Consider the following 137,585-nt stretch of genomic DNA (forward strand, 5'->3'; position numbering starts at 1 on the left):
GCAGACATAATTGGAAGCGGAACCGGAGTCCTTGAAACAGGTCCCAGAACATTCGGGACCCCACTGTGTCAGTCGTAAGGAAGTCCAATCAAACTGGGGGTTATGGCGCTGCAGCCAAGGTATGCCCAGTACCACAGGGTGAATGGCTTTGTTGATGACATAGAAAGTAATTTGTTCAGAATGGTCTGGTGCAATAAAACAATTCAGGGGTTCCGTCTGATGCGTGATTCTGCCGGGTAACGGTTCCCCGTGGATGGAAGAAATGATTAGAGGTTGCAGGCAAAGTCGAACTGGAACGTGGAGCTTATCCACCAGTGCTTGTAAAATGAAATTTCCTCCGGCTCCTGAGTCTACTAGTGCCAGCGTGGAGAATTCATGTTCGTTCATATGGAGAGTGATTGGTAAAGTGAGTGGGGGTTGTGGAGAAAACTGACCCAGGGAAACACCCCCCAAAGTCCCTAGGCTTTGAAGTTTCCCGGACGAATAGGGCAGTTAGCTAAACGATGTCCAGAGCCTCCACAGTACAAGCAAAGCCCCGATCTGCGCCGTCTCAAGCGTTCCTCTGTAGACAGCGGGCCTCTTCCGAGCTGCATGGGTTCGTCCCTGGAACCCTCACTGGGATGGGCTCCTTGAGGCGGAGGATTGGGGGTTGGAGAGATCTGAGAAAAAGTAGACCGTCTCCTCCAGTTGCCGCCCTCTCGTGCTCGTTCTTGTAATCTGCGATCGATCCTGGTGGCCAGTTCGATGGTGCCATTTAAGGAGGACGGGAGTTCTCGGGCAGCCAGTTCGTCCTTGATCTTGGCAGTAAGTCCTTCAAGATATATGGTCCGAAGAACTCTCTCTTCCCAGTGGAGTTCATTGGCTAGAGTGCGAAAATCAATGTTGTAATCCGTGAGGGGACGTCCGCCTTGACGGAGGTGTAGTAAATCCGTGGCGGCAGCGGCTTGTTTTCCGGGTTCTTCGAAAGTAGTGCGGAATAGTTCAATAAATTGGAGGTAGTTCTGTAATACCGGGTCAGAACGTTGCCATAACGGAGAGGCCCATGTGAGGGCTTTGCCTTCCAACAGGGATAGAATGTAGGTAATTTTAGTGGCGTCATCTGGAAAGAAGGGTGATTGTAGCCGGAAATGCATAGTACATTGGTCCAAAAATCCCAGGCAGAGACGGGGATCTCCGGCGTATCGTGGTGGTGCTGGAAGTGGAAGGACTGGACGAAGGCTGCTGGACGTTGAAAGTGGAGCAGGAGCAACTGGTGGAGCCATGGTTGATGCACTGGGCTGGCTGGCTACCACCGCATCTAGTCGAGCATTGAGCCGCTCCATGGAGGCGGCCATGGCTTCGAGCATACCCTGTTGCTCCATGATCTTCTGAGCCAGGCCGGGAATGGCCCGCAGAGCAGAGGCCTCCGCCGGGTCCATGGCCTTGTCTTACTGTTGTAAACCGAGTGGTGGACCCTTGGTTCGACGATGATCGAGTAGACCACCGTCGTTAGGTGAGGCTGATTCTCGGGGTTGCAGATGGAAAGAGTAAAATCTGGACGCAGGCGCCTCCTGCAGGTCATGTAATCCAGATGCTGGCGCCTCCAGCAGGTCGAGGAGCAAACCCCGCGGATCTCGCGAAGAAGTCCAATCCAGAAGTCGTGAACCAGGGTGATCCGCAGCCAGTCCAGGGGTCAAAAGCCAGAGAGGTCCGCAGCCAATCCAGGGGTCAGAAGCCAGAGCAGACCGCAGCCAGTCCAGGGGTCAGAAGCCAGAGAAGTCCGCAGCCAGTCCAGGGGTCAAAAGCCAGAGAGGTCCGCAGCCAGTCCAGGGGTCAGCAGCCAGAGAAGTCCGCAGCCAGTCCAGGGCTCAGAAGCCAGAGAAGTCCGCAGCCACGCCAGGAATCAAGGAACCAGAAGGAACGTCAGCCGGACCAGGAAACAGCTCAGGAGGACAAACAGGAACCAGGAACAAAACAAACGCAGGAGCCAAGAAGACAAGGCAAGGACTGGAGGTCCAGACCTTGCTTAAATAGTCCCCAGCCAATAGGGAACCGCAGGAAGGAACCAGCTCATATCCGGTGAGTGTACCTTTAAATCGGGGACCAGAGCCACCCGCGCGGCCCTAGCTGAAGTCAGGGGGCGGAGCTAAGCCGCGCGGGGAGAGAGACCGCAGCCATCTTGGATTTGCAGCGAATGCTGCCGCTGAGAAGTCCCGCGGATATGCCTAGTGCCGGCGGTCCGACCGGCCCCTAGGGACGGGGGTAAGTGCCGTTCGCGGCTTGCCACGGCTGGGTTTTATAACATTCTCATTGTGGAGCACGGCTGGAGCCTGCCCCCGGGCCTGCTCCCCTCTTGGTCTATCTGTTCCAAAAGGGCTGGGACCTTCCAGAGGGACGAGGTGTCTGGAACTGTGAGTTCCTGTAGGGTCTAAAGCGCTGTGATCCTCTGCCCTTGGTTCTTCTGGGGAGGGATGCTGAGATCTTTTACTCCTATCTTCCGGTAGCCGAGGCACTGGGAATTTGCCCCATTTGCTGGCTAACTTCTCCAATTCGCTTCTGAACAAGAGAGATCCTTTAAAAAGCATTCTTGTGAGATTCGCTTTAGATGTCGCGACCGCAGACCGATTCTGTAGCCATAGTTGTCTTCTGGCAACCACTACCAAGGCAACACCCCTGGCTGAGGTGTGCACCAGGTCTGAGCTTGCGTCCGTGAGGAAGGCTGCTGCAACTTCCATCGTCTCACCAGTATACATTCCAGAGTTATTTGCCTCTCTCGAGAGGAGCAAGCAGAAACATGCCACCAATGCTCAGCAGGAGGCAATCTGCAGTGTCATTGCTGTTTTGTCGAAGGCCTGCTTAAAGATGGATTCCAATCGTCTGTCCTGAATGTCCTTCAATGCAGCCCCTCCCTCAATGGGAATCGTTCGCTTTGAGACGGCACAGACCATAACATCCACTTTCAGGAAACGCAGGCGTTCCTTGGTCACTGGTTCTAGAGGGTATAGGGCTTCCAAGGCCCGACCCCCTTTGAAGCTGGCCTCCTGGGCATCCCATTCCAGGTCAATCAGTTCCTGGATGGCTTCCATCATTGGAAAGTAGCATGAGGCCTTACGAAGGGACAACATGATGGGGTTCTTCTTTGGTTCTGCCATAGGGTCCGTGCCTGGAATACCCAGCGTCTTCAGAGTCTGGGAAACAAGGGCTGGCAATTCATCCTTGTGGAAGAAGTGAAGCATGGTTTGGTATGGTTCTATTCCTGGAGGGATTTCTCCTTCTTCCAGGGAGTCACTCTCATCATCTGAGGTGTCTGGGTCCCTGTTAGGGAAGTTCTTGGTTAGGCGAGGCATGTCTCGAGGCATCCGAGAAGGGCCGGGAGGATCTTGTGCTTCCAGCAGGGGTTGAGCCTGGAGCACAACTGGGACTGATTGCGCTTGAATGAAGGCTTGCAGCCCTTGGAAAAATTCCAACCAGCAGAAGGTCCCTGGGTCCATGTTAATCCTAGGGGGAGTCGGTGTAGGGGCCCCAGAGGTGCCCTCCTGTTGGGAAGCCATCTCGGAGATGCATAGGTCCGGGGAGCTATCATCAGTAATTCCGGAACCATCTCCCGACAGTAAGGGACCAGGCTTTGGTTCCCCCTGGGCTTCTTCGCAATGTTGACAGAGGCAGGAGTCCACTTCAGGCTGCGCGGCTCTTATGTGGCAGACTGTGCAAAAAGAGTTCCTTCTGGCCTTTTTGGGCACCAGTGCCATTGTCTCTATGTGTTTGCGCGCGTGCAGTTGTAAAAGCGGCTGTGCATGTAGTTATGCGCACGAGGTGTGCTCAGTTGTTCACACAGGGTGTGCTCAGTTGTGCGCGCCAGTATGCACGCCACTGTGTACGCAGCTATGTGCGCATATGTATTGGATGCGCACAAGTTAGGCGCATCGGCTGCCCAGCCTGCCCCGCACGTACCGCCAACGAGAAGGGAAGATGGCGCCGACGACCCCAGTGCGTAAGATAGCACACCCCGAAGGTCTCCACATGTGTGGACCCTTGCACCGGATCAGGACCTAGCCTAACCAAGGCTGCTCAACCCGATCGGTGCTCCCTTCTAACCTCGCCAGGATGGATTCGATATGGCAAGCCGAGCTCTGGAGACCGGAGACCTGAATTTAAAGATTTTTTTTCTTACCTGGTCTCGGCGCTTACCGATCGTGTGCCGGACGGTCTCCAGCTGCGGGGGGAGAGGGAATTACCTTCACCGCTGTGATTGTATCTGCACCCGCTGCCTTTCAGCCACACTAGGGGGCTATGTCCATGCCGGGATCCGGCTACTGGACCAGGGCACACCTCTGAGGGATATCTGAGGTCAACCTCATGAATTTTCGACTGGGGGAGGGACCCTTAGGTATCACCGCAGGAGAGCGGGGCTCGATCTTCCTTAAGGTAAATTTTGTTTCTTCTTTGCTGTAATTCTTAGCACTATTCTAGTGTGTGGGATAGTGCCCACATCTACTAGGAGACGGAGAGATACTGAAGATCTGAGGTTACTGCAGGGGTATATCTAGGGTGAAGTCAGCTTTGAAATCTGACTTCGTCTCCCATCTGTTAGCAGAAGAGCACAATACCCATTGGTCCTGAGTCCATCTGGCTACACGCTAGGAAAGCAGCTCTTGAACCAGTGCAAGTAATGAGACAACTACACTGCCAGCCAGTGTCAGACACATACACTTGCGCAGTCACACAAACAGATTTATTGATTGCAGAAATTTTATTGGCATATATTCACTAACACACACAAAGATGCACATTTTCTCTTTCTCAGAAACTTTGTCAGAAGCACTGAAAATAAGTGTGTGTGTGTGTGTATATCAGAGAGAGAGAGAGACACACACACACACACACTCTCTCAGACACAAAGTGAATGCATAGGTATGTGCTGCTCTCTGTGTAACACAGACACACACACTCTAACACGCTACTGTTGTGCTGCTGCTTATGTACTCACACAGTGAATGCCCCCACCCCAGCACAGCTGCATCATGTGTAAAGTTCTTGCTTAATACCAGCCCTTCCTCATTCTGCAGTAGCCGCCTCCCTTTCCAATTCCACTCTGAGACTTGCTGGTTCCACAGCAAACTGCTCCTCCCAGAGCTCAATCCAGTCACCTCAGACAGAAGCCTTCCCAACACTTCCTCCTGGCTCACGCCCTCCCTTCTGGTGCCTGTAGCTTGCTTTCACTCTCCCACCACTCCAGTGCATTCCCATTGACTACACGCTACACAATCTGCTGCTTTTATGGTTCCCCAGGATCGGATCGGCTTACTTACTCCAGGGGATCCAATATTTTCCTTGGGCCTGTAAAAAGAAAAAAATAAGCCCTGGCCAAGGTTAGGAAGAGCCACTAACCAAAAGCAACACAGCTCCAGATGGGAATCCTGTTTTCTCTTGTGGAGCCAGTGAAGCCAGGGCTGGTACAAGTGCCTGGGAACTTTAGATTCCAGTAACCCTGAGATTGTCGTGTATTAGAAAGCAGTGGGAGATATGCACAAGCTCTCTCCTCTCTCTAACACACATGTTCATTTTCACACATCCTTATATTCTCTCTCACATACAGGCTCACTAAATCAGATGCTCTCTTTCGTACATGCTCACTGGTTCACACGCGCTCTCTCAGACATGCTCATTGTGCCACATACTCTCTCACGCTCCTGCTCACACACATGCTCAGTGGCTCACTTGTGCTCTCTCATATTTATTTATTTATTTAGAATTTTTTTTATATACCGACATTCTTGAAAAAAATATCATGCTTACTAGCTTACACACATGTTCATTGACTCATCCTTGCTCAAACACATGCTCATTCTCTCTCTTTTACGCTCACACATAGGCCCACCAGCTTAAATAGTCCTCTTGCTAACACACATGCTCATTGGCTCACTCGTTCTCTCTTGCTGACAAACTTGCTCACTGGTTCACATGCTCTTGCTCACATACATGCTCTGGAACCACAATAAGCTCGACTGTATTATGCAGTGCAACAGTGGAAAAATAGAAACATCTTCATTCCTCACAAATCATCAAGCAATAAAATCAAGAGATATAAAACATAATTTATATTATTAAAACCATACTAATTAAAAGAATAAATGTCAAAACAGACCGCAAACATATAATAATTTTAAAAAAGTCACATACATTTGTTCTAATATTTTCCAAATACCACCAAAAAATTTCAAAACAGCAGACACATGAAATAACACCCCAAAATTTAAAATAATAGGATTAAAAAATCTCCACCTCTCCATACCATAAAATAAATAGATACCAGGGATCTTTTGATTTTCACTCACCCAGAGATTTCTGTGGGGTGTGGCACACAATCTTTATCCTCTGTCTCTCCCCTTCACACACATAGGCATTCTCTCTCTCATACACATGCAGTCTCTCTCGTTCTTATACACTCATGCATGTGCTCACTCTCATATACACATGCAGATGCTCACTCTCTCATACACACATGCAGGCACTCTCTCATACACGTGCAGTCTCTCTCGCTCTTATACACTCATGCAGGTGCTCACTCTCATATACTCATGCAGATGCTCACTCTCTCATACACACATGTAGGCACTCTCTCATATACATGCAGGCTCTCTCTCTCTCTCTCTCTCTCATATACATGCACCATACACACATTCAGGCTCATACATGCAGGCCCTCTCTATTTCATAACACTCATGCAAGCTCTCTCTCTGTCTCTCATGTACACATGCAGGTTCTCCCTCTCTCTCATGCACACTCAGGCACTCTCCTTCATGCATGCACATATGCAGGAGCTCTCATACACATACACACCTTAGGCCTCCTCCTTTCTGCTGGGCCTTGGCCACACCCATGCTGTTCTTATTTACTGCCAGAGGGGAGGTGGGAGGAGGTCAATGCTTCTGGTAGCCCTGCAACTGCCAGAAGCGGCTTTCTTCCAGCTGTAGGCCTTTCTTCGAGCCACAGCAGGTTGAGCTCCGTCGCAGCCCTGCCAAGACCTTCATCGAGCCACAGCAGGTTGCACTCTGTCGTGGTCCCACTGAGATCTTTATCGAGCCGTGTTGGGTTGCATTACTTCATGGCCCATTGAGACCTTCATCTGGCTGTGGTGGGTTATGCTCTGTCACGGCCCTGCCGAGCCCTTCATCGAGCCAAGGCAGGTTGCGCTCCATCACGGTCCCACTGAGACTGTCATCAAGCTGTGGCGGGTTGTGCTCTGTTGCAGCCCCACTGAGACCTTCATAGAGCCGTGGTGGGTTGCGCTCCATCACAGCCCCGCCGAGACCTTCATTGAGCTGCAGTGGGTTGTGCTCCATTGTGTTGCCACCAAGACCTTCATCGAGCCACGGTGGGTTACGCTCCATCATAGCCCCACCGAGACCTTCATTGAGCTGCAGTGTGTTGCATTCTTTTGCAGCTCCCACTGAGTCTTTCTTCTGCAGCAGCCCCTCTCAGCAAGAGCCAAGATAAAGACCACATGACCAGTGCGACTGGCCCACCAGGGGATGCCCGATCCCCAATAGGCCAATTCACACCTGCTACTGTCCCTCCTTAGCGTGGGTGGAAGGAATCACAGGCGGAAAGAAAATCATCCTGGGTAGGATGAGGATCCAAAACATAAATTTTATCTCAATACAAACAGCTCTTCAAGCAAACTAATCCTCCTCTTCCTCTTCCTCTCCCTCAAAACCCTCCCTTCCATAAGTAGGGAATACTGGCCAGGAATAAGTCTAAAAGCATTAGTAGTAGAAATTGAGATCATACTCAACATAGTCTGGCCTACACATGAATTTCATTCCTTTCATAGCATGTGCAAAACTAACCCATTTGAAGACTCTACCCCAAGGCAGCACTGCTGGGCTGCTGGACCAGTCTGGCAGGTTAGGTTGATATTTTGTACAATCTAGATAGCGCAGCTGTTTTAAACAGCTGCATTCTAAACCCAGGAAGAACAAAAGCCTTTCATAGGATACAACGCAAGAGATCTGAAGGAAGGAAAGAGATTGACCAACACAAACACGACCTGCTCTGTGAATGCTGCTGAAAATGAGGAAGACACCAGGATGCTATACATACATACCTACAGTGACTTAGCAAGAATTGTATTTCTGGGTTTGCCGTGTTCCCACCATGTTACGGAAGATTGCCAGATCTCAGCGTCCTTCGGGCTGGGTGCTGGTGTTCAGCGAGCCCTGCAGAATCACATTCTCCTCTGTTAAAGATTAACGATTACCTGCTTTTTACTGAGGTTTAGCACCTGTAAACTTGTGTCCCTATACAAAGGCACTTTATTAATATTTTGGTAAGGATTTTGCTTCCCCTAGAGCTGAAAGCAGTGAAGCAGGCATTCATCACGTTTACCTATGATGATTACGAGGTCTATAAATACAATGAATGGAAGCCGAATTCTTTAGCTTATTTACATAGGGAAAGACGTGCCGTTTTATGAATAGTACATGTCTTCAGTTAAGTCGAGCAAAAAAAGATTCTTTCTTATTTCCAAATGGTGGAGTAACTGTAACTTACAGAAACATAAGCATGTTTCTAATTTTTGGATACATGTAGCTTATTTTTGCAGCGCTTAGAAGTGTGATGGAACTGTCCACATGAAAGACCATTTCAGTTCCTCTAGAGCAGGGATGGGCAAACTTCGGCCCGCGGGCCAGATCGGGCCCATCATTCACTTTTATCAGGCCTGGCAAACATTTTAAAATTAATATTAGGTGCAGCACGCAACGTTTTCCGAGACTCGACATCATCAGCAAAGGCTTCTGCAGTCCCCTTTGAATGACATGCTGGACCACGCAGTGCTGGGTCCTGGCCTTTGCTGATGATGTCAGCACCCGAAGGAGTGGGAGGTGGTAACAACGCGGATGACCACTTTTCTCTCCACGAGGGTGGGCAGGCAGGTGAGCATCTGCGCCGCGTGCAATTCTGAATAAATAAGTGATTGGCTTGCTGTAAGTCATTCTCTCTCTCTCTCTCTCTCCGACCTGACATATCACAGAAAACACATCTCCACTCAGACACACGATCTCGCCCGTTACTGCGCACGCCTCTCCAGCCTCCTTACATTTCAAAATGACTGCCTTTGGTTTGGACAATGGTGCCCTGCCCACATCCAGCGCCTTAGGCTGCCGCCTAGTATACCTAATGGTCCCACCCGCCCTGGGTGGGAATGAGAAACTGGGTGTGTAGAGGTGAGAGGGTGAGTGAGAGAGAAGGGGATTGAGTGGAAGGGTGAGTGACAGAAGGGAGTGAATGGGAGTAAGAGTGAGTGACTGAGAGAGAAGGGGAGGAATGGGAGAGGAGGGAAATGAAGGGGTGAGTGGGAATGAGGAGTGAGTGACTGAGAGGGAAGGTAATAAAGCAAGGGAAAAGAGTGATTGGAAGTGGTGAATGACAGGGAAGTTAAGGAGATTGAGTGGGAGGGTGAGTGACAGAGGGAAGGAGGGTGAATGACTGAAGGTAAGTGAGAGAAAAGGGAAAATGGAGGGAGGAAGTAGAGGAGGGGAGTGAGATGAAGAGAGGATAGAAAGGTGCATGAGTGTGTGTGTGTGTGTGTTTGTGTGTGTGTGTGTGTGTGTGTATGAGTGAGAAAGGACGAAGTCTGTATGTACCTTCCTCTCATTCCCCTACTAATCCAAGCCTACAATCTCAGGGTGAATGGTAATGAAAAGTTTTCAGGTGGGAACTTTTTCTATCCTTAGTTTTAATTGTTGGATGTTTGAGATATGTCTGCTGTTTTGAAATGTTTGATTGATTTGGGGGAAATGTTTAAAGTTTAAAGGGTTTTTTAAATATCTTTATTTTTCTTAATTATTAGGTGTTCTATTTGTCATCTGTTTTGAAATCTGCTTTGTATTAGTATGGTTTCCTTACTGTTTTGATTGATTTGTATTTCTTGACTTTGATTTATGAGGATGTTGATATTTCTGTTTTTGCATTATGAGTCTGGTTTTTAGTGGTTTCCAGTTTATTTTTTTGTCTGAACCTTACTAGTTATACTTTATGGCCTGCATTTGTGACTGAGTTGAGAGAGTCTGCTAGCTGGAAAAACACCTTGTACCTGTTGAGTTGAAGGTTTTTCTGATTTTGGTAGAGGCTGGAGATCCATGATTGAAGGGACTCCTTGGGCGCTAAAAATAATGGCACTTAAGCCTGCTGAATAGTGAAATGTCTGCAGCAAGTGGTGGGAATTTGATTGTTGTGACGAGGACCTGCCATGCCACGCCACGCCCTGCCTCGCATCACCCCTCAGCCCTCATTGAGCTTGCAATGTGGACCCAGGTCAAAAAGGTTTGCCCAGCCTTGCTCTAAAGCAGTGGCACTTAATGGATACTCACAAATAGTATCACAAGACATCCAGAACTCAACTGCTTGTTCCTCACTGAATCAAGCTGCTCCCATATAGACAAGCTCATCTGCCTTTTCTTAATCTTTTCATTTTAAGCCTTATTTTATTGACTCCAAACAATTAAAATATGACCGATCACATTTGGAATCAAGAAACAGACTCACCATGTGGAGACATAGTAGGGATTCCTTTTCTTAGCACAGTGCAACCCTGAGCCGACACTGTCAGCACTTAGTGTTGCCACCTGACCCCAGGTCAATCCTTACCACCTGCCCCATGGCATCTATGGATTTTGTAGTTCCAATTTCTTTAGGGAACGCATGACCCCCAAGGCCATAGGATGCCATGCAACAAATCCAGAACTGGATGAGGGGTGACCTAGGTCAAGTGACAATCCTATCAGCACTACACAGTTATGGAGGTTTTTAGGCATCAGAGTTCCTACTGATGCACCCTGCTGAGCAGCCCTGAGTTTGCTAGAATAATTAATTATCAAGATGTCTATGGGCCCTTCCAGGATTGTTTTTACATTACCCCACCATCTGGATTTTACTAGTCACGGTGCTTTCTGTTGTTCCTGTTGCTAGCTAGCTGCATTTCTCAGCAGAAGATAATGATTTACTGGTCAAAGACATGGAGACGGACTGCGGATCAGTAGGGAAAGCAAAAAAAATGCAAGGACTTTAATAAAGTATTGCTTAATTTTCATTGAAAGCTATCCCTCCTGTGTGATATTAAAATATGTGATTATGCTGAAGAAACATGTTGAAGAGCAGTTACAGTGCTCCAGCTTTCTCTGATTCACACTTAATGATGCTTATTACAAAGTTAGAAATGCATGGATATTCTTTACTGTTGATGGGGGCTCAAAATTGAAAATATTGCCCCAAGGAAGGGAGGAAGTGGCCAACAGTATTACCGATCCTCCCTCAGAGACAATATTTTTCTAGCATATGAAAGTGGTTGTCTATGTTTGGTTTATGATGTCATTGGGAAAACAAATAATGTAGATATATCATCATACTGACTATTGCCTGCTGTGTGAATTATTGTACATTTTTCATATAACAGTTCTTGTTAGGTTTCATCACATGACTTGGTCTTGGTCTGGGTCTGCTCCAAGGGGAAGTTCACTTGCAGCTCAAGAACAACTTGCTAAGGATAGCTAGAAAATCAAATTATATGTAACCCCTGTTTTACGAGCATTCACAGAAATGGGCTAAGGGTCACCTTGAGATGCTGCTGAAGTTGAGGAAAACCCAGTTGCAGTTCTGGATCATGATTCTTCCATCGGGGGGCAGCTTATGCCGTAAGACCCAAGGGGATCACGTCAGTCTCTCAAAGTATTACAATGTCCACACCCGGGTGTGGTCCCAAAGCAAATATACTTTGCCTAAGTCACAAAATCAACATTCCAGCAGTATCAAAATAGGCAAAAGACACATTTCGGAAATCACAGTCTCTAGCACAAAAATACAATTTCTCTTGCTTTATAAGTCAATTGCTAGAAAACGTGGTCATTCGTTAGTTATCAAAAAGGAAATTTCTCCCTTCAAAGCCCTCAGAAACTGAAAAAACATCCTCTCCCACTTGGAAAGTTGACAATATCTTGTTGGTGTCCTCAGCTTCGCAGACAAGCAGCCCTGCCCCTGAGAACTGGGGACAAAACTTCCAGAGAACTGTAAACTATGGGAGCACTCCTGGAATCCTTCCAATCGTTTCCAATGGAAAAGAGAGTCCCAGCTCTTCACGCTCTCTCCCTTGCTCCCTTCATCATCAAACCTCTCCTTTATAGATGCTGACCACTGACTTACCTTGTTGGGGACGGACTGGTAATTAATTATTACTCAAACTAGAACCTCCCGAAGCTGGAGATTCCACATTTTATAGAGGAGAGAGCCCTCCTCAGCCTTACAGATATTTTACTATCTACATATAGGAAAAATATGAATTTCAGACTTTTAACTCTGGTGTTTGGTTTCCTTGAAATTATTGGGGTTACAGTTAGAAATTCATTGTTGTCAGTTTTTTTATTTAAACATTATGGTTCCTATATTATCCCACCACTTGGATACACAGAAATATATGTAGGGAACCCTTGGCTTTCCTAACTAAGAGGGATGCATTAACTTGCTAGGGAGGTTCTGTGCCTATAGAAGTGAGAGAGGTTTGGGTTTTGCTCCCCTATGGGGGAACATGCAAATGGTATGTGCTGGTTGCTTATCATCCTAAAACACCTGCTATCTTCATGGATTTTAGCTTGGAATTTGTTGAAGTAGGGGCTCTCTGTCTCCTGTCTTCTAATTTTTCCTTTTCAGTTTTGGGAGAGAAATAAAGACATTCCCATTTAGGGGTCGGCCTCCCGTTGACTCATCTACTTGCCTTTGAAGATTGTCTGGACTCTCATTTAAGCCAGTTTTCGAGATTTCCCTGTGAGAGCCCATTCCCGCTGTTGCAGTGGATCGGGGCATCCCTGTATTCAAGGCTGGATGTGGGGATAAGGAAGACCTGCTCATGCTACGTCTCCTAACGAGCACACAGAGTGACAGTGATCTGCTGCAGAGGAAGAAGAGTTTTGCAGTATTTGCTCTGAGCTGCTTCTTATGTTGGAGGCATGGACATTTTATTCCACTCTTCCTGCTTCTTGCTTAATTTTTCCCTTTTGGATTCAATTCATATTTTTTTCCATGTGGAGCTGATAACCCAGGGTACCTGGGAGTCAGGATACCAAACCTTTGGAAGAGGGGTGTCTTTCATCCAGAAACATACAAAGGAGTTACAATTTCCATCTAAAGCAAGGCATCCCAGTAAAGTGCCCTGATAGAAGAAACAAAAAAAGATACAACATAATGGGGTAGATTTTCAAATAGCGCAAATTGGCCTACTTTTGCTGGCGCATCAGGCGCAAGCAAAAGTACGCTGGATTTTAGCAGATACGCGCGGAGCCGCGCATATCTGCTAAAAACCTGGATCAGCGCGCGCAAGGCTATTGATTTTGTATAGCCGGTGCGCGCCGAGCCGCGCAGCCTACCCCCGTTCCCTCCGAGGCCGCTCCGAAATCGGAGGGGCCTCGGAGGGAACTTCCTTTTGCCCTCCCTTCACCTTCCCCTCCCTTCCCCTACCTAACCCACCCACCCGGCCCTGTCTAAGCCCCCCCTTACCTTTGTCGGGGGATTTACGCCTCCCAGAGGGAGGCGTAAATCCCCGCGCGCCAGCGGGCCTCTTGCGCACCGGGACGCGACCTGGGGGCGGGTACGGAGGGCGCGGCCACGCCCCCGGACCGCCCCGGGCCATAGCCATGCCCCCGTACCCGCCCCCAAAACGCTGCCGACACGGCCCGATGACCGGGACCGCCCCCGACACGCCCCCGACACGCCCCCCTCGGAGAACCCCGGGACTTACGCGAGTCCCGGGGCTCTGCGCGCGCCGGTAGGCCTATGTAAAATAGGCTCACCGGCGAGCAGGGCTCTGAAAATCCGCCCCAATGGTAACAGGAACTTTGTTGCTATTGAGGAAGTTTTACTTAAGGGTGTGCGAAGAGAATTCAGGAAAATACAAGGGAGCATGAAGGAGCTGCATGAAGAGTTAGTATTACATCTAGGACTAAGTTCTGATCAAATATTGGGACTGTGTAATTATTCTAACCACCTTCAGGGAAGAGCCAAAAGGAAATAAACTGGGAGGTAAAAGATGATTAAATTACCTTTAATCTGTGCAAGCGAGAAAAGTAAGGAATTGGATGCAAGGAGTCATTCTGGGTAAATATGGGGCTTGCACTGGAAGCAGAACTTTATTAGAAGAAGTGAAATCACAAGTTTTAATGTATCTTCTGTCTTATTCGTTATTGCTGCTAATCAATCAAATGAGAGGAATGTAAATATTATTCAGTCACCTAATCAAAGTATCAGTAAAGAAGCTGGAAACCACCATTCCTCCGCTGTTTGTTTATTGGATGTAAGACAGTGTAAAGTGTCAGTACCAGGAAGTGAAGGATGGAAACAGGGTTTACTTGCAAAGCAGCAGGATATAAGAGCTATTGTTCTTGGGCTCAGATTATAGCTATCTGGTAGGGAGAAGGAGTTGTACAGAGATTGAGACGAGTTGGGCAGCAATGGTTCGTCTCTATTTTTCTTTCTGTGTGCCTCCAAGTAAAGGATCTGTCCTGCCCAGAGGTTACATATAGAAGTAAAGGTTAGGGCTGTGCAAGCCCAAGAATTTCATTTTGGTTTGGTTTTTTGTTTTTTTGGGTTTTTTTTTGGGGGGGGGGAGGGTTGATTTGGGTAATTTCCTGCACTGAAAAAAAAAATCATTAAAACTAACAAAAAACCCAAAAGAGAAAAACAAATTGAAATGCCCGCCCCCTCCCCCGAGGCCTTCCAGCCCCTCCCACAGACTCAGAGCTCAGGACATGTGGACGAACAAAATAATGGTGCCGGCTGCACCGCGGCGGATTCCCGATGAAGACCGGCCCGGGGATTCGCCACCCAGGAGATACCACATGGTCTGCCGAGCGCGGCTCTGTCACGGCCGAGCTCGGCAGACCACATGACTTGCGCAACCGGCCCACCGGGGGATGCCCGATCCCCCTGATAGGCCAATCTGCCCCTGCAGCGGCATCTGAGACAGGTGTTGACTTGATGTCACTTCAGTGCTGTCTTCCGGGCAGCTGGCACATTTTTTAAAGGATTCCTGTATGGGCAGGAACTATGGGTATTGCTCCTGCCATCTTCTGAGTCACCCCCCTCAATGGAAGGCACGAATGGGGGCAGGGGAGGTCTCCGGTCCCAGTCGCTTGTCAGGATGAATTTAGAAGGGACTGGGGAGACCCTGGATGGGCACAACTAGGTCCAGCCGGGTACACCCGGGCACCAAAGCTGTTTTTGCCGACAGCCCTGAGTTTTTGTTGAAGGATGGCAGAATGGGTGGAAGGACCTTGAAGGAGGCTATTTTTTTTTCTTTTTTTTTACATAAAACAAAAATACCTGAAACTTTTCAGGTCTTTTCATGAGAGGCCATTTTCGGTTTCTTCCATTCAGAAAAGCCGGAAATGGCCTCAATCATCACAATTTTAGCATTTGTTTCAAATGAATGCACATCCTTAACAAAGGTTAACAAATAAAAACAACAAAAAAATATATATATAAGGTGATACCTGTTTACTGGACTAATTTAATACATTTCTTGATGAGGTCTTCCTCGATAGTAGATCTCAAAAGCTATTCAAGAAATTTATTATATTAGTGCAATAGAAAGTATCACCTGCTATTTATATTTTTTGTTGTCTTTATTTGTTAACTTTTATGTCTGTTCATTCAAGTGGACTAACATAGTAGCCAAACATAAAAAAAGGTCAGCAAACAAGTCCTTTTTATTGGATTAACATAATGTATTTTTGATCTGCCAGGTGAAGGCAACAGCGCTCTCAAAAGCGAGTCAAAAGTGTATTAAGTTACTCCGACAGAATAATATCACTTTGACCTTTAGTTTTACAGTCTTTCATTTAAAAACTGAACATAACCAGCAGGTTAAATAATATAAACTCTAGCTGATAAAGTAGTATGCCTTTTATAACATCTGCATGTCTCTTAAACTAAAACAAGATTTCAATGGCGGAACACTAATGATATCTGAGGCTATAACCCAGGTGTGTGAAACTGCAGTCCTAAGAGGCCCATTAAAGCAGCCTGGATTTTAGGATATCCCCAATCGGTCTCAGATTTAGGCAACATAACAAACTGCCTTGGGAGGCCAAATTTTGAGGGTATCAAATACCCGGGTCAAAGAGGAGCCTGCTCCTCGGCCGAGCGCACCTTTATCCCCCGTTTGGCCGCGCGTTTTCGACGAGCTATTTTTACCCTTTATACAGTAAGGGGTAATAGCGCATGGAAAACACACGTCCAACCCCCCCCGAAACTAATAGCGCCTGCAACATGCAAATGCATATTGATGAGCCTATTAGTCCCTCGCAATACAAAGGCAGGAGTTAATTTCAGCCGGCACCAGGAAAGTGTACAGAGAAGCAGAAAAAACTGCTTTTCTCTACACCCTCCGACTTAATATCATAGCGATATTAAGTCAGAGGCCCCAAAGTTAAAAAAAAAATTAAAAAATCTGCCCGCAGCCTGCGGGTTGGAAAACAGATGCTCAGTTTTGCCGGCGTCTGTGTTCCGAACCCGTGGCTGTCAGCGGATTCGACAACCGATGCCGATAAAATTAAGCATCAGCTGTCAAACCCGCTGATAGCCACTTCTTCTGTCAATAAGGAGGCGCTAGGGATGCGCTAGTGTCCCTAGAGCCTCATTATTAGCGCGGGCCCTCATTTGCATACTGAATCGCGCACCCAGGAGAGTGGCCTGGGCGCGCGTTGGGAGAGCAGGCACTCACCTTGCAGCGCCGGCTCTCCCGCGCAGTTTACTGAATCGGCGTGAATATGGTAAGGTGCTGGCGCCACTTGAAAGGGGATCCGCAGTGACGCACTACTCCCTGCCCCCACCCGCAGCTCTCTGGTCCTGCCTACGAGCACCAAAATCTGAAACCCAGCCCCGCCCCTAAATCAATTTGCATGAGATCTATGTGCCTATAATTGACCCAGCTCATGCAAATACATGTCATGCATACTCATTGCTGACGTTCTGAATGGCCCTCAAGGATTGCAGGGGGTTTTTTTGTCATTTCGGTTCTAAGCAGGGCAGTAAGGGGCAGACTTTCGCCCCGACATGGCACCAGAATTTTCCCCACTGAAAATAATGGTTGTTTGCGTTCACCACTCCCAAGCGGAACTTGAATCAAATTTCGATATATTTGACCCTAAATGAATTACCAAACTTTCTTTAAAACCCAGGAGGGGGAGGGCAGGATGGAGGCAGGGAAATGATGTTGGGACACCTGACTCTTCTTCAGGAACAAACAAATCATCACTAAGTGGACACCTCCCGTTTGCGCCATTCTGTATGGATGCCAGCCTGCCAGCTCTATGTGGAGCCGGAGGTCACCCATTCCAAGAACTCCCCACTCAGAATGGGTCTGACCTGTTTATTGCTGGAAAGGGCATTTTGTCATGCACCCTCAAGTTTATCGGATTAGGTTTACTTGTGTCCTCTGGTAAGGTCCCAGTTGTCATCCTGGACTCTGTTTAGTTGGACTCCCTGGCGGTTCTGTTTGGTCCACACAGTACTATTGTTGCGTTAGCGCCAGTGTGATAGTTTACTTCTTTCCATGGATCTATTTTCATGTGTATGGGCAGGAACTAGGCAGCAATACGGCACCGTACCGTTTCGCCGTCTGCGCCATCTTTGCAGAGTCGGCCCCCGGTGACGCCCCGACTCCTCCTCTTCCGGGGCCGACTCCGCCCCGATGAAGCTAGCGCACGCGTGCGCTAAGCTTTCTAGCTATCGCTGGTCGCGCAAGCGTGCAATAGCTTTAGAAAATAACCCCCTAACAGAAGCAGCGGGAACTGAACCCTGGTTTGTAGTCTGCTGCTCTAATCACCATGATGGTGCTTTACCCCTGCCCATTATATTTCTGTATAAATACATTTACTATAAGAAGACTCTGCAGACGCCTAGGATTCAGATCTATAGCTGCTTGCTTTTTTTGTATGCTTCAACCAAGAATCAAGTCCTAGACCTTCAGGCCTAAAGATATTAACATCTATCAAACACCAATGGATTTTATTTTAACCTCCAACCCAGGGAAGTTGACCTTGGGATTTAAGTTGCTCACTAATCATTTTAAACAGTGGAACCAAGAAACTGACTTCTGGTTTGCTTTTCAAATAAGAAATAAAGCAAGCTGCTGAAATTTTAATTAGATATTGTATATGTTTATTTAAGTTACTTTATATTTGTTTGCCTTGAACTATGCTTTGGGTGTTTCCTTATTGGAAAGTGTATTCTAAGTAGGGATGGGCATTTGTTTAAAATGGAAATGGGAAATGACATTTCCCGTGTTTTGCTTTTAAAACTGAAAGAAAGTAAAATGAACTAGCCACACCGGAGCCCAGGGCAGAGACCGAGGGGTAGGGCCCGGCTGGCGCCAGGCACCCTGAAGCTGCACCTCAGCGACTTAGCTTTGCCAGGGTGAGGAAGAGGGGTCGCGGTGCTCCAATGCCAGGCGATTGCCCTATTTGCTCCCCCCCCCCCCAAAAAAAAAAACAAAAAAAAACTGTCCCTGCGTTCATCCTGTCCGATGCATTCCAGAATATAACATAGATAAGCTTTCCAAAATGAGTCACCCTACTTTTCAAACTGAGATCTAGGAAACAGCAAGATTTCACAGTAAAGGGTTCGTTATGCGGAAAGCAATTGCATTGTGGAATATCCTGCTGCTGCTGCTTGAGATACCTGGCTGATCAGTTAAAATGAAGTCGCATGCCTTCCTGGAGGCTAATGACATTACTGTGCTCTGAGATTTATTGCATGCCAATTGATAGATGCTGATCTATGAATTGGCTCCGCGGGCTCATTCACAGGGAGAACACAATTGACTGAAAGAGGGAGCCAGGGCAGGTGCAGGAGAGACTTTCTTTGCTTTTCTCTGGATCACCACAAATAATTCCCAGTCATGGATAAATTGACAAAGATTCCCTATAGGGGACCTTTACTTTCCTTCTGCCAAACTGTGGCACAATGCAGCAGAAAAAGGCTGTCTGTAGCTACACGATGTCAGGTTCCAGATTAGGAGCTGCCGCCCAGGGAAGAGATCTAGGCATCATAGTGGATAATACTTTGAAATCGTCGGCTCAGTGTGCTGCAGCAGTCAAAAAAGCAAACAGAATGTTAGGAATTATTAGGAAGGGAATGGTGAATAAAATGGAAAATGTCATAATGCCTCTGTATCGCTCCATGGTGAGACCGCACTTTGAATACTGTGTACAATTCTGGTCGCCGCATCTCAAAAAAGATATAATTGCGATGGTGAAGGTACAGAGAAGGTCAACCAAAATGATAAAGGGGATGGAACAGCTCCCCTATGAGGAAAGGCTGAAGAGGTTAGGGCTGTTCAGCTTGGAGAAGAGACGGCTGAGGGGGGGATATGATAGATAGGGATGTGAATCGTTTTTGAACGATTAAAATTATCGTCAGATAATTTTAAAATCGTCCAAAATCGTTAGAGTGCAGATACAATACAAATGCCCCCGATTTATCATCAGGGGCATTTGTATTGTATCGTTAAATAGGGCGCGAGAAAACCGGCACACCAAAAAAACCCTAAAACCCACCCCGAACCTTTAAAAGAAATCCCCCACCCTCCCGAACCCCCCCAAAATGTTTTAAATTACCTGGGGTCCAGTGGGGGGGTCCTGATGCGATCTCCCTCTCTCTCTTTCTCTCTCTGGCCACGGCTGCATTGAGAAATGTCGCCGGTGGCCCTTTGCCCTTATCATGTGACAGGGCAAAGGTAGCGCCGGCGCCATTTTGTTTCCTGGCTCCCGACGTCACGCCTGCTGGAGATCACCCCCGGACCCCCGCTGGACCCCCAGGGACTTTTGGCCAGCTTGGGGGGGGCCTCCTGACCCCCACAAGACTTGCCAAAAGTCCAGCGGGGGTCCGGGAGCAACCTCCTGCACGTGGGCCATATTGCCAATCTTCAAAATGGCGCCAGCGCTACCTTTGCCCTCACTATGTCATACGGGCGATCTCCAGCAGGCGTCGGGAGCCAGGAAACAAAATGGTGCCGGCGCTACCTTTGCCCTGTCACATGATAAGGGCAAAGGGCCACCGGCGCCATTTCTCAATGCAGCCGTGGCCAGAGAGAGAGAGGGAGATCGCATCGGGAACCCCCAATGGACCCCAGGTAATTTAAAACATTTTGGGGGGGTTCGGGAGGGTGGGGGATTTCTTTTAAAGGTTCGGGGTGGGTTCTAGGGTTTTTTGGTGTGCCGGTTTTCCCGCCCTCCCCTGATTTATGATTTTTAACGATTTTTTTAAAACAAAAAAACCCGACGATAAGATTTCCCTCCCCCCCCAGCCAAAATCGATCGTTAAGACGATCGATCACACGATTCACACCTCTAATGATAGAGGTGTTTAAAATAATGAGAGGTCTAGAACAGGTAAATGTGAATCAGTTATTTATTCTTTTGGATAGTAGAAGGACTAGGGGACACTCCATGAAGTTAGCAAGTGCACATTTAAAACTAATCGGAGAAAGTTCTTTTTCACTCAACGCACAATTAAACTCTGAAATTTGTTGCCAGAGGATCTGGTTAGGGCAGTTAGTGTAACTGGGTTTAAAAAAGGTTTGGATAAGTTCCTGGAAAAGAAGTCCATTAACTGCTATTAATCAAGCTGACTTAGAAAATAGCCACTGCTATTACTTTCATCAGTAGCATGGGATAGACTTAGTTTTTGGGTACTTGCCAGGTTCTTATGGCCTGGATTGGCCACTGTTGGAAACAGGATGCTGGGCTTGATGGACCCTTGGTCTGACCCAGTATGGCAACCTCTTATGTTCTTATTGTCAATAGATGATCACAGTATTATGTAATTTATTTAACCATAGTGTTGTTATTGGTAATTAATGGTCTCTAATTACAATTATATGTTTATCATTTTAGCTATTGTTCCACACTTTTAGATAAATTTTCAAAGGGATTATGCATAGAAAATTAGCATACAGATGCAGAAGTAGCCTGTATTTGTATTTATGCTATTTTATAAACATCAAACGTACGTGCATATTTTCAGTTTCATGAGCATAGCACAAACAAGGGGCAATCTGGGCATATTGTATTGCAGGTCAAGAGCTCTGTGTGGAAGCAGCTACTTTGTAAGAGATTTGAATGAATGCATTAGGCAATTTATTCCAGCAATTTTACACCCGCTAATAGAGTTGGACACATTAAATTGGAGTTAACTGTTGTCTGCTATTTTTGGTGAACTGGGGGCAGTTCAGGCTGAATACTAAAGGGTCTAAGTGAATCGGAGATGGACTGGATGAACCGGTGGAGGTATCAGCAAACTGTTGATTTCGTGTATGAACACACATTTTAAAATATACCGACTTCCCTGTATAAATCAGGGTTTTACCATTACATACTGTTTTTTTTTTGCATGTAAAATATACATGCATATGTTTGTAAAACAGAGAGAGTAAGCGATTTCATTGTATTTCAAATATTCGCGCATACTGAGACATATGCGTGTACTTTCAAAGCTGAGCTACGCTATGTTTTATAAACTGTGCAGCCCCTCAGTTTATAAAATACTTGGGTAAATCTCTGGGCATCCACTTACACGGGCAAATCCAGTAACGTGAATAGACTTGAAAGTTACCCCCTTTTAGCTTATGACAAGAAAGCATGTAATATATAAATTGGGAAAGTGATAAACCTATATGATACTCCAAGCTTCATGCAGAATAACATTATTGTTGGATGATTTCAATATTGGCCTATTTAAAGAATATCACAAGCCTCAGAGAATCCAGTTCTGTCTAGCACCAACCTGGATATAAAACTTCTGCACTTCAGTACACCAGAGAGACCAGCAACTGCATTTAATTACTTCTTGGTAAAAGCCCAAGACCCATTAGTAGCAGAAATCAAAAGTTAAAAAAATATATTGGGAGTAATCAGTGCGAAGGGCAGAAGTGGTTTCTTCTGAATATGTCATGCGAAATCACCGCGGCTTCGCAAACAGAAAATAAAGTGATGGGGAACTCGTTTTTCTGGAAAGCTCGTTCTTAATAATAGAACCAGGGATAGCAAACACAAAACTGCTTCCCCTCAGCTGTGGGAGTTATGCAGAGGACTCCACCCAGCAGCAGGTACAGGGCAGAGACTCCCTCCCTCTCGCCAGTGGAGTCCGGAGCTGGCAAAAGAGGCGACTGTGCCAGAAGCCACCTGCGCTGCAAAAGGGATTGATCGTCGCCCAGGGAAAGCAAACCCAAGCCCGTGCCCCCAGGTAAGGCAAAGCTGAGCTCGGACCTCGCCCTCCCTTCTCCAAAGCTGCAGGCTCGCTCGGGACTTCCTGCAGAGGCGTCCAGCTGGAAGGCGAAAGCAAGGCAATCTGGTTTCCACTGGGAAATCCGACATGAAGGCGATTGCTCGCTCTTTTTCGCTAGTCGGTGGCATTCCGACTTTTGAAATTGGAGAAAAAAAAAATGAGAGATTGAGGAGAGATTTCCAAAGATATTAAAATGATGCAAAAGAACAGGATAATAATAGGTCCTGAGCATAAACTGCAGAGATTACTGGGGAAACGTCGATACCAATCTCTCAAGTGTTGTAAAAACTGACGAGGGGCCAAGAGCGTTGTAGGTTGCAGTGGAATCTGCACGAGAAAAGTGCCAGGCATTTCTGGGTTTCTCTTTTTCTCCACTTTGTAATTGACCTAAGGCGGTGTTTGCTTTTCCCTCAGCACTTTTATTTCACACACTACTGCTCTGTGGACATTTGGGTTCCCACCCTTCTCATGTGCTGGCCGAGCCAGGTTGCAGCCCAGAGCCGGGCCCTAGCCTGCTGAGCGCACGTAAGAGGAAGCGGCTCCGCGTGCCCTAAAGGAACCGCGGAACCTCCGCACGCACCTGCTGAGCGCCGGCAGCAGATACTGAGCGGATTGAAGAGGCTTCCTGGCAGCTACCAATTTGCTGATTGAGAGCCAGGCTGCCTGCGGTGAGAGGGGCTTTTTAAGTTCCGTCCTCTTCGGATGCGTTTGCGCTGCTTGGGTTCCGCATTTTTTGTGTTCCTGGAGCAGAAAGGTGGGGGTTACAGATTAGGAAAAGAGGTGGGAGACAGGTTGGACTGACAGGAGAAGAAGGACTTGAGAAAGAGCCTGAGCTCCGGTAGAAAGTTCGCTGTTCACACTTTCCCTCTTATTATCTTATACCTTGCCCTTGGATAGCATTTTAACATAATGATATAGCAATGACGGCAAAACCCACGCTGCCCAGCAAGTTTTTATGGCAGTAACTGCCACTCCATGCAGGTTACCCCATGCCTTCTGTGCCGCACTGTGCAGGTTACCCCATGCCTTCTGTGCCGCACTGTGCAGGTTATCCCCTATGCCTTCTGTTAAGGGTAGTAATTGCCGCTCTGTGCCGGTTACCCCCATGTCTTCTGTTAAGGATATTAACTGTCGCACTGTGCAGGTTACCCCCATGCCTTCTGTTAAGGGTATTAATTGCCGCTCTGTGCAGGTTACCCCCATGCCTTCTGTTAAGGATAGTAAGTGCCGCACCGTGCAGTTTACCCCCATGCATGCTGTTAAGGGTAGTAACTGCCACTGGGTGCAGGTTACCTCCACGTTCCCCTTTCTTAATTTGCAGCCTCTAGCCCTAGGGATCTGCAGTGTTTTATGCCTTTTTTTGTTCATGTACTGTTTTCGTTCTCACCTTCTTTTCCGGCAAGGCATTCCAGGCATCCACCATCCTGTTTGTGAAGAAATATTTCCTGATGTTGGTTGTGAGTCATCCCCTCTGGAGTTTCATTTTGTCACCCCTAGTTCTACAGTTTCCTTTCCAACAGAAAGGGTTTGAATTGCTGTATCATATCTCCCCTGCACTTCCTCTCTTCCAGGGTATACATATTCAGATCCTTTCTCCTCTCCTCATACGTCTTCTGATACAGACATCACACCATTTTGGCTCGCCTTTCTCCGGATCACTTCCATCCAGCCTCTATCCTTTTCTTTCAATAAGATCTCCAGAACTGAACCCAGAAGCCCAAACGAGGCCTCACCAAGGACTTGTTGGCTGGCAGGTAAAACAGACTAACATTTCCATAGCTGCTGAAAAGCTGATGCACACTCTGCTCCAGGGATGGCCAATTCCAGCCGATATGCCACAAACAAATCCGATTTTTCAGGCTGTCCACAGTTGGATATGCACGAGATACGCTGACATGCACTGCCTCCAGTGTGCATATCCATTATGGAGAGCCTGAAAACCAGACCTGGCCATTATTCCGATACATCCCATAAGCATCTGCTGCCTGCTACCATCAGAGACATGGCACTGGACTAGATGAGCCCTCAGTGTGATCCCCGTAAGGACAAACTTGTGTCTCTGCCACAAGACAGCGATGAGGTGTAGAACAGAAATCCATGGATTGATAGGAATTGGACAGGATCCGCAGTGTGAGCGCTTTTGCCATGGCCCCCTGGAACTGGACTGAGACCAACATCTCATTTCACAGAGGCCATTTGACTTAGACCCAGAAGGTTTTGTAAGGCTGTGAGCATTTGCCTGGGACAACCAGTCCCCAGCCAGTGAGCTGAGCTAAGACTTGACGAAATCACAATTTGCAGATAGCGTCAGCAGGGCTTCCGATTTTAGATTTTATCCAATAAACCCTGATAAAATACCCTTCCCCCATGCAAAAAATAAATAAATAATATACGTAGGTGTTTATTAGATAAACTCAGGAAAAACACCGCTTCCCCTAATGCCTGCTCACCCCTTCTTTGCCTTTCCTGGATCCTCTGCTTTCTTTTTTTTTGCCTGTTTCACGTTAACGACTCCTGAGCTGCACAAATGTTATGTACTTGATTCAGCCTGGAAGGGGTACTCAACAATTGCACCTGCGCTGCAAAAACACCGAGTTTTGATAGCCCCACCCTCACCCCGAATAGACCCCCATTTAGCCGGAAAACAAACCCCTAAATTTACAATTAATAAACACCTAGAATCTGAAGCTGAAAGCATCAGTAATTCTAGTCGTATGCTAATTTGTTTTACAGTACGGTGTATTCAACACCAGGTACAAATATTTACAGGGACATGGCAGGTGCTTATCGTAGACAGAGGAACTTCCTGTCCGTTTTTAAGGTTTAGTTTTTCTGCTGTGTATATTCCAGGAGATTATATAAACAAATAGGGAGGCATGCTCTTAATTTTAAACACTTGACTAGCACTATTATTTAACTGACACCTTTTCATTACCTCTTGCTGTGTACAAAAAAAGCAATAAAGTTTACCACAAATGCAGCAGTTGTATTACCTGGCTAAGTAATTGGGTGACCCTGTTTTGCTCAGTCTGTTTGAAACATGGAAATCCCTGTTCTAGATTCAGCCACGTACTGCGCATGTAGTAGGCAGCGGGATCTGGAGCTTCTTTTTAAACACTAGATGGGTATTACAGTGGGAAGGACAAGCCTGCCGTCACCCCCTTCATGGGAAGAGGCTGCTCCAAAAGTTCTGATTCACACGAGCAGGTGACCCTTCGTAAACACGCACGAGATTCATCCTAGGGCCGGCTCACTCCCCCTCCAACTACAAATCTCATTCATCTCTGTGCCTTCCACCCAGCCCCACCAATTGCCTGTAACGGCCTTCCTGAACACGTGCGCCAGGTTCCCTGTCTGGCCAGATTCAAATGAAAACTCACCTTTTTGGAACTGCTTTTAATACCTGAACCCCCAACTCATCCTGCTCATGTAATTGAGTCCTCTCTTAAAAATTGTCCCTCCTCAGTTTAATCTACAAACCTTCTAAACCATTGCCTTGCTGTCATACACAAGGCTTCCTATCTGTTGGTTGTTTTTTTTTTTCATTGCGTGTCCTGTCTGTCTTGATTCGATTACAAGCGCCAGGGGACTCGGGCCAGTGTCACCAGCATCCGGTATTGCATGACACAAATCTCGATAATAGTCCTACTGCCACACGAGAGACCGAGGTTCACTTTCCCTTCCCCCTGGGCTGAAAGAAGGGACGGTGGATACAGCAGAGGCTGCGGTCATGGCTCCCAGGATGGAGTTCAGCCATTACACAGCAGCAAGCCCTACAGATGGGATTCGGGCCACACGCGTACCGGGTTTCGAAGGGAGCTGCAGTCTGCAGCCCCTGGTCAAAAAACTATCTCTGAAATGGCTGGGGTAGAGAGAGGGGGGGGGGGGGATTAAAAACAATACGAAGGGAACCCCATGATAAAAAGAATAAAAGGATTGCATCATCACAGAGAATACTTCCTAAGTCTTATTTGTACTTTATCATCTGTTGTAAATACAAAGTAACAAATAATCGGAGAAAATTCTTTTTCACTCAATGCACAATAAAGCTCTGGAATTTGTTGCCAGAGGATGTGGTTAGTGCAGTTAGTGTAGATGGGTTCAAAAAAGGATTGGATAAGTTCTTGGAGGAGAAGTCCATTACCTGCTATTAATTAAGTTTACTTAGGGAATAGCCACTGCTATTAATTGCACTAGTTTTTGGGTAATTGCCAGGTTCTTGTGGCCTGGTTTGGCCTCTGTTGGAAACAGGATGCTGGGCTTGATGGACCCTTGGTCTGACCCAGCATGGCAATTTCTTATGTTCTTAACATATTTTTTTTAAATCAATCTTATTATTTTTGTAAACTCATAGAAAATGTTTATTGAAAGGATAACAAACACTGTTTAGTTTGTTTCTGAAAGAAGTTTGGCAGGTGATACTCTGCTTGTTAACAGATTTATTTAATTTAGATTAAACCATTCAAGGTGAGGAATAAATAAATCATACAAAATAAGCAATAAAATCAATACATCACATATAATCATCAGAAAATAATAACAATGTATTACAAAACCTAAAAGCCCCATCAAACTATCCAAGGTGAGGAATAAACAGATCATATAAAATAAGCAATAAAATCAATATATCATCATAAAATAATAACAATGTATTACAAAAGCTAAAATCTCCATCAAATGCCAGCCTGTCTCTTTCATCCATTCCACTTCATTACAATTTTACTTCCATCCTCACTCACAAGTGTGTAACTATGATTTTATTTATCCACCTTCTGAATTTAACATAGTTTCCCCCCTTGCCTAATTTCTCTTGGCAATTTGTTCCACAAAATGGGCCCCAAATAGCTGCAGGCTGCACACTGCATCAGAACCAACCCATAATCATTTAAAGAAGGAACCTCTGCAACTCCTGCTGGGAAGATTTCAGTTCCTGCGAAAGCCCTGTAGCAAGAAAGGAAAGCTGCTAGATATATTGCAGGAAGATTGTGATCCATCCATTAGGGCTTTTTGAATTGTATTCTTGCCTTAATCAGCAATCGGTGCAGTTCTTGCAAAATGAAAGTAATATGATCTCCTGGAGGAGATGTTGCTGACAAGGGGGGCAGCAGCAGACCTGAAAGAAAAACTTGGGATAGGAACAGAGAGAGAGAGGATCCTTAGGCGCAAGAGACTGGTAATGAAGCAGTGGGCAGCCTTTACAGCCCAAGGCGTCCGTGATCTGGCTGCACTGTGATTCCTGGAGGACATGGGGGAACCTGCCTGGAGCGGCAGCTGCAACTCTAAAAGGGACACAGTGGGACTAGAGGTTGGGTTCCATGTTGGAATTTGATCTACGTGACTTATTTATATATATATATATTTATTTATTTATTTAACAGTTTTTTTACAATCCACAATGTCCATCCAGTGTCCAGTGCGGGCTACAACAAAAGCAGTCATAAAATCACAATTCTACATAAAACTACAAAATCACAATAAAATACACAGTAACACAACTACATTACAGCTATAAATATGCTTCTATAAAATATAACACTTTTAATTGTCTGCTCAGCAGACCAGATGGGCCTCTTGGTCTTTATCTGCCGTTACATTACTGTGTAAATTTTCGCACACCAGATATCGGTCTTAGCTCTGTATTTTGCAGTGTAAGCGTAGCAGACCCCAAGCAATCCCTTGTACAGGAAATTCTTGACTCAAAAGGCCTTTTTTGTTTAAATATATGTTAACAATAAAACATTTTCGGCCAGATTTTAAAAGGGCCACGCACATAAAAAAAACGGGGGTTATGTGCGTGGTCAGGCCTTGCGCGTACCGCGCGCATTTTAGAACAGGCCCGGCCACGCGTTACGCACCGAAGTGCTGGACCCTGCAAAAAGGGCCGGCTGGGGCCATTAGCCACTGTCCTGGGGAAGCACACGCCCAGATTACATCTGCTCCCGGGGAGCAGTAAGTATTAAAATAAAAAAATTAGGGATAGGTAGGGTTAGGTTAGGGGTCTGGGAGGAGAGGGGAAGAGGTAGGAAGGGTAGGGTTAGTGATAGGAAAGTTCCTTCCCAGTCCATTCCAATTAAAGAGTGGACTGGGAGGGAACTGGGGGGGACCCGTTTGCGTCGCCATGCGTATTTTGCTAAAATTCCCCACCCTGCGTGCGCGAGTCACGGGCCACCCGCACATTTGCGCACAGATTTTAAAATCTGGTGTGCATGTGTGCGTGGCCGTCGAATTTTATGACATGCGCATGCCGGCGTGTGCATGTTATAAAATCGGTGCTTCCGTGTGCGCGTCGGGAACCGCATGTACTTGGGCACGCCATGCGGCTCTTAAAATCGATCCCCTTTGTGTAGAATCAGCTCTAGATTCATTGCTGTTTTTCAAGTCAGTTTGATTTGTGAGCTGTTGGTTTGCTTTGACTACAATCGCTGTTACTGATTGGACAAGACTATTTTGGAAGGAATGGAAACCATCATTGTGAGTTATTCCAGGGTACCTGGATTGCCTACCTGTAATTTACATAGTAACGAATACTGAAATAATATTTCATTGGCACTGAAATCCTACCGTATTAAAATATATATCTTGAAGTAATCCCACATTTGCACTGAGTAGCCGGTCTCTGGGACAGATTGCCAAATAGTGTAAGTTCTGTTAGCGGAAGTCAAGAAAGCCATTCCCGTTTTCACGGATTCAAAAAAAGCACCATGACAAATGTCAGATAAAATAGTAACTTTCTACTGGCTTATGGAAAGCAGTACCTTCTAAACTGATCCCTTCCCATTGCACATGGGGGTTTCAGTAAGCAGGCCTAGTCCAAGCTTATGTACCATCTGCCAGCGTGTGCCAGTGGTACAATCCTTTAGATTAATCTTGTGGTGCCTGACAACAGGTTTACCCAGCACTGATTTATCCTATGGAACTTTCAGAAATGCTTGAGGGTTTCCAAAGGGTTAAATTTTCTACCTGTTGGTTATCGGCTGCAACAGATTTGGAATATTTCTAACCCAAAAATATCGACATAACCTCCCTTTGCTATCCTTACCTCAGGATCATAGTGAACTTGGCTTCATCATTTTAGCTGATTCCACTAATTAATGACATACTTTGGCAATATCTAATGATTTCTGTATCATTTTCATTATATCTCCTTTGGTTTATCCAACAATGTAGCTTCTAGATGCTAATTTTGCTTTATTCCCCTTTGTAAAAAAAAAAAAAACGTTTCTCTTGTTTTGATCAGACTATAACAATATTTACTGAGTGGACCGAAGGTTAGGGGTCTGGGAGGAGAGGGGAAGGTTAAGGGTCTGGGAGGAGAGGACCGAAGGTTAGGGGTCTGGGAGGAGGTACAATGGGACATAGTTCTTCCAATGCTGAAAAAAATATTATCTATGGAATTAGCAACCATTCTGATTCTGATCCACACTTAATCTAAGAAAAAGGAATTTTGTGACTGCAGTTTTTTTTTTTAATCTTTGCTCTGAAAGCGTACTCGATCTCATGAGATTCTGCAAACGTTGATGATGGTTATGGGGCTGAAGTTGAAATTCGACATTTTTATATTCCAGAAAATGTCAGAACAGGGTCAAACTTAAATCCATGACAAATTGGATTGTCACTGAGTGCACTAAAGCTTCGTAAGCCAACTCAGTCAAAGCCGAGTCACAACTAATTCGGCATCCCTTCAAGGAAATCATAATGATATTAAACAGAGTCTATCTTCCAAGACTTTTCCCATTCTATACCTGTGGCAAGCAGGTACATTGTAGAAATGTCTGTGCTGGTTGGAGTTCAGCAAACTGCAGTATATTAGTTGTACTGTCCACGGCTTACAAAAGAAAGGATTATATGAAAAATCATTGTATCATGGCGTGCTGTCCCCAAATAGCAGCACAGCAATAACCTTTCTTCTGAAAGTTTCTGTAAAAATTAAAACATACATCAACCTTTACAAGAAAAGTCACAGCATGGCTTCTCTCAGTGCTCTACAATGCTAACAGCTGTAACAGCTGCAGTTTTCATCTCCTTAATCTATCCCATTTCAACTTCATCACTAATGATGTGCAATTATGTTGGGTTTTGTTTTGTTTTTTAATCTATAGCACAGTGACGATGGGCAACGGAATAAGTGTTCAAGAAGACACTGAAAACCAGGAAAATGAGTTTTCAGCCGATGATAACGATGCTAAGGTACCTTTTGAGACTGATTTTTTACACACTTCTGTAGTTATGAGGTTAAGAGGTACAGAATCAGAGAGCACTTGTCAGAAAGAACGTGCAAAAATGAAATAGTAGTAGCTCGCCTATTCAATAGATCCCTCCTGTCTTCAGCCTAATTCTTCACTTCTATTCCGAATAAGCGATGGCAGGTGAGTGGGCTGTTCAGTCTGCACAGCTGAGATCTGTCCACTTCAGTAGCTGCACTTATAAATTCTCATGACCCTGCCAATGTCTTTTACTTCCCAACTCTGCCCTCCACACTGATCCCAAGCATGCCCAAAATCTGCTACCATCCACGGGGAACCTGAGACCACACTTCTAGCAAGTACCAATTTATGAAACAATCTATGCTTGATTGGACATTTTACCCTCTTGAGTAGAAATATAGGATGATTCCCTGGCTTTCAGCATGCAAAGAAGAAACAGTACAGTAGAGAGAGAGCAATATGGCTGAAGGATTTAATCCAATGCTGCAGTACAAAATCAGACTTGACACAAAGCTGGCTCCAGAGAAGCATTAGATCCAATTATTTTCTAGCAGCACGATGCTGTAAAACTCATTTGATTTGGAACATAAAATCAAACAGCAAATTGTTATAGAGTGGGCATAAATTATTTACTCTCTTAAAGATTCCATATTTATAAGTTTATTATTGTTTCTAATAATAATAAAAATAATTAAATAGGTAAAATGATACATCTTTTCCATTTTCAGCACGCATCTGAACCTAAAAGTCTTCAGAATGGACCGGTGACCATCCAGAATGTCCAAACCATTTCGCTCCAAAGCAATGATGTGGGTATGTACATGAATCGAGCACTGGCTTTATTCTGTCATCTAAAATGGCAAAGAAACCCCCCCCCCCCCTCCAGAAAGCCAGCACTGGCGCAATGGAATTTTATTAGCTTCGGCTAGGACATGCCCAACTCCTGGCAGCTTTGATACTGGGGAATTTCAGAGCAATAAGACAAAGGAGATTTTGCTTACTGGCAAGACTAGCTACAGCAAAATGTACATACACCAAACCCAGTATGCCAGTGTGATAAGGCTGGATGCTTAATGGGGTGGATGGTTTGTGTCTTGTGTCTGAGCTGTGAAATGATTGCCCACTGGATCACAGGTTATTTTATTAGCAGGAATGAGCTGAGTGAATTTGTATTCTGGTCCTGAAATGTTGACTAGGAAAGTATGTTCAAGATGTTTTAAGTTTTCAATTTCATTTGACATTCTTATACCATTCTTTCCAATAACATTTCCCAGGGTACTTTTACATTTACAAGTAATATATGAAAAAATATTCATAACAGCCTGACACATACATCAATAATATCTGCAAACAATTACAATGCATCAATAATAAAAACACAGAACTGCAACATTTATTTATTTATTTACCAATTTTTTCCTATACTGATGTATAGACTTAACCTTCACATTATTAAAATCATACCAATGATAACTCCAATTATCTTATATGTCTCTCTATATTATAAAAATATGACTGGCTCTGCCTGAGCATTGTGTCACAGTCTGCGCATGTGTGGATGTAATAACCTCACCTGGAGCAATGGGAGGGGCTGCAGGCAGAGATGGAGTGGTGGCATAGGCAGTAAAGGGCCAGAGATTGTTACAGCGTCGGCAGTGGAAGGGCTGGTGGGGGTTCTCAGACCCTACCAGTGCAAGACAGACAGAAGAAGGGTGGAAGAGAGGGGAGGGGGAAAGGGAGACAAGTGGGAGATGGTGGGGAAGGAAAGAGTAGTGAGAGAGGAAGTGGAAATTGCAAGGGGGAGAGTGCGCACACTGACACTCTCTTCCCCCCTGACACTCCCCCCCCCCCCCACACACACACACTCACCATCCAAACTCATCCCACTCCCCTTCACATCCATCACACCTTACTCCACACCCACTCCACACCCACACACATACACCCTCACACTACAAATCTCTACCTTCCCTGACATACTCAGTTCCACTCACTCAACTCATTTTCCCATACCCTCTCTCTCGTTCATCCACACACACCCACTCCACACACACACACACACACATATACCACCATTCACACACATGCACCCTCACACTACAAATCTCTACCTTCCCTGACATACTCAGTTCCACTCACTCAACTCATTTTCCCATACCCTCTCTCTCGTTCATCCACACACACCCACTCCACACACACACACACACACATATACCACCATTCACACACATGCACCCTCACACTACAAATCTCTACCTTCCCTGACATACTCAGTTCTACTCACTCAACTCATTTTCCCATACCCTCTCTCTCGTTCATCCACACACACACACACGCATACATGTGCATGCACCACACACATTTATATCTGTATCTCTCTCTCTCTCTCTCTCGATAGATAGATAGATAGATATAGATAAATATATAATATACACATATGTTGGGGGGGGGGAGAGAAGAGAGTATTTCTCTTCACCCAACTCACCCTACACCACTCACTCCCTGCCTATCACACACACACACCCTACTCCACCCTAAAAGAAACATACACACCACCATCCCCACACATGCACATACAGGTGGGGGAGAAAGTGGAGAGTGGAAGGGGGGAGTGCACAACCCCCACCCACAGTTACTACCCTATACACATGCCCCCACCCTAGTCACTCCCTGACACACCTTCCTGATATCCTTCATTTCCTGGCACACTCCCCAGCCCGTCACTCGCTGACACCTCTCCATGTACCCCCACATACACTCATCCCAGTCTTTCCTCAAAACCCCATCCCATACACTCCCACCCTAGTCACTCCTTTATACCTCATTACACATATGTAACCCCTCTCTCTACCACTCCCTCACATACACTGGGGGTCAAAGTGGGGAGAGTGAGGGGGAGAGCAGTCATACACAACCAGCGTATTCCCCATTGATATACACCCCCCCCAAACTCACACCAGTCCCATAACACCCCCCACACACAATACTCACCTTCCTTCCCCCCCCCCCCACACACACAAGGGAGAGGAGGAGGATGTGAAGAATGCAAGGAGGAACGTGTACACCCCCCTGCAGACAGACAGACACACACCTCCCACATCCTCACGCTCACTTCCCCACAACTCACACATATACACGTGGGATGGGGAGAAAGCAGAAAGTACAATGGGGTAGAAGGGGAAACAGTGCACACACTCACCCACTACATTCTCTCACACGGGGAGGATGAGCAGAAAATGAAGGTGGGTTCCCTTTTCCCCCTCTACACCACCTCTCACCTAGCAGTAACACTTACCAAACCCCCACTCTCATCCACACCATTCCCACATGGGCAGGGAGGAAAGGGATAGGGGAGAATGTGGAGAGCACAAGGGAGAAAATGTACACCCCCCCCCCCCCCCGCCATAACACATACCACCTACACCACCACCACCATCATTATAACATAACCACCTCACCCCCCACTACCACTAGGTGCACCCCGTCCCCCACCACCACACACCCCTTACAAGCCTTCTTACTGTATCCACACACGCACATCTACCCCCATTTCTCTACCACAACAGAGCAAGTGCAAGGCGTCCATAATGCACACATCCAGGCCACGGAGACATAAAACACGCTCTTCAAAGCTGCCGTGCAGTTATCACTTTCTCTTTTTTGGGGGGGGGGGGAACTCTTAACATCCCTGCACACTCCGTCAAGGGAGAATGAAAGGAGGGACAGTGTCATGAATTCTCTAGTTCTCTGCCCATCCTTCCTTTCACTTGCCCCACCCAGCCATTCCTCTCCAGCTGGGCATAAACATTGAATTTAGAGTGGTGATGTTGGTGAGGGAAGCAGCCTCTAGTTTATCGAAAAGAAAATTACGTTTTGTCTGGGAAATGCGCACGCTAGTTTTTACATTTAGTGCCGGTTTCCATACGCCTGGGGTGACCAAACGGCTCCATGCCTGCTGCTATTACAGCTGCTTACCATTACTAAGTCACTGCTAGACGCAAGTAGCCTCATACTTGAGAGGCAATCCCTTCTCTGTGGAGCTTAAAATTGAGTCAAGAATCAGACAAGAAAATGAGGAGGTTCGGGGAAATGCATTTATTATAGAACATAAAAAGTTATAATCAAGCTTTAAAAATGGCCTCATAAAGAGCAAGAAACTCTGATTTCCCTATTGAGATTCCTAGGAATTGCGGGAGTGAGTTTCCCTGCATGCAGCTGGAGTGGGGGGAAGGAAGGGTAAAACCAGGACTGGCTTCCACTCCTCCCTGGACATGGAGTTATATGGATACTCTCCAGGTACCGTATCAGTAGCTTGAATAAAGGCTCTGTTCGTGTTCACTGCTCTGTAAGGCAACATTTAGTCACCCCTTGGCACTCTTGGAGCATGCCGCCTCTGGTACTGCAGTATTATATGAGGTCAATAGCAGAATGCCTTGAGAATAGGAAAGATTGCACGACAGCATAAGAGGTACAGTCAACAGGGACGTGGGGTTATATGGTCACTCTCCACGTAAAGGCTCTGAGCCTTATTCAACACAGGTGCTTTCCACAGGAACAGGGCAGGGAAAAGTCGTTTTAGAATTAAGCCCTTGAGTAGTTAATAGGCGTTGATCTTTGGTTGAGTGTGAAGACGGACAACATGAAGAAAGAGCTTCAGCGGGAAAGTCCAATAGAGAAAAAGGCTGCACTGTGCACACCCATAAAGCAAATTCTAGAGGAAAAACTTACCGACTGTGAAAAACCAGTCCGCTCTAGTTTTCATGTTTTTATAATCCTTTGTGGTCAGACTTGGGAAGGGAGGGGTGCTGGAGAGAAGAGGGGATCTTGCGGGTTTATCTGTCCAAGATGATGGAGTAGTAATGAGGAGGACAGAAAGCAAACAGAGAGAGACATCCTGCAAGCAGTCACGCTGTGTGGCTGGCAGCTGGGATAGATCCTTAGCAGCCTGGACGAAATAACTGTGCAGGCAGAGTGGGTCAGTCGGTCGTTTTCTGTCGTCATGCTTTGTGTTACTGTGCAGCATGACCTGTAACAGCATTTAAAAACAGAAGGCAAAAAGAAGTCAGTAAATGCCCCCCATAGGTTTATAATGCTAGAGCAATGAAATAAACTGCAGTAACATTTATTTATTTTATTTATTTAAGAACTTTTAATATACCGACATTCGTAGAACACATCACGCCGGTTTACAATTAACTCAAAGAAAGGAAAATTACATTTAACGGGGAGGTGGGGCGAGGGGAGCAGGCAAGAAAAGGGGAGAAGAGAAGGGCTGGGAACGAGAGGGACTAAGAGTAGAGAACTGAAACTAAGTAAAGAGGAGAAAGTGGAGAGGAACCAAAATAGCTATAGAAACTTACTATGTTTACATCATTGGGAGAGTACATAAAGTAACTGGGCTAGCTATATACATAAATATATTGTAAGGCGAGTTCTGCAAGGCAGTTCTGCAAGGCAGTTCTGCAAGGCAGGGTGGGCCTTGTTAGGATCTGGGTAGGCCTGTTTGAAAAGCCATGTCTTGATGCCTTTTTTAAAGTTGCGTAAGGATGGTTCTAGACGGAGATCAGTGGGAAGGGAGTTCTAGAGGGAGGGGCCAGCAATGGAGAAGGCTCTTTCTCTAGTGAGGGTAAGGTGTGCAGTTCTGAGGGATGGGGTGTGAAGGGTGCCTGCAAGGGAGGTTCTGGTGGGGGCGGTTAGAGGATCGGAAACGTGGCAGTTCTTCGAGCCAGGGAGGGTTGTCTTTGTAAAGCGTGTTGTGTAGGATGGTGAGAGTTTTGTATTGAACGCGGAAAGGGATGGGAAGCCAGTGCAGATCCTTTAGAATGGGGGTGATGTGGTCCCTTTTGCGGGTGTTGGTTATGATTCTCGCCATTGAGTTCTGCAGTATTTGCAAGGGTTTAATAGTTGATGACGGGAGGCCTAAAAGAAGGGAATTGCAGTAGTCCAGTTTAGATAGAATGGTCGTTTGCAGAACTAGGCGGAAGTCCTGGGTGTGGAGGAGGGGCTTACGTTTTTTAAGGACGTGGAGTTTGTAGAAGCCCCCCCTTTATTAGAGACTTAATGTGGGGTTTGAAGTTTAGGCATTGATCTAGTGAGACGCCTAGGTCTCTTACGGAGTGCAGTGGGGTGAGGGCTGCGGCAGAGTTATGAGGGGTGGATTTAGATGTGTGTTCCGGTTGCTTAGAGATGAAGAGGATTTCGGTTTTAGATGTGTTTAGTGCAAGGTGGAGGTTAGATAGTAGGGAATTGATAGAAACAAGGCAAGATTCCCAGAACTGCAGGGATTCCATGAGGATTTTTTGAATAGGGATAAGGATTTGCACATCATCAGCATACAGGAAAAACTGCAGGCCTAGGTCAGAGAGTAGGTGGGACCTTCTGAGGAGAAAACCACATTTCCTTAGAAAAGAAGTTTTCTCTTCGCAAGATGGATGAAGCCATGGGCCTCTGACAGGGGAGGATGCCCGCTGCGGCTGAAATAAACGCTGCTTTCAGGGTAACCTGTATCAGGGGGCAGCCGAGAGATATCAGGAATTCAGGGTCAGAAAGTTATTTCCTACTCTCTGTGCAGAGTCCCCAACTGTCATTAAGGTCTCACAACGTGGAGGGAAGGTCGGCAGTGAGTGAGAGTTAGGAGAGCAGAGAAAGACAAAAGACAAACGTCAGCTCTTGTGCAAGAGAGAGAGAGAGAGGAGGGTCATATCGCGCAGGCATTGGCTTCTTCATGAAATGAGGGTGGGATGAAGGCGTTTTAAGGAGCTCTTTCTGATAAAGCAAGAGGGCCCAGAGGCGGATACCACGAGACCAGTCATGCCCAGTATTCCGAAAGCGCTGGTTAGGGCTCTGCCAGCTCTCTTGCTCCGACCTGCTCATTCTGCTTGGACCTGTCAAACGCAAACTAGTCAATAAAAGTATTAAAAGTCAGTCCGATGAAAAGATATCCCATTATACATATATGTATGTATATATATATTGTTTTGTTTCTTTGTTTAACCTTTATTAGAGTGCATTCCAGCGGACTAAAATGGCAACTTTGCTGCGTTATTTTAGAGAAAGATAAGAAAGTAAAAATGAAAAAGAAATCGCAAGGCGCGAAGAGCTATTTCTCCAGTCACTCCAGAGCTGTGGGTTTGCAGAATGCCCACACCCTGACAAGTCTGCAAACCCACAGGTCTTTAATACCTGCAGACATTCCTGTGGCCTGCGGGTATCAGCAGTGTACCTGACTCACCAGGTGCAATTCCAGGCACACCTACAACCTGCCAAGCTGCAGGTGGATTGAGGATTTCTTGGTGAAGCATTTTGGGTCCTGGTTTATCATAGGATTTTCTCCTCTTTTGTGCTTGTGGAGGGCACGATAAACTTGCCATAAAAAAAAAAAAAATCACACCCATTATTGTTCTGCAGAAAACGTGCAGGGTGGCAAAACTGACAGAGTTACGTAAGGCCCACCACTCATGTTTAGGTTTTACAGCTTTCTGTATCTGAGAAAATGACTGCGCCGGAATGGAATGACATGCTGGAGGCAGGAGCACTACAGCAAAAATAATACATCTCAGAAAAACCGTTTCAGAGTTATTATTATTGCTGCCTGTTGATAATCTGGTACTTGCATGGAAACGAGCAACGCCAGCATTGCATTTTTTGCCTGCTGCATTCAGTATTCAACGTAAGACTGTAATTCAAGTGTCAGGTCAATAAAGGCATCCTGTGCCTTCTGGATTACTCCAGGGACACAGAACACCAAGTTAAACAAACACACACTGTGCCATGCTGCCACGTGCATATCTCCGCTTCCTCCTTTGTGGCGTGTCAGTTAGACACTTGTGCAGCCAAATCCACAGATTTGAAGGAATCCGAATTAAGTAAACGATCAGGTTCGTCCTAAGCCCAGGCAATGCATATCCGCCTGCTTCCCTCGCTTTGCAAGCCTGCCTGCATACTTGCTGAGTTCTGTCGTCAGAAACCCACTGGAGAAGAGAGGAGCTTAAAAGGAAGGCCCTAGCTGTGTGCACCCCCCCCCCCCCGACCCCCGCCAGCAATCCCTCTCTCTCTCCTATTGGTTCCCAGCAAGCACCAGTTCATTTTGCCCCATCTTCTCCCAGTCCTGTCACCAGATGTCTGTGTATTTTAGTCTCAGAATGGCTTTTGGCATGCCCAAGAGTGAGTCATGTGCAAATTCACATGACCCTCCAAGAGAGGCAGCACCTGATGTTTATTTTTCGGGCAGTGCTAAACTAGATAGAGAGAGAGGTGCAGGTTAGTTTGTCAGATACCAGGGCAGGGGACTCATCAAACATCCAAAGCAAAAATGCACCCACTGCATACTATGTAAGATTTTAGGGATCTGACAGGGACAAAAATAACATTGATTTTGCTTTGTGTTATTTCCCTTCAGAAATGACACAAAAAAACAATGAAATGTCATTTTGCTTCTGTCGTTCAGCGGGTGCTATGTCGTTTTAGAGCTTAAGAAAATTTAAACAAGCAAAATTTGACCTTACATTAAACTTTTATTATTTGTTTTATGCCGCGCAGAAGAGTACAAAAAGGGATGCAGCTCACAGGCTCAGCTGTACCTGAGGAATTAGGACAGATGTAGAAACACGTGTATTTATTTACACAATCCAGAAAACATCTGTTTTGGTTTCCTTCTGTCTTACAAAAAGAATTAGGGGAAACCAAATCACTTTTTCTCTTGACTTAACAAGTTCCCTGATAATCAAATGCAGTTTTTTTGTGGCAAACAGGAGTTTACTTTTGAGGAGATCGGTCATCACTCACTATTATATCCAGAGAGAAAACGCAAGCTCATTATCTGAGCATGGCATGTGTGACATGGCAGACGCATCATTAGGAGCCTGGGGGCTGAAAGTGTTCAAAAAGCTATTTTTAAATACAAAAATATGTTTGCAGAGTAAGTATATTTACTTTGTTAATCAACTTGAACAAATGTAATCTTTCTTCAGGGACCTCCCTGGGGAACACTTTTACTCCCAGATCTCCTTTTCCTTCTCCAAGGCAGTCCACTTGGCCAACAGGATGCCGGGGTTCCTTCTAGTGGAGAGGAGGATAAACCTCCAGGGCCCTAGGCTCATGGGGGCGGGGACATGCCCACCGTTTCTCACTTCCTTCCATCTCCCTTTTGGTCCCAGCACTTACAATCGGGATGTCCTTGCTTTCGGGCACGTCTGATTCTGAAATAAGACGCTGGGACCCTCTGGCAGGGTGTTTAACAAAACGTTACGGCAACCAAAATACTGAAAGTCCAATTCAGAACAAAACGTTTTCCAGATTTATCTTCTTACACAACCTAAACAATATAACCTGCCTTTTTCTCTGTTTAGTTTCTTGACTCAGTGTCCCTTTGGCTGGCAAGAACTAGGAAAAGACCCAACGCTCCTGGATGCCAGAGAGTGGGCACCTAGCTGGGCTAGGATCGCCTTATCTCTTCCTCTGATGTTAAATTGGCACTTCTGGTGGTAAAAAGTCCCCAAAAATGTTCAAAACCCCAAATTCTCTCCCCCCCCCCCCCTTCTTAGTGGGCAAGGAACTGATGACATAAATTCCTCCCAAAGTAAAGTGGAAGACAACTCTGCCAAAATCCTTCTCTCTGCTTTCTCCGTCAGGTCACCGCTGTCCCTTCTTAGCTGGGCGGAAGGAAGCCCAACACCTTCCTGACCTCCCAGGACAGTGGCAACAGACCGTCTCAGGCGAGAGCAGGATCCAAAAACTACGTCCAGGCAAAAAAAACAAACCCCATCAGCTGTTCTCAAAACCCGTTAGCCACTCCCAGAGACCGAGGGGCGCTTAAGCCAGGGCTACGTCTCTGTCCCCAGGCCTAGAATGGGGAATCGCCTCCAGCAATTCCCCTGCTTCCTCAAGACTCCAGCTCAAAGACCACACTACCACTCCCAGTGCACATCTGGCTTTTATAGTGCACTGCTGACCAATCCGGCCGGACGAGGTGCCTGCAGGGACCATCTGCCAATACTAATTCCCAGCCTAGGGCTTAAACCAGGGACAGAAGGTCCCTACTTAAATATAGCTTGCTGTCTTGTAAGATGGAAGGAAAGACTGTGGTACAAGGATTTCTTCAGGGAAAAACAATTATCTGTGTTCCTCGGTGCCTCAAGGTTACTCCGTGCTTTTTGCACAAAAAAAGAAGCAACAGCCTGAGGCCCCTGAGTAGACAGGGTATCAGAATTGGCGACAACCAATGCCTTTAGATGTGTTTAGGGCTGTCTGAAAGTCTTCAAAAAATAGGTTCATCAAACAATTTGGTGAATTTAGGAAAAACGTTTTAAGGTTTTGTCGAATCGGGTCATCGTACTCGTTTGAATCTTTTTGACGGATGCAGAGCAGACTGAGTGGGAACGGTGGATCCATTTTGGCTGTTTCAAAACTTCAAAATGAAATTTTTTTGGATATTTTTCAGATTTCCCCAAATCTGTAGCTATAAAGCAGATGGGTTTCCCTTCTCCCAGCACGCCTAGATTTTCACACATCTCTGTATGTGATGATAAATCTTAGAATTACTAGAGTTGTCTTTCTCAGTCATTTAACATTCAGCAAACAATACAGGAATAGCCTCTCTCTCTTTTGTATCTTGACAATACAAGTCCATGTGTCAATAAGTTTGTATAACCTGTGGGTGTTTCCTAGCTAGATATTTGAATGATTAAATGTATTTGGCTTGGCTTATCTATCTTGTAACTACTTTCGCACTGCATCTTTTCTAAATGAAATACAGCAGCAGCACACAATGAATAGGTAGGTATAATTTCTGCTGTAGCTGTATTTTGAAAGGGGGCTCTTTTAGATGACATTGCAAAATATTCATAGTAAACAAAAAGGTCCAATAGTAAAGGCATTCAGATACAGGGCATAGTTGGAAGGCATTATTAGTACAATTTCTCTTTGGATGCAGGGACACATTATTCCACATCCGCAATATTTTTCTGTGTGTGATAGGGCAATACAAGGTGCATAACAAGATAAGCCCTGTTAAAGTCTAGTCAAACATAATTGGCAGTGCCCTAGAGCAAACATACAAATATGAATTAGAGTAAACTTTTTGCAAATCTTCAGTGAGGAATTTGAATGACATGGGGCCTGAATCCCATGCCTGAGGTCATTAGGAACCTCCTACTAGGGATGTGCATTTGTTTGAAATGAATGGGTAAAATGCGGTGAATAAGACCATTTTAATTTCATTTGTAGACCCTGAAAATGAATTGAGGGTGCCTACAAATTTAATCAAAAAATGTTATTTCATTTGTTTCCAATTCAAGTCTATAGTACATTGAAACGTGCTGCAGTGAGACTGGTAGCTATAGCAACCAATCAATGCTTGTGTCATATAGCAGCTGGCCCAGAGCCAAGGCATGAAAAGTAGGTAAGTAGATCAAATGAAGCACTAATCAAGGTGAAGCATTTTTTTAATTAGCCTATAGCTGCCATCTGGATCAAGTGACACTGATGTCCTTCAAAGAAACTCCATTTTATTTGTTGGATTTCAGAAGCAAAACTGATCTTTTTAGAATTTCTCTTAAAGTCAAAGAAAAGCTTTAAAAGTAAGGAGGAGAATGTTGGCATTGGCAAAGGGCTTTTAAAAAAAATTTTCATTGTATTCACAATGTTCTCACTGTGAGAAAGAGAGACAGAGACACTTCTCTCTGCTCAGTGGGACAGGGTAGTAGACTGGAGATACAGAAGCAATGAAAACTTTTTTTTTTCCTCTATGACTGTGCAGACAGATTGCAGTAAAGAAAAGTGCAGCTCTGCCAGTCTTCTCAGTTTATTCTTTTTTCTGACAGTATTTTTGTGTGTTCAAAAGGAGTAGTCCTTAGTGCACACATACGCTGTGTTTGTGAGTATGAGAGCAAAATGTTTGTACATACTGTGAGGGATATCTCTAGAAAGACAGAAACTGAGTTTGTGCCACTAGCAAGCTGCTAACTCTGCTTGGCAAGTTGGCAATGCTTATTAAACACTGAAGTATACTCAGTCTGTCAACTTGATTGAGTTTGTTCATCAGACAGATATTCAACCAGTATTAGAGTGGTGCTGGTAAGTAATGTAGTATCAGTAAAGTATATGTGACATCAAAACTCTCATTAACCACTTCCAGTTCCATCATACCACTGTGAGGAAAGGGAAGAGGAGGGAATGGCGATGGGCAGAAAAATGTCAGTGGCAGAGGACTGAGAGTTCTTGTAGAGTCAGCCCAATCTGTGAGAAATACAAGCAGTAGCAGCAATGAGAAAAAAGGGAGTCCTACCCCTAAACTAAAAAGAGACTTTTCTAGCAGCTGAAAGCCAGAGATAGAAGCCAGCTCAATCCATAAGAAATTAAAATTGGAAAAGCATGTGCCACCACTGCCTGTTCTGCTTCCTCTTGCTTTGGAGTCAAGGCAAAGGGAGGGAGAGCCATCCTAGGCTGGCTTTAGCAGGGCAAGGGCAAGAACAGGCAGCAGAAGTGCAATAATGGATTTCTAAATTTCAAAAAAGACATAATGGAGGCAGTATTTTCAAAAACTGATTTTCAGAATCAGAAGAACTAGTATTTGAAGAGAATTTTGGAGCTTTATTTAATAGCATTTAATATATGTATGATGTTGAGTAGAAGAGGATGTCCCTATGCCTGACCCAGTCATATCATATTAATATTATTCATTATTTATTTGCAGGTATTTGTATATTATTTGATTATTTACAAAATGTATAACCCACTGATTCACAAACATCAGTGAGGAACAAGTAAACATACATAATGGAATCTCAATAAATTAGAGAAAAGACATATCTTGCTCATGTAGCGGCACTCATTCAAACCGATGCCCATGCAAGTCATCCCAAGAAACACTGAGCTCCTTGTGCTGAGCCACTAGGTAGCAAAGGCCAAGGAAAAGAGATGTGGGTTCAGTTATTTCCTGAACTTCAACAGTTCATTCTCCCTTTTTAAAGTCTTGGGAAGCTTGTTCCAAAGAACAGGTCCTGCCACCCCAAAAATGCTTTCCTGTAATTCTTTTAATCTTATTGACTTATGGGATGGTACCTCCAAGAGATGTTTCTCAGAGGAACATAAATTCTAAGGATAACTATAGCACAAAATTTTATTAAACAAGACATTAAAGAACCAAACCGTGAATAGCCTTAAAGACTAGAACTAAAGTTTTGAACCTAATGCGCCAGTATATTGGTAACCAATGAAGGCTGACCAATACAGGAGAAATATGGTCATGCCTAGAATACGCAGAAATTATTTTTTGTTATTAATAATAATGATATTTTGTGTCCATAGTGCTAACCTCCCATCCATATATGAGGATGCTAATACACTTATTATGCATACCACCACTTCTGATGTGAATATGCATGTAGTTGATTTCAGGTCCTTTACACTGGACAAAAGCTTCTGCAGTGTGAGGTACCAACATTATGGTATCAATATTACATTTGGATAATGAATTTCTAAGTAAGCAAGAGCCAGAACTAGAATCTGAGATTTGGCTCCTTAGGTGCTAGGTTCCTTCGTGGGCCATCCCTTATGTCGAGCTGGGTGAGCAAAGGGTTGGAAATCCCTGGCTGTCTTGGCCCAAAGCCATCAGAGGACTTGAAAGCCAAAAGTCCTGGCTTCCTCAGTTCCTCTGGATCCTCCTCACTGGTTCCTGATCCTCACCTGTTCCTGGCTGCAAGACTCGGAAGTATTCCCACTATTGTCTTTTTCTGTCTAAGTGTACTGCCTTCCCTTTTTTGTGGCATAGATCAATAGTCAGTGCAGGACGGAAAGTCATGCTGTGGCGTTGGAATCCCAGGAGCTCTTGAGTGGAGCAGTAGATGGAAGGCATAGCGGCTTCGCATGTCGCCGGAGTGGACAATGTACAAGCAGATTTTCTCAGCAGGCAACAGTTGGACTCCGGGGAATGGGAGTTGTGGGGAGATGGGAGAGGTAGATCATGCTGACAGTGTTGAAAGCAACCCCTACGAAGAGCAAGCAGAGTTGTTGGGAAGAGTAGGTCTTCTTGAAAATCAATTTGCCTTTACTGGGTTTCCCAGAATTTTCATGTGAGTGGCAGGATGACTGAATGCACCTTCGGGGCCTTGGTGCCATTTTGTCCTGCTGTACTCCTTATGCTACTTCTTGGGAGTCTTGCTGCCACTCTGCCTTGCGGCCATACCCCAGACTCTACACCTTGGGGTCTTGCTGCCACTCTTCCTTGATTTTATATCCCTTGTGCTCACTTTGGGGTCTTACTGCCAATCTGTTTTTTTTTTCTGCTATACCCTTAGTCCTACACCTTTGCGTACTTTCTGAAACTTGGCTTTGCTGCCACATGACTCTATACCTTGGGGATCTTACTGCTTCTTTGCATCACTGTTATATCCCTTATGTTACACCTTGGAGATCTTGCTGCCACTCTGCCTTGCTGGGGTCTTTCTGCCACAACCTAGATTCTACACCTTAGGGGTCTTTCTGCCACTCAGCATTACTACCATACCCAGACTTTACACCTTAATGGTCCTTAGGAAAGCCCTTTGAAAACTTGATTTATTCTCCCTCCCATGGGCCTGGAATCCCTGCCAGAGAACCTCCTCAGGTAGGGCTGTTCCCAATTGGTCCTTTTCACTGACATTTGTCAATGAAAGAACCAATCCCTTCAGGACAGCCTTCTTGGGATGTTTGCCACTGTGGGTGGATGCTTTGCATCTCTCATGATGCCTTGGGTGTGCATGCCACTCTTTGTGTTACTTTTTCTCTCTATTGATGCCTTGGAGATTTTCTTGTCATTTTTGCTGCTTCATTCCTCTCTTGGTGCCACCTTGACCCTTTTGTGCTGCCTTTGGGGGTGCATATCACTGTTGGTGCCATCTTTTGAAGCCTTGGTGTATCCGTGACCTGCCACTGCTTGTATCCTTTTCTCCCTTTATGGTGCCTTAGGTTATTCATGTCACGTTTGTTACTATTTTGCCACAGTCTGGGTGCCTTGGAGTTCTCTTCCTCCTTCTGATAATGTATACCCATGTTTCATTAAAATTGATTAGAAAACTCAAATTTTGGAGCTCAAAATAGACAGCATTGCTTACTTCCCCCATTTACTTGAATGGGAAACAAAAAATGAATGGAACGAATAAACAAAATTTGTTTTTTATTTCAAACAAACCAAATGAATGGAGGTGACTACGAACCAAAACAAAAGTTTTGCAACTGCACACAGAGTTGGGAGGAGGGAAGGCAAATTACAGTATGTGATAAGAGAGTTCATATCAGACAGTCTGCCTTTTACAGCATGCAGATGTCCTCCATGCAGGCAACCTATGATAGCAACTGAGGTTTGAGCTGGATCCATTGTGTTCACCAATCTCAAATGTACAAAAATTGTATGGTCTGAAAACAGTAACTTTTTCTTTCAGAATTTCTTAGAAAATTCAGTTCCATTTTAATTTTTTTAGATCTTTCCTTCAGTTGTGATATAGGAGTCATCATTGGTGGGGGGGGGGGGAGAAAGGGGAGGAAAGTAGAGATCTGTCACTCATTGGGGCTGATGCAATATCAGCGTGTAGAAAGTGGGTACTCAACACTTAACGCCCGCTTTCTTATCGTGCACCCAACCACCTCTCCCAGGGACCTGATGTCATATTTAAGAACATAAGAACATGCCATACTGGGTCAGACCAAGGGTCCATCAAGCCCAGCATCCTGTTTCCAACAGTGGCCAATCCAGGCCATAAGAACCTGGCAAGTACCCAAAAACTAAGTCTATTCCATGTTACCGTTGCTAGTAATAGTGGTGGTTACTATCTAAGTCAACTTAATTAATAGCAGCTAATGGACTTCTCCTCCAAGAACTTATCCAATCCTTTTTTAAACACAGCTATACTAACTGCACTAACCACATCCTCTGGCAACAAATTCCAGAGTTTAATTGTGCGTTGAGTAAAAAAGAACTTTCTCCGATTAGTTTTAAATGTGCCCCATGCTAACTTCATGGAGTGCCTCCTAGTCTTTCTACTATCCGAAAGAGTAAATAACCGATTCACATCTACCCGTTCTAGACCTCTCATGATTTTAAATACCTCTAAGTGAAGGAGTGAATAAATTAATATTAAGTGCATAAGGAGATTAGGTTGCACCCTCAGAACCCGCGTCCAACTGCGGGTTAAACAGTGCGCTTGGCTGAGCGCACTGCATTTCATCATTTAAATGAGCTGCTGCACTAAAAGGACACGCTAGGGAAAATTGTGTGCCCCTAGCGCGTCCTTGACATCGGGTGTCTAGAAGACATGGCTGGGCACCCCTGCCCTCCCCCCCCCCTCCCCCCAAGGTCTGGTCCGAAAGGCTAAGCGGTCCAGCTCAGATCCGGGGAGGTGCAGTATCTGAATGGAGGTCCTTAGGAAAGCCCTTTGAAAACTTGATTTATTCTCCCTCCCAGGGGCCTGGAATCCCTGCCAGAGAATCTCCTCTGGTAGGGCTGTTCCCAATTGGTGCTTTTCACTGACATTTGTCAATGAAAGAACCAATTCCTTCAGGACAGCCTTCTGAAAGGTGATTGGTCCTTTCCCTGACATGTAAGAGTGAACGGACCAATCGGCAATAAGTGAAGGAGTGAATAAATTAATATTAAGTGCATAAGGGGATTAGGTTGCGTCTACAGAACCCGCGTCCAACTGCGGGTTAAACAGTGCGCTCGGCTGAGCGCACGGCATTGCATCAGCCCCCATTGTCTTTGTGCTGGCCACTTTCAGCCTGATTCAAAATATTTTTACCATCAAGTGACAGCTGCCAATATAGACCAGAATGATCAAATTAGTAAATTAAATTAGTGATTCACAAATAGTTTTAAATAAGTAGGTAAATAAAATTGGCCAATTTTGTTTTTTTTCTCATGCATAAAATCCCTTCTACGTAAGCGACATAAGAGAGCTTCAGGGACATAAAGAACTAAGGGATTGGTTTCCATGACTGCAACATGGCGAAGCTTCACTGCCGGAAGGAACCTGCAGCAGGCAAACCTAGGGGCAGCAAGCAGTTTAAACCAAAAGCATTTTATTAAGACCCTGGGGGCCAGCTGTTCCTTCTCCTGCACTTTTAGCATCCCAGCTTATGTGGGATATTCCTGCAGGGATGTCTTTAAAATGTTTAGAAGCTCAACAGCAACCTTGTGGCACTGGCTGGCATGTAAAGCACCCGTTGCAGTAAAAACGCTGGCAAGTTCTGAGCGATATGTTGTGTGTTACATTTTACTGTATCGTCAATCTTTTTAACCCACACTTTAAAAAAAAAAAAAAAAAAAAGTGCGCTGCTCTCTGACCTTGAGAGAGAAATTTTCAGCGAGACCCGGGGTGCTTAGAACGACGGAGATCCTACAATCCCCTCTTTCAGAGTGAAACTCTCTCCTCACCGCAGCTTGCCCTTTAAAAAGCACGGGCCGCATTGCCACTGGGATTTTCTTCCTACCCCACAGATGCAAAATAGGCAGGATAAAGAATGTGCAGGAATTTGCAGATGAGATCCTTTGCATGTATCCGAGCCATTCTGCCACGGGGAAAGTGGATGCGCTGTTGGCAGTGCCATGGAAGCCGCACATAAATTTGTAATCACATTTTAAGAATGGTGGTTTCAGCCAGGGCTTTTCACCCAGGCAAAAACCTGTTCACCCAGGGGAACTGCCTTTCAAACTTGCCCTCTAAATTCCTTTAACCCACCACCCGGAGGGAAGGAATCCAGGAGGAACATAAACATACAGCAGGAATTAGAAAAGCAATTGAATTCCCTTTCGATAGCCGAAGTGCAAGGAATTTGAAACATTTCCAAAGTAAGAGAGAGACAAATAAACGCAGTGAAGAAAAATGCAGTGGCAGGGCAGAACACCTGAAGGAATGAAGCCAAGCAGGTTTAGCTAGAGACGTGCAATTCCTCATCTAAACAGACAGATTTTTTTAGTCATGCATGGATAGGATGTGGCCGGCCCTGTAACCACAAACCCAGGTTTGGCAGTTAAGAGTTTTCAACTCAGTGGGCCAGTGGTTCCCAACTGGGTCCTCAATCTTCATTTTTTTTTAGGATACCCACAAGGAATAAGAATGAGATATATTTGCAGACAATGGAGCTTTGGTCTGACCCAGTATGGCAAATCTTATGTTCTAATGAAGGCAGTGTGTGCAAACATCTCGTGCATATTTCCTTACAGGTATCCAGAAAACCAGACTCGCCAGGAAGATCCTTAGGTTTCCTCCCCTAGTAATAGCTGAGAGAATATATAGTAGTAACATTGCAAAAGTCGTTACCTTGGTACCTCATGCCTATTATGTCAGGCTTATTGACACCATAACCCCCTGTGTGTGTGTTTCTTTTTTTTGTTTTTTTAATGTAACTAAATAAAATGTACTGAAACCTGCACCTGAGGCGTTACATGGAAAGGGCATGCACTCTACCCTCGTTATGGTATCTTGCATCTGATTGGTTTGCTGCATTCCATCCTTCCTCCTGTCAGCTAAGGAATCGCCACTAATTAGACTACTGGTGTCCAGAAAATATTTTGAATTTCAAATGCCTTTTTGTGTGTAGGGGGCTGGGTAAAGGAGGGATTTCCATATGTATAACCAAGGAAATCTCTGTCATTAGGCCCTATAGGAAGCACATCTGCATTGCTTAACAATGGTATTTTTCATCTAACTTTTCACCATATACATTGTCTGTCTTCTTATAATTCTGCTAATTTAGAATTAGTTTATTAGGTATGATAATAGCGCAATCTTTATTTTGCCAATAGCTCATTTTATTTTTCTGCTATTTCCTTTCTCTTTTGCAGTTGACACAAGGGCAAGTATTAAACAGGATAATGTGGCCCCTTCTTTCCAGAAGACAATGGAGATCAGCTCCATTTCGGATGAGAATGGAAAGAACTCTGGGAGCGAAGCCAAGTCGTCCATGCCAGCTGCTAAATCACGATTCAGAATAGCGCTCTCTCGGCCCGTACCAAGCCGTACTGCAGAAGCGGCTGGAGATGCAGCTGCTGGCCCAGCGAAGCCTGATGCAAGCTCGGCAAGGCCGCCGGCGAACAATGCTCCAACTGAGAACCTGAAAGCTTGTGAAACAGCAGCACCGAAGGAGGGCTCGGATAAAAACCCAAACCAGGCCCCTAACTCCGCACCGCTCAATGCAGGTCAGGTAATCGTAGTAGAGTCACCTGCGCCAGAAGACCCCTCGTCGAAACCCAAGGAGATTAGGCTGTTTGGTAAACTGTTCCAACCAGAAAGGGCAAAAGAGAACACAAAAGTGCAGCTCAACCTTTCACAGGAAGTTAATGCCGGTCCGAAGCAGAATGCAAGCATTGCAGTGCAAGACGTTTCGGGACGCCAGCAGAACAGCGTCCCACAAGAACAGGCAAGTATTCAAAAAGAAATACTAGCTTTGTGCCTGACACTTTCTGTAATATTAATAGCAGAGGACAGCTTCATTTACTGTATTACATCAAACGGGCAATCAATATCTGACAAGGCTTGAAGACTTGACTCTTGCACAACAAATGAGACCTTGTGCTGTCAGGTCTCTGTCATGATTTAGTGGAACAGGCCCGTACTCTGAGTTATAACATCAGAAGGCAGGCCCTATCTTACTTCTGGAGAAGTTCACAGCTGTATTTGCATCAAGGGCTTCCCAAACCTGGCCTGGGGATCGCACAGCCAGTCAGGTTCTCCCTAATTAACATGCAGGAGATAAATTTGCATATGCAGTTTCCAGGGTATGCAAATTTATCTCATGCTTGCCCACTCTGGATATCCTGAACACCCGACTGGCTGTGCAGTCCCCAGGACAGATCTGGGAAGCCCTGGGCTAGGCAATCGGACTGTAGCCAAGCTTATATATAGCCGAAAAAAAAAAAGAGCAACCATATCGCAAGTGAGCAAAATTTGCTGAGAGATGGACGAAAAGGCTTTCCTGGTCAGGGGAGGAAATTTAAAAAATACATAGGTTTGCTAGGTTGCGCCTCTTGGCCTGACACACACAATGGCAGGTACAATAAAGACCGGTGCATTTTGCGGGTGCGCATTCTGCTAATTTTAAAACTAAAGCTATCGGGGTAGTTTCTTTTTGAAACTTTGTGTAAAGTATGCGAGCTAAAAGTTTATAACTAAATGGGCTATTTCAGAATTGCCCCCGGGGTGTCTAAATGCATTGAATTATTATCATGTTTTTCCTTTTAGTAAATTCTTAAAAGAATAAATGAAATGACAGTGCTCCCTAGAATCTGCGAAGGAAAGATATCCTTGCACTGCTTCATGCTAAATACATTAGATACCATAAATATGATTGCTAAAGTCAAAGTAACCGAATGTAATCGTTAACCAATGGTAACTAAGTCTATGAAGGGCCTAACTCTTTCAGAATGGGGTAAATTCCTCAGGACTTAAGTAGGATCTATGCGAATAAATTAAAACATGGGTTGATTGGCTGGTTTCATGCCGGCAGATTTTAGTCTCCTGAAAGTGGTGCTCATACTTTTAGCCACATTAAACAGAGATGTTCTGGATGAGTGGACGAGGGCATTTTATGGGGGAGAAGGGGTATGGTTGGAAACTATGTGCACATTTAAATTTAAAATACGTTTGTGCAGAGTCAGCTGCCGCAAGTACTGTCAGTCAACACCGTGAATTTGTAGGTGCCTACTTTGGGGCACATACTCTAAACTAAAACCAATGTTGGACGCAATGTACATGGGGAGCTTGTGTTTGAAAATCAGCCGGGTTTGTGCGGGCTGAAAAATATTGCACAAGCACTCTACTGAAAACTTACGTTTGTGTGTAAGATGTACAGTAACATACTGTATATACACATTTGACTCTTAAATTGTACTTACTTAAGAAAACAAACTCGGCCGCTGACTTTGCCTCCTAGAGCAGGCGGACGCTGCTCTATTTTGAATTTGCCTCTCTTGCCTTTGCCGCTGATCCCTGACGTCAGACGTTGGAGGGAGGAGCCATCGCAGACGCCTTTAACAGCAGCGTCTGAAGCGGTGAGGACTTGCCGCTGACTTTGCCTCCTAGAGCAGGCGGACGCTGCTCTATTTTGAATTTGCCTCTCTTGCTTTTGCCGCTGATCCCTGACGTCGGATGTTGGAGGGAGGAGCCATCGCAGACGCCTTTAACAGCGGCATCTGAAGCGGTGAGGACTTGCTGCTGACTTTGCCTCCTAGAGCAGGCGGACGCCGCTCTATTTTGAATTTGCCTCTCTTGCTTTTGCCGCTGATCCTGACGTCGGAGGGAGGAGCCATCGCAGATGCCTTTAACAACGGCGTCTCCACGGCGCATTGTCGCCGTCGGCACGTCGCCAAAGCCGCGCGCCTAAGGGGCGCGCGGCTTTGCCTGGCTTAGCATGGATTGCCGAGGATTGGCGAGGAGATTATAATTTCATTGTCAGCGGCCAACGGAGTCTGGAAAATTTGGTACGGATTGTGGTATCAAGAAGATCTTTCTTATCTTTACTGAGGTATGCTTTAATTTCATGAATATTGTGGTAAAAATATCTCTTGGTAATGCCACACACCAAGAGAAAAGCTAAAACTAGAGAGATTTCTTCCACTCCTACTGTTCCTGAAAACCAACCACGTATTCAAGATCTTTTTGGGAGAACCTTATCTTTGACACCAGGAAGTGAAGGCTCTGGGGTTATAAGCCAGGAGCAGGGTCTAAGCCCCTTGACTTATGATACATCGTTGAGCCCTGGTGCCCCAAAAACACCTGAGCCTCCATCAGGGAAAAGAGGAAGAGAAAATACCTCTGAGGATTTACAAACGAACTTGATTTTTCCACCATTGTGTGATCAGAGGGGGGCAGGAAATAGTAATTCCCCTCCCACTTTGATTATTCCTGGAACATCGGTTTTAGGAGACCAAGTTGGAAAAACAAGTTCTGAATATTTGCAACCTGAGATAGCTCCTATTGAGGAAGGGATGGAAGGTAGCCAAGGAAACGTGCTAGTTGATACACCTTTAATAACTCCCACTAAGTTTACCTTAGAAGAATTAGGGAGTATGATGATTACCATGCAGAAATCTATTAATAATCTGGCTGTGATGATTCAGGAGGCATTAAATAATAACAAAATATTGCAAACTAAAGCTGAGAAAATGGAAGGCTTATTTAATATTATGGGATCTAGAATGGATGAGAGAGAGAAAGTCCAGATTAATTTAATTAAATCTGAAAAAAGGCACTCAGATAAATTAGAACAATTAGACAATCAAGCTAGGAAAGTTAATCTTAGAGTGTTAAACTTTCCCAAGACCTATTTATTATCACCCAAGGAACTGTTTAAAAGTTACTTGTTAAATGTTTTAAAATATGATCACACAACGTTACCTGTAATATCTAGGATCTATTATATTTCTCAGCCTTATAGCATGGAAGGCACACAAGATAAAGAATTGGGGGATCAAAAAGAAGATTTAAATCTGTCAGTACTAATGGAAACATCCTCTGATATGGAGATAAAAGCTTGTGCCACTTTAATTGTGCAATTTGCATGTTTGTCTGAGAGAGATTCAGTCCTCATACTTTACTTTAAAAATCAGAACTCTAAATTCCATGGCCAGGTAATTAGGATTTTTCCTGACATCTCCCGAGATACGCAGCTAAGAAGGAAGGAATTCTTGGCTATGAGAGATAAGGTTATTCAAAGGGGGGCTAAATTTCACCTACGATTTCCATGTCGTTGTGTAATTGTATTTCAAAATACAAGGTATATGTTTAACCAACCGGATCAACTCCGTGCATACCTTGACACCTAATCTCTGATTCTCTGTAGTATAATTTTGGGGGTAATATTAAATTAAATAAGGTTCAACACAAATGATACTATTTAATTTCATGTATATTCTACTCTTTTTTTCATTTTCCAGTCTCGGTAATTTTGTTTAATTGCATTTCTGAGGTTTATTACAGAATGTATGTAAAAAATATTATTTATTTAGAATTTTTCTATACTGACATTCTTGAACAAAAATATCAAATCATATTGGTTTACAATTAAACAGAACAGTCGCGGCTATGGCGTTACATAGAATATATAAGATAAGACCCTTAAGGGATGCCTACAAGGGATCCTTACATGTTCCTCCAATCAAATTAGTGCACCACTCAAACATCAGAGACCGGTCATTCTCTACCGCAGGCCCTTCCATCTGGAACGCCATGCCTCCGGACCTCAGACTGGAGACCTGTCTACTAACTTTTAAAAAGAAACTAAAGACATGGCTGTTTAGCCAAGCCTTCCCCACTACAAACCCCATTGCCTGATCTAGTATTGTTCCATCACTCACTTATGTAAACAAATAATCCACATTTCATGCATAGTAACTATTAAGAGGTCGGCTCCTTGCCCCCCTCTTTTGTATATAGTATTTATTTATTTATTTCCGTTCACCCTCTCTTTATTTCCTACTCCCAGTTAAGGCATCCTTGTTAAAATGTAACTTTTATGCTCCTTGAATTAATTATCTCTTGTTGATTGGTTAATTGTATTTACTGCTTAGTTCGATGTAAACCGAGTTGATTTGATTTGTATCAAGAAAGTCGGTATATAAAAGCCTTTATTAATAATAATAATAATAATAATAATAATAATATCATATGTTTTCTTTGATTATATCATGGATACAAACTGTGTAATATCTTCTTCAAATTTTGAAAAGTTTAATAAAAAAAAAAAAAAAAAAAAAGAAAACAAACTCACTTACAACCAAAAGACAACTAGAACGATTCAGAGGCAGAGCAAAATAACCTTTGGTTCACGTACCCAGATTCAGGTCTGCTATTCATTTGCCTAGATGTAGGCTCCAATGTCAGAGCCTAATTGTGAAAATCAGTGCCAAGCACCTAACCTTGTTTGCCCACCTTAACTCTGCCCTTGTAGCCGTCCACTTTTTGGGATCCTAAATTTAGGAGATTACTGAAACTAAGGGCATAAATTTATGACTGCTACTCATTTGCCTAGATTTAGGGAGCTATGGGGCTGATGTACTCCCATTTTTCCCCCCATAGACACAAACAGGCCAATTCTGTAAAGAGTGAACGGCCACGTGTTTTCGACGCACATCTATTACCTCTTATACTGTAAGGAGTTTAGTACGTCGAAAACACACGACCAAACCCCCTGGAAACTAATAGCACTCATCACATGCAAATGCATGTCGATGAGCCTATTGGATAGTCACTCGGGATACCAAAAGTAAAATGTGCGGCCAATCTGCACTTTTTACGCTCAGAAATTAATGCCTGCCCAAGGGCAGGCGTTAATTCTGGTCGCTGCATCTCAAAAAAGATATAGTTGCGATGGAGAAGGTACAGAGAAGGGCAACCAAAATGATAAACAGGATGGAAAAGCTCCCCTATGAGGAAAGGCTGAAGAGGTTAGGGCTGTTCAGCTTGGAGAAGAGATGGCTGAGGGGGGATATGATAGAGGTCTTTAAGATCATGAGAAGTTTTGAACAAGAAGATGTGACTCTGTTATTTACACTTTCGAATAATAGAAGGACTAGGGGGCATTCCATGAAGTTAGCAAGTAGCACATTTAAGACTAATCGGAGAAAATTCTTTTTCACTCAACGCACAATAAAGCTCTGGAATTTGTTGCCAGAGGATGTGGTTAGTGCAGTTAGTGTAGCTGGGTTCAAAAAAGGTTTGGATAAGTTCTTGGAGGAGAAGTCCAATCCCTGCTATTAATCAAGTTTAGTTAGGGAATAGCCACTGCTATTAATTGCATCAGTAGCATGGGATCTTCTTAGTGTTTGGGTAATTGCCAGGTTCTTGTGGCCTGGTTTGGCCTCTGTTGGAAACAGGATGCTGGGCTTGATGGACCCTTGGTCTGACCCAGTATGGCAATTTCTTATGTTCTTATGTTCTTAAAAAACTTTTTTTTTTAAATATTCGGCTGGAAGCAAGGTCCTGATTTCTACCCCGTGTGAAAGGCAGGCCAGCCAGGGAGTGTGGGACCAGGATGGGACCTCTGCAGACTCAAAGCTAGCTTCTGTAGGAAGGAGATTAACTAAGGGGTAGATTTTAAAAGCCGCCGGCGCGAGCAAAGCCCCGGGACGCGCGTAAGTCCCAGGGCTTTGCTTGGGGGGGGGGGCGTGTTGGGGGTGGCGTGGCGTTCGGGGCATGTCCGGGGGCGTGGTGGCGAGCCGGGGCGGGGCCAGAGGTGTGACAGTGGTATGGGGGCGGGGCCGAGTGCGACGCCCGCAAGTTAGGGCTGGAGGGTGGGTTAGATAGGGGAAGGGAGGGAAAGGTGGGGGGGGGGGAAAGTTCCCTCCAAGGCCGCTCCAATTTCGGAGCGGCCTTGGAGGGAATGGAGGCAGGATGTGCGGCTCGGCACGTGCAGGCTGCCGATTTTTGCGCAGCCTTGTGCACACCGACCCCGGATTTTAAAAGATGAGCGCAGCTACGCACGTATCTTTTAAAATCCAGCGTACTTTTGTTTGCCCCGGTTGTGCGAACAAAAGTACGCGCACGCGTATGTTTTTAAAATCTGCCCCTAAGTGTGCTAGGCGACTATTTTGATTAGGAACTCGATGCCAGTGTTTGAGTTGAGCTGAGTAAACGTTCAGTGACAGTGACAGAGAATGGGAGGGGAGAGGGGACTAGAGACTGGGGGGTCTGGGTAGGAAGAAGGGGTTGGGAAATATGACTGCTAGGGACTGTGAGGGCTGATTGGGGAGAGGGAGCTGGGAAGCATGTGTACAAGAGTCAGTGTGTGTGTGTGAGTATGTTTGTGAGAGAGAGCCTGTGTGTGAGAGAGGATAAAGTTTGTGTGGTCCCCTTCCCCCAATCCATGACAATCTCAGGGTGACTCAGAATCAAACATTCCCAGGTATGGAAAGCAGGAGATTTTTAAATCCTAATTAGTGCCATTTTTGGATGCTCTTTGATGCATTTACTGTTATGAAATATTATATTGGTGTTTTTGGAAAATGTATAAACATTTTTATGAGGTTTGTTGGATGTTCCATTCTTCTGCTATTTGATATATATATTCTATTTATTAGTTTGTTTTACTATTATGATGTTTTACTTTTCTTGACTTTATTGTTGGTCATTCTATGTTCTATATTTGTGACCGGGGGGGGAGGGATTCTGCTAGTGTGTAGTTTCTGAGTAGGGGTCTACAGCAGTCTAGCTTGCTGTGTTGTCAGTAGGAGGTGGGTTGGTTTTCTAAGGCTTGTTGTAATATTTGCAGTGCAGCTGTTTCTGGGTAGGGTTGATACTGTTTCAGTCCTGGGAGTTAGTGTTGTTTTGATATAGCAGATTTGTTTCTTGGGTTAAATTGTATTCTTGGCAGGCTATTTTAGCTTTTATTGGACTGTGTAAGTATTACCCTAAAATATTCTGAGAGCTATTGAGACAATGTAGGACCCATCTTTAGATGTGAAAGTCTCTGATCTGACATTTGAAGAAGGGACATATGTAGTTTTTAAAGTTTTTGCACAATATTTTTAGATATATGCATTTTTATTTTACAGGTTGTTTTTTTTTTTTTTTTAGCAGCCTGGCATGTTCTGCTTTCCAAATAGGAGGTGTTTTGCTGTTTAGGGCCTGGTGTACTCTTTGTAGTATTGCCTTTTCATAGATAGGGTTGTTACTGTTTTTAATTGCTGGCAGTTAGTGCTGTTTTGGTATGGGATGTTTGTTGTATTATAATTATTTATTCATGGCTTTCTGAGGGCCAAGCCCATACCCAATACATGTAAAAATAGGCCTAATGCCATATGGGTTCCAAATTCTTCTGTGTCTTGAGGGGAGGGTGTGTGACTGCAGGAGATCTGGAGAAGGGGGGTGTGGGAGGCGAGAGGGAATTGAGCGAGCAAGACTGCTGATGACTTGGGGTGGAGGGGACAGCAATGGGATGGGATTGGAGAGTGGACTGAGGCTGAATCCCCTGCTAGAAATGACGCTGTGTCCCAAATGTAAGGGCAGTCAGGCACAGGAACAAGTTATCCTGGTAGACAGTAGAAACTCCATCATTAAAGGTTTTAAAAAGCAAGTTTGATACCCTTCTCTCTGGGCTGATCCAGGTACAGCAGTCCCCACCTGGAGGCAGGGAATGGACCAGATGCTCTCCTCAGGTTCTTTTCATTCACAGATTTCTTATAAATCCAATACCAGAGCTCTGTTACCATTATGTTCCCAGGTCTCCATAACTGAAAGACAAACATTGATTCTGAAAGCCATTTAAAAAAAAGAAAAAAAACCCCACGCCCAATTTCACATGGACCAGCACAAACCTTCAGTGTGCAGTTGATGGCTGTCTAATTCTTCACTATGAAACTGTGTCGTAACCCTCGCGTCTCCTCTCACAAAGAAGGAATTCTTGAATTAATAAAGCATTTACTATTGAAGCCGAGGAAAAGATAAATGATAGGCCTGAAACGTTTCACTGAAGAATGATTCCTATTAAACCCTTTGGCACGACTGCAAGGCATTCCTGCCCCCTGCTTCTCTAATGACTTGACCCACCATGAAGGATAAGCATTTTGCAAAGAGTGCTTAAAATATTTCCCCGAGAAAGCCAGGCCTTCCTCGCTCAGGCATTCAGAGAAAGTAACAGCTGAAAAATGCGCTTAGCTTGTGGCCTCGTCCCCAGTCAGGGCCCTCTTTCATTCACCGTCTGAAACCCATCTTAAGGCCGCTCTTGGGTGCGCATTCATAAAGCGATCGTCCTCGGTTCAAGGTGCAGTGCTCCACCTTAGGTTCATTCCCAGTTCATTGCATCTTTAGGGGCTGATTCAGGAAGCGACATACTTGCATAAAACCCTGCAAGCGATGCTTTGAGAATCAAATGGGGGGGGGGGGGATTGTGTGGGTATAAAAGTGCGCACGAAACATGATTCCAAGGGGTCCTTTTACCCGCACTCGTGGTAGGTGTTCCAGGAGAAAGGGGGACAGAGTTGGAGAGGGGCAAGCAAGATCATAAATGGAAATGCAGAAAGTTGCGCCTGCTTAGAGAAGGGAAGGAATTTTCTGAGCGTACAGTCGGCGCAGCAACCCTCACGTCTTCAAACCTGGCTTGCGCATGGCACAGAAGCCTACGTTAACAATCTGAGCTTTTGAAGTCTGCAGGTAAACAGTGCTCACAAACTTTCGCCCTATGCAAATGACCCTCCCTAATGTTTAACTCAAAACGTTTTAGTGTACCTCGTCCAATGATAAAAGAGACTCCGCCAAAATTAAAATCTTTGGGTTTGCAAAATGTGCATCAGATATTGAAACAACAATCCCAACGATCCTGTGCTCAAACCAATAACCAAACAACAACAGGATAAGAGACAACAATAATGAGAAAGTGCAAACTTATAATAAATTGAATGAATATCTCTTCTATAAAGATGTCAGCAAGCCGGGAAGCCAGTGTAAGACCACCTTTCAGTTGGTTGCCCAGTCTACTCAATCATCCACCCAGGAAAAACAGTGAAGAAAGAATAGAGGAAGATATTTTTTAGGTGTTTTTTCTTGAAATTAAAATGCTCTGTTCAGAGGCGAAAACAAAGTTGTAGTTTTCACATATCTGTCTCCCGTTATGTAACCAAACTGGTGCACAACAATGTTTCAAACAGAATAAGCCCCAACATCAGCTGATGTTTTGGTGAGCCCTAGGTCAGGGGGTAAACAACTTTTCCTAGGAGTCTTCTATCAGTCATGAGAAGCGCTTCTGATAGACCCTTCATGCTACAATACATGCCATTTGAATTGTCAATGGGTTTTATCCACAAAAGTCATTTTAAACGCGTAAATGGGCTTTTGAAAATTGCTATGATAGTACATTACATTTCTGAGTGCAATTCCTTTGAAAATGACCTCTCCTGATAGTAACTATGGGGGGGAATTTTCAAAGGGAGCCACCCGCTAATGTTGGCCGCTAGCTGGTTTGACCTCCTTCTTTTGACAATTCCCCCAAGTTCCCTCCCCCCAATTGAGCAGCTAAATTTAGCTGCTGAAAGTCATAAGGGGGATAAATTTTAGTCTGTCAAAAAAAATGGTTTTCTGGGCGCACTGACTAAGGTTAGGCAGCCAACCCCAGCTAAACAAATAGCAAGTCTAGCTGGATTCGGTGAACTTTCAGACACAGCCTGTGATCTTGAAAATCTACTCTTAAGTGACAGAGTTAGGAATGGATTCTCTCTACTGTGTGTTATGTTTTGGTATGGATGGGAACCCTGGGCCGGAGTGAGAGGTGTCACCACCCACAGGGAGGAGCCCTGTGGGCCTCACTGCCAGTAGGCGTGGTCTCAGTAGCTAGGACACAGCTGTAGTATAGACTTTATTATGGGAGAAAGAGAGAGCATAACCTGTGGAGCGGGGAATGCGATAAAAGTGCAGTTCTGGAGCAGAACCCGTGGAGCGGGTACTGCAATCAAAGTACAGTTCTTAGCTGAGGGGCAACCCAGGAAGGTACCTCAGAAGAGACAATCCGGTAGTGGTCCGCAGCACGGGATACGCCACAGTCTTCCCAATAGAATAGTGATTACCTCTGATGTACGGATCTGGTAGTGGCCCACAGCGAGGGGTATGCTGAGGATGACTGTACGAGGCAGATGGTGTAGAGGAGCTCTGAGGTCCTGGAGCCCAGAAGTACTTGAAGAAGAAAAGTAATCTTCCTGCAGCGCAGAGTAGATGTAGCGAATCCTGCTGTTGAGAATGTGGTAGTGGCCCAAGGCTTGGGGTACACCGCAGCGAGAATTCCAGCAAGGCTTGGCAGAGATGAAGCAAGAAGAACTCACAAGGCTTGGTTCCAGAAGGACAAGGCAGGAAGGCCCTCCGAGGAGCAGATAGCCTAGGAAGCGGAAGAGCCCCCAAGGAGTGGGTACTCAGAGCGTTCCCCACCGACATAGGAACAGGAAGTCCAAGGAGAAGCAGATTCAGCAACAAGGAGAACTCTTTGCTAACTCGTCTGAGTGTAGGGCCAGACAGCTTAAATACAGTGAGGATGTGACATCATATGGAGGGGATGCCCCCAAGGTTCCCGTTATGACGTGTATTAAAGATGGCCCATGCGCGCACATGCGCTAGGTGACTCCAGGAAGAAGATGGCGGTCGGCATTGCCCATGCCGACCCGGGGACGCCAGGGAGGTCAGTGTTTGCTGGCGGAAGCCGCCACTCTTCCGAGAATTGACGAAGTAGCAAGAAAAGAGGTGAGCATGAGAGGTTGCAGCCATCTGCGACCGACAGGCACAACACTGTGATTATTAAAGAAGTCAGGTAGAGAATAGGGGTGTGCACGTGAAAAAGATTCCTTTCATTTCATTCCTTTATTTTTATTTTTGTATTCATTTTTCATTTTGTTTGATGTTTCATTTATTAGAAATGAAATAAACATTTATTTAATAAATGTTTATTCTGCTGATCTACAAGCCTCAGCAGATTAAATCAATACACATACAATAAAAAAACAGTCAATACAAAACATCAATGAGCAAAATACAAAGTGCAAACAGACATGACAATAACGCAAGGCAGTCAACAACTAGAGTTAGCAAAATCATATGACATTGAGTTTGCTAACTAGGGATGTGAATCGTGTGCCCGATCGTTTTAACGATCAGGTTCAGCTGGGGGGAGAAAAAAATCTGATCGGCATGATTTTTTTGGTTAAAAAAATCGTTTTTCTGAATAGTGCGCACTAACGCGAGTTAGTGCGCACTATCAAAAATTGTTACGTAATGGTTTAAAAGTAACATTTGAAGAAATGTTCATTAGCTAGAGGTATGCACTAAGCCGCGCATGCTTGGTGCTGTCCCCCGTGGCCATTTTGCTACCAGATATAGCACGCACTAGCCAGAAAGAGAAAAAAAGTGCCAGCAGGCTGCAGCAGTAGCCATTAGCCAGTAGCCAGTCTAGCCTCAGCCTGCTCTTTAAATTTAACCACTGTAAATATAATAAATTAATAATAAAGTTTTTTGTTTAGTTTTTCTATAGTATGTTAATGTTTTGAAGCTCAGGTTGCAAGTTTCTTTATTAAATGTTTTGTTTCACTAAAGTAGCATATAGAGAAGTACTTAATTTCATTTTATGTAAAGTTTCTTTAGTTTAATAAACAAAGTACTTCATTTTATTTTATTCTACTCTATTGAAAAAAAAGTTTAGTTTAACACAGGAACTGCAAACTTGAGCACAGTGAATGGGGGGGGGGAGGGATGTGAAGGGGGAGACAGCCCCTGCATTCAGCAGCTCTGATTTTCTGAAGAGAACTGTCCTTCAGAGACCAGGGAGTGGGACTGCTTGGCCCTTCACCTCCTCCTTTCCCTTCCCTTTGTCAAGCTACCAACCATTTCCATTTCCCATCCCCCAAATATTAAACCATCACCTCAGTGGGAACCTTGGTAAATTCAATAAATAAGAGGGCAGCCAATAGGAATACATATTCATGCCTAACTGACCTTAACTGACCTGAAAAGTGTCAAATTGTATCATTTTCCGTTAGTGCGCACTAACAATGGGTTGTGCACACTAACTTCCTGTTAGTGTGCACTAACTCGATTAACAATTTTTTTACGATAAATCGGGGGAATTTCTCTTGTTTCGCACTCTTTAACGATTAATGACGATATTAAAAATATCGGATGATAATTTAAATCGTTAAAAAACAATTCACATCCCTATTGCTAACTGACTGTATGTTATAAGCAAGGGAGAACAGATGTGTGTTTAGCGGTTTTCTAAATCGTAGTAGTTCATTCTCCAACCTGATTTCATCAGGTAGTTTGTTCCTTAGGGAGAGGGCAGCTACAGTAAACATTCTGTCGCGTGATAAGGAAAGCCATAGTAACTTGGAAGAAGGAACCTCAGGGAAATTATGTGACACGGTGTGCAATGACAACCCAATTTTGAAAGGGCCACTTGCGTCAAAACGGGGGGTTATGTGCGTGGCTGGACCTTGCGTACGCTACGCGCTTTTTAGAATAGGTCCAGTCACGCGTGTAACCCCTGTTATGCGCAGAAGTGCCAGGCCCTGCAAAAGGGGTGAGTCGGGGGCATGGTCTGGGCAGGGAGGGGCAGGTTGGGACAGTGCCATTAGTCGCTGTCCCGAGGAAGTGCGCTCCGGCTAGCTGCCAGCACGCGAAACTTACTACTGCTCAAAGGAGCGGGTAAGTTAAAAAATAAAACAAAATAGGTTAGTTAGGGTAGTTTTAGGGGTCGGAGAGGAGAGGGGGAGGAAGGGTAGGGTTAGGGATAGGAAAGATCCAGGTCCAATTGTGTCACTGTGTGTATATTTCTAAAATCTCCCCCCCCCCCCGTGCACAGAGTAGCCCACCAGCCCACACATGCGCGTGCAGACGTCCGGCGCACATGTGCGTGCAGGACCAGTATTTTATAGCATGCACGCACCAACGTGCGCATGTTATAAAATAGCCAAGTCCATGTGTGCGCGCCAGGAACTGCACATGCGTATTTTTTTAAATCTACCTTTGAACAAGCAGATTGTTTAGTCTCTTCTGTTCAGAAATATCAATGTGGCATCTGGTTATGGAGAGCTTTGAAGACCAAGCACAGACCCTTAAACTGAACACGACTCGCAACAGGAAATCAATGTAATTTAGCTAATACAGGAGAGAGATGGGCATGCACCGAGATGTCAGTCATAAGGCGGGCTACTGAGGTTTGCACTAATTGCAAAGATTTGAGTGAGAATGAGGGTAAACCTAGTAGCAGAGAATTACAGTAATCTAATGACGACAGAATTAAAGCTTGAACAACAGTCCGAAAATCAACAGGAGAAAAGAATGGCTTCACAACAGAAGCATTCACATTATTAAGTAGGAGGATTTGATTAAAGAGTTAATATACTGGTGGAACGTGAGAGTGGAATCAACAATTATTCCTAAGTTCCGAGCATGAGTGGAAATAGGGATGGTCTGACCGTCAAAACTGAAAGATGAGGTAAAGTCACTATTTCAGTCCTAGCCATTAGGATGATCTCTGATTTATTAACATTCAAGAACATGCTGTTCACAGAGAGCCAGTTCTTCATCCTGGTGATGCAATTCGATAACTTGGCCAAGGCATCGCCAGGTGTAGATGTTATGGGGAGAAAAAGCTGTATGTCAACAGCATTCATGCTGAATGACCCTTCAAGCCGCCTACGTGCATCGCACTGAGGTGAGAGAGATATTTTGAACACACAAAACAGACAGGGAAGATCCCTGAGGCACACCTGTGGCTGGAACATGTGAATCCGAGACAGCATCACTGATCAGCACAAGGAAAGTGCGAACAGATAGCAAAAATAAAACTGAGAGAAAAAAACAAAAGATAAGGGCAGGACCTCCACTCTACCGTCACCCATCAGCACCACTGAAACTTAAAAATTGACTCCCCTAGGCCTCATCTTATCCTCCCATATTCTCCAGCCACCTATTGCCTCTTCTGTGGGATCTCCAAACTCAACATGGGGTAGAAGTGATCCCCCAGTCACTCCTACCCTGGTGGCTCCCATTTTCAAAATGCCCTGAGGCCAGCATCATGTTGTAGGGATGTGAATCGTTTTTTGACTATTTAAAATATCATCCGATATTTTTTAAATCGTCATTAAAAAGTGCAATACAATAGAAATTCCACCGATTTATCGTTTAAAAATTGTTAATTGGGTTAGTGCACACTAACGGGAGTTAGGACACAACCTAAAAACCCACCCCGACCCTTTAAAACCGCTCCCTTAGCCTCCACCACCCTCCCGACCCCCCCAAAAACGTTTTAAAATTACCTGGTGGTCCAGCGGGGGTCCCGGGAGCATTGTCTCACGCTCGGGCTGTCGGCCAATAAACAAAAAACCCACCCCGACCCTTTAAAACCGCTCCCTTAGCCTCCACCCCGACCCCCCCCCCAAAAAAAAAAACGTTTTAAAATTACCTGGTGGTCCAGTGGGCCCTGGGAGTGATCTCCCGCTCTCAGGCCATCGGCTGCCACTAATAAAAATGGCACCAATGGCCCTTTGCCCTTACCATGTGACAGGATAACCGTGCCATTAGCCGGCCCCTGTCACATGGTAGGAGCACTGGATGGCCGGTGCCATTTTTAAAGATGGCGCCGGCCGTCCACGGTTACCCTGTCACATGGTAAGGGCAAAGGGCCATCGGTGCCAGTTTTATTAGTGGCAGCCGACGGCCCGAGAATGGGAGATCGCTCCCGGGACCCCTTCTGGACCACCAGGTAATTTTAAAACAATTTTGGGGGGGTCGGGAAGGTGGTGGGGGCTAAGGGAGTGGTTTTAAAGGGTTGGGGTGGGTTTTTTGTTTATCGGATCGGGCGTAGCTGATAAAAAAAAACAAACGATCGGGCCGGACGAAAAAAAATGCACGATTTGTATCGGAACCGGAAACGAACTGATTCCGGTTCCGATTCACGTCTCTATCATGTTGTTGTACTGCCATCGTCATTATGTCCCTGTTATAAAATGTTCCAAACTCAAATATAAAGTGTCCGTGTGTTTTTTTACTCAATAATATATTCAATACTTAGGGAAAACAACTCTCCTATAATACTATATGCGACTTATAATGACAAAGTTTATCAGCGACAATGTTTAAAGGGAGAAGTGGAATGTTTCATAAATTTTTCAGGCATTACTGGATTGTAATGCCTTTAAGCTGGTTTAATCATAAACTTTCCACCTCCAACCTTTTTTAGTTTTTTTGGTGAATTTATAAAGTGCGCTGTGAAAATCTCTAGGAGATTGATTACTATGGTTGCATGTCTAAATCAAAGTGATAATACCGACTTGTGTGAAAAACCATTTCTAAAAGTACACCCAAAAGTCCACCCGACAAGGCCTTGTTTCTGACCGTGTCCCGGTCTTTCTTCAGGGGATGTTAATGGACTTAACAAATAGTCGGAATTACTTATCTGAAGACGGATTACTGAAGACTCTCGCTGGTGGTTAAACTGCTCCTTCGTTATCCGTGAAGTAACTTCCGCGAATCAACATCATTTCAGATATTATATGGGCTGATGAGCTCTTAGGTCTAAGAGCTTTAGACGGACACCAGCGAGATGCAACTCTAATCTCCACACGTTTAGTGATTCATCTAATTCTTCGCGAGCCGATAATCGCTTCGCTGTTCTTCCGTATGAAACGCTGTGTTTCGCTCTCGGTAACGCTCTGTGTAGCCAAGGATTTTTAAAGGGCTTCAGATCCACCCTCTATTCCTCTAACTAACCAATGAATATTGAGACGTAAGATGACGCTGTAATGTGCTTACGTTCAGATCAAAGTGCTCCAATCCAGTTCTTCGTTGAGTCCCTGTGGAGATTGTGTCTTTAAAGTGAATATCCAAAATGCTTCTCGGCGATTCAACATTGAGACTCGATCACCCCCTCTGGGTGACTCTTGGACTTGATCGATTATAGTCCATTGAAGATCTTTAAACATATGGTGTAACTGCAGACAATGAGTCACTATTGGAGCTTTAACATTTTCAGTTTTTATTCAGGACTTATGTTCGTTTAAACTGAGTCGTATGCATCTGGTTGTTCTACCTATATATACCAGGGAACACGGGCAGATAATGGCATATACAACATGGGACGATTCACAACTGGTTAGCCATCTTCTATACACTTTATATTGAGTAGTTGGTTGTACCCAATCTTGTCCCTCTATAGTGTTATTGCAATGGGTGCACTGGCCACATTTGTAGACTCCTTGATGTTAGAGTGAGCATGTACCAATTTGTCTCGTAAATTGCTCCCTCTAGAGGTCACAATTAATGGTGGATGTTGAAAAATTTCATGCAATTGTACCAAGTGCCAGTGTTTGCGTATTGCCTGTGAAATGGCTTGTGTAGCTGTAGTATGCTTTAAAACACATATTAAACCTGGCTGTTCTTTGTGAGGTTTATATGTTAATAAAGATTCTCTATCCGAGTATTTGGCACGTTTATAAGCCTTCACCTTGGTCTGTATTAGTTGCCTAAACACCATTGATCTGTCATTATAGAAATCGGTTACGTAATATCTCTATATAGATATGTGGTATGCATGCTCCTTGAGTACTGCATTCAGTTCTGGTCACCCGCCATCTCAAAAAAAGATGCACTGGAACTGGAAAAGATACAGAAAAGGGCAATAAAAATGATAAAGGGGATGGAACGGCCTCCTTGTAAAAAAAGGCTAAAGAGGTTAGGGCTATTCAGCTCAGCAAAGAGACGACTGAGAGGGGAGTGGAGTGGAACTGATAAATAGGGAATAGTTATTTACTCTTTTAGATGGTACAAGGACTGGGGACATGCCATGAAACTACTGGCAAGCAGATAGAAAATAAAGTGGAGAAAGTGGTTTTTTCACTCGACCCCCCAGGTAAGCTATGGTATTTGCTGCCAGAAGACACTTTCGTCTAGCATAGCTGAGTTTAAAAAGGTTTTGGTGAAATTCCTTAGGAAAAAAAAAGAAAAAAGTCCATAAAGAATCATTAGCCAGATAGACTTGGTGGAAAGTTACCGCTCATCCCTGGGAGTGGGCAACAAGAAATGGATCTACTCTTTGGGATCTGCCAGGTAATTCCTAGAGATGCTGGTTGGCCACGGTTGGAGACACGAGGTTGGGCTTGATGGACCCTTGGTCTGAGCCAGCAAGAATTTCCATGGAGAACCAATGAAGCCCACAGTCCGAGCCGCTTGCAGATGTGACCGCTCTCATGAGCCCCCTTGGACGTCCCCGACGTATGGATAGGACACTAAACAAAAAGGTTATTGTGGGGGTGGGAGTGTGATGCAAGGATACACACAGACTTAGGGATCTTATAAGCCTTCCTCCCTTCAGAAATGACCTAAAAAAGCAAACACCTTAGATCGCCTGATTGGATTTAGAAGATCGGCATGCCTATCACATGCCAAAGAATGTAGTATTATGAGTGTAGCTTGTAAACAATGTCCTATGACTCCACACAGAGAGAGAACAGGAGCTGCACATGTTTTCACTGTGAAAATTAGGCATTCTCTTTTGGTTGGTTAGTGTGAGTAAGCAAGGGGTTCAATGGTGAATTAACATTGAGTACTTGATTTAAGGGTGGGAGAAAAAAGGAGATAAAAATAGTATCATTTCCCATATCCTCTCCCCATGTAAGTTTCTCTGGCTATCGAGAGGAGTGTGCAGGGAAAGTTTTTCATTTCAGTAAATTTTTTCATTTCAGGTGTGTTTTCTACATATTTCCCTTTGTTTTAATGTTTATTTTGTTTACCGAAGCAAAATAAACATTATATATATATATATATATATATATATGTTTAAAAAAAGAAACTGCCCACCCTTCTCACCCCAGTGCCAAACATTAAAATGAATTACTCCAGACCTTCCCATGACCCCCCCCCCCCCTTCCCTGAGGTATCTTACCCCTTCTTGGGGTCCACATGAACTTGCCAAGTAGAAGGTTAGAAATGGACCGAAGTAATCTTCAATCACTCCTGCCCCACCCGATCCTGGTTCTAAAATTGCACTGGTGGGCACTGAGGCTGGCTCCATTCTGTTGAATGGCCATATGTTTGTTTGCCACACAACAAAATGACACTTGTCTCAGGGATGACCGCCACCATTTTGGAATTGGAAAACGGCAGGGCAGGAGCTATTGGGGATCACTCCTTTCTACTTGACAAGTTAGTTTGTACAGACCCAAGGAAGGGATGAGATACCTCTGGGGTGGGTGAGGGACTCATTGAGAACTTCCACTGGGGGGCTTCATTTTACTGTTTTGGCACCTGTCATTTTTTTGTTGTTGAATTTTTAAAACAAGATCAATAAAAAAAAAATGAATTTGGCTGGAGGGGGTTGTTTCATTTTTAAATGAAAAAAAAATGTAGATTGTTTATCGGGTTTTTCTTTTTGTTTAAAAATGAATGCAAATCCCTAGCTATCAAACCGCATCATTCATCAAAATGTGTTATTGTGTTAACGTTTGCGAAAAGTATAGTAGTGCATGGTGCGAATGCAAATTTTTGAGGGGGGTGAGATCAGAGAAGGAGTTTGGGTGGGATTTAATTAAATTTGCGGCAATATTGCACTGTGTATTAGCCTAATTTTAAGGAGTAAGAGAGAGAGAGAGACTACCTATAAGGTCCTCCAATTGTTAAGTATTTATATCTCTATAGGAGGGCCACCTAATAGATCGAGGTGAAGTGTTGGTGGTGGTTTAGGGTTTAAGGGCCAGTTTTGCATTACACTGAGCTGTTCGAACAGCATAGTACATCTTGGTGAAGATTTGATGTCATTTGGAGTGAGGAAAATCTCACAAAGATGAAATTTTGTACTATGTTATCTCACCCTAGCTTGATGGCACCCTGTTATAGAGTCCATCAAGCTAGGGTGAGAAAACATAGTAGAAATTTCATCTTTTTGAGATGTTCCTCACTCCAAATGACGTGAAATCTTCACCAAGATGTACGGTGCTGTTCGGACGTCTCACTCTACATGCAAAACTGGCCACTAAACCCTAAACCACCACCAACACTTCACCTCGATCTATTAGGGAGACCTCCTATAGAGATAAAAATAGATACACACAGTGAGGCGCTCTCTCTCCCCCCTTTTCATTACTAACACTTTTTGATGAATGATAGGGAAAGTGAATTAAATTTAAAAAAGTAACATAGTAATGTTATTTATTTGATAGATTTATATTCCGCTGATCTACAATTCTCAGCAGATTACAGTAGCACATACACAGTCAAAACACGACCAAGCAAACAATATTAGCACTATAAAATGAAAACAAGAGAAAAATTCATACAAGCACAACATTAGCTCCAAAAAACCAACAGAGAGTTCACAACAAGCAGGAGATGCTATCTAGTGTATGCCATACAGAACAAGTGTGTTTTCAGCAATTTCCTAAAACAAAGTCTGACTGTAACCTAATCTCGTCAGGCAAATTATTCTACAGACTAGGGGCTGCAACAGAAAGCTTTCTATTTTGGGACATAGCAAATTTAATGGACTTATGAGATGGTATGTCCAAGAGTGTGGTGCTTTGTGCAGTTTTGAAACAGCCTGTCTTCTGTCCAAGGTTTTCATTGCCTGCAGGTTTTGGAAGGAAAAAAAAATCACAGAAAATATTGTGACAGTAAACTTTTCAGCAAAAAGCATGGAGGGATTTTTTTTCCAGTGTTAAATTTAAGGCATGGATATAAACTAGGAATGTGTGGGGGAGGGGGGGGGGAATTGTTTTGTTTTGGTTCACTTTTTTTTAAATTTCAGATTTGTTTTCAGGATTTGTTTCATCGAATGAGTTTGTATGTGAAGTTTTGTAACTTGTTCATTTTATCTTGTTTTATGTTTTGGTTGTAATCCGCCTAGCATGACTTGTTTATTATAGGCGGAATATTAATATTTTAAATAAATAAATAAATAAATACAGGTTTATTTTGGCTCAGTTCATTTGCCAAACCAAAATAAACATTAAATAAAAACAAACTAAAATAAAATATCCTTCCATCTCACAGCTTCCCCTGGCTCCTCTTTACCCCATCAGAGGCCAAGATAGAAAGTGGCAAGAGTGAGCCTTAATCGTCCTGCCCACTGTTTCTGACTTTAAAACGGTGTCAGTCTCAGGGCCGGCTGGTGAAGCAATATGTCTGTAACACTTGTTTTACAACTGCATTGCTTCATGGCTGTAAAACAGCTTGGCACTGGCTGGCCCCGAAAACGTCACCAGTTTAAAATCTGAACCAATGGGGAAGGAATGACAGGTGCTTGCTCCTGCCCCTTCCTATCTTGGAAAGCCCCGATGGGGTAAGTAGGAGCTGGGGGAGGGGCCTGTGGGAAGGCCACAAGGGGGGGGGGGGTCGGATGTCGCAGTAAATAGTGTGTGCCATTTGCTAACATGCACCAGTTACCAAACCAAAAACAAATCCCAGTGTTCAGATTTGTTGGATTGAGTCCATTTTTCGTTCATTACATTTCAAAATGAACAGAAAATGAAATCATTCGTTACGTTTTACTCATTTGGGTAAAAATGACTGCGCATCCCTTTTGCCCGGGGCGTTTTTTTTTCCGATGGCACTTTGGGTCGGCGCCTTTTCTCCCATCACAGCAGTAGTTAGAAGTTGGCCATGGGTGACAGTGTAAGAATGGGCGGCAGTGTTCGGAGGCGGACGGCGTCGAGCCTCGGCATCAGCAGCAGCCGGGCCGGCTGAAGAGGATGAAGTTGGCAATGGGCCCATGCGATTGGCACGGGCGGAGGCGCTGGAGGGAAGGGGCGAGACGAAGGGCTGCGGCAGTTATCGGAGACGTGGAGCTCTTACTCTCCTGGCTTGCGGTCAGCACCCGAAGTTACCTGAGAAGTAGACCTCCCTCTTACTCTCCTGGCTTGCTGTATTTTTAAAACATTTTTCCATCTTGCAAAACCTTTAAAAGGTATTCCCCCTGCCAGCCTTTATCTAATCCAAGTACCAGCACGGTTTTCCTAGACAAAGAAAGCACTGTATTTGCCCAAGTTGTTTGATTATATGATTTTTTTCCTGTGGACATTTTTTTTTCCTTTCTGAATGCGACAGGAAATTAATGGGGAGAATTCTGAGTAGGCATGCCTTGGGTACTTTGTATCCACAGAACGTTCGATGGGATTTTCAAACAGACAGGATCTAGTTTTGTATCTGAAAATTCCACCTAAAGTTTTGTGGGTAGAGCACACATCAGTGTATCTATATACCAGCTATTTCTGCACAGCGAGCAATACAGAAAAATCTACCTGCGTATATTACACAATCAAATGTACTTACATGTTTTTTTATTCCCGACCTAAACATGTCCCCCAGGATAGCTAAAAAGCAAATTTTAAAAGCCCCACATGTGCCAAAATCAGGAGATCCACGCACAAGTTAGGCCGGCATGCGCCAAACGGATTTTATAAGCCACCCATGGACACGCATATCTCACGCACAAGTGAAAAGATTCAAAACGTGAGCATGGACATGTCAGAGCCTGGCCAAGAAATATGCACATAAATGCTAACTCATTCTAGCATGCTGGGGTCCCCTGCCAGATAAATGTTGTGCTCGGGGGTGGACCCTTGTCCTGGAGCAGTGGAGAACGGCTCCCGGGTAGGGACCAGGAAGCACCTGCCCCCAGGGTGCGGAGCACTGGAGGAGACAGAGGCTAGGATGAGCTTCACCACTGGACGCCCACGATCCCCCCCGGGTGGAGCCCGTAGGGACCCAGGCTGCTTGGACTTAGGTGGGCCTTGCATGGTCTACTGGAGAGATGATAGACAGGTGTGCCCACAGACAGAAGAGGAGCGCGATCAGGTTTGAGACTGGAGGTCAGATGGAGAAGGAGAACCAGAACAGTGTAGACGATGACAAGGCTAGGGACAGAGCCAGAATTAGGAGATGTAGTCAATCAGACAGAGGTCAGAATCCGGGAGTCAGTCCGAGGAGAGGTCATTTGTCGTTGAAGTTGACGCCTCTGCAATTGGCACATGAGCCGTCTTGAGCCAGTTTTCTCCCAAGGGTAAATTGATACCTTGTTCATTCTACTCACATAAGTTCTCTCCTACGGAACAACGTTATACCATTGGTGACCGAGAACTCCTCGCAATCAAGTTCCTGGTTGGAAGGAGTGCAACACAAGTTTACCATCTTCACTGATCATAAGAACCTTAAGGAAGCTCAACTCCTGAATCCCCGACAAGCCCAATGGGTGCTCTTCTTTGAACGGTTCAACTTCGTTTTATGTTTCCGCCCAGGTTCCAAGAACCTCCGTGCTGACGCACTGTCAAGGTCATTTGAACCTGAAGATGTTCTTGAAATCCCTAGTTACATCATAGATCCTGCCTGCATATCCCTTGCTGTGACCACTACAGTTCCTACTGGGAAAACTGTTGTTCCACGTAGATTATGTGAATGAGTTCTGAAATGGGCTCATGATTCCAAGTTGACAGGACACCCGGGTCGTGCCAAGACCCTAGAGATGTTACGAAGACACTATTGGTGGCCCAACATGGTGCAAGACTCCCAAAACTATGTGGACTCGTGACTCATCTGCGCCCAACAGAAACCACCTACCAGGAAGCCTTGGGGCTTACTCCAATCACTTCTAGCACCTACCGAGGCATGGTCCAGCATCTCAACAGTCTTTATTACAGACCTGCCTCCATCCCAGAACAATACTGTAATTTGGGTCATCATCGACTGTGTTTCGAAGATGGGTCACTTTATTCCCTTGCCGGGCCTTCCGTCAGCCCCAGAATTAGCCAAGTTGTTTTTGAAACATATTTTTCGTTTCCATGGACTCCCCAAGGAGATTATATCCAACCGGGGACCACAGTTTGCCACCAAGTATTGGCGTTCCCTATGTAAGAAGTTTAATATTGCCCTGAGTTTCACATCGGCCTATCATCGACAGGCCAATGGTCAAGCTGAAAGTATCACTTGGACCTTGAAGACATTCCTCTGCTCCTATGTAAATGATCAACAGGATAACTGGTCTGATCTTCTTCCCTGGGCTGAGCTGTCGCACAATACCCATGTTGCTGCGCTACCGATGTATCTCCATTCTCTGAGGTATTCAGACGACAGCCTCGGCTGCCTCTTCCAGTTCCTCTGATTGTTCCATCTCCAGTGGCACAATCCATGGCCCACACCATTCGTCAAGTGTGGAACCAAGTAAAAGAGTGCCTTTCTCAGGCTGCTGAACGCTCCAAGCGTATTTCGGATGCCCATAGACGTCCTGCTCCACTCTTCTGCCCTGGCCAGAAGGTGTGGCTAATCGCTCAACACATACGACTGAGACTTCCCTCTCACCGCTTGGCTCCTAAATACATTGGTCCATTTCCTGTAATCTGAATAGTAGGAGCTGTGTTGTATCAACTCCAGCTACCTCGTGCCATGGGTATCCATAACACGTTTCATGTGTCCCTATTGAAGCCGTTGGTGCCGTTGGTCTAGGATCCGGATGTTGAAGGCAAGGGCCAGAACAGAAAGCCTCCTTAATCGTCTGAAAGGCAGCTTGTGCTTTAGGAGTCCATACCCAAGTGTTAGCCCCTTTCCTGGTCATGGCAGTAAGCGGGGCAACTAAGGTAGAATAACTGGCAATGAAGCTCCGGTAATAATTGGTAAAGCCAAGGAAACATTATAGGGCCAGTAGGCCTACCTGCTGGGGCCAGTCGCGGATCCCTTGGACTTTCTATGGATCCATGGAGAAGCCTCGATCAAATATGATATACCCTAAGAAGGGTAAGAGATTACACTCAAAAAGGCATTTTTCCAACTTGACATACAGATGGTTCTATCTCAGATGTTGAAGGACGATCCAAACATGCTCTCGATGAGATTCAAGGTCTTTGGAAAAAGATTAGGATGTCGTCAAGATATACGACTATGAAGGAGTACAGGAGGTCTCAGAGAATTTCATTGATAAGGCGTTGAAAGACCACTGGGGCATTGCATAGCCCAAAGGGCATCACTGTATATTTGTAGTGACCATCCCTCATGTTGAATGTGGTTTTCTAGATATCTTCGGGTTGGATGCATACCAGATTGTACGCAACTCTCAGATCCAACTTGGTGAAGATCCGTGCCCCTTCAAGGCGATCAAACAGCTCACTGATAAGGGACAGGGGATATCGGTCTTTGCAGGTAATGGCGTTGTCCCTCTATAGTCAATGCAAGGGCGTAGACCACCGTCCTTTTTTTTAACGAAGAAGAACCCCGCTCCAGCAGGGGAATCAGAAGGACGAATAAACCCTTTTTCTAGGTTATCTTTAATATACTCAGACATAGCTTGGGTCTCAGGTTGAGTCAGTGGATAAGTTCTGCCTTTGGGAGGTGTTGTGCCTGGCAGAAGTTCTATAGGGCAATTGAACTTGCGTAATGGAGGCAAGGTATCCGTTTTCTGCTTTGAGAAGACATCTTTGAAGTCAGAGTACTGCGGAGGCAAACCAGGTAAAGAAACAGACTTCAGAACAGGAACTACTGGAGATAACAGAACGTAAACAGGTCTTCTGGCATTTAGAGCCCCACTGCACCAACTGCAGGGAATGCCAATCGAACTGGGGTTCGTGGGCCTGGAGCCAGGGCAGCCCCAGGATAACTGGATGTGTCGATCATGTTAATACATAGGACATCTCCTCTTTGTGGAGAGTGCCCACGGTAAGACGAACATCCACTGTCTGGTGGGTTATGAGCCCTGGAAGGTGTTCTCCTTGGATGGAGGCGATGCAGAGGCTCACCTCTAATGGCTGAAGAAGGATGTTCAAAAGCTTGACAATGTCATCCATAATGAAGCTGCCACTTGCTCCAGTATCGACAAGAGCAGTGGTGGCGAAGGTGTGGCCCTTGATGCCCAGAGAAACGGGAAGCAAGAGTTGAGGGCCAGTAACAGTAACGCCTAAGCTCGGGACCCCCGCTGGGCTCAGGCATTGCAGTTTCCTGGATGAACCGGGCAGAACTGCAGACGATGTCCAGAAGTGCCACAGTAAAGGCAAAGACCCTCCTTCCACCGATGAAGATGTTCTGTCGGAGACAATCGCCCACGGTTCACCTCCATAGGTTCCACCACGGAAGAGGGTGGTGCTGCTGGAGTCTCAACTGGATGACTAGGAAAACGCGTGGGACGTAGTGTAGGAGAGCGGGGAGGCTTTACTTCTAGGCGTCTTTGCCGGAGGCGATGATCAATCTTCCCGGCAAGGAAAATCAGGTCCTCTAGAGACGTGGGAGTCTCACAGATAGAGAGCTGATCTTTGAGAGCACAGGAGAGTCCATCTAGGAAGATGGCTTGCAGACAATTTTCTTGCCACCCAAGCTCAGTGGCCAGAGTCCTAAACTCCACCGTATACTCAGAGAGGGTCCATGATCCTTGGCAAAGGTGGAGTAGGTTATGGCTGGCTATAGCCTGGTGGCCTGGGTCTCCGAAGGTCTGCTTGAAGAGAATGTTAAATTCAGATAACTTGGAAAGTATGAGATCAGAGCGTTCCCATAAGGGAGAGGTCCATGCAAGAGCCTTCCCTTCCAGGCGAGATAGGATGAAGGTCACTTTGGTGATTTCCTTCAGGAACAATGAGGGTTGCAGTGCAAATTGCATGAAGCACTGATTGAGGAAGCCACGACAGGAGCGTGGATCCCCATTGTATCGAGGAGGTGCAGGAAGTGCCAATGATGCTTTGGGAAGCATGGAGGCCGATAGGCCCACAGGATTGACCAAAGCTGTATCTTGAAAGTGGGAATGAAGCTCTTCCACAAAAGAAGCCAGCGATTCCAAAGCTTGGTGATGTTGTTTGACTGTGGCGGCCAAACCCGGTAGGACCCTGGAAGCGGGAGACTCCGCCGAGTCCACGGCCTTGGCAACCTGTTGCGCTCAGGGGTGGACCCTTGTCCTGGAGCAGTGGAGAACGGCTCCCTGGTAGGGACCAGGAAGCACCTGCCCCCAGGGGGCGGAGCACTGGAGGAGACAGAGGCTAGGATGAGCTTCACCACTGGAAGCCCGCAGTCCCCCCGGGTGGAGCCCGTAGGGACCCGGGCCGCTTGGACTTAGGTGGGCCTCGCAGGGTCTCCTGGAGAGGATGATAGTCAGGCGTGCCCACAGTCAGGAGAGGAGCGCGATCAGGTTAGAGACTGGAGGTCAGATGGAGCAAGGAGGACCAGAACAGCGTAGGCGATGACAAGGCTAGGGACAGAGCCAGAATCAGGAGATGTAGTCAATCAGGCAGTGGTCAGAATCTGGGAGTCAGTCCGAGGAGTGGTCAACAAAGCAGAGGTCAGGTTCCGGAGGGCAGACAAAGTCACAGGCAGGCCGAGGTCAGAAGGCAGGTAGCAGGCAGAGTAGTCAAGGAGCAAGCTGAGGTCAGAAGGCAGGCAGCAGGCAGAGTAGTCAAGGAGCAAGCTGGGGTCAGAAGGCAGGCAGCAGGCAGGAGGGTCAAGGAACAAGCCGAGGTCAGTACCAGTAAAATAGTCCGGAGGTACTACCTGGGGAGACAACAGACGAACACAGGAACAGGTGGACACTGAAACGGAAGGATGCAGGAACAAGGCTGTAACAAGGCTGGAACAGAAGGATCCTGGAACGAGACTGGAACAAAGCTCAGAACGCAGCGACAATCTAGCACAATACTAACCCGATTGCCAAGGTAAGGAAGTGCAGGCAGGGACTTCCTTATATCAGGCAATCAATCAGGGCCCGCCGCAGAGCTAAGACCCGCCCCTGGCCCTACAAGAGGCCGGGTGGTCCGCACGCACGTAGGGGAGTGGCCAACGCCATGGAAGGCGCCAAACTCCGACGTGAGGCCTGGTGCGCAGTTGAAGGCCCGGCGACCGCCACCGCGGGACGTCGAGGCCTGGAAGAGCTTTCAGCTGCCGCTAGGGAGGCCGACCCGGGACCCGCCGTGGAACCAGAAAGCTGAGCAGGCCCATGCACGGGCCGGTTGCGGACGGGGTGCGCAACAATAAATTTACTTCTGCTATGACGTGTAAGTATTACAACAAAATCTAGGCCAGTCAGTGGGGTTTTAAGGATCGGGGCTAACGGGGAGGGGGAAGGGTGGCTTCCACCCCTTAACTGGGCGAACTTGGAATGAACTGGGAAAATGGTGAATTGCATTGGCGCGCATCCCTTATAAAATTCCCCCACTTACCCCTACATCCATTTAAAACTGTACGCCCATGTACGTGCATCCAGGCTATTTTATATCATGCGTGTATATACACATGAATGTTATAAAATGAATGCGAGCCAGCAAACGCGGACAAACGTGTGCCCGCACGCCTGTTTATGATGTTACCGTCTTATTATTTATGCAGCAAAGGTCCGTGCGTGATATCAACTTTGTAGCTGTTACACAAGAGTAAACTTTCTAAGGGTTGGGTTTAGCTGGCTATCTCCTGAAGTTAGTCAGCGAGATCCTTTAGAAAATCTACCCTAAATCCTTGGGCAAACAATGCTGGTTTTCTACACTTCTGGGTAGCGACACGCTGCTGTTTTAAAATGACATTAAAACACCAGCAATATTTGTCATATCACTTTGGGTTGTTTCCAATCCAAAGTGACACAAAAAGCTAACAAAATATTGTTCTTGAACTTGCAAAATGGGTGTGCGTTGCACTAAAACACCAACGTAAGTATACTTTTTGAAAGAAAAAACAAAATAAATGAAAAATTAAACCTTTTTTTTCTCCCCATGTTCACCTGTACTTTTTTACCCTAATTTTTCCCAAAACTTAATTCTGGCCCATCCTTCCTTGGGGTGGATTCCCAGATGTTTTTCCTTGGTAGCACACTTGTCTTTAACTGCGGCGTAGTAAGAAAATATAAGAACGCTTTCTGTTAAAAACCAATAGATCCAATTGCGTCCCATGATCAATTCTGCCCCTCCAAGCATCTGATTGAACAAGTCAGCAAACAGACTGGAAGCAAAATGCTTTTTATTGGGCTCATTTAAAACCTTTCTGGAAACAATTTGCATGCCACTGATAGGCAGCATTCTGTCAATTTTACTCTGACGTCTAAGAGCTGAGCTCCAAGCATGATTTTAATAATCTTCAGGTCTCATCTACAAATTGTGTTTGAGTAAATATTAGAGGCATCCACTGAGAACACAAAAGTGCTTTGTTTGTCATATTTTGCAAAGCAGTCAGTGCACACTATGTCATTCTGAGGGTGACAAGGGGCACTCGCTCGTTCCTCAGTTGGTTTTCTGCCTGGAGAAGCTCGTAGGACGCAGTTGTTTTGCAGATTAGTAAACAAGACCAAGCTTTCCTTGGGCTGCCTTGGTGAGTAAATCCAAAATGTTGTTTTAAAGCTCTCTAAGCAAGAAGATATTGGTACCATGATCTTTTATTGATTTCAGTTTTGCCCAGGTGATTACGGTATTTCAGTACCAAATTAGGCTTAACAAGGCTCATTAAGAAATCCTGAGTGTCTGAGGCAAGGGTGGGACTGGGTGTACCTAAAAGTTTGGATCTTTACATGTGTCTTAGCCCTGTAAAGGTAGGTATCTTTCAGATGATATCAAATAATTTTTTTTAACTTGAGATGATAATATGATTCAGTTCTAGATATTTTATTGCAGGTATTATGGCAGTTGAATATTTGTGACATTATTCCAGAAGTAAAACATCTAATGATAAAGAATCCTACCAAATTCTATGGACAGATGGACATATTACTTGGATTTTGCATGCACGTATGCAAGAATACATGCGATTAATAATTTAAGTAGTGCAGGACAGATACAGCAATTTTTCTTCTCAAGAGGTTATAGAGTGCTTTGTGATAAATGTCATTAACAAAGCTTTTTTGGCCCCACAAATATTGTTTTACTGCTGAGGTAAAATACTGAACTTAGTTTATTAGATTCCCAATTCAGGTTTTTTATTTTGCAAAATAATGACATCTGCCTGGTTTGTTATTGTTATGCTCCTAATTCAATATCAAATAACCTGTGAAGGAGCTGACACAGGGTTCACTAACATTTTCACTATTAGGTACTGGTGCAGCCAGCGGTCTGAGTAACCAAAAGCCCTTTACTAACAAATGCATAAGCTGAGATTTCAATGCATAGCTTTTCCTTATTAGAAATGGTCACAACTAGAAATGTACCAGCTTTCCAGTTCATCATCTTCTGGCTGCTGTTTTTAGCACTTTTTCGTAAACTTCACTGATTTAGCACTAGAATAAATAGATCTTCTTTATGGGTCCAACTTTTAAAAAGGTCCACGGTACGTAGTTTGTGCATGTAGCTGGATGCATGAAGATTTATGCAAATATTTTTGAACTGTGTGGTGGCTGCTGCACAGTTTATAAAATCTCACATATTTCTGCTCGAAGGTACATATTTATTTTGAGTAAATGCGCATACTTCCTATGCCAGAAAACACTTGCTTTCTTTAGCTATTTTATAAACTTTGCGTGCATATTATAGGCATGTAAAAATATATAACAGGTCTGCCTAATAACCCTGATTTAAATGCAGAGGCAGGTATTTTATAAAATGTGCATATATACCCTTCTGAAAACACTTGTGCACCAGTTTGTCAATGCCACCACCCAGTTCACCCAGACCTCCCACTTAAAAATTGTAGACAAAAGGCAAGTCTGATCTCAACTGCACAAATTCAGAGGAAGGTAGCAAAATGTTTGGTCAAGTTCCCTGATATATGCATGTATACCTCTTACAAAATAAATAGCAACCCGAATCCTGCCCTGGAACGACCCTAGTAAAATGTACTCACCATACTGTAAGCACATGTGTGTGCTCTAGGCTTATAAAGTAGTAGTTTATAAGACTAGGGGTTTTTTATTTTCAATGTTATGCCTCTCTGTGTAGTAGAAGGTGGCTGGGTATTCATTTACTGTGCTTTGTAGTCACAAGTGCAGAGTTCTAGTAGTCGTGCTACATACAACCAACAGCCTTATTGGCAGGTTGTGATACCCCTTTATTGAGCCCACATAAGGAAAATGCAATGATATAGCATATGAACTCTGAGATCATATAGATTCCCTCCTTGAGGTGCAGAGGGGACAATTTTTATGAACATGTATCCCAGAACGCGATGTCATATACCACTGAAAAATGTTTTTAAAATTTCATCTTTCCAATGGAATACGGCACTCAAAGATGGGACAAATGTTTCTTGAAATAAAAATTGTTTAAATATTAGAAGCTTGGCATGAAAATGGTTAAAATCTGGGCAGAGCGTAGGGAAGCTGATTATTTAACTACTTGTGTCTTGCTGTGGGATAAGTTTCTTTAAAATAGCACAGTTGATTCTGCTGAGCTTGTCCTCTCTTCCATAATCCTAATGTCTCAGAAAAATAAAGTGACTGATAAATAAAACAGTTTAAGGCTCGTTTACAATAGGTTAATGCCTGCCGCTGCTGAAAGGCCAGGGGAGATTTGGTTGCATTGTTTTAAAGCAGTCCCTCAACCTGGAAAATATATTTATTTTTCTAAGTTTGATGGCTGCATCAGTAAACTTTCACTCTGGGGCCGTTCCATAAGGCTTCCTATCTGTGTTTTATCAGTGGGGCAAAAGCCACTTGGCCACCAAATGCTAACCATTCTGATTGAGGCCGGCTCTTTATAGCATCAGCGTCGGGCTCGGCTCTTTTTAATGAATTGCACTATGATTTCTATTTCTAGAGTCTGTATCACATAAATACCTCCGGTGATAAGGTCTGCACTCCAGTATAGCACGGGGCATCTTAACCCTAGTGCTAGCCTGAACAGCGGAGCCCTGCATGGGGATTATGCCCCTATATCTTCTCACAAAGCTCTCTTAGTGGTTTGCTTCCTCGTGCTTGGTAGGTTTTAAAAGGCAGAGCTAGTATTTTAACCAGAAGTGATTGTATCAAAATAAGGGGCAATGTAAGGCCCAGGGGCTTTCTTTGCATGTATAGAATTAAACATTGAAGCCAAAGGGGGTCAGCTCATGCTGACCATGTGCCATAGTCCAGAGCTGTTTTGCCGTGCCAAAGAGAAAGGGGGGATTGTTTAGCGGGCAATAATACAAGTTTAACAGATGTGCTATGTTCTGCAGCTGAGTACAAAATGTTACCCCCAACCAAGTGCAAGCACTGAATACATTTAAGGGGAAGAATGATTCATAAATGCTCAATTGTTCCCCCTATGTAGGCTGAAATATGGCTGGAATTGGGTTAGCAGGGCCAGAGCGATGCACATTGGCGGGCCTAGCATTACGTTTCACATTCCGCCAGTGAAAGAGAGAAATCTGTGATTGCAACCATGCTCCCTTTTGCAGAATGTAGATGTTGGCAGCCAAAACGCTGTGCAGCTCCAGAGCCCAGCCACATTCAGCTCCCCGGCCAAGGAAGACCTTAAAGAGCCCAAGCCACAAGAAGAGACCAGCAAGGCGGCCGCCCCTCTGGAGAATAACTCCGTCATGAGTTTCTTTAAAACCCTGGTAAGACTTCACCTTCAGCCTACACTGCTCTAGAAAAGACGCTTCTAGGGCAGGAAGTGGAAAGGAGATTCCAGCCCCAGGCTCAGCTCAGCCAGATGCGAAAATCGTTTCCCCCCCGGAGAAGACAGAAAAAAGGAGGGGGGGGACGGGAATAATTTAATTAGCAGATCTGTCTCCATGTGCTCCAAAGTCTTGATGCCTTTCTAGCTAGACTCCTGACCCTAGTGACAGGAAATCGTTCTGCTCCTGAAAATGTTTTCACCTGCCATTGCCTGTGCCTGTAATATGCTCTCAGACCTAGATGTGAAGTTTTGTCAGCATCCTAAAATAGGATAGTGGTGGTGTCCTGCTCTCCGGGCTTGGTTCCTCCAGCAGATAATCCAGAGCATGCCACGTGGGGAAGGCACAGTCATGATGTCCGCCTTTAGCCTACTTTCCTAAAGGACTGGGTGTATTAGGAATGTGAATCGTTTTTTGACGATTTAAAAAAAAATCGTCAGATATTTTTTAAATCGTCAAAAATCGTCGCGATACAATAGAAATTCCCCCGATTTATCGTGAAAAATCATAAATCGAGGGAGGGCCGGAAAACCGGCACACCAAAACAACCCCTAAACCCACCCCGACCCTTTAAAACAAATCCCCCACCCTCCCGAACCCCCCCAAAATGTTTTAAATTACCTGGTGGTCCAGTGGGGGGGTCCCGGCGCCATCTCCCGCTCTCGAGCCATCGGCGCCATTTTGGCTGCCACTAATATAAATGGCGCCGATGGCCCGATTAAAAAAAAAAAACCACCCGACCCTTTAAAATGACCCCCTTAGCCTCCCCCCCCAAAAAAAACCTGGTGGTCCAGCGGGAGCGCGGGGAGCGATCTCCCGCTCTCAGGCCATCGGCTGCGTTAATAAAAAGACTTGCCCTAGGGGCAAAGGTAGCGCCGGCGCCAATTTGAATACTGGCAATACGGCCCGAGTGCAGGAGGTCGCTCCCGGACCCCCGCTGGACTTTTGGCAAGTCTTGTGGGGGTCAGGAGGCCCCCCCAAGCTGGCCAAAAGTCCCTGGGGGTCCAGTGGGGGTCCGGGAGCGATTTCCTGCACTCAGGCCGTATTGCCAGTATTCAAAATGGTGCCGGCGCTACCTTTGCCCTGTCACATGGTAAGGGCAAAGGGCCATCGGCGCCATTTTTATTAACGCAGCCGATGGCCTGAGAGCGGGAGATCGCTCCCCGCGCTCCCGCTGGACCACCAGGTAATTTTAAAACCTTTTTTGGGGGTTCGGGAGGGTGGGGGAGGGTTTTTTGATTATCGGATCGGTCGCAGCCGATAATCAGAACTCAAATCGGGCTGGGTGATAAAAATTTTAAGATTTGGATCGGAACCGGAACTAATCAGATTCCGGTTCCGATTCACATCTCTAGGGTGTATCTTACCAACACCAAATTTTCAGGCCATGTCAGGGGGTGCATGAGGATCCTGACTTGGGTGTCTGGACTTCAAGCCACTTACCTGTGAAATTTTGACCTCAGCTAACCATGGGGCCGATGCAATAATTATGCACAGAAAGCGGGCGCCGTGCAATATTTAAATTAGGGGTCACGTTAACAAGGAGAGCCCGTTCGGCATCGGTTTTCCACACAGCTGCACAGCCAGGGGTTCAGGAAACAGACGCTTGTCAGTTGAGCATTTGTTTAATGCACTCGACTGCCGGCGTTTTTTTTTTTTTTTTTTACTTTTTATTTTTAAGTTCTTATCGCAACGATATTAAGTACAAGGCAGTACAGAAAGGCAGTTTTTTTTTCTGCTTTTCTGTACGGGTTTAAGGAGCGCTCAGCTACTAATGCCTGCTCCGGGCAGGCGTTAATTTCTGAATGCAAAAATGTGCATCCTGGACGCACATTTTTTTCCTTGCATCGGGAGTGAATAGCTAATAGGCTCATTCACATGCATTTGCATGTGATGAGCGCTATTAGATTCGCTCTGCATTGGACGCACGTTGTAGAAGTGCTAATCCCCCTTATTGCATAAGGCAGTGGTTCTCAACCCTGTCCTGGGGACCCCCCCAGCCAGTTGGGTTTTCAGGATCTCCACAATGAAATATGCATGAGAGAAAATTTGCATGCACTGCCTCCATAACATGCAAATTTTCTCTCATGCATATTCATTGTGGAGATCCTGAAACCCCGACTGGCTGGGGGGGGTCCCCAGGACAGGGTTGAGAACCACTGGCATAAGGGGATTAGTTAGCGCCTCCTCAACCCGCGTCCGACTGCGGGGTAACAGTGCGATCGGCCCCCATGAGTTTAATGTAGGTTGGGGGGAGGGGAAAGGGGGTAGCTGTGGGGCTTTCTCCCTTCCTGCAGATAAGTTATCCCGGCCCTTGCTTTCCCTCCCTCTCTTCTCTTGCTCTCCTCCCCTTTCTCAACCACCTCACTTCCTTTCTCCCACCCTCCTTCCCTCTCCCGCTCCCCTTGCTCCTCCCCTTAATCTTTCAGTGTCCCCTCCCGCTCCTTCCCTTTCTCCCCCAGCCCTGCCAGTCAAAGTATATTTGTTGCATAACAAAACATCGTGGATTGAAGCTAATCAAGCTCTTTCCGATATTAATGAGACGCGTTTTGAAATAGCAACAACTTTTACAAATCAGTAAGGCAGGTCGGGAGGGCAGAGGTAAACTGCGATCTAGAGCTTTGCATGAGGAATGAAATTGGGCAGAGCAGAGGGACCCTTACCATCCCTGCCTGCTCCAATATTCAAAGAGTTTGTCTGGGTAACTCCTCGAGTTACTGGGGCAACATCTGAGATCTGAACATCCCTCCCCCGCCCCCCCCCCCCCCCCCCCCCCCCCCCCCCGTGCTAACTCTGGTTGAATGTTGTCTGGGTGGTTCGTTTCCCACCCAAAACGAAGCCGGATAAGATGGGGCTGTGATGGAGGAGTTCTGGGAGTTGGGTTTACATTTTGTTTTCGGCACTGGCTGGCTAAAGCTAGCCGAGTAGGCCTGGGTCAGAAAGATTTGCTGTACCAAAGCCGCCGGGATCATTTCATCCGGGTATATTCGGCGGGATGCTTGTCCGGGTATGATCTGCCGAATGAATATCCGGGTAAAGTTGTTTCGATCATTTTAACCCGATACCTTTCCCGCTCCCTGGCCCGCATTGTGTTTGTAAGTAGCTGTTTTATATAGAGGGTCCCATCAGTACTGACACAGACTCAGTTATGGGTTGGAAACGTGAAATATGTTTCTAGGTTGACACCTATTTATTTATTTATTTAAACAGTTTTATGTACCGACAACCGTTTGCACATCGTGTCGGTTTATAAGTAACTTGGAACCAGGGAATAGGCATTGCCTTTACAATGAACAAATAGCTAGAACAGTTAAACACAGTAACGAGGTAAAAATAGCTAGAGCTCCAGTTGCTGACCTGTTCACCTTGTTACACTTCTGGTAGTGTCTGGCCCTGAAATAGGCCTGGCGGGGGGGGGGGGGGGGGGAGGTTCTATTTTATTTTTCACAAAGTTTCCCTTTCGGTAGCCGATAGGGTAAAATTCTTTCCAAGAATTATAGCCCTGAAAGTCTTTGGTTTTTTTTTGTACTATTTAAGGTGGCACCCAAGTCGGCATCGAAATCTGAGGATGAGCCAAAGAATGACTCAGAGGAAAGGTAAAATGTTTTTTGCTTTTCAGTTGCTTGCTTCCCTCATTGCGATTCCATTAACTCCCCCAGGCCTGAATTTTATTGCTGCTTTTCCTGGTGGTTGCTCTTGTTCAGCCCAAGGCGATGAGGGTGGGACTGGGCCTGGTCATATTCTGTGCTCAAGAGGCATGTGATGTGCTGAATGTTTTTTTTCCAACTCTTTTGGCCCTGTTCCATTTCTGCCCTCGGCTCTCTCGTGTTTTCATTTGCCGTGCCCTTCGTGAACGCTTCTGCTGCCACCCCCTGAAAAGTGCAGCCAGAAGCCCAAGAGGTTTGCTTGCTGGTTTAAAAACAGCCAAGAATTCGTGCTTCCGAGGGCTCTGCTTCCGGGAGCATTTGCATATCCTTCTCCAGTCTGCATTGTTTGCTTTCCCACCAAAGCCCGCAAGCAAGCCAAGCCTAATAAGTCTATTTGTTTTCCAAGCTGCTGTGCCTGGCTTCATGAAAGTAGAAGCGAGCTGCTTCTTTGCAGCTGTAGATTGTGTACTTTGCATAAATGATAGCAGAGAGATATACTGTGTGTTGATTGAAAAGAATTTTCCTTCCTTGCCCTGAGAGTTTTAAGTCTCGTTATACTCACGGGATTGGAAAGGGGCACTTGGGCCGGTTTCCACATTGCTGACACCACCCTCGCTATTGAACCCTTATTGGCCATTTCGAAAAGGAACCCTCAGGCTGAAGGGGCAGGGAGACTGCATTGCCTTTCATCCCTGTGGGGAAAACAAAAGGTCTTTGCAAAATAAGAGTTGATCCTTTTGCTCCGGCACTGCCCAACCTGAGCATTGGGCTGCCAGCTGGATCCATTTTTTTTTTTTCCAGGACAGACGTGAAATGGCCACGTTAATATTGGTAGCCACAAAGCTTTGTGATTAGGCATGGGGCAGGAGGGCTACTGGATGTGAACCAAGCTGGGTGTCTTGTGTGCTCCTCTGCCCGAGATGGTAGAATAGAAAGGTGAAGAACAACAAAAGCCATCCAAGATCAGGAGAGAGGTCTTACAAGCAGCCACACTTACGACTGTCAAAGCTGGGAGATCCTGTGCAGGGTGAACATAAGATCAAGGTCCATCGAGCCCAGCATCCTGTCTCCAGAAGTGGTCAGTCTGAGGCACAAGTCCCCAGTAGTTGATCTGTTCCTTGTTTCTCACTCCCAGGGATAAGCACCGGCTTTCCCAAACCTTCTTGGCTAATAACTGAGGATTTTTCCTTCAGGAACTTGTCCAATCCTCTTTTGAACCCCACGTTAGTTGCCTTGACTACGTCCTCTAGCAACAAATCCTATAGCTTGATTGTAAGGCGAGAGAATAAACGCTTTCTGATTTTTTTAAAAATCTGCCAGTTCTTACTTTCATGGAGTGTCCCCTAGTCCTAGAGTCTGACAGGGTAAACCATTCCCTATTTACCCGTCCCACCCCACCCATGTTTTTATGCATTTCAATCATAAATCCCTCTGTCATCTCTTTTACAAGTTAAAGAGCCCTAATCTGTTTAGCTTTTCCAGGAATAACTGGGTAAAGTGGAAGTGCTGATTAGGGTTTTTTTTCTGCAGTTATCTGCCATGTTACTCTGACTGATCTGTGGGCTTAGACAGCGCCCTGCTTTTATTATGGAAATCAATAGGGAGATCAGAACCCTAAGCCCCTGCTTCCAGTTGGTCAAACCCAGGACTGGATCGGCTTGTCCCGAAGCAATGAAGCCAGTTGATAGCCCTGGCCTGCAATGGGTATATGCAATGTTGTCAATCTAGCATTTTTCCCACGCATTCCACATCCTCACGATGACGGAGTAAATAAATGTAAGAACTGATGAATCTAAAAATCTTTTCTACTGTCCTCTGCCACACACAAACACATGCACACATGCAAACTTGTTTATTTAACTCATAAATCATTTCCCCCGGTTAAAAAAAAAAAATATGCTCAAAATGGTGAACAAAAGATAGACAAATACTGTGCACAGCATATAAAAGGAGAAGAACCAGCACACCCCAGGAGCAGTCTTACAGATAAATAAAATAAATACCTGCCAGAGTGCTGTGTGCCAAAGCCCTAGTTTTGTGCTGTTATCACCCAATAAATGTCCCCTTTGTGCTGCCCTTGTGATGGGTGCAGTATTGTGTCACGTCGAGTTCAGATCCCATTTCATCTCCATCCGTGCAGCACTACAAATTGCTGGCAGCTACCAAGGCGAGAGGAAGAGTTTCCAATGTTTAACCCCTCCTTTCCCAACTAACCCCAGCACTTGCAATAATAGTCCTTAGCCGGGGGCCACAAAGCACAGCTTCCTGTGGAACCCTGTAAGCATGCACCCTATGTGTGGCCATCAGGAGTCGCCATAGTCCAACAAATTAGGTCTCTTCGGTCCTAGCTGGTACAAGGTGCAGAAACCAGGCCTAGGAATCAAATCCAAGACTCCAGCAAAGCAGCACTGACTCCCCAGTTAAACCTTTCCCTCTTTCAGGTCACTGCTTTCTAATTCTGGAGCATGAATGATACTTTGACATGGTCCTGTTTGTGAGTTTTAAAATTTCTCGCCTCTGAACGTTTGCACTGATATATGAAATCCCAGAACACTTAGCGAAAGGAAGTAAAGATCATAAGTCTGTGGTATTCACTTCCAGCCCTCAAGGGTTTTCAGGCAGGTCGGGTTTTCAGGCTGTCTGTAATGAATATGCAAAAGATAGATTTGTACGCACACTGCCTGCATTGTATGCAAATCTATCTCTCGTGCATTCTTCATGGAGATCCTGAAACTCTGACCCACTAGCAGCCCTCAAGGGCTAAGCTTAAATACCACTGGCACAAGAACATAAGCAAATAATACTAATTTTTACTAGCACACAAAAACAATCAAAATCTTTTCCCCATTAAACAGGCAATTCTATCACTGGCAAACAAATCCTGACCTTAAAACTAGCACACTGCCAGTAATAATTTAACCCTCCAAGATTTTTATTTCTCAAGATTTAAAACACTTTTCCCCCTGCAAGTCCAACCTACCATCAGCAGATGAAGCTTCCCCTGCCAGCACTCTCTCTGGACTTGCAGGTTTCCCGTTATTTATCTTGATCCTTAAATCTGTCCTTAAGAGTTACTTAGCGCTCTAGGGGGTAGATTTTATAAATCTACGTGTGCGTGTACTTTTGTTCGCGCACCAGGCGCAAACAAAAGTACGCTGGATTTTATAAGATACGCGCGTAGCCCTTTTAAAATCTGGCCCTAGGTATTTAAAGCTACAATTACAAAATTGTAATTTATTTTAATTTTGGGCAAAATACCTTGCTGTCCAGTAAACACTTATAATTTCTGATAAGAGAGAGTCATAAGAATGCTATCGTATGTTTGCTGAAAGCTCTGCGGGGCTCAGCTGGCTTTCGATTTCAGCCACCACTGACCCCCACCGTCTGTCATCTCACACTGGCTTCCTCTTTGCGCCCTGTACTATGCTATCAAACAGGAAATTGACACATAACCACTAGGTGCTAGAGGGCAGTAGCATCTATCATTGGTGGTTTGTTGGGCACTGCAAAGGTTCCAGCTAGGCAACGCTAGCTTTCTTATAAATCCGTTTTTAGTTGAAATTACATGTTATTAGTAATGAGTAGTTTTCTTTTTTTTTTTAGCTGTTAACTAACTCAGTGAGGTCTCAAACTGGGAGAAAAAGGGAGGAACGGGCTCTCTAGGTGGGCGAAAGATAGTTGAGGGGTATGAGATTTCTGATGTAACTACGTAAAAAAGCAAATGGTACCTTTTTGGGGAGCTGGGGGTGCTAAAATCATTACAGAGAAGTAAAGGGAAGAACAAGATCTAAAGCGATGGAGAAATACCGAGCAAGGCCTAAGAGGACAGGCAGGGCTATATTTTGTAAGTTTTTGAGGGCAAATTTTAGTTGTCCATAGCATCTCTCATTGAGGACAACAATTTTCAAAGTCATTTACCGGGTAAATAGATACAATACCCTGGTTCAAAACCGCCCCCTCCTTCACAGCAGCTAAAAGACGCATGGACTTTCATAACCCATGCATGCCTAGCCAGACTAAAAGGGACTTCCCGTGGGTGCGTTCAGGTCACTGTTGGAAACAGGATGCTGGGCTTGATGGACCTTTGGTCTGACCCAGTATGGCATGTTCTTATGTTCTTAAGGGAGGAAAACGGCGCACGTACATTTGCTTCTGAGATGTACACGAGCTGTCTTGGCCCCTCCCCTAAAAAAAAAAAAAAATCAGTTGCCTGCCTGCAGAAATAGCAGATACAACGTAAATGGGCACTTTGCACTCATGCATCTTGTAGGCATGTGCCTGGAACTCTTGTACCTGGGAAGTTTCCTTTTTGAAAATAAGCTAAAAGACCTGCACGTACTCAAGTGTGCAAGTTCCTCGCAACAACACGAGATATTTAAAAATCATGGCAACATCTGACGGGTCAAAATATTTTTCTGCTTCTGAGGGCTTTTTGATTTCCTATTTCCTGGGCCTTCCCAGCTATTTCTATAGTTTATTTAATTATAGTTCAATTATTATTTTTATCATCGGTAAACATAGTCATTCTTGAAAAGTTGTATTGCAAATCTACAAAGATCTATGCTGAATAAAGATAGACTATATTGAATATCATACTTGTCGCAACTTGAAGAATGTTTTTCTTGTCCAGTATTACTATGCTAATATTTGAACTTGATACCAGAGTTCTCATTACAGAATACTGGTTTATTGCAGGGCTTCCTAAACCTTTCCTGGGGACCACACAGTCAGATTTTCCAGATATCCACAATGAATATGCATAAGGTGAATTTGCATATAATAAGTTTCTAGTGTATGCAGATTTATCTCATGCATGGTCATTGTGGATCTTCTGAAATCCTGACTGACTGTGGGACCTCCCGGACAGACATGGGAAGCCATGAGATAGACATTTGGGCCTGGGGCTCTGTTTTTACGAGACCAAATGGGAGAAACCCTCTTGAAAATCGGACTCTTGGCATTCACTCTTGATGGTGCCATGCCAGAGCTCGATGAAATACTCTGTGATAATGCATTGATCATCTTCAGTAATGTGGGAGAAGTCCAATAACTGATGTGTGTCTTGATGTGCACTTGTAAGAAAAAGGAAAATGGAACATGTATGAAAGTCACGCTGATTGGTATTGGAAAAAAGGCCTCCAAACGGGACAAGGCCAAAGGTGGGCAAGCAGTTGTGGAACAGAAGACAAAACCCCCCGACCAAGACAAAGAAGCCTGAGAGCCCCAAGGCAGGCAAGAGCACCTTTAGCAGACTGTTTGGGCCAAAGGTTTGTATCTTGTCCCGAAGCGAGATGGAACCCTGACTAGCAACAGATGGTTGTAGCTTCATGGAATTGATCAAAGCACCAAAATAAAATAAAATTTAAAAAAGATTGGAGTGAGAACATTAAAACACGAAGTATTTCTGATTTCTAAAGTTCTAGCCACTCTCGAGCAGGTAAATGTGTATCGCACAGTTACCTGTACAGCTGTACATGAACAGGTCAACAGAGTTCTGTGAATTACACCATCTGTGAAATCAGCTCCTATAACAATAACAGTTCCACATTCTACTAAAATATTTGATGCAATTAATACAATCCCAAAGATTACTAAGTTTACTAATTTCAGTTTTATGTAGAGGGTGGGCAATAACAGTCAGTACATTCTGACAGTGACTTGCAGAATATTCTTGGTGACTCAGCATAACGAGGCTGCTATGGAGTAATTTTGTTGTTGGCTACCAGTAATTTTCAGACTATGTAGGATTGCGCACCTCTTCGGTCATCTGCTGGAACTGACCCTTGTTCTGAGTTTATTAAAAATGCAAACACATAAATAAGCACCATTCTGTATTTTAATTCCACTAGAGAAAGGAAACCGAGAAAATTTCGAATTTAAAATGTTCCCTGGGCTTAAAGCTGTAAAGGCTATAAAAATGTAATAGTAAAGGGGAATAATGTTCAAAATTGCAGGCGGCTAATTGTTCAGGAAGGTGAATTTCTCCACTCTGATTTACAAGACGGTTTAGACTTGAGCAGATTGTGCATTAACGAACCTTTGAATGGACCACCTTACTGACCCTGGAAGTATCCATTCCACCCTAGCAGCAGCAGGATAAGTGAGGTCAGAAATCCCTCTCCATTATGAGAAATAGTGAGCTTTGTGACATCACTTCCTGCTCTTCAAAGCTTCTAATATATTGATCAGTCAACTGGACAATGTCGCCTTGAAATGTAGGACACCAGGTTTTCTAGCATCTTCATGCCTTTGCTGCAAACAAACGAGAAACAAAATCCAACCTTGCACAGTGAGATGTTGCATACAAGATAATTGTCCTCCTCTCCTTAAATTTTTTGATCCACTACTTCTTATCTTCCAAACAAAATAAGGAAAAGTGTCCCTTTTCCTCTTGGATATTGAAGATTAATACTAAATGCGTTGTCTTTTGCGCCCTTGTTGAGAACGATTGAACATTTCCTTCAGTCTGCTCTTCATTGCTTGGACGTAACTAGGCCTCATTTTGGTCCGATTAGGTCTTGGAAGGCCATTTAACTAATAAGCTGGAATCCCTTTCATAGAGTGATATGCTGTTCTTCCAAGTATCTGAAAAGCGGAATATAATCAAATAAGTAAAATACTGCATTCATTTACCATTTAACAGCTATTTTCATAGGTCACTAGGGATGGGCATTTGTTTGAAGCTAAATGGGAAATGTTAACAAAATTTCCCCATTTGTTTCAATTCATTTTAAAATGAAATGCAAGAAAACCTTTGCTTTGTGTTTAAAAAAAAATAATAAGGTCATCATCACCACCAACTCCCTGCCCAACACAGACACACACACACTTCTACCACCAATCGCTGTTACCCTTTTCTTTCTTGAAGATGGCTTCCCAGGGCAGGAACAGTGCCTGGTTGCTCCGGCCCGTCATTGAGGTGCAGTGGCAGATGGAGATCAAACCACTGTTAACTTTTGCCATACAAAATGGAGCTGGCATGTGAAGAAATGTTCGAGAAACAAGAGGGTAAGCAGGTCAGAAGGGGTCCGCAGAGTGGGAGAAGTTTTTGGCTGTGGACCCAACATTTAAAAAAAAACTTTTTTTTTGTTCTTTCCTTTGAATTTTATTTGATTTTTATATTTTCATTTTAAATAACAACAAGCAAAAAAAAAAAACACAACAAATAAAATAAAACTAAGCCACGCCCCCCCCCCCCCCCCAAAGAAAGCACACTGCCTGTGCACACCCCTGTCGGCCACATGCCCCTAGAAATGAACTTACACATTTCCAGATCTGATTTAAAATCTGATGATGTGATTTGGTTTAGAAGACTGAAGATCTGGAAGATATGTTATATGCACAATTCATTCCCAGTATCTTCAAAAAATACACCAGCTAAGGAAAAATGTGGTCCCTGGTCCTACACACAGCGCCACTTTATAGAAAAGATGCAGAAGCTTTCTTTTTATAGAAAGCATTAATGGGCTTTGATGAGTAGAACCATGGAAACATGAAATGTAATTTCATAAATCTCGAGCATCTCCAAGGATAATGTTATGGAGGTTCTGAAACGATGATGGAGTATTTTAATACTGGACACAGAAATAAATGTAGAACTATCAGTCACTCCATTTTTAAGGTCAACATTTTTAACGACTTGCATCTTGTTGAAGTAGTGAAGGAATATTCCATTCCTTAATGCCTGGATGAGTGGAATGAAACTACTCTTTGACGCATGCCCCAGGAAGAAGAAGCCTGGAGACTTAGAAGAAAAATACTAGTATAATTAGCTGCAAAAAATGTCAAATATTTGTTCTGAAGGAATGTTCTCCTCTGCTGGACACATGCTTTTAATGTGCGCAAATTATTTTGCAAGTGTATTAATGCAAAAACTATTCTAATGAGGTGGGATGCATAATTATGCAAAACCGCTTGCTACCTAACAGTACATCGAAAAATAATGTACATTAAAATGAGCAAAAGTGAACACAGACTGCTAAATTCAAAAAATAAACTGCGACTCCACAAGATGTAGTAACGTTTTGCGATAATGTCTGCATTAGCATGCTAACCTTAACATTAGTAAATGAATGCAAACTCATTTACATGTCAATAACATGGGCCATTAATGTGTATTAACAGCCAATGTTAGCACACAGTATAGTGGCCCAAAATGGAAATGAAACCCTTTCATACATCTGGCCCAAAGTAATGTGTCATAAAAATCCCTTTTTAGTTAAATCCACCTGCCCAACTAGTCAAACAAGTCATAAAGGCCAGAACTGGATGTGGAATGTGAATTCTCATCTTATGTTAAATTAGACAGATAATAAAAAACAGAAATGAGATCTGATCAATGTGATGTACTCCGTACGGCAGTTCAAAAAGGTGCCATGTTTAGCGATTATCCAATAGCGTGATCCTGGCATCTGCCACCATGGCTAAAGTAAGTGTGGTTTCCTCTAGAAGACATAGAAGGCAGTCATAAATTAGAAGCTGGTTTCATCTCTGCTTTAAAATCCAGGTTATTTTTATTATTATTGAAGAGTAGGCTTCAGGTGGTCTGACTGAAGATGGGGTGGACGGATAAAGGAGATTTCCGTTCAGTTTTTTCAGTAAAAACGTGGACATTGAAGTGAGGGAAGGCATCACAATGGGGCACATTTATTGAAGCATGTTAACACGCTATAAACACCTATGCTTCTGTCCTATGCATGTAAACAACCGCCATTATCTCAGATGTGTTAACGTCATGTAGAGGAGCAGGTTTCAGATTGCTTTCTAGGGTGGAAGTAATTATGGGATTGGCATTAAAGGTCTGGCGAGAGAGCCAGGTTTTTACTTGGCTTCCTGAAGTGGGAGCAGTCATGTGTTTGGCACCAGCCCTTCTAGGAGAGAGTTCCACAGGGCAAGTGCTGCTCTCAAGAAAGTTTGTCAGTGGGTTTCTGTTCTCTTGATTTCTTTTGTTGCTGGGGGTATGGAGGCACCAAGTGAGCATCTAAGAGGTCTGGAGGGCTTGTAGAAGGAGAGGTTATCTTTCTGCTAACTAGCTCTGTTTCTTCTTGGGCTCTTGCGTCGGGGATTTGAATCTGGTTCTAGTGTAGTTTTTGTAGGACAGGTGTGCTATGGCCATGTGGCTTGCGATCCCTCTATCGATCAAACAGAGGAATTTTTCCTTGGCTGGAGTTTGTGAAGGGCCTTATCTGTTAAACCTTTATACACAGTGTGTTGCAACGATCCAACTGGGTTCCATAGCATGGATAATTGTGACTAGGTTCACCGTGTACATGATTGAAAGAGGTGACTTGTTAATGTTGCCTGAATTTCTGGGAGTGTAGTTAGTTCCAGTTCCAGCAAGACCCCCCGAGGCTTTTAACCTGTAAGGCGAATTTTAAAAGGCCGGCGTTCGACAAAACCGGGAGGTACGTGATTATGTTGGGCTAGCGCGCGCCAAGTGGATTTTAAAAGCCGCCCAGGTATGTTGTGCTCACAAACAAAAAGGTCCAGAAAGGGGCCGGGAGTGCGCAAGGTCTGAGTGGGGCACGGGCGTTCCTGGGTTTCAGCTTCAAACTTCCAGATATTAAATACACACACAGGCGCACCGGGGTCCCCTGCCGTGTTACGTTACTTCTGCCATGGAGGAGGCGTAAGTAATAAAATAAAGATAAATAGATACGCAATAGAAGCAGCATTTGCACGCACAGGCACGCCTCTACTTAAAATTGCACGCACCTGTGCGCGCAGCCAGGCTATTTCATAGCATGCGTGCATATACGTGTATATGTTATAAAATCCCCGTGTCCCTGGTTGCGGGCTGACAATTGCGTGCACATGTACACCTGTGTGCCTGTCTAAAAGTTACCATTTGTGTTTTAGTGGGAGCGCAAAGGCTCCGAATGGGATTTGTCCATCCATGTTTAGCAGCCAGAGATTCTCCATTTTGTTAGAATTCAGGTGGAGTTAGTTGTTTTTAGTACTCTGATGCAGGTAACTAGGTTTTTTATTATTGCTGTTGAAGGGTCTGGGTCCATTTAGAGTAGTAGAAGCTGGACATCCTCTGCATAGATGTGGGCTTTTATATCAAAGGTTCAGGTCCAACTGTGTTAGTGATCTAAGGTCAATATTGAAAAGTACTGGTGATAGTATGTAGCCCTGTGGGACCTGCAGGTCAAGACCTAGGGTACCGATAAGTGATCAGAGAAATGCACAGTCAAGTCAAAAAGGCATTAAAGCAGGTTAGGACTTTGCCACTAAGATTGTCCTCTGCTAGCCATGTTAGCATGATATTGTGATTTACAGCGCCTAAAACTGCTGAGAAATCTAGCAGCAGCACTAGTTTTGAGGCCTGGCTTCTATTGCAGGTGTCATCCAACAAGGCGAGGAGGACTGTGTCTGTTCTGGGACCTTGTCTGAATCCAGATTGGCAAGGGTCCAACCAGTTTGTGTCAGCCAATTATTTAGTTGAGTTGAAATGCATAAAACCAAAACAGCAGGACCTGTTCAGATTTTGTGGGTTAATATGTTTTTCAGGCTCACTGTTAACCTTATTTTTAATTCTGAGCATTCCGTAACAAGACGTGACTAATCCTTTCTGTGTCGAGATCTCTCTTGCATGAACGTTGTTGAGAGACACTGAATTTCACTTCTTGGCCAGGGATAAAATACGGATGACACATATTTGTGCATGCAACCTGCATGACTCATTCTTTTTTTCTATGTATAGTAAATTCAAATATAAGCAATTAAGTCAATATTATTTTACAAACATACCTTTAATATAAAAAATCAATTAAAAAGCGCCTAAAGAAATCACATACACACCTCGATTTAATCAAGTTTTTAGGCTATGACAATCTGTTGAAGGCACAAGACAAGTATTTGAGCAAAAGTCTGTGATACATTGTCTTTCCCTGAAATTCATTGTAACAAATGCAAGCTCTTCTGAATAAAACAAAAAAATCAATTCAAATTAATTTCAGTATCTATGTTCATGCAAGAACCATGACAGGCACTGGATAAGTCAAAACCTATCCCAAACAGAAAATGAGCATGTTTTATTTGTTTATTTAGGACTTTAAACCAAAAATGAGCCTTATTGTCTGCATAAAATTATTTCTGAGCAAGTGTTAATTGTGAACAAATGACATATTATCTCTAATATTTGTCATAACATTATCCCTCATATTCTACATTTTTCTATAGTCTGCGAAGGAGAATCAACCGACAACTGAAACCAAAGTGAGTATGAGAAGCGGAGACCAAAGTTGCAGCAATAAGCCCACCTACCATTTTCCTGTCACACCAACCCCTCAAGGCTTCCTGTAGTGTCAGCAAAACCCTTTGCTGTCATTGTTCATGGCCTCTGGGATGCTGCACAGAGATTATTGCTATGAATATTCAGAGCCCATAGGGGGAGTACATCTCCTGAACACTGTTGTCTCTACTCAACAAACCAAGGGAAAAATGAATCGGACGCTTGAACTGCAAAGGAATGCAAATGGCTCTTCCTTGCCCAGTTACCTGCGTTTAGCCTAGTAAACCCAAGAAATATAGCAATTTGCTTTACCACTGAAGGGAATATCAGTACTGTTTGGGTGTGGTTCTGGGGAAAGGATGAAGGAAGAAAAGGAACCGAGACAAATAAGTCTTCTGTCCTCCATGTGGATGAGGACCCTCTTAACTCAGCCACCTGCTGATTAGTTACTAATGGGCTAAATTTACTACACAATGTTAAAACAGGCATGAACCATTAGTAATCCAGCATTAAAAACTTTTTTATGACCTTTTGCAACGCTGATGCATTATTGCTGCTGGTGACATATCAGCATTATTGAAGGTAGTAACACAAGGCTCAATGTGGGTCATGATCCACCCCATCCCCCTGCCCAGGCTTCAATAAGTCCGCAGGGTGGATCCTCCCAACCATCCTTCTTCCCTAATATCCTGATCAGGGGGATCCAGGCCACTGATCCCCCCCATACCTACATGCCCTGGGCCCTCCTATCGACAACTTGGAGGTTTAAAAAATGAAAGTTGATGGCAGCAGGGATCCCTTCTTCCCACTGAGATTTGAAACAGCACCTAATGACCTTTTATGCTTCTTTGCTCCATCGATGTGCTCCCTCTTGTTTCCAGTTTACATTTTGAAAAGGATTAGGTAGAGTTTGGGCCCAGGGGCAGCCCCCAAGGCCCCTTGATCAGGATGTTGGTAAGTGGGTAATTAAGCCCAAGGGTCGTCTTAGATGTCCAGAGGAGAGATCGACCCTAGAGGCCTCTTTAGTACCTGAGGGAGGTGAGGGGGAATCGTACTGGGGAAGGGATTGAGGGATTTCAGTCTGCGAAAGCCTTCTGAGGTGTGGTTACGTTTTAAAGTTAGCTGGTAGGTTAAATCAAATCACATTGCTTAACGCGACTGTGGTAACCCAATTTTTGTGCAAATATCAAAGCCATTTATGTCTCCAACTGCAAAGTGAATACATTAATATTAACTAAGGGGTGAATTTTCAAACCTGCACGCAGGCGTACATGTGCATGCACGCTACCCGATGCACACACATGTACCCCGATTTTATAACATGCGCGAGCAGGCGTGCGCATGTTATAAAATCGGGACTCTGTGCGTGCAAGGGGGTGCACAATTGTGCATCTTGCGCGCGCCGAGCCCGCACCGAGCCGCGCTGCCTTCCCCCGTTCCCTCCCAGGCCACTCCAAAATCAGAGCAGCCTTGGAGGGAACTTCCCTACTCCCCCGCCCCACCTTCCCTTCCCCTACCTTCCCCGCCCTTTCCCCCCCTACCTTTTTCTTCTTTTTTTCTTTTGTTTTAAAACTTATTTCAGCCCTGGGGCCGAAGTAAGTTGCACACGCTGGCCAACTGCTGGTGCGCGATCCCTGGCACAGCGGCAAATGGTCGCTGTGCCGGGAGCCTCTGGCCCCTCCCCATCCCTTTTTGCAAGCCCCAGGACTTACACGCGTCCCGGGGCTTTACGCGAGTCGCTGGGCCTTTTTAAAATAGGCCCGGCACACGTAAACCCAATTACGCGCATAAATCCGGAGGATTTACGCGGGTTACCTTTTGAAAATCTGCCCCTAAATCTAATGAATGCATTAATTAAATTAATATTTATTTATTTACTCCTTCCCTTCTCCCAATTGGTACCTCCACTGTCAGCTATCAATGAAAGGACCAGTCCTCTTTGAGAAGGTTACCTTTTCAGAATTCTGAAAGGGGATTGGCCCTTTCAGTAACATGTGACAATGAGGGGACCAATTGGCTGTCAGCCCTGCCAGAGGAGATGAGCCCTTCTCCAGCTGGGGTTCCAGGTGGGATTAGGAAGGGGTTTGTGATGTGGGAGTTCTACAGGACCCAATTTTTAGATGAGAGGGAGTGGATTGAGACTGAGGAACTACTTGACCCGGACTAACTAACCTGAACCTGCCTGGTCTGCGGGCCGACATATTTTTAAGGTGAGAGAAGGTTAGACATGCTGGGGAGGGAAGGCTTGAAAACTGACCCATCTGCTCTAACCCTAGTCCACTCCAGTTTGGTTTGGTGCCCTCCTTTCTCCCGGGGGAAGCTTAAGACCAGTCTCTGACCGGGAGTTAAAAGGAGTGGCACTAGGCAGCCTCCCTTTTAGCATGCCTCTTTGCATTGCAGGGCAATAACTAACAAGGCTTATTACCCTGCAATTTGCATGAGATGTGCTAACCTTGCCATGGGATTTATAGTGCGGGTTTTTCTGGCACTAAAACCCCAGTTACATACTGGGGTTAGTTTAGGGCCGATAAACCCATGCTAAAACGGGAGTTAAAACCCGCGGTAAAGTCGGTGCAGCTTACTGCATCGACCCTTTATTTACGTATGCATGCATGTATAATCCTGCCTTTTTGAATTCCTGACTCTTTTTTTATCCTGATTAACGCATGCTTCTAGATTCCCGAAGAACCGACTGTTGTAACTGTGGCGGTGAAACCAGAAAAAGCAGCGCCTGTGAAAGCAGTAAAACAAGAGACGACAATCCTGGAAAGAGCTAAGAAGGAGCAGCCTCTGGCACCATCAGAGGTCCAAACTGATGGTCCACAAAAGCCCAAAGAATCAACTCCGCGGGCCAAACTCTTTTGGAAAAAGGTATGACTGTACTTTTTGCCCTTTCATGTCCACGGACCTGGGTACCAGGGACGCCCACAGAAAAATGTTTTGTTTCATGTTGTGAAGCCATTTTGCTTGGATTGTAAAAAAATACATTTCCCAGAGACCTTTGCTGGTCATGCATGCGGGCTCCGTGGAACAGGGAATTCCCCTTAGGTGCATCTCTGCACCACTGCCTATGTCTGCTGCTGCTTCAGCAGTGATAAGTGGAAGTGGTCGTGTTGGTCTCTCTCTCTCTCGTTTTGTGCTGATTTGTTTCCAATTAAAAAGAACTTTAGTTTGGCCCAAGGGTTCCCCCTTCCATCTGCCCTTTAAAATAAAATTTGGTTTAGTCTGGATCCTGCCTGCCCTCTCGACCAATTTCTCTGTCCTAGAATGTTGCTAAATTGATCCAGGACTTCAGCACGTGCCCCCCCGCCTCCCCCTGGAAACACTCCACACTGAGCTGGCGGCAGGATTGCCTCCTTACCTGCTTCCGGCTTGGCGTCCGGCATTGGCGACCAGGGGCTTCAGGCTTAGCCGGGAGCCGCACAGTTACAATGAAATGTTCTCACACGGTGACGCCAAGCCTCCCACGATGCACTGCTTCCCGCCTTGAACTTAGCCAATCAGAGCAAACGTTATATTCTGTATTAGGGCCTTGCTGTGCAAAACCTTTGAATGCAATTTCGCAATACACTCACCAAGCGGTAGCATCCTGGAGGAATTCTGCGTCGCTGCGCAATTCAGAATTCCCCTTTTGGCAGAATTTTTTAGATCTATTGCACAGAATTTGGTGCGGGGGAATACACAGCCATGAAATCAGCCTCATGCAGTGTGGGGAGGAAAAGGGACATGGCAGCTAGGCCCGTGTGGGCAGGAGGAGGAATGCACCAGCTGCCCTTGAGCAGGGGAGGGAGAGAGATTTTGTGGGGTGGGGAAGGTGATGTCTCAGGCAAAGTAGGAAGGGAGTGAGCTACGAGTAGTGGGATTGGGGGGGTGGGGGTCGAGCCTGGGGAGAGGAAGACAGAGCTGGGGGCATCAAGCCTGTGAATGATGGGAAAGAGCTGGGTAAGATCAAGCCTTGGTCTGAGAGAGTGAGAGAGAGAGAAGAGCTGGAATGAGGAGAAGAGAGTGTGTGAGGAGGTGGAGGGGGGGGGGGGGGAGTCGTGCCTTGAGAGGAGGGAGGGAGAGAGAAAACTGGAGGATGGGTAAGAGACCTAGGGGTAAGAAAGCAGCGGGATGAGGAGTGAGATAACCGGGGAAAGATTAAGAGCAAAGGGGGATGTTGAGAGTAAGCTGGGGAGGGGATTGAGGCTGGGGAGGAAGAAAGCAAGCTTTGGGTCGGAGAAGGACAACAAACTGGGGGGGGGGGGGGGCAAGCCTGGACAGGGGGAAAACTGGAGGGTGTTTCACACCTGGCGGAGGAGCCAGGCCTTAGTCTTGGGGGGAATTCTGTACAAACAATTAAAAATCCCCGATCTTTGAGAAATAACTTTTTTCTCTCTTGCATTTTTAATGCAAGTAACAGTGACAGTAACAGTGAGTAGTAATAATAACTCAGTGTTATTATTACTACTCACTGTTACTCTGATAAATGAATGTGCAGAATTTTGCAAAATAAAAAAACACTGTGCACAGAAATTTTAATTTCTTGCTCAGAATTCCCCCAGCAGAAGCGCAGATGAGAAAGAAAGTAGGAATCATGAGATGTACTTATGTAGTGTGATAGGACGAACCACAGATAAGGCATTGCAAGGAGTTTCTTGCAGAAGGAACCTCATGTTGGACATAGTCAGTCAGTCTTCTCTCTTATTCTGCAGCCAGTTCAAATCATTCATTTACTTAATTTTTTAAATTATTTAGTTTAAAAACTTGTCCCAAATTTGACCAGTCCCAAGGGATGAAAAATGGACACCCTATCTGCCGCCAGTGTGTTGTTCCTTGAAGACTTATCGAATGACTTCAGGTCAGACGCAAGGCTTCGGGCTGCTCATGTGTATCTACTTTTTCAGTTCACTGCCTTCTAGAAGGCAGAGTCCCTCTGTTTCCTATGAGAAGTATCAGAATGTTCTGTATTAGGAGAGAGAGTTCAGAGCACCCTTACACAGACTGAACAAACAAATCTAAAAGGTGGTTAGGAGCAGCAAAGGGCCTGCCAAGGTCCTCTGATCCAGTCCATGCTGTCAGTGAACACAGCAGAGAAAATGTTTGGGGAGGCGCGTTCGTTTCAAATGAATGCAATTTTTGGAACAATAAAGTCAATTTTCAGTTTAACAAATGTAAAGAACCAAATATCTACTCACTGAAAAGTACCCAAAACCTTTCTGATATTTTGGGTTCATTACCACAAAAAGGGAGCCTCCTAGTGTCCCCGCCCTGAGCCGAAACACTGACATTTTGTAGTTGGTTTTCAAATTTAAAAAAGTACACAGTTTATTTTTCCAAATTAGCTAGCGTAATGTACACTCGCAGACAGGATGTTTAGTCTCCGAAGGGCACAGAGGACAGGGCCGATGCCCTGGTGATCCGGCCTCACCGGGTCGCTCTTTCAGAATGTAGCAGCTGGCCTCAAGGCTGGCACCATTTTTGTGGTACGAATGTGAGGAAGTGCAGACATGCCTCTGTCCAACGCAACAGCTCCGCCCAGAGATGGCCGGCGCCATTTTGTATAGCAACCCAGTGGGGCAGGAGCACCTGAGGATCGCTCCGGCCCGCTTTGGAGATCCCAGACATGGTGTAAGGATGGGTCTAGGCATGTGGACAGGCCCCCGGGGGGGGGGGGGGGCACTTTAATTTTTAAAAATTGGCAGTGCTGGGGGCTTTTTGTGAGGGTGGGTAGGAGGAGGAAGGGGCCCTGCACCCATTTCCTATTTTTTTTTTCGGCCTCGTTTTGTGGTTTATTTTGTTTTGAAAAAAAAGAACCATAACAAAATAAAACATAAAAAAGTAAGAAGAAAACAAAAGAAAATGTAAATGCAACACCCCTAGTAAATGTCATGGTACTTGGCCAGATGACCTTCTCCATAGACTACATTAGTTATGAGAAAATGGCAGCACATATTATTGCATTACGTCATCTTATACTTATATACTGCCTTCCTTCACAGATTCGAACCCAAAGCAGTTTATATCACAGATTATTTTCCTTAAATTGATTGTAGAACATAGGCACCCGATGTAAGAGCTTGGTTAGGGTGACGTGTTACTGTTGTTTGATAAATAAGCCTCTGATCGAACAGATTCTTCCTGTACCAGAGGAGACAGACTGCAAGGAACAAGGAATCAGGAGCAGCGCTGAAGGCCAAACATGGCAAGCACTGAACCTCTGCTAATTCCGTGCAGCGTTCGCACTGAAATCCAGCGATCACTGCTTTCAAGTTTTGTTTTCACATGTGACATTTCTTTTCAAGTCTGACTATTTTTTTTTTACTCAAAAACATTACAGGAAGAGCGGAAGAACTGGGCTACAGATTAACTGAAGTTGTTGATTTTGTGGAGGGGGGGGAAACAGTTTTAAAACTGCTCATCTTGGGACAAAGACCGCATGGACGTAAAAACACATGGGCTTGGTGGCACCAGTTCTGAAACCGGCCATAGGTCGCTTGCCTCTGTGTTTCCTGCGGCTAAGACCTTTTTTTGCTGAAAAAGAACCCCTGCACTTCCTCACATCCTGCACAGAGTCGGAAACGCCATCCGTGGGTGTTACTTTTCCACCCCCCTCCCACCCCCTGACCTAAACGCTCCCTTGGAAATGCCTCCCCTCTATGTGGCTAAAAGTGTGCGTTTTTAGCCACATGGAGTCAGAACGAGTCTCTGAGAGCTGATTTGTGAGCATAAATTGTTGCTTTACCTGCAGAAAAAGTTTGAAAGTCCTCCTTGTGATGCATCCTTATGTATTACAGGGCACATGATCTTATCCACGTTTTACAGCTCTCGTAAGAAGGTAGCAAGGGATATGTTTATATTTTTAGTATTTCAGCAATCAAATCATGGAAATATTGCCTGCTTTCCGCATGCGCGATTCCAGCAGCACCACCTCACGCACAAGGCACTGTCACTGTCGCAGCAGGGAAGAGACGCGTGCAAATGCGACGCCGTTGCATGGCTTTTCCCTGCACTCGTAACTGGGCCTTCTCTAAGATGTTTCCAGCTTTGTGAACAGTTTATCTAAGCATGTCCCACCCAAAAGTGCCAGCCTTCCTTCTTGGGCTTCTGACCTCCTTTCTTGGATCATTCTTTTCCTTTCCGGCGCTGTCCTGCAGCTCCTTCACTTCGGGTGCCTCCCTCTTCTCCTTGCGCTGCTCAGATTGGGCACTGGAGATTCACGCTCTCTCTCTCTCCTTCGGGCAGTGCTTCTGTGTTTCCTGCACATCTCTAGCATCTCCTCCTTGTTGGTGATTTTGACAGTGCTTGTCTGTCTCTTTATTTTACCTCTGCTTCTCTCAGATGGAAAATTGAGGCAGTTCTATCTTCCACGTCCCCATGCTTAAAGGCGACTGGCTTAGCATGTCTTGTCTCTTCCATGACTCTCCCTTTTTCGGGCTTCCACTAGGTTTCTTCATCTCCCATCATTACAATTGTGAATGGCCTCCAACTGAGTCTCACTATCTCCACTTCTTCTCCCTCCTTTGTTCTCCAGGGACTTTCATTTTTCTGCACTCACATATTCATCTCTTCTTTCTCTCCTGCTCACCATACTCCATGGTTTCCCTGTCTTGCTGGCATGCGCCCTTCCCTTTGGGGACGTCAGTCTCTGCTATTTTCCTAGAAGGACCTTCATTCAATCTCTTTCTGGATCTTTTTTCACCACAGTCAAGGAGAGGCTTCTGGGCACTAGGGCTCTAGCCAGACTTTTATAAGTCTGTGCTGTTTATTCCCCCCTTATTTCGATTCAAAATGCTAGGCTAAGATAGAATTCCTTACTCTGCCTTGCGCATAGGGAGGGTAATTTTATAACTGCCCACGTAGGGTCGAAGTCTGCATGTGGAAAGTACAGGCAGACTTCAGTTCAAATTTTCAAAGCAGCCTTACGAGCATTAAGTCCGCTCTGAAAATTAGTGGGTGTATGCGGAACCCTGCGGGGCTATCGCGCACACATTTACGCCTGCTTGGGAACGTGTAGGCGACATTTATGCGCAGACTTTCAAAAATCAAAAGTAGGCATGTAAATGGTTACTCCACCCCGGGAACGCCGCTTTACGTGCACAGCCCCTGGGGGCAATTTTCAAAAAAGGCCATTTAGATGCATAAATGCTTTTGAAAATCAAACCCTAAAAGCAGATGCAGTTTATTCAAACTGCGATGGCGAATGATTCCATCAACTCAATCATCCTGAAAACCAGTATTCATTATGGAATATCTCATACCTTATCCATTCTCCCCACAGACCAACAAAGAGGTACCACCACCACCACCCAGTGCACCGGAAGAGAACGTAAGTTTCTGCAAACTCAGCCACAGTCTACCTTATACAGCAATTACCTCTGTTAGCGTCTTCTGCAGGATTTTCACAGGTGCATCCACGATTTTCCTCCAGCCCCCGGCTTCCTGTCAGGCCAAAATGGATTAGAGGATGTTGTTGTGGGGAAAACCTGCGCTGATAACCAAGAATGCCTGTCACTTCTGGAATAAACCGTGTTTACAAGCTTTTCCACCGTGTTCCTGGTGGAAGAAGAGACCACTCACTGCTCCCAATCACACCTCACCCACACAAACACGCACCCTGCCTGTCACATCAGCTTCATCCCTGATCTTGCACAGGCAGAGGTTCGTGTCAACAGTCCTCACTTAACTTCCTCATTTTTTTGAAATGGTTTCATACCAATTTAAAATGCATTTTATTATGGTGGAAATATTTTAAAATTGGTTTGAAGCAGATTACCAAGCCCTTTGGTTAGTCAAGTTAAACAAGGATGGTATATCTTGTCTTCTCGCTATATTTTGTGGATTCTGAGGTACCCAGAAACTCTTTGTAAACCCACTCCAGATGATCCAAAAACAATTCACTAGGTAATAAATTCATTTTTTAAATTGTACACATAAGCACAAATAATTGCATTGGAAAACTGAAGATGATGCACTACATAAATATCTCCATGGCAGCATCCATAAAGCTAAACAATACGAAATGACAAGAAGCCCTCCCCCCTGGTGAGCCGCGACCTTCTGGATGTGCAGCCGTAGTAAACGAGACCGTACGGGTAGGGCAGTGAAACAAAACAAAGACAGGCTTTTAATTAAAGCAAGCCCAAAAATCATACACCACGATCACTTCCATCATGGCTTCCCATACAAGCAAATTTAAACTGTTGATTTTTGTGCATCCTGCTTGGAAAGATTTCAAGCAGACCAGCAATGATTCTTATGAATAAGCAAAGCTGCAGACCAGAGCAAGTCCTATTAAAAAGTAATAATTACTAGAAACAAAGACAGTCCAGTGTCACATGTAATGACGCAAAGACGATGGCTAGTTGACTTATTGACCAGCTCCTGTGATATGCATGTGGTATATAGGTAAGCTCATGTGATGCACAGGTAGTATACCGGTAGATGCCACACTGTTTTCCTGGGTTTACTTACACAAGCTATTCTAAGGCGTGTTGAGTGCTCTGAAGAAGGTGAGCCTACTGGTTAGAGCAATAGGCTGTGAATGAGTAACATGTGGGTTTAAATCCTGCTTCTTTCACAAACATTCCTCGGGTGAATCACTTTAAATCCTGTTGCCTCAGGCACTTACTTAGATTATAAGCTCTTTTGGGCAAGGACGTGCACCTAAAAAATGTTGTAAACCGCCTTGAAATAAAATTGAAAAGCCGCCTAGAAATTACAAAAAAAAAAAAAAAAAAAGATTTCAGAGGTCTGTATTCAAAGTCTAGCCAGCTAGGTAAGTTGTACAGATATATTTATCTGCTAACTTTTTTGGGGGGATATTCGGCGGTGCAAATGCTCTGCTAAATATACCCAAATACCTCTTGAGTTAGATGGATAAGCTTATCCGGCTAACTTTAGACCTGCAGGTCTAACTTATCCAGCTTAGTCCTCCCAGTTACGCCCCATCCCTGCCACGAAGTGGCAGCTGCCAAACGCGCTCAGATATGCAAACGCCACCGCTTAGCCTGGTAAGTTGGAATTTATCTGGCTAAGTGGTGCTGAATACCTACCTCTTATTGATTAATTAACCATCAAGTTATTGGGTTATAAGAACATTCTGCTGATAAGGATCAGCAGACCCTAGATAAGGACCCTAGAAATGGTCTATCCAAAGGCATCCACGATATGCATAACTCTGAGACCTTAAACACATGGCAGCATTGACTCCCTACACCAGGCCTGGATTCAGGGGTGGATAACATAGGTAAAAGCCTAGAACACCAAATACCCAAGCCATTGATTGCTTTAGAGCTGTATTCAAAGGTCTCCTACTGTAGTACTCTGGGTCCCCTCCGTGCTCTGAGAGCAGCACCCCCCTTACTTGTTGTCCAGCTTCGCCCACAGGCACCAAAATCTTAAAACCAGCCCTGCCCTTAACTCTCTTCTTCCTAGAAAAGGAATATGAACAACAGCGTGGTTAATATTTGTGTAAGATTTCAGCGCATCGATGCACCTCTCTTACATTGCCTTTTTTTTTTTTTTTTCTTTTTCACTTTTGGCAAACTTGCTAGACTGCGGCAGAACCAGAGGCTCCCAGTGTAGAGGTGGCACCCCCAGTACAGGCACCTGCACCGAATAAGGATGCAACTAAAACCCCAGAAGGGCAAAAGTCAAAGAAACCCAACCTGATGACGTTTTTCAAACAGCTGGTAAGCAGAACGGGAGGGCTATCGGGGCTCTCTGTCAATAGCTGGTGACAGTAAGGAAGAAGCTATCGCTTCCTTTCCAGCTGATTAGCTGGATAACCCCAGATTTTAATTGTAAGAACGAAACAGGGGACTCGTTGTTTTGGAGAAATCTTACCAGGTTCTGGGTCGTGAGAATACTGCTTCAGACCCCATCAGATTTCTCCTTTTATCATCCGTATCTCCGTTCACCAGGGGTTCTGGACCGCGCGCATGCAAAGCACAGATTTCAGAGAAATGTACGGCAGATGAGTCAGCGGCAGTGGGCCGGATGTACTAAGCGTTTTATTTATCGACATTAAACAGACGTTAGCCACTTTAAGGCAGAATAAAGCAGCTTGATGTAGGTGCAGTAAAACTCTACGCCCCACCCAATGCGGGTAAAGCTATGCGGGCTGTGATACGGGTGGTTTTACCCAACCCGGAACGAGATGGACCTGGGTAGGGGGGGGAAAGGATGGGAGCAGTAGAAAGCAAACCCCCACCGGCCCTGAATTTTGAAAGGGAAGCTACATGGGGGGTTTCCCTTTGAAAATATGCTTGAAGGGGCCATGGGTACAAATTTTAAAGCCGCTTACCTGGGTTAAAAGCAATTTACCCCAGCAAATTATCCTTTCTGTAAATTGTGCACCCCAAGCCAGCTAAAAAATTATATGCGGGGCTCACAACGTATGGGCATTTTTAGCCCCGGTAATAAGGGATGTTCCTGGGGGAGGGGTGCGTGTATAGGTCAGGGGAGTATATTATGCCAGCAGAATGGAGTTTTTAAATTGTGTTTTAAACTTGTGTACGTCTTCCTTATCCTCCATCCCCAGAAAAAAAAGGAGGTACGTCGTCTCTGGCTACTTTTGTTCCCGGGTCCCACCTCAGAAAGTTTTCAAAGTGCGTTTGTAGCTTCTCTTCAAAATGTGCCTGCCAGGTCCTCGCATAGGGAACTGCACCTAGGCGGGCTACTGAAAATTGCTCCCACGCTGGCAAAATCCCCCATAGTACCCCATAGTACCCCAAAATCCCCATAGTACCCCATAGTACCCCCACAACACGCCCGCCTGCAGTCCCCAGGATCTCAAATCCTGCGTTTAACTGTAAATCACGGGTTAGGAAAATGGTTGCTCGTAAACTGAGCATCCGTTTTCCTAACCTGACCACGTTTTTTTTTCACTTGCTGCTTTCTGTGTTTCCTCCGACGTAATATCGCCATGATGTTAAGTGGGAGAAACCACAGAACAGCAGTGTTTTCTGCTTCTCTGTGAACGTTTGGGGCTCCTCGAGACTTAACGCCAGCTCCGGGGCTGGCGTAAGTTTTTGAGGGTAAAAATGTGCAAGTTTATTTTTTTACATAAGGGAGGGGGGGGGGGGCGAGCTAATAGCCTCATCAGCATGGCATTTGCATGTGACGAGCGCTATCAGCCACGAGCTGGTTTGGATGCGCTGATCCCCTTATTGCATCAGGGGTTAGGGACGCGCGTCCAACCGCAGGTCAACCTGTGCGCTAGCCTGCGGGTACGGTATTGCATCGGCCTGAAAGTGGAAGAAAGGGTGTGACCTTTTCCTAATTTGGCTAGCAGCTGCAGATCACCACCTGGAAGTGTGCCGGGTGTCTCTCAGCTGTCAGGAAGGCGTGGTGACATGGTCCATCCTAGGCAGCAGGGAGAGCTGAGGAAAACCACCCCCCGTGTAGCGGATGATCCTGCAGTAAGCCCGACCTCCATACTGACCTGGCCCTGGGATAAGTGTGCCTTGCTTTTCATGTTACCATACACATTAACTCCTCCTTGTATAACCCCGTGTCTTATGTTTGTTTTTGTTATAGGTATTTTTTCTTTACTCCAGGCAGGCGTTTGACAAAGGGTGTTGTGTTTACAATGTTATTCTTCATAAAATAAATAACAGGAATATGCATGGGGAAATTTTTTGTTTCTTTTTTTTTTAATTATCATTTTGTTTGATGCTTATTTTGTTTTTTGTTTTTTCATTTGTAATGAAATAAACATAAAAAAAAATATGGAAAAAAACAAAGGGATCAGTGGGATCCCCATCTCCCCTCACTGCAAATCCTCCCTTCCAAGAAAAACAGGCCTTCCCTATCTCCCTACTCCTTCCATGGGGGTCAAATGTCAAAACGGGGCAGGAGCAATCCCCAGTCACTCCTGATTTGTCCGGTCTCATTGTCACAATAATACTGATTGGCCCTGAGGTTGGTGCCATTTATTTTATCATAGGGTGGTGGATGGGAAGGCCCCGATTTTGGGGTGTGTGTACATTTTTTATTGCGACAGACCTGGGGGGGGGGGGAGGGGGAGACGCGCTGGTGGTAGCAGGGGATGCATCCCCAACAAAATTTGTTGGGTTTTTCTTTTTGAATGACACAAAAGAAAGCAAAGGTGTTTCACAAGAAATGCACACCCCTAATAAATAATTGAAATAGACTGCAGATTAAGAAGAACACAGTGGGTTTGGATGCATAAAGCAGATCTAGAAATGTAATAAATAAATAATAATAATAATAATAATAATAAAGCAAAAGTGACCATTCTATCGGTTCTCTAAGCTTATTTAGATGCTAGGACACCCTTTTGAATTGGAATGGTCTAGCTGAAAATGCAATCATCTATTGTTTTAGTCAGGCAGTGGTGACGGAGGGTACACCAATGCAGAGGAAATAAACGGCAAAGACCCTGATCAACCAGTAAGTGTGCTGATTTATTCACCTAGAGAACTGGTGATGGGCTCTATACTTCTTCTCTCTGCATTAATGTTCATTGCACGAGATAGGTAGCAACTTTACCTTTGCGGAACCATGCAAGCTACTTGTAGACAGCATCCCAGGATTTTGCGCATAGATATTAGCTTCATCGATCCCATCGGCAGGAACGCTGCCACGGCTGTCGAGCCTGCTTGTGCATATGTGGTGGGATCGAGTATCTCATCTATCTTCTCTCCCAAGGTCTCAAAGCTCTGCTTCTTCACACCGCTTCTGTCAGCGTTAAATGTTGAAGTTGTTGGATTTCTATGTAACCCCCTTTTTAGGAGAGTTACTCCTAGGGGCACACAATCTTATTTATATCTCCTGGGGCTGCTCCAGCTAGCTACTCACTCCCACGCTGTCTCTTAATCCCTGAGGGGGAACTCTTTTTATGGGGGGAAGCTGTCGCTTATGGCCCAGATGATGAAAGAAGGGTGCCACAGTGTGCACTGTACATTAGGTGCTTCCCATGAGGTGAGAGGCTGTAAGACCTCAGACAGGATCAGACCTGGGTGTTAAAATAAAGTTTACTGAGTCTTAAACTCTAATTAAAGTCCATTTGTCCAAATTGACGAGGGTCCATCTGCCTGTAGTTACAGGGTTCTTTCTACGCAGGTAGGAGTCCTTATTACAGACCTCTGGGTAGAGCCCATGGTGATTTTAAATGCGCTTCCTCTCCCAGCAGCTGTGCTGTAGGAATCCTAATGAGAGGGTTCCCTTTTAACTGCAAAAATCCTACCTTTAGAAATCCTCTCCGTGGACACCCAGCCTGTCCTCTTTCCTTGGGTGGGAAATCCCATCCCTGAATGTTAACAAGGCCGGGCTAAATAGCACTGAGTCACCCAAACAGAACCTGCAGGTGGGAGGGACTGAGGGGTATGGAGGGCTCCCACTAAGTGTGCTCTAAGGACAGGGCTACAGGGACAGTGGCATCTAGTGGCCGGGCCCGATAGGGGTGCCACATCTAGATGAGTACAGAAAAAGTTCAAAGAGGTTATCTGGAGTTGCCTTTGTGGGGTTTATTTTATAAGGTGTTTGGCATATATTTTTTTTATCTACAGGAATGTAAACTAAGCTGGATGTCAACACCTCCCACTGTCTAAAAAAGCCCCATGTCTTTTACCACCAATAGCACAGAATTCCAGTAGCCACGTTGGTCCTGGAGAAAGACAGCGTCTTCGTACCTTGTGCTGTCTTTGGTCCAGCAAAAAAATGAATCCAAAGAGGTTGTCGTAGTGCATGGAGCTTGCAAGATCCCCATAGGTCCCTCCTTCAGATGTGATCTGAAAACTGACAACAAAGGGGTAATTCTGCCACTTCCCACATAAATTCTCTGGCGTAAATTTTCAAAGTGGACTTAAGTGCTAGAAAATGACCCCGGCAGATCTACCCGCACACAATTACCTCTGCTTTCATGCAGGAAATGTTAAACACATGCGTTTGGAAATGCAAGAGTGTGGGCGCCCCTCCTTAATTCTGCCCCCGGAAACAGCCGAGCTCACTGGGTAAACTTACTTGTGAACAGATAGCGCACGTGCAAGTTTACCTGCGTCTCGAGTGCGGCAGTCTTGCAAAAAAGCCACTGATGCGGGCAAAACACTGGTATCACGGAAATGCCTTTGAAATTTACCCTCTAGAAACTGAACTCCCCCCGCCCATGACCGTTTAACCCACCCTATCCATTGCTTCGTTCGTGCTGTCGGATATAATAATAATATAATAATGGTGCCTTGCCGCTCTTCACTTTCTTTAGACATTAGATCAAACGGACGGATCGGCATCCAAAAAGATGGAAAAGCCCGCTGCGCCTGTGCCTGCCGAGAGCCAACCCGCAGCCCAGAAAGGCAAAGAGAGCTCAAAGGACAAGAAGACGGCGGTGGAGCTCAGCAAGCAGAGAGGCAACAAACAGGAAACCAAAGAGAGCCCGGAAACCCTGTCCTCCACTCAGCAGCCGCAGCCGGAGCCGCAGGCGGTGCAGAACGGGGAGGACCCCACCAGGGAGCCTGTCCTGAAGAGGACAGAGAAGAGGCAGTCCTTCGGGAGCTTTTTCAAGGGCATCGTACGTATTGCTGGCAATTCCCTATTCCAGTAGCGCCATGGCCTCGCCCTGGGCACTGTCCAGCCCCGCTGGGTCCTCATGTGGACACCCTCTTTGGCAAGTTAACTAAAACTTAAGCCTGCGCCATGCAGTGCGGCAACTAGACAGGTCCCATGGTTGCAAGGTTCCCGCCTCAAAGAGCTGACATGCTGAGCACCAGGAGTTTGACTTTTCTCAAGGTCACCAGCGAGTGACAGGCAGGGAGTTTAATCCAGATGTTAAAGGTTCACGGGCGTCTGGGCACTAATCCTCGTTTCCCACTACTAGTCAAGCACATGTGCATTTTATTCTATGTCTGGCTTTCCCGTCACCATTATTAAAAGCATTAACGATGGAATTTTCAAAGTAGTGAGACATTAGTTAAAGCAACCCTACTGGCTAGCTTTATGCCAATATCAATTAACTGTCAGGATTTCTCTTCTGATCTTATTTCTGCCTTTTTTTCTGGTTTTATTTTCTAGTCTAATATCTCTAATTTATTTTATTTGCATACTTTTGCCAAAATAAAATGTATTTGCCTTTCATTATGACCACTTTCATTACAATCTCTCTTCCCGAGTCCAGTTGTCCATGCTGTATTCATGCATTAGCATTACTGGTGTGTGATATCTGTGTAGGGCTCTGTGAAGATCTACTTTTAGCTGTCTGTGCTGTATGCATGCTTTACATGTTTCGGTGACATGTCAGTTCTTCATCCATCTGTGCTGATTGCATGCTTTACATGTTTCGGTGACATGTCAGTTCTTCATCCGTCTGTGCTATATGCATGTTTTATATGTATCGGTGTCATGTCAGTTTTTCATCTGTCTGTGCTGTATTCATGTTTTATATGTATCGGTGTCATGTCAGTTCTTCATCTGTCTGTGCTGTATTCATGTTTTACATGTATTGGTATGACGTCTGCATGGGGCTCTAACGAAGATCCACTCTTGCACCGGGCATACTGTATACATGCTTTGTGTTTCAGGGCTGCCAACTGGCTCCATATGTTCAGGACAGGTTGATTCAGTCCTGGTTTTTCTCACTTCCATGCATGTACGGAGAATCTTGATTTTCTTAGGAAATACAGCAGGGAAATCAGAACAGATCCTTACATGCAATGGGGTAAAATCAGGACTAGATCAACCTTTTCTGAAAATCTGGATCCATCTGGCAACCCTAGTGTGTATGAGTGTGAAACCTGCATGGGGGTCTGATGAAGATCTGCTGCCCCTCAGCTGTCTGTTCTGTATTCACGCTGTGTGTGTGTGTCTCACTGTGATGTCTGCACGGGGCTCTGAGGAAAACCAAAACAGCACGGGCCTGATTAACTTAAGCTTGGAACTGGAGGAGCTTTCAAAACAAAATCTTTCATTTTTCACTTTTCATTTAACAAAGAACAGTGATTGTATTAATTTGTGCTGAAGGCCTTTTACTGTAATTAAACCTTTGAATAAACAGAAACATCAGTATCCTCCGCCCCCTCCCCCGTTGCCTGGCTTCTGTTTCGTTTCCACTTCAAAACAAGTGCATGACCTGCATGAGCCATGCATTGAAGGATGCCTCACATCGCCCTGAGGACGAGCTCGTTGGCATTCGAACAATTTTCTCATTCACCGTGCAATAGTGTTGGCTTTATATGTAGAGAGATTTTTGTCATTTTTTTGGTACTGAGAAAATGCCAAAGCATGCATTTACCTGCAAGACGTAGAGGTGGGACTGATTTTTGTCAACCTGTCTATGCTTATATCGGCAGGGACCAAAGAGAATGTGTGATGCTGAAGTGCAGACAGAACCCGTGTCCATTCTGTCTGCTGAAAAATCCAAATAAAGGCGTTGCCAGGATGGGGCAGCGAGTCGGAGACATTCTGAAGCTTCCCCGCCATCAAAGATGTCTTTGCAGCTGTCATCAAAACAGGTTGTCGACCTGTGGAAAACGAAAGCAATAGCTGGTGTATATTTGAGATGTACAGAATAGGTCCAGTAAATAAGTGTATAACTGTATAGGTGTCCAGCAGCAATGGGCAGTGCAGAATTTAAAAGGAGAAGGAAGCAATAAAATGTCTAAATTATTAAGAAAGAGAAAGTCAGTGGGAAGACGTGAAAGGAAAAAAAAATTACTTGGGGAGAAAAATGGAATTGAGATTTTGTAATAAATAAAACTAACATAGTTCGCAGCAAGGAGTGATGGGGAAAACGTGGGCAAGTTAGCATTGCAGGAAGTCTTTTTGACTAAAAGATGAGTTTGCAAAAATCTAAGTCTTTGCAGATTTGGTCACTTTGCTGCAGACTTAAATTCACAATGCGCTACTGTGCAAATTTAGGTGGCCTATGAAATATATTTTCACAAATGGCACTGAAGTTCATAGTTGTGCTTTTGCAAATGTAAGTGAAACATTGCACTGGCAAATTTCACTGAAACACAATCTTTATTTTTTGTTTTTGACTGATTCCCAAGTTCCCTGAGGCTCCCCATGGGGGCCTTACAAACTTCAGTGATAGTTGCAGGATCTTTCGTGAGGGGTGGTAGAGTTTGCCCAAGGCATCCTGGCAAGTTTCCAAGACAATTTACAAACAATTCAGCACACCAGCAAATCCAAAGGTGGAGTATACAGTGCTTAAAATTAACTTGGCCCTAACTACTTTATAGTCTGATGTTTAAGATGGTTATACGTGAAGGGGAAAAGAGGCAGAAATGCTGTAATTATGGCAAAGTGGTAAATTTCTCTGCTAATAATTTGGATTCTTGCCTGTCTGTAAAGGCTTTGGCTGAGGAATTTAAGGCAAAACAGTCTGAATCCTGTGAAAGTTTTCATGGGAAGTTCCAAGCTCATTGTTAGTGGGAGGGAGAAAAGTAGTGAGGTTGGAGTTTGCCAATAACAGCAAAAAATGCAACCCGATAACCTCTTACTGGACTAACTGAATACCCTTCCAGATTAGGAGTTATACTCCCTTTCATCAAGTCAAAAGCAAAGGATGACGTTACCTGAAAATACAATAAAAGCCGTGGAGTGGCGGGGAGCAGGATGGGTTAGTGGAAGGCTAAGGAAGTAACAGAGAGCAAGCAGAATTATGGAGGAGGAATGTAGATACTGAGAATTTTAGCCAACAAAAAATATACATAGCTATATATGCAAAATCATTTATAAGGTGCTTCTGTGAGTACTAGTCAGAAATGAAGGTTTAGAGGGGTATTTTTCAAAAATAATTTGCAAGGGGTGAACACTCCAGTTTCAAACGTTTTGCTTTTAGTGTGAATATTTAGTACCCATGTTCCAATCATAGGAATTTAGTCTCTATGATCATAGAATTAGTGATTAAAGATTGTGACAGACTGGTACCTAAGACTTAATAACATAAATGAAAAGCCTGTATGCAAAGAGGTTTTAATGATTTTTTTTTTTTTTTACTGGTTGAGCCAGACACCTTGTGGTAACTGTAGAAAGTGCTGTCCAGGTTACAATAGGGCACTAGAGGGCGCCACTGTCTCTGCTACGCTGTCATGTTACTGCTCTATTTCCTTTAGAAGCCATGCACGCAAACTACTGAAATAGCTTTTATGTCTTGTTTCATATCTATCCCCACTGTTCTGTTGGTAATTTCGTAGCGAAAATTTAAAAAGCCTTATCGGAAGCCTGCGCTTTTCAACTCGAGTCCGAACGTTTATGGAAATGTCACATTACTGGGATTGTCCTGCTCTTGTACAGATTGGAAAAATTAACTTTTGTGTTCTAATATATTCTGTAATTGAAAATAGCATCTGCATTAATATTGGATAGATTTTTTTTCCTGGAGATCTAATAAAGAAGTACATTTTCCCCTATCCCTCACATTACTCAAGTTTTTGTTTTACAAAGAAAAGACCACTCTCGTGCCCATTCACTTCCAGGTGTCTTTCCTTTATTCTCTGACAGCAAAATATTTAAAATAAATTGGACAAGCACAACACCCATGCACGTGTATTACCATCTCTCTCAGCCTTTGTCATGTATCTGCTTTTCTCTCGGCCCCTAACTGAAGCTTTGCTTTGCTTTTCAAGATGTCCTGGCTGCAGACAGAAGGATTCTGTACAGTGTGCTATATTCTTAAACTGGGATCAGGCCTCGACTTCCCAATAGACAAACTAATTATTCTTACCCCGCTATGTGTTCCCTACAAGCAGCTTGAACAGATAGCTTCACTCGGTCTTTACTCGCAGACAGAGAAGACCCCCTTCTTCAACTCCAAATTTTATTAACAGGCAAAACAATAAACAGAATCTTACTCTGCATAAACTGAAGATTAGAGCGACCAGCGTAGTCTGGGCCACTGAAATAAAGACAGGTAAAATGAGGATTATTCTGCAGGGTTGGGTCAGATTTGCTGGTGATCCTGATGGACTGACCGAAGCTGATGGAAAACAGGAGGCAAAAACTCCCAGGCACCCCTGCTTCCCAGTCAGAGGTTAACCCTTTAGAGCCATCTGCACCGAACAGAGCAGAAACTGTGAACATGCAAGCTGACCACCAACTGGCAGTAAAACAGAAACAAGGAAACTGCAGATTAAAAACATGAACACAGCATTGTGGATGACACAAAATTATGCCGAGTAGTTAAATCTCAAGCGGATTGTGATAAATTGCAGGAGGAACTTGTGAGACTGGAAGATTGGGCATCCAAATGGCAGATGAAATTTAATGTGGACAAGTGCAAGGTGATGCATATAGGGAAAAACAACCTTTCTGTAGTTACACGATGTTAGGTTCTATCTTAGAAGTTACTACCCAGGAAAGAGATCTAGGCATCATAGTAGATATTACATTGAAATCGTTGGCTTAGTGTGCTGTGACGATCAAAAAAGCAAACAGAATGTTGGGAATTATTAGAAAGGGAAATGGTGAATAAAATGGAAAATGTCATAATGCCTCTATATCGCTCCATGGTGAGACCGCACCTTGAATACTGTGTACAATTCTGGTCGCCGCATCTCAAAAAAGATATAGCTGCACTGGAGAAGGTACAGAGAAGAGCAACCAAAATGATAAAGGGGATGGAACAGCTCCCCTATGAGGAAAGGCTGAAGAGGGTAGGGCTGTTCAGCAGGGAAGGGATCACAAGTCCAGGATAGAGTGGGAATTGAATCAGAGGACTCCAGGGCAATCAGGGGATTTTGAGGGTGGGAAATCGAAGGTCCATTGGGGGGGAAGGGTCAGAGGTCAGCAGGGAGCGGGAGGTGGCTAGGCAGGGAAGAAAGTCATTTGTCTGTGTTTGGAGGAGCAGATCTAGAGCCTTGGAGTGCCCCATAGAAGCAGCAGCTCATTGGTTTGTGATGGTGCTAAGACGCCTCTTTACCACCGTCAGGCGGAGAGAATGCAGACAAAGGCTACAATGGCCTTTTCTCTTCCTACTCATGGCTGAGTCTGAGTCTGTGCCTTCCTCAAGGACAGAAGACTTTCCAGGGGGGGGGGGTAATGTCCACTTCTGCTCAATGGATTCTTTACAAGACTAATTAAGCTAATAAAAAATGTGATTGCCTGAGATGTCCTAAAGCCTCTGACCCAAAGAGAACGGGACAATCGCACTGTACATTATTAGAGATATAGAAACGCATCCCCCCCATTAGCATTATCGTTCTTCCCTCTCCCCAGGCATCTGACTGGGAAAGCAAATTACTGATACTGAGATGTCCTTAGTGATTCTGCTAGGGTTTGCGGTGTAACACAGGCTTAGTCTGCACGCTTAGGCCACCTCCCACTTCCTGGCTGGCATGAAAGCTTTCAAGAAGGGAGAAGGACGAAGGAGTGTTATTATTAATGCTTTTTCCTTCCCCCTGCCGTCCATCACTTTTCTCCTCTACAACCGAGTGAGTATAAGACTCCTCACCCTGGAGCCATCATCCTGCCGAGTTACCTGCATCACGTAATGGGATGATACAGTAGGTCAGAGTCCCATTGGTTTGTAAGGCACCACAAAATAAAAAAAATACGCACTGGAGTAACAACCGGAGAAGCAAAGGACTTCTCGGGCCACGCAGCTGCTCCTGCCTACTGTGTCACCAAAGACCTTACCCCCAGATCCTCTGCCATCTCCTTCCCTCACCCTTGCCGCTGTCCTCTGCATCTGTCCCGGGTATGACAAATTCTGTCACGGCCCCTAACACATCTGTTGGTAGACCAGTCAAGGCATAAATCAGAATTAATTTTAATATTGGTTAAAAAAAACACAAACGTATTCTTCTCCCCGCAGTTTCCTCATATTTTATTTTGATTCTGTATTACTAATTGTACAGCACATGCCAGTTGTACCTAACACTGTACATAGAGACACATAAGAGACACTGTGCCTTGGATCTTATATGGTCTGCATCTGTCCCGGGTATGACAAATTCTGTCACGGCCCCTAACACATCTGTTGGTAGACCAGTCAAGGCATAAATCAGAATTAATTTTAATATTGGTTAAAAAAAACACAAACGTATTCTTCTCCCCGCAGTTTCCTCATATTTTATTTTGATTCTGTATTACTAATTGTACAGCACATGCCAGTTGTACCTAACACTGTACATAGAGACACATAAGAGACACTGTGCCTTGGATCTTATATGGTCAAGACAGACAAGGCACAGAACAAAAAAGCAAATAAGAGGCTTTGAGCTTAGAGAGCAATTAGTATTTATGCACATAAAATGTAGGTGAGATGCAGGCGGAGGAAGAGGAAACCGCTTAAGGGCTCAAAGGGAACGTCCGTCCGTATGTCAGGGCAGCCCGGTTCTGTGTTTGTTACTGCAGGACTAATTGCCTGAGTTTAACCAAGAACAAGAGGAGCTAACTTCCGTGTGTATCGTTCCTGAAAAACAAACAACTAGGCCAGAGTCCCAGGCCAGGAGGCCTCGAAGGGCTAAGCTGTACGCTCACTCTTCTTTTTCTTGCATGGCTTCGGATGAAATTCTAGGCAAGGACCCAAAGTGGTATATCTCCTGCACGGAGTGTTCACCCTCTCATTCGGCACAACCCGAATAGGCTCATCCGGTCCTTGGGTTTTGCCCCGTTATGTACGTGAAAACGCAGCTCCGCTTTTCTTCGGGGAAATCGGTTGAGCACAAGTAATTCCATGCCTGCCATGGGGGCAAGACCAGGAGCGGATCAGCCTCTTCAGCCTGGCCTGGGTGGGGTGGCAACCCTGCGTCCTTTGTTTGTGACCACTTTTCGGTGGAATAAGACTGCACTTGCTAGGCCACTGCCCCTTCGCTCCTTCATCTCTTTTAAATCCACCCCTGTTTTCCAGCTCGCCGTACTTCTAATTAGCATTTCGTTTTATGTAAAATAATTTTTTTTTTCTTGAAGGCAAAGGCAAGAAATTCAGCATGGAGCGATGTCCCGCACAATGCCCCCTCCTATGGTTGGCTGTCTGCTCTTGTGGGGGCTTTAAGGCCATTCCCGGAGCTTCTAGCTGTGAGCTAATCTTTGCAAGCAATCAAGCAAATGGTGCTGGGACTAATAATCCCCACACAACACAACAGAGTTTATTCACAAATCTGCTGACCGAATCTCGCTTTTATTTGCACTGGGCTCCTGCTGCTGCCGTAGGGGGCTCTGCACAAGCAAGGGAGGAATTAGAACTCAGATTTCAAGAATTTCCACCTCCCGCTGCCTCTTCCCCAGGCTGGTGCTTCCTTTGCACCCACTCAATTCTTTTCTCATTAAATATAAATAAATCGTGGTTGAAAAAATGAAGAGTATGCCGCTGTTTGGATGAGTTCTGGTATTGGGTTACCCTACCCGATCATATCTATGCTGTTTTGAGCAACACACGTGGACAGGTACAGGATGTGTGACTTTTACTCTGGGATCTCTGGTCACTGGCATACAAATGTAATCATTTATTTTTGGTTACTGTTTTAATGCTGCACTCATTAGCACCATTATTTCATCTGATGGGGCTACCGATGCCATTGGTTGGCCCCTGTGACATAGTAAGGGCAAAGGCTATTGGCGCCATTTTGAATACCGGCAGCCGACGGCCCGAGTGCAGGAGATTGCTCCAGGACTCCCGCTGAACCACCAGGGACTTTTGGCAAGTCTTGGGGGGGTCAGGAGGGTGGGGGGTTGTAGTAAATTAAATTTAAAGGGTTGGGATGGGGTTTTTTTTGGGAAACGAATACATACGTAACTAATGAACGGATTGGGGGTCCCCCGAGAACGGATGCAACAGATTTGGGTCCCGACGAATACAAATACTGAATGGGACAAATCCGTCCCTGCTGCACATCCCTACCATGCTCTAGCACCGCAGCTCAGCTCACGAAGGCTTTTGTTCTTCTTTTCATCGTTGTAGCATTCATTAAGGCCCTCTACACCGTGATGAGATAGATGACTGGCAGCTAGCCAGGTTGCAGCTAGCCAATTCGGCCAGTCCATCTGCAGGTCATCGAGACCTTCCTGGCCCTTCAGTCTGAACTCCGCCCAGCCCTCCCACTCACCCAATAATACAGCATAAGTACATTTGATATCACTTCTGTTAAGATAACGAGCAGGTGCAAAATGACACAAGCAAATTGCCAAATCTACACACATCTCTTTTAAAACAGCAATTTATGCGCATATTTGTTGGCCTCGCTCTGGAATGCCCTGATTCTGCCCCTATTTTACACATGGGTATTTGCGCTGAACCTTCATTTACGCGTCTGCTTGGCATTTATAAAATATGCATGTAAATAGCATGGACATACACACATGCTGTCTCCTAATTTTGCCAAGTGCAAGGTTTTGAAAATTCACCCCAAAGAATAAATAAGTTACCGATTAAATGAACAGCTTTTTAAATGACATAATTCTTCTGCATCTGTCTCCTTCAGTCTACCAAGTAAACTCCGTCACCCCTTAGCCACAGACTTGCCACTTCTGCCCAGGTAAAGGGTTCGCATCCAGCCAGTTTCAATTTCATATTTGAAGACCAGGCCAATAGAGCAATGTCAAGCAATCTGGCGTCTGTACAAGGCAGTTGAAGTGGACAAAGCATTTGCAAGGAAATCGGTAACTGAAAGGGGCTTGGAGACAGCGACAGCTGAAAACTCCACAACTGAACTTTGTGTAATTAAATACGGTAGGATTTCAGGACCTGCCTCCTCCTGCAACCAGATTCTGTTTGCCTCCTGTTCTGCCTCCCCTGCCTGCAATGCCCACACTTCGCCCGTCCTTTCCCCATCCTGCCACTAGAGGGCAGCAGGTACCCAGCTCCTTCTGATTCTCTTCCTTTGGAAAATATTTCCACAGATGGTTCCCTGCTTTTCCTTTTGATCTTTTCATCTGCTGGAGTCAGGAGTTTTCTTGACTTGCGAAGAAAAAACAAAAATAAATCCATGCATGAGAGAAGCAGGGGAGAAGGGGCTACTGTGGAAGCGTAAACTGTGGTCTGTGACATTGCCTCAGAAATTAAACTGGGCAGACTAGATAGGCCTTACCTTCCTTATCTGATCTTATCTTTCTAGGCAAACAAGAGTCACTTTGTAAATTAGCTCAGGTCAGAATTACAGAGAAGAACCACACCGAGAAAATAGGCAGCACTTTTAAATGTATTTGAATACCCAGAGAACAAGTAGTACATCCTGCTAGGAGAGAATCTTAAAGATCTGCTTGAATGTTTTCTAATTGCTCACCTCTTGGTGATATGTTGCTGTATTTAGTGGTACTGGGCTTGTACAAAACCAAAGATGATGACACAGAGCTGCCATAGGACCCAGAGTGTCTCAGTTTGCAAATGAAAAGTGTTGTGATTCCTTCTAGTGGTCGAGCAAACAATTTAAAACAAAAGGAGGATGAAAAGCTCCTGGATTTTTTTTATTCCAGATGACTTTACTGGAGAAGGGACAAAGTGAAGGAGCAGATCTCAGAGAACAAGTAAATAAAAATAATAATCATAATCCCACCCCTAGCTACTGATGCACTACAATTTGACTGCTTCTTAAATTCAGGTTCTGCCTGCCTTTTCTTGCTGGTATATATTATATTTTATTGATTTATGTTCTGCTTTTCCAGGTACTTCAAAGCAGATTAGGTATTTCCAGAGGGTTTACAATCTAAGGGCTTCATTTACCTAGTATTTTCCCCATAGACACAGAATGGGTGAAAATGTGCTCCAGAATTATTTGCAAGTTGTGATAACTTCTATTCTATCCACAAGAAGAATTATAAAAAAAATATGGATGTTCATCAGCTTTCAAGACCACATAAGTTTAGTTGAGTCTAGTTTAGTCTTGATTAATCACATTTCTTTTATTTGCAAATCAAAGTGATGTACAATTAATTGTTTAAAACTAACATAGCATTACTGAACAATAAATAATAACAACAAATATAAAAAATAAAATATTCAAAAACATAATAAAATCAAATAAAAAAGAAATAGAAAACATAAATCCACAAAAATTGAACAAAAGCGCTTTCCACAGCCAGCTAAAAGTTGAATGATTCATTTGATGATCATTATCTTAAAGAATGATCCTTCAGAGTTTGGTCTGGTAAAAGAGGTCACAAATCAGCTTCTTCCTGGGCCAATAAGACCTGTGTGCCACATTCTAGATCTACTATGGTCTGTTTATGGGTGTAATAATACTAATATAATAGAACCCAACCAGATAGAAATTAATAATCCAATAAAAATATAGAATCCAAATGAATATTTAAAGCAATTATAAATATGTAAGTTGGTGAGCCATCTTAAATGGACAGGATCAGCTGACTGCTCAAAGAGCTTGACAATAAATTGTCTTACATATAATCATAGGTTCACATTTGTGATTATGTTTAACAAAATATGTGCGCTAGTTAAAAATGACAACAAGAAAATTAAAGCGAAACATCTCCAAGTGAATATCTTGAATATAGTTCAATTTGAATACCGCAGCACCATATGGTCCCGATCAATCCCGAGCACATGAAAATCACCACTTGTAAATCCCAAATAACCAGAGTATGGAGTTAATATCCTTCGAGACTGAGTGGACTCTCAGAATGCAGTCCTACCTTAGGATTTATAAATGGTGCTGATTTGGGAGGGAATGGCTGGAAGGAGGGAAGAAAGAAGAAGAAGAAGAAGAGGAGAGAGAATGAATGGGGAGTGAAGGTGGGAAGAGGAATTAGATTCAAACGACAACGAACACGGGCCATGACTTTTATGGTCTGGGGGACTGATATGTAGACAAGTGAAAAAGCACAGGACTGCTTCTAAGGCAAGTCCACATGCAAAACACATCAGCACTGTCAGAATTATCAAGAAGCCTCCTCACCCAGTAAAAATGTTGCTAGCAATAAATTCTTTATGGATTATCATAAGGCTTGGGGATTACTGCACGGAGCAACAGTTGCTACCCTTAAGAGAAATAGGAGGGGAACCTGCATGGCGTAGCAGATACTACCATAAGAAGCTTGCTGAGCAAACTGGATGGACGATTTGGTCCTTTTCTGCCATCATTACTACGTTCCTGGCGGAGACAACTAAAAGCTCTCTGAAAAAACTTGCTATTTATATCTGGGCTAAGTATATTCCTTATCTGTGTATTTTGTAATATTTTGTAACTTTGGGGTGGGGGTTAATTTAATTGTGACCTAAAATCCTAAAGTGTGTGTTGGAGCTAAAAGCACATAACAAAAATTCCTGTAAGTAATCTCAATCATGTAGTTCCCTCCCTCCCTACCCTTCTACCCACCCACCCCTGAGTTTGCTTTTCTTACATAGTCTTCCCTGGAGTCCTAGATAATTAGCTTCAATGACTTCAACTCCCATTAAAAAGTAGCTCCTTACTGCTCAGTAATAGTAAGTTAAATGGTCATATTGCTTGTAAAAATTGATTTTCATATGCTACCTATTAATCTTTACTACCTAACACTATCACTTTTAGTTATTTCAAATGCATATTAAAAATCTTTGCTAAAGCCTAAGAACATAAGAACATAAGAAAATGCCATACTGGGTCAGACCAAGGGTCCATCAAGCCCAGCATCCTGTTTCCAAAAGTGGCCAATCCAGGCCATAAGAACCTGGCAAGTACCCAAAAACTAAGTCTATTCCATGTAACCATTGCTAATGGCAGTGGCTATTCTCTAAGGGGTAGATTTTAAAAGAAGCGCGATCAGCCTACTTTTGCTTGCGCATCAGACTCAAGCAAAAGTACGCTGGATTTTAGTAGATACGCGCGGAGCCGCGCGTATCCACTAAAATCCTGGATCGGCGCGCGCAAGGCTATCGATTTTGTATAGCCTGCGCGCGCCGAGCCGCACTGCCTCCCCCCGTTCCCTCCAAGGCCGCTCCGAAATCGGAGCGGCCTCGGAGGGAACTTTCCTTTGCCCTCCCGTCACCTTACCCTCCCTTCCCCTAACTAACCCACCCACCCGGCCCTGTCTACACCCCCCCCTTACCTTTGTCGGGGGATTTACGCCTCCCGGAGGGAGACGTAAATCCCCGCGCGCCAGCGGGCCTGCTGCGCGCCGGGCCGCAACCTGGGGGCGGGTACGGAGGGCGCGGCCACGCCCCCGGGCCGTAGCCACGCCCCCATACCCGCCCCCAAAACGCTGCCGACACGCCCCCGGAACGCCGCGACGACCGGGCCCGCCCCCCGACACGCCCCCCTCCGAGAACCCCGGGACTTACGCGAGTCCCGGGGCTCTGCGTGCGCCGGGAGGCCTATGTAAAATAGGCTTCCCGGCGCGCAGGGCCCTGCTCGCGTAAATCCGCCCGGTTTTGGGCGGATTTACGCGAGCAGGGCTCTGAAAATCCGCCCCTAATTGAACTTAATAGCAGGTAATGGACTTCTCCTCCAAGAACTTATCCAATCCTTTTTTAAACACAGCTATACTAACTGCACTAACCACATTCTCTGGCAACAAATTCCAGAGTTTAATTGTGCGTTGAGTAAAAACGAACTTTCTCCGATTAGTTTTAAATGTGCCCCATGCTAACTTCATGGAGTGCCCCCTAGTCTTTCTACTATCCGAAAGAGTAAATAACCGATTCACATCTACCCGTTCTAGACCTCTCATGATTTTAAACACCTCCATCATATCCCCCCTCAGTCGTCTCTTCTCCAAGCTGAAAAGTCCTAACCTCTTTAATCTTTCCTCATAGGGGAGTTGTTCCATTCCCCTTATCATTTTGGTAGCCCTTCTCTGTACCTTCTCCATCGCAATTATATCTTTTTTGAGATGCGGCGACCAGAATTGTACACAGTATTCAAGGTGCGGTCTCACCATGGAGCGATACAGAGGCATAATGACATTTTCTGTTTTATTCACCATTCCTTTTCTAATAATTCCCAACATTCTGTTTGCTTTTTTGACTGCCGCAGCACACTGCACCGACGATTTCAATGTGTTATCCACTATGACACCTAGATCTCTTTCTTGGGTTGTAGCACCTAATATGGAACCCAACATTGTGTAATTATAGCATGGGTTATTTTTCCCTATATGCATCACCTTGCACTTATCCACATTAAATTTCATCTGCCATTTGGATGCCCAATTTTCCAGTCTCACAAGGTCTTCCTGCAATTTATCACAATCTGCTTGTGATTTAACTACTCTGAACAATTTTGTGTCATCTGCAAATTTGATTATCTCACTCGTCGTATTTCTTTCCAGATCATTTATAAATATATTGAACAGTAAGGGTCCCAATACAGATCCCTGAGGCACTCCACTGTCCACTCCCTTCCACGGAGAAAATTGCCCATTTAATCCTATTCTCTGTTTTCTGTCTTTTAGCCAGTTTGCAATCCACGAAAGGACATCGCCACCTATCCCATGACTTTTTACTTTTCCTAGAAGCCTCTGATGAGGAACTTTGTCAAACGCCTTCTGAAAATCCAAGTATACTATATCTACCGGTTCACCTTTATCCACATGTTTATTAACTCCTTCAAAAAAGTGAAGCAGATTTGTGAGGCAAGACTTGCCCTGGGTAAAGCCATGCTGACTTTGTTCCATTAAACCATGTCTTTCTATATGTTCTGAGATTTTGAAGTTTAGAACACTTTCCACTATTTTTCCTGGCACTGAAGTCAGGCTAACCGGTGGGTTGCTCAACTAGAGGCAACATACATTCACCAGGGGATGGTCCTGATAGACAGATCTGATTGATTTTTTTTTGATTGGGTGACTAGAAAATTGGATAAGGGAAGAGAGCTTGATGTGATTTAATTGAATTTTAGTAAAATGTTTGATACAGTCCCACATAGGAGACTTGCAAACAAAATGAAAAGCTTGGGAGTAGGTGCAAGAGTAGTAGCATGGTTTGCAAACTGGTTGACTGACAGGACCTACTCTGATGAAAGAACAGTGATAAGTGGAGTGCCACAGGGATCGGTTTTGTGACTGATTCTGTTCAATATCTTTGTGAGCAATCTGGCAGAAGGGGTAGAAGGTAAAGTTTGTCTATTTGCAGATGATACTGAGATCTGCAATAGAGTGGGCACGACTCAAGGAGTAGAGAGAATGGAAAGTGATTTAAGAAAACTTGAAGAGCAGTCAAAGATTTGGCAGTTGGGATTCAATGCCAAGAAGTGCAGAGTCATGCATCTGGGGTGCGGCAATCCAAAAGAGCTTTATGTGAAGGGCGGTGAAAGTCTAATGAGCATGGTCTTGGAGAGGGATCTTGGGATAATAGTGTCTGATGATCTGAAGATGGCAAAACAATGTGACAAGGCAATAGCTAAAGCCAGAAGAATGCTGGGCTGCATAGAGAAAGGAATAACCAGTGAGAAAAGAGAGGTGATAACGCCCTCTTACAGGTCCTTGGTGAGGCCTCACCTGGAGTACTGCATTCAGTACTGGTGCCCATATCTCAAAAAGGATAAAGTCAGGATAGAGGTGGTCCAAAGAAAACAGACCAAAATGGAAGACTTATGAGGAAAGGCTGAAGGATCTGATTATGTACACCCTGGAAGAAAGGAAGTGTAGGGGTGATATGATACAGATCTTCAGATATCTGAAAGGTTTTAATGATGCACAATCATCAAACATTTTCTATTGGAAAGAAATCAATAGAACTAGGGATCATGAAATGAAACTCCAGGGAGGAAGACTCAGAACCAATGTCAGGAAATATTTCTTCATGGAGAGGGTGGTGGGTGCCTGGAATGCCCTTCCGGAGGAGGTGGTGAAGACAAAAACAGTTAAGGAATTCAAAGGGGCATGGGATAAACACTGTAGATTCGTAAAGGTTAGAGGCTGGAAATAAAGAAACCGTGCATGGGGGTAATTGGGGGTAACTTCCTGGTGTGACAGTTGCTGCCCTTAACAATTTACTTTCGATACTGTTAATGCGACTCCATCATTGCTGTCTGCTTCAATGGCAGTGAGAAAAGGGGAATTGAATTCAGACAGCAACAAGGGCCTCGACTTTTAAGACTTGGGGAACTAACAAATATGGAGTAATTAGCTGATGCAGAACTTACTACCCTTAATCACCAAGCCTGATACTTTGATGCATCTCCAACACTGCTCTCTGCTTTCACGACAACAGATAAAGGAAACTGGATCCAAACCGCATCCGAGGGCCCTGACCTTTACAGTCTGGTAAACTGATAAGCAGGGGGGTAACCTACATAGTGCAGAAGATACTGGCATAAGCTTGCTGGGCAGACTGGGTGGATCACTTGGTCCTTTTCTGCCCTCATTTCTATGTTTCTATGTTTTATATTACTATGTACGTTACTATGGTGGGAAGATGAAGGGGAGATAATACCTGGAGAGAGGCCTCACATTCTATTCAAAGATAATGAAGGGAAAAAATAAAAACAGTAAATAAAATCTACTATGTTTGAATTGCTCTATGGCCATTATCTGACAGAGACTTGAACCAAGTGCCATATTTTCATGTTTGAACTTTTTCATCAGAGAAGTGTATGTTGGAGCACCCTCACAGGGGTAGATTTTCAAAGGGGTACGAAGGTACGATACGCGCGTACCCCCCGAAAACCTACCCCAAACCCCCCCTGCGCGTGCCGAGCCTATTTTGCATAGGCTCGGCGGCGCGCGCAAGCCCCGGGACGCGCGTAAGTCCCGGGGCTTGCATGGAGGGGCGTGTCGGGGGGTGTACCGCGAGTGACGCGGCGTTTCGGGGGCGGGCCGCGAGTGACGCGGCGTTTCGGGGGCGGGCCCGGGGGCGTGACGCCAGCCCAGGGGCATGGTCGAGGCCTCCGGACCAGCCCCTGGGTCGGGTGATGGCGCGCCAGCAGCCCGCTGGCGCGTACAGATTTACGCCTACTTTCCGCAGGCGTAAATCTGCCAACAAAGGTGGGGGGGGGGGGTTTTAGATAGGGCCGGGGGGGGTGGGTTAGGTAGGGGAAGGGAGGGGAAGGTGAGGGGAGGCGGAAGGAAAGTTCCCTCTGAGGCCGCTCCGATTTCGGATTTCGGCCGATTTCGGAGCGGCCTTGGAGGGAACAGGCAGCGCGCGCTGGGCTCGGCACGTGCAGGTTGCACAAATGTGCACCCCCTTGCGTGTGCCGACCCTGAATTTTAAAAGATACGCGCGGCTACGCGCGTATCTTTTAAAATCCAGCGTACTTTTGTTCGCGCCTGGTGCACGAACAAAAGTACGCCCGCGAGTACATTTATAAAATCTACCCCACAGTGTTCAGTTTGTTTATGAAAAGACCACCAACTTAACACCTAGGACCTAGGGGGTTTATCCTTCCTGCTTGTGAAGAACCCAATGTTAAAAAGAATGTTGATTCTCGGAAGATTACCCGAATCAGGGCTTAGGTGACAATTTCTATGATATTGTTTTTGTACATTCCTAAACTTTTTTGTTACGCTTCTTCCGGAAACGTTTCCGTGGGCACTCATGGGCCTGACGCTTTACCTGGTTGCAAGTCCTCTGTTGCTAGCTAACAATTTTGGATTCAGCAGAAGGACATTAAGTAACTTGCTTAAGATTACATAGAGCTCCATCTTCAAAGGGTTTGTGTGACTAACGTTCAGAGTCAGCTGGCCAAAACCAGATGCTTGAAATTTCCACACACCCCCCTCTCCGCTGGCTTGCCAGCTAAATATTGTCTGGGGAAATCAATTGAGTGGTGGACACCTTCAAAAGCGGTCAAGAAATAATAATTAAAGACTTGAATAAAACATTTTTGTGGGGGACAAGCGGGGTAGAATCCATTGTCATAAGACAAAAATCCTGCGTGCTCCTTGCAATATATATTGTGCGATTGTTATAAAATCGGCGGGTCCATGCGCGAGCGCCGGGAACCGCACGCACATGGACGGCCGCGTGCTGCTTTGAAAATCTACCCCAGAGGGCGTAATTTTCTAACTGCCTCTTTAGGTGTACTTTTTACCCGCTGACCTTATACCAGGGCACGTAGTTTTTTTGCAAGGAAAAAAAACCCAAACACTTTTACGTGATTTCAAACCCTGCCGCAATCCTGCGGCAGGTGAAAGCGGAGGCAGGCAGGCTTCCACGCGTGGCCTTGTACCCGCGTTTCAGCCGGCAGTTCTGTCAAAGCCCATTTCTGTTTAACACCGTGGAACTGGTCAGGCCCCCAATGCAAGATTTATAAAATGGCAACCTGAGCATTAGGGGAATTTTTAAAAAACTATATTTGGCACTTAAAAATATGTTTTCATCTGTATCAGAGAAAGAGGATATTTTTTGCTTGCAGTTTTATCCCTCCTCACAAGGACTCTTTTTTTTTTTTTTTTTCAGACTCTTTGGTCTGAAATTACGAAGGTCTCTTATGAGATTGCTATGAATTTAAAAGCATCGAAGATGTATATTATCCACCCCCCACTTCCAACTCTGTTCTGTGTCCCCGGCTGGATCCTGGATCGCTGCCTGCACATCCCTCTGCACTGGGCGGTGCCAGCCTGATTTCTAGATTGGGGTTAAATTAATATTAATGCGGTGGCAGAGACTGGGAGCTTGGCTGTTGGTGAGACAAGGAACTGGTTTCCTGTAAGTCGCTGCAAAGGCAGCTGATTTGCTGTCTCTTTCAGATGAAGGCTTTAGGTTAAAAGAGGAAGTGAAGGTTGCAGAGAGACTCCTATCTGGCTGAGCTTGGTAATGCCCCTGTCGAATGCAAGTCTTGGAGGACAGAAATCAACGGGCACTGCTAGGTAGCCCACTAAAAAGCTTTATTTGTGAAGCCCTTCACCCATGGCAGGAAATGCCTGGCTTTCAGGAAGAGCTGTAGCACCACTTCTGTTTCCTAGCATCTGGAGGAGGCAGATTCTTTCTGTGCAGACCTACACTGAGTATGCTGTAATGAAAACTACCTTTTCTGCCTTTTAAATTTAGTTCGGCCTTGGAACAATTCAATATACAGTACATCATTTGTAAACGCAATTTTTTTTTCCAAAACCCTGATAGGATGAATTCCATCCAATGTTTTGAAGTCCTGCAGACAACAGAATGTGTCCAGGCTCTCCAGAACAACAGGGCATTTTGCAGTAGTCATGGACGCCCCTCGCACTGCCATGCTTTTGGGGGACCCTGGTCCCGAAAGCCGAGCCGGATCCGGGCCGGTGCCGGGTGTCTCAGTGTCCAAAGGCTGCAGAAGAGGCTTGGATTGACGTACTCTCCTGCACAATGTCATAGCAACAGAGTAATGGCGGCAAAAAAAAGACCAAATGGTCATCCTATAGTTTCTTGGAGGAGAAGTCCATTACCTGCTATTAATTAAGTTGACTTAGAAAATAGCCACTGCTATTACTAGCAACGGTAACATGGAATAGACTTAGTTTTTGGGTACTTGCCAGGTTCTTATGGCCTGGATTGGCCACTGTTGGAAACAGGATGCTGTGCTTGATGGACCCTTGGTCTGACCCAGTATGGCAATTTCTTATGTTCTTATGGTCCATGCAGTCTGTCCAACAAGTTTCTCATGGGGGTAACCTGCCGCTCTGTTTAACCAACTGACAAAACCATAACAAAATTACTGCTAGCAACATTTTTATGGGGTAGGCAGTAGAGATGTGCATCGGGTGCCCGATCATTTCCGCTTTCGGGTTCGTGCGGCTGCAGGAAAATCTCGTATTCCCGCGGATCGGCATTTTTTTTCCGTGAAAAATCATTTTTCGGCTTAGTGCGCACCAACAAAAAGTAACAAAAAGTACAAAAACTAACGGTAACTAACGTTGTTTTGTTAGTCCGTGCTAAGCACTAATGGGAGTTAGTGCGCTCTAACTCCCGTTAGCGCGCACAAGCCGAAAAATGATTTTTTATGAAAATTCGGGGAAAATGCAATCGTTTTATCAGTCTCCCGATCCATGACAATTTAGGAAATATCGTATGAATGTCCTAATCGTCAAAAAACGATTGCACATCCCTAGTAGGCAGCCTTCTTGGTAATTCAGAAGGTGCTGCTTGAATGTGCTTTGCTTTCGGACTTGGCCGTAGAAGCCGTCCTGTGCTTTTTTCCTAATGTCTGTGTATCGGTTCTCCAGACCGTAAAAGTCAGGGCCCAGCGTTGACTGTGGTGTGACTCCAATTCCCCTTTTTAACCCCCTCAACCGTCGAAGCGAATAGCGATGTCGCAGTTGCGTCAAAAGCATCAAGGCCAATCGGTTAATGGCAGTAATCCCCCCTGCCTCTTGTTAAGGATGGTATCTTCCACTCCATGCAGGCTACCCTCCCCCCCCTACTTTTCTTGTCAAAACGAGGGAAGTGAAAAGTCTGAAAGGAAAAGCGTGCGGTCAGTTATTGATGCTGAGGCTCCTCAGAGGAATACAGAGGTCAGTAGAAGGAGAATGGATGCATCCTGATTGAACTTGGGAATATTCTGTGTTACAGTTAATAATATGCAATTTTATGCAAAATTAAATTTCAATTTACCTTACATTTAATTTAAGTTCAACATGCCATTGGCCTAATTTTAATTAAATTACGAAAATATTTAAGGATTTATTGTTCTTGTTCAATGTTCTTTGTATTATGAATGTATTATATGTTATTGTTCAATGTTCTTTGTAAAAAAACCCCGATCTGACTTCCCAGACCAGGGCTATCTTTTCGTTCCATGTAAACCGGACTGATTTGTATTGTATACAGGAATTCCGGTATATAAAAAATTAAAATAAATAAATAAAATAAAATAAAATTACTTTTGCGTGTTAAAAGATTCCATAACAGGAATCTTTATTAGGGAAACTTCGGTTTTCTTGAGTATTTTAAACTGTGAACTTGGAACTAAAATCAAGTCTCCTTCTGCTGGCATGATCCGGCCATTCTTAACGTGTGGCATCGACGGGTTTGCTAGCTAGCTCCATTCCTTCCCCGGCAAGCTCATCCATTTCAGGTTTTTACGCTGTCACGTCTATGAACTTATCAGACAGTTTTACTATTCTGTTTTCCAGATTGTTATTGTTCTCTGCTTTAAGGCTTCTGGCATTAAAGCGGGTTATCAAATGACAAGAAATCAATGTAAAATAAACAACTTCTGATTTCCTTACGAGAAGCAGGGCTACATCTCCATGCATGGAATGGATAAATCTTGGAATGGATCCAGTTTGCTGAGGGCACAGAGGAATGGATGCAGGTGGCACCTAAGATTATATCACCCACATATAAATCAGGAATACCCAGTACTAGGGATGTGAATCATTTTTTGACGATTTAAAACAATCGTCAGATATATTTTAAATCATCAAAAATCGTTAGAGCCGCGATACAATAGCAATTCCCCTGATTTATCGTCAAAAAATCGTAAATTGGGGGAGGGGGGAGGGTGGGAAAACCGGCACACAAAACAACCCTAAAACCCACCCCGACCCTTTCAAACAAATCCCCCACCCTCCCGAACCCCCCCCCCAAATGTTTTAAATTACCTGGGGTCCAGTGGGGGGGTCCCGGAGCGATCTCCCACTCTCGGGCCACAGCTGCGTTAATAGAAATGGCGCCGGTGGCCCTTTGCCCTTACCATATGACAGGGCAAAGGTAGCACCGGCACCATTTTGGTTCCTGTCACCCGACGTCACACGTGCAGGAGATCGCTCCCGGACCCCCGCTGGACCCCCAGGGACTTTTGGCCAGCTTGGGGGGGCCTCCTGACCCCCACAAGACTTGCCAAAAGTCCAGCGGCGGTCCGGGAGCGACCTCCTGCACTCGGGCCGTATTGCCAATCTTCAAAATGGCGCCGGCGCTACCTTTGCCCTCACTATGACCAGTGAGGGCAAAAGTAGCGCCGGCGCCATTTCTATTAACGCAGCCGTGGCCAGAGAGCGGGAGATTGCGCCGGGTCTCCCCCCACTGGACCCCAGGTAATTTAAAACATTTGGGGGGGGGTTCGGGAGGGTGGGGGATTTGCTTTAAAGGGTCGGGGTGGGTTTTAGGGTTGTTTTGGTGTGCCAGTTTTCCCGCCGATTTACGATTTGACGATTTTTTAACAAAAAAAACCATGACGATCAGATTTCCCTCCCCCCCCCCCAGCCAAAATCGATCGTTAAGACGATCGATCACACGATTCACATCCCTACCCAGTACCCATCACTAGTTAATGCAGGTCTACAATATTCCTCTGTGTGTGTGGTTTCTCATTGCCTTGTAAGACCGGGTAAACTTTGATTTTAAGTTTTATTTCAGGAAGCATTTGTCAACTGGCCTGGAAGTACCATAGAGCTGTGCATTTGCAGATTCCAGTTGTATTTCTCACAGGTTTCACTCAGAGGGGCCGATGCAATAAAGTGCGCCCAGCCTAGCATACAAGTTTACATGTGGTTGGACGTGCTAGACTAGCAGCCGATGCAATAAGGAGATCAGCACATCCAAAACGCATACCCAAACAACTGTGTAGCCCATAGCACTCATCACATGTAAATTCCATGTAGATGAGGCTATTAGCTACTACCTCCAATGCAGAAAATTGCTATGAGCCCAATGCACACTATTTGAAGAGGTAAATATAACTCCAGCCCCGGAACTGGCATTAAGTTAATCCATGTATCAAGGGCTCATGAGAAATTAAAAATGACTTTCCTCTGTGGTTCTTCCTACTTAGTATCATTGCGACACTATCATTGGTGGTTAAAAATAAAGGTATAATATAATGGTGTGATGTAAAAAAAAAAAAAAATTGGGGTCGCACACTTTGCAGGCACACTGTACACCCACAGCATACCCACACAATATACACGCACAATAGCAAGGGGCAAAATCGGCCCTAAGCAGGATAAAATGGACCCGTGTCCTTTGCAATTCTCTGAGTGCCTGATGTGTTTGTGTTAGACGCACCGGCTCCTCTTACCACCTCCGCAGGCGTCGGGAGCGCAGTGGGGAGATGCCCCCGCCGCTTGCCGCCAGTCCTGTCCTCTCTTGCTGCCACCGCCGCCAAGGCTGCGCCGTCTCCCGCAGCTGGAGCGTCGACTCCGGATCCTATCTTCGCGGCTCAATGCCGCAGGCCGACGCCACCAGCAACCCCTTCCGGGCCGGGCCCTCCCTAGGTGCACGGCCACGCCTCCTACTGGCCTTAAAGGGCCAGCTACGAACAACACTGTTTCAGCCCCCTAGAATAGATGACGTCAGGTTCCAGGTACTATATGAAGAAGCTTCCTCTTCCTGTTCCTTGTCTTGGCAATGAGTCTGCTTCTCTTCTGTGAAGTCCTCTGTGCTTCGTCGGTGCCTTGAGTCCTGTTCCTGTTCCTATTCCTGCTCCTGCTCCCATCCTTTGGTTCCTGTGGATGGATCTTCTGGCTTCTGACCTCGAACTGGCTTTCAGTGACTCCTCTGTCTTCCTACTCTGGACTGGCTATCGGTGACCCTCTGGCTTCTGATCTTGGACTGACTTTGGACGATTCTTCCGGCTGCTACCCAACCGTCTTCACAGGGGCCCACCTAAGACCAGCCGGCCCCCGCACCCAAGGGCTCAACCTGCGGAGAACGGGGTTGGTATTGGCGAAGCTCCAGCTGGCCCCCTGGATCAACCTGCCTCGCCTCCTGACGGTGGGGACCTGCGAGGGGTCGCCCTCTCAGGTTGCGCCAACTCCACCTTGGGCAAGGGGGTCCACATTCTCGTCAGCTCACATAACTGTTTGAGCGCTACGGAATCACAATTTTTCCCTAGGGCATCCTTTTTAACGCAGCCCCTAATTTAAATACCATTTCGGGTGCCAAGGGGATGTGGATGTGCATGCATTAGGAAAATGGGCACGGAATACGAGTGCCTGTTTTAATGCAAGTCTTATTGCATCAGCCCCAGAGTGAATCACGTAATTTCCCTGTGCTCAGACTTAACTGTAAGCTAAATAATGTTTACTGAAGAGGATGTTGGGGAGGTACCCGTAATGGAGAAGGTTTTCATGGGTAATGATTCAGATGGACTGAATCAAATCACGGTGAACCTAGAAGATGTGGTAGGCCTGATTGACAAACTGAAGAGTAGTAAATCACCTGGACCGGATGGTATACACCCCAGAGTTCTGAAGGAACTAAAAAATGAAATTTCAGAACTATTAGTAAAAATTTGTAACTTATCATTAAAATCATCCATTGTACCTGAAGACTGGAGGATAGCAAATGTAACCCCAATATTTAAAAAGGGCTCCAGGGGCGATCCGGAAAACTACAGACCGGTTAGCCTGACCTCAGTGCCAGGAAAAATAGTGGAAAGTGTTCTAAACATCAAAATCACAGAACATATAGAAAGACATGGTTTAATGGAACAAAGTCAGCATGGCTTTACCCAGGGCAAGTCTTGCCTCACAAATCTGCTTCACTTTTTTGAAGGAGTTAATAAACATGTGGATAAAGGTGAACCTGTAGATATATTATACTTGGATTTTCAGAAGGCGTTTGACAAAGTTCCTCATGAGAGGCTTCTAGGAAAAGTAAAAAGTCATGGGATAGGTGGCGATGTCCTTTCGTGGATTGCAAACTGGCTAAAAGACAGAAAACAGAGAGTAGGATTAAATGGGCAATTTTCTCAGTGGAAGGGAGTGGACAGTGGAGTGCCTCAGGGATCTGTATTGGGACCCTTACTGTTCAATATATTTATAAATGATCTGGAAAGAAATACGACGAGTGAGATAATCAAATTTGCAGATGACACAAAATTGTTCAGAGTAGTTAAATCACAAGCAGATTGTGATAAATTGCAGGAAGACCTTGTGAGACTGGAAAATTGGGCATCCAAATGGCAGATGAAATTTAATGTGGATAAGTGCAAGGTGATGCATATAGGGAAAAATAACCCATGCTATAATTACACAATGTTGGGTTCCATATTAGGTGCTACAACCCAAGAAAGAGATCTAGGTGTCATAATGGATAACACATTGAAATCGTCGGTGCAGTCAAAAAAGCAAACAGAATGTTGGGAATTATTAGAAAAGGAATGATGAATAAAACGGAAAATGTCATAATGCCTCTGTATCGCTCCATGGTGAGACCGCACCGTGAATACTGTGTACAATTCTGGTCGCCGCATCTCAAAAAAGATATAATTGCGATGGAGAAGGTACAGAGAAGGGCGACCAAAATGATAAGGGGAATGGAACAACTCCCCTATGAGGAAAGACTAAAGAGGTTAGGACTTTTCAGCTTGGAGAAGAGACAGCTGAGGGGGGATATGATAGAGGTGTTTAAAATCATGGGAGGTCTAGAACGGGTAGATGTGAATCGGTTATTTACTCTTTCGGATAGTAGAAAGACTAGGGGGCACTCCATGAAGTTAGCATGGGGCACATTTAAAACTAATCGGAGAAAGTTCTTTTTTACTCAACGCACAATTAAACTCTGGAATTTGTTGCCAGAGAATTTGGTTCGTGCAGTTAGTATAGCTGTGTTTAAAAAAGGATTGGATAAGTTCTTGGAGGAGAAGTCCATTACCTGCTATTAAGTTCACTTAGAGAATAGCCACTGCCATTAGCAATGGTTACATGGAATAGACTTAGTTTTTGGGTACTTGCCAGGTTCTTATGGCCTGGATTGGCCACTGTTGGAAACAGGATGCTGGGCTTGATGGACCCTTGGTCTGACCCAGTATGGCATTTTCTTATGTTTCTTATGTTTATGTTTCTTACAATAATATCCAGATACTTTGTATTTTTTTAATTTTTATTGCTTTTTAGGAAAACAAAACCACAATCAATAGTACCATTTCAATGAACATAGAATCATGCTGAATTCTGTACAACAGCGTAGACCTTGCTATACAGTTTGGCATCAGACTATTTCAATATTCCATGAGAATAGAATGCACTAACAAACCATCCTGCCTTCCTCGTTAATCAGGTATTGAAATCTCCCCCTCTTCAAGCCCAATAAGGACCCCCAAACCTTCTCATACATAACCAACTGATTCCGGAGCACATAGGTAATCTTCTCCATCGTAGCAATCTCATCAACCTTGGTCTGTCACCCACTAATGGTAGGAGTGCCCTTCCACGCTTGAGCAGTCGTCCACCTTGCCTACATGTAGCAAATGTCCAACCACTTTTCTCTGCGTCCTCATTGCCCATCTGTTGGACCAAACCCCCAAAAGGTATAGCTGTGCATCTTCTATCAACTGTTGACCACAAATATGTGAGATACCTTCTGTTCCTCCAGACCAGAACTCCTGTACCTCCCTGCACTCCCACCACATTTGTACGTAAGATCTAATATGACCACATCCTTGCCTGCAATTCTTACTGGCGTTACAGAATTTTGCAAAAAAGACAGGTGTCCGATACATTCTGTGCAGCAGCTTATACATTAACTCATAATGTGATCTGTCTTGCTTGTTTCCAAATGGTC

The 137,585-nt window shown here is 44.9% G+C and overlaps 1 protein-coding gene across 4 annotated transcripts; it reads left to right on the forward strand.

Annotated features, from left to right (window-relative positions):
- Window positions 1-22,055: 22,055 nt before the first annotated feature.
- On the forward strand, window positions 22,056-115,704 carry BCAS1 (breast carcinoma amplified sequence 1). Of its 4 annotated transcripts, none has more exons than XM_029611927.1 (13): window positions 22,056-22,269; window positions 30,411-30,498; window positions 31,244-31,328; window positions 49,330-49,904; window positions 81,245-81,406; window positions 85,004-85,061; window positions 96,296-96,333; window positions 99,026-99,220; window positions 104,610-104,657; window positions 106,885-107,022; window positions 109,682-109,747; window positions 111,558-111,863; window positions 113,638-115,704. In XM_029611927.1, the coding sequence occupies exons 2-13, from the start codon at window positions 30,421-30,423 to the stop codon at window positions 113,710-113,712; spliced, it is 1,824 nt and encodes a 607-aa protein (XP_029467787.1). In that variant the 5' UTR covers window positions 22,056-22,269; window positions 30,411-30,420; the 3' UTR covers window positions 113,713-115,704. The 4 variants fall into 4 exon arrangements, with proteins under 4 accessions (XP_029467787.1, XP_029467790.1, XP_029467789.1 ...); XM_029611928.1 differs by lacking the exon at window positions 22,056-22,269 and adding an exon at window positions 22,782-22,979; XM_029611930.1 differs by lacking the exon at window positions 109,682-109,747.
- The last annotated feature ends 21,881 nt before the right edge of the window (window positions 115,705-137,585 follow it).

The sequence above is a fragment of the Rhinatrema bivittatum genome, chromosome 8 (assembly GCF_901001135.1).
Source record: "Rhinatrema bivittatum chromosome 8, aRhiBiv1.1, whole genome shotgun sequence".
Lineage (NCBI taxonomy): Eukaryota > Metazoa > Chordata > Amphibia > Gymnophiona > Rhinatrematidae > Rhinatrema > Rhinatrema bivittatum.

What these genes read in the sequence shown, in the direction of transcription:
- BCAS1 (XM_029611927.1), top strand. Translation starts at nt 30,421, where the DNA reads ATGGGCAACGGAATAAGTGTTCAAGAAGACACTGAAAACCAGGAAAAT. An exon ending in ACAGCGTCCCACAAGAACAG is followed by an intron (nt 49,905 to 81,244) that starts GCAAGTATTCAA and finishes TCCCTTTTGCAG; the next exon opens with AATGTAGATGTTGGCAGCCA. An exon ending in GGAGCTTTTTCAAGGGCATC is followed by an intron (nt 111,864 to 113,637) that starts GTACGTATTGCT and finishes TTATATCGGCAG; the next exon opens with GGACCAAAGAGAATGTGTGA.